Raw genomic sequence first — 144,179 nt, forward strand, 5'->3', positions numbered from 1 at the left:
AATAATTGTTATGATGCTGTTGCAATGGCCCAGGCAACACTAGGCAAAATAAGAACTTTTTGGCTACGCTATAATCTTACGGAATTACTGCCAGAGATGCAGTCCATGGTTGACTAAAATGTTGCCATGTGGCAAATGACTATATACAGTTGTATATATACACTTTTAATAACCTCATATACTTCATCCATGTCATTTGAATACTATATTATGTTTCACTATTTCCTTGTTATTAGACTTCAGTTTATTCCATTATACCACTATTATTATTTGACTTATGGTGAATTTAAATACAAAAAAGTACGTCACTAAGCAAAGAATTCCACTTTACAGACAGAGACATAGGGAGCCTTGAGTACTCTTCCTTTCTCAGCAAAACAATTCTAAATGGTGGCAATGGTTTTGACAACTTCCACTTAGAGTATGAAAATTGTACCAAAGACATGCAGAAAATGAAATATCAATTATTTGATAAAACATGCTAAATCTTGGTGAGAGTCTGTGGCACTTTAGCTGCTACTGAGCCACGACCAGCTCCCTCTTTTCTCAGGTTAGTTTGTAAGCAACTCTACTCCAGGTAGGTGTGGATTCCAATATAGCGTCACGGTGGATTACCAAGAGCACCACATTACCAGAACTTCATCTTCCCTAGCTCAGAGTTCTGGTTTGAAAGTGCTGGTCCTCTGTCAAGTCCAGACCCGTTGCCTGGAGGCTCTGCTAGAAGAGACTACATCAAAATTACTGTCTTAGCACCTTCTCCATAGGACAGAGATTAGAAGGAAAAGCCAAGGAAATTAGCATGTTGCACTTTGCACATTCCCCAGGACTCGGAGATTTTCCTACATGGACCAGATGAGTTTTTCTCATCTCCCAAACTAGAGAACTCTGAAGATGTTCACGGTCTTAGCTAGGGTTTCCAATGCTGTGAACACACACCATGACCAAGGCTACTCTTATAAGGACATTTAATTGGGGCTGGCTTAGTCAATCCATTATCATCACACCTACACACACACACATCCATACATACATACATATAAGTTGTTTTTCAAAATCTAAAAGCAAAGCCAGATGTGGTGGAATGTGCTTGTAAACACCAGAACTGTGTTGATGGAGACATTCATTTCCCCAGGGTTTTGAAGAGCTTATGGCAGTAAGAAATTCTATCTAAAAACAAACTGAAAACAAACAAGGTAGACTTTACTTAAAGAGTGACAGCCAAAGTTGTCTTGTTGTCTTCTTGTCTTACCATGTGTGCTGACTAGTTTTATGCCAATTTGACACAGGCTACAGTCATTGGGAGAGGGAACTTCCGTTGATAAATTCTCCCCATTTAAATTGGCTCGTGGACAAGCATGTGCATATTTTTGATTGATGACAGATATAGGGGAGTGCAGCTCAGTGTGGGTGGTGCTACACCTGGGCTGGTGGTCCCAGATGCTACAAGAAGGTTGAGCAAGCCAGGAAGCAACGTTCCTCCATGGTCTCTGCACCAGTTTCTGCCTCCAGGTTCTTGTCCTGAGTTCTTGCCCTGATTTTTCTGGATGAAAGACTATATGTAATACACACACACACACACACACACACACACACACACACACACACACACACAGAGAGAGAGAGAGAGAGAGAGAGAGAGAGACAGAGACAGAGACAGACAGAGACAGACAGAGAGACAGAGAGACAGAGACAGACAGACAGACAATGTGAATGACCTAAATATAATTAGATCAGCCTAAGATCTCTGTGGAGCTTTGTCAAATTAGTGAAATCTCTGTGATGTATCAGTAAAGGCAGAGCATCAGCTTAGTGGGAAGCTCAATGAAGAAGACAGAATAGATAAAACCACTGTCACCTGTGGCTAAGGATTGGCAGTAATAGTTCATACAGCAGGGAGGACAACCGAAATTGTCTAGCCAAAGCACGAAATACATAGGTGAGCAGTGACATAGGCAAGCCCCACACAGGTGGTGATGGGAAATACTATCCAAAATTGTTACAGTATGGTCAGGAAAAAATAGCAAATTGAGACAAAAGTATGGAACGTGAGAAAGAAACAAGATGTGATTCATACACTGTGCAGGGGCGCAGGAAACAAAAGTAATGTGTGAGATGACGCAGATGCTGCACGGGGTAGACAGGCCCTGGGCCCGCCCCCGGGGACGGGGTCCTTATACTGCTACATTGGCTGTGTGTCTACTGTGGGCATGGCTAAGGAAGGAGGAAATCAGGAGTTCATTTCCAAGTGAAAGCCCGTCAGATTCAGCATTGACTTGACCTTACATTCCTCAGACCTGTGGGACTCCACCATCACCCCATACAAATAAAATAGTTCAGGACAGCAACCCTTGAGGAAAGATGAGAGAAAACAGTGTGTTCTTTTTGTAGTGTGGTGAAGTAACTTAAAGTAGAGAATGAAGAAGACGATCAGATCTTTGCAGAATCAGGAGCATCTTCAAAAGCAGAAAATGTTAGAAAGCCAAGGAAGTTTGGAACACATAGACAATGACTCTGAAAAAGATAAATGGGAGAATAAAATGCATGCCAGTCTAAATCACTTGATACTGTGTCATTCAGTGCTCTCCAAAATGATTCTGTGAAGAATACTAAAGTTTAAAGGAAGCAAAAGCAAGACTGGCAAAGCAAGGTCAAGAAGACCTTCTTTGGAAGTTAAAACTGATCAAAATGGGGGCTGGAGAGATGGCTTAGTGGTTAAGAACACTGACTGTTCTTCCAGAGGTCCTGAGTTCAAAAATCCCAACAACCACGTGATGGATCTGGAATGAGATCCCATGCCTTCAGTGCACTATAATAAATAAATAAATAAACAAACAAACAAACAAATAAATAAATCTTTAAAAAAACTAGTCAAAATGTATAGCATAAAGAATACAGTTGTTAATAAGGAAATGGAGAAACTGCAGCCAGCAGCTGCTGAACCCTCAAGTCAGTTACATCTGAGAATAGCACAATGAGAAACTAAGCCTCAGTGAGCTTGACTACTATGGAATGGATAACAAATTGTTATACTATATTAGAAGTGAAGAATTTACAGCTTTCTGTTGTTTCAGTGTGTGTGTGTGTGTGTGTGTGAGATGGGATCCTACCTAGGCCCTCAAATATGCTCATTCCCAGAGTTATATAGCTGACCACTGTACAGACTACCTTGACAATGACAGTGTGTAAAGATAAATGTTTCAAAGGGAGGCCAGATACTCTGATACATAAACGAAATTATAAAATATAAAATGAAGCTTTGTATTTTGGATAAGTTTGCTGTGATAGTTTGAATATGCTTGGCCCTGGGAGTGGCACTATTGGGAGGTGTGGTCATGTTGATGTAAGTGTGTTACTGTGGGTGTTTGCTTTAATACCTTCATCCTGGCTGCCTGGAAGTCAGTCTTCCACTAGCAGCCTTCAGATGAAGATGTAGAACTCTCAGCTCCTCCTGAACCATGCCTGCTTGGATGCTGCCATGTTTCTGCCTTGATGATAATGGACTGAACCACAGAACCTATAAGCCAGCCCCAATCAAATGTTGTCCTTTATAAGACTTGCATTAGTCATGGTGTCTGTTCACAGCAGTAAAACCCTAAGATATTTGCTAAAGAAAATACTTAAGTATAAGAAATTAAAACAAGTTTAAAAGGAAGTTTGGATAATTCTAGAAAGTAGGTTTAAAACATTGATTTTGAGGCAAGAGGTCTAAATATTCTGTGTTAAAAAAGGATGCTATTCCCCCAGGGGGCCTCTGCCCATTGCCACAGAGGGACACACGTGGTGGAAAAATACTGCTCCTGAAAGTTGTCCTTGGAACTCCACATGAACTAGAGTCAATAAAAGGAGGTAAATCAACAACTAACAGATACAAGCTATATTCTTAGATGTAAGAACTAAGTATTTTGTATTTTATCTTATTATTTATTTATTTATTCTTTTTTCTTTAATGTATGAGTGCTCTGTCTGTATGCCCAGAAGAGGGTACCAGATCACTTTATAGATGGTCATGAGCCACCATGTGATTGCTGGGAATTGAACTCAGGACCTCTGGAAGGGTAGCCAGTGCTGTTAACTGCTGACCTATTCACCATCCCTATCTCTTTTCTATTTTGAGATTCTAATTATACCATTTCCCCCTTCCATTTCCTCCCACCAAACCCTCCCATACACTTTACTCCTCCTCACTCTCTTTTAAATTCATAGGCTTGTTTTTCATCAATTATTGTTCCATGCATGCCAAACTAATTATTTTACGTAACTTCTTCACAAATAAGTATAGCAATTTCAATGATCACAGCTTGCATAAAACTTTATTATTTATGATTTTAAAGTGTGTATGTACATATACATATATGCATGCAGAGGCCAGAGACCAACGTCAAGTATCTTCCTCTACCACTCTTCCCTTTCTTTTTCAGGGAGTACCTCACATTTAAAATTTTTTGACTTAAAGGATATATAGAAAAAGTCTAGTAAGACAGGGTCACTATCAGTTTTATCTAAAAATCAGAAAGTAAACTGGACAAAATAAATAATTTAAGCTCATGATATCCCACTGACACATTAACAATATAGGAATGAGTAAAATGTATTAAAATTAATAATGGTACTATGTATGTTTTATTTTTATTTTTAGAGTTATTCTTGTATTTTTAATTTTCCATAATGAGATGTATTACTTTAATAACAATAAGAAAAAGCCAAGGTTTCCTCTTAACCTTGAACAGGAAAATGAACAATAGAAACAAAAAGATAAATTAAAGGGGAAAAATAGTCAATAAAAACATGCAAATGTAAACTTGGCCTACTATCGGTAAATGGCACTTACAAATAATAAATCTTTTTTGTGTCCCAAATTGGCAAATGTATTTAAAAAGGAGTATTTTTCAAGGGAGTATACCTGCTTTTCAGGGCAACAGAAAACACCCATTTCTGATTCTTCAAAAGGATGGCCAGGGCACAGTGACACATGCCTTTAATCCCAGCACTTGAGAGGCAGAGGTTTGTGGATCTCTGTGAGTTTGGAGGCCAGCCTGTTCTGAGCAAGTCCAGGTCAGTCAGGGCCACACAAAGAAACCCTATCTCAAAAACCAAAAATAGAATAAACAAGCAAACACACACACACACACACACACACACACACACACACACAGAGGGAGAGAGAGAGAGAGAGAGAGAGAGAGAGAGAGAGAGAGAGAGAGAGAGAAACCCCAAACCGAAACAAAGGATGAAAGAAAAGGAGTTGTTTTTTGTGTTGCTTTGCCACCACCTACAGGCAATTGTATAAATTACAGCTAAGACATTACTCGTTCTGAAATTCACATTAGCAGTGTTCAACAGGCATCCCTGCCCAACACATAAGCCAAGCAGAAGAAATTTAAGGAACTTACCATTTCTTTAGAACTCTAACGGTAGCTACAGAAGTCAAATGGAAACAATGAATGTGGAAATTCTTGTACAAATGGTTACTTCTCAAATGCAGAGAATTCAGATGGGTAGAAACACATGTGTCAAAGTGCAGGAGCCTAGATTGCTTCTTGGATCATAAAAAAATTCTATCAGTTATAAAGCAACGAAAATCATATGGAATATATTATCTTACCATAATGGAGTTGATCAACAAAAAATTAGAAAAAGAGATTCCCAGTCTCATTCTCTACACCATAGTCAGTTGTGGGTCTGTGTTACTTACAAACTACTAAAAAGAGAATGGAATGATTGTAACATGAGCAACCAAAAGCAAAGTGGGCTGGGTTTAGGCCAGAGGGATGATTTTGGGCAGCTGTGGGGTGTTGGACCAGAGGTGGTAATGTAACATTTTTGATAATACAAAATTCTAGCAATGTATGGGAGACATATGTTCTTTAAGTGTTAGGGATAGGCCTGGCGTGTAAGGGGGTAGAGGTAGCATGGTAATAAAAGGGTAACATTTAAGGAATCTTTGTGGTGTTAAATACCCTGTATCCCAAATATGACAGTCATAGATTCATAAACCTACATGTGATAAAATTACATAGAATTAAACTCATACACATACATAAATGAGTGTACCTATAAGTAGGAAAGAAACATCAATCAGATTAGTAGATTATATTAATGAATGTCGATTTTCTACTTATTTTTTTTTTGTAAGATGTCATCAGGGAAAAAGTTAAAGGAAAGGATACATGTATTCACATAACTACATATAAATCCACAACTGTTTCTGTTAGCATCCTATCTAAGCTCAACCCCCACAGTTACCTGGCAACAGTCAGGTATGCTCCACCCTCACAGTTACCTGGCAACAGTCAGGTATGCTCCACCCTCACAGTTACCTGGCAACAGTCAGGTATGCTCCACCCTCACAGTTACCTGGCAACAGTCAGGTATGCTCCACCCTCACAGTTACCTGGCAACAGTCAGGTATGCTCCACCCTCACAGTTACCTGGCAACAGTCAGGTATGCTCCACCCTCACAGTTACCTGGCAACAGTCAGGTATGCTCCACCCTCACAGTTACCTGGCAACCGTCAGGTATGCTCCACCCTCACAGTTACCTGGCAACAGTCAGGTATGCTCCACCCTCACAGTTACCTGGCAACAGTCAGGTATGCTCCACCCTCACAGTTACCTGGCAACAGTCAGGTATGCTCCACCCTCACAGTTACCTGGCAACAGTCAGGTATGCTTCACCCTCACAGTTACCTGGCTGCTTGCCCCTTTCTCACTCTCTTGCTCTTCCCCTCCCCCCTTCCCTCCATGTGCTCATGGCCAGCCTCTCCTCCTCTCTTTTACTTTTCTATTTCTCTCTCTCTCTCTCTCTGCCCTACTACCCTCTTAACTCCCCTCCCCATACCCTGAATAAACTCTACTCTATGCTATATTGTTGTTGTGTGGTCGGCCCTCAGGGGGAAGGGATGTCTCAGTATGGGCCTGCTGAGGCACCCCTTTCCCCCAGACCTCCATAGAACATAATCCCCCTCTCTTATCTTTTATAAACACAACAGTTTTAAAGTTAAACTTTTTTATTAAAGCAATTTTGAAAACTACAGGAAATTATATATAACATAAAGGTTCAAGAGTCTTACATTGAGATAAAAAAATTCCTTAGGAAAAAAAATCATATTCAACTACATAAAATAATTAAAGTGGGAAAAATTATCATAAACATCTAAATGAAATGGAGGTTTCCTTTGCCATACCACTGAGTGTTTTGTGGCTATTTAAGAGTGAGCATGGACTAAGGAGACAGTGCAGTAGTAGTGTGCTGCTGGCAGCTGTGAGCTTCTGAGCTTGATCCTGAACTCTGGAAGAAAGAAAGCAGAATTGAGCACTGGGAGCAATTCCTAAGAAAGCAAATCAAACTGCAAATACAATCCAAGTTGCAGGGTCTCTTGAAATTTTCTCAAGTTAGGAACAACAGGAGCAAACCATCTGTAAAGTTATCATTTGATACACAAACCAGACGAAAGTTTCAACGGAGTTCTCTCTGGCTTCCACTGGTTTATCAGTCGCACATGCTCATAACCCCATGTTCCCAGGAAATGAACCTCCAGTAACAAGAAAACCTAAGAGCATATTCAACCAGTGCTGAATCCCTGTTAGCTCTGGCGTTTTCCTCAGCTGTAACAGTAACAAAATACCTCCGTCAACTTAAGAGGAAGGCTTTATTCTCCTTCAGTTTCATTCTATGGTTACATGGTCCCACTGCTTTGTGTTTATGGTGACATATATATCATAGCAGGAATATGTGGCAGAGGAGGATTAACTACTCCAAGCAGTTGGGAAAGTGGGGAGGGGGGGAATAGCCTGTAATCTCAATGTGCCTTCACATAGCATTCCCCTACTGCTCTAACTTCCTTCCAGTAAGTTCCATTCCTGAAAATTCTGCTGTCTTTCAACACTCCTAGAGGCTGCACACCAAGTCTTTAATATGCGGGGTCTGCATGGAGGCTTTTTGATCCAAACAGCACCTAGGGAAATCTACCAAGCAGATGTGTGACCTCTGATTCAGGATTAGATCTTCCCTTAGGTATAAGGTGGTGTAATAGCAGTACCTATTTAAAAGGAGTGTTAAGAATGAAATATATGTCATTAGAATTGTACCTGGCTCAAAGTGGTGATAGAAGGCTGGCTCCTGTTGTCACTGTTTCCACTCAGATTAGTACGTTTTGTAAGGTTTACTTTGTCTGTGTGTGCATTTGAATATGTCGTATATCATATGTGTGCATATGCCTGTGGAATCCAGAAGAGGGCACTGGGTTACCTGGTTGTTCTGAGTATCCTAACACGGGGGTTTGGGACTGAACTCAAGTCCTCTGCAGAGCAGCAGGCACTGTTAACCTTATCTCCAGCCCCCAGAAGAATTTAAAAAACATCAATATCTTAAATGAACTCACTTGTCCTTCCCCTGAAAGGGTCTCCATTTTGAGGACCAAGCCTGATTTGAAAAAAGGCCATAAGGCACCAACTTTAGGAATAGACCATAAGTCCCAGACAGTAAGCCATAAGACACCACCTCAAGAACAGATCATAAAATTCAAAACAAGATCATAAAACCCTCTCCTGAAGAACAACCTGGGGATAACCACAAAATGGGGAAATACCTTATTTCAGAATGGGCCATCTGTGCTGGGTAGCCCTATCTCACCACATGGTTGAACGTTCGTGACATAGGAATGCAGACTACTGACTACCTGTGAGCCTCCCCCAACCCCCATCAATGAAATTTTAAATTACCTATCCTTCTAGAGAGTTCCTCCAGTTCCCTATGAGAAGGCCTCCATGCCTTTGTCTGGGGTCGCCATTTCAAAGAATGGCTGACTTCCCCATGCTGGTTACTGCTACAGAATAAACACTTTGTCTTTGCATAGTATCTGAGTCTGAGTTCTTCCTTCAGCAATTTTCAAAACCTTACGTCCCTAGTCCACTGTCATGCCTGGTAGGGCCTGTACAAACAAAGAACAATGGCTATAAACTATAGATAGCCTGAATCCCTAGGCTGATGCCCTGTGTGCTTACTTTTGTTTTGGTTGCCCTTTCTTTTCAGTCTCCTACTTTGAGAATCGTTTTGTGGTGTTTATAATGAGTATGATATAATAGGAAAGAAATGTCTCCAAGGGGGTATTATTCCTAATTCAATGTGTGTGTGTGTGTGTGTGTGTGTGTGTGTGTGTGTGTGTGTGTACTGGCTGGAGAGAAAACATTAGTTCCTGGATGAACATGGTGGTGCACACCTGTGATCCTAGCACATGGGTGACAGAGGCAGGAGGATCTGCAAGTTCTACACCAGTCTTTACTACATAGTAACTTTCAGGCTAGCCTGGACTACAGAGGAAGAGCTTGTATCGAAAGAAATCAAACAAATGAAACAAATGATGTAACAAACAAACAAGTGATAAACTCCTGAAACACAATAGGAATTGGTGGTTGAGGTGAGCCCAGCATACATTAAGCCTATGACTTTAAAAAATGTCCCTCTATTCCCAATTCTTCAGCAACAATAACTGTCACCCTATGGGAGGTAGTATGAGATGAGCAATGTGCTTTCAAGGATGTCACAGGGCAAAGGTCCTGTATTGCATGTCTCACTCTCCGTCTCCCCAATTCACCTTGGCTTTACCTTTACCCAATGTCTTAAAGATGGAAGGACACACAATATTACAGACAAGGAACTACTTTCCTAGCCTTTCCAAAAGAAAAACTGAATATTGGCGCACTGTTGTAATCTCAGCACTTGGGAAGCTGAAGCAGAATGATCAGTGGGAGTTCAAGTCCAGCCTGGACTTCAAAGAAAAAACTACTTCAAATCCTCTCCCAACTCAGGATTTATTTGCTACAAATGGCTGAAGCGCTCTAAAAGAAAAGGGTCCTCTCTTCATACTGGCCACTGCTGATTGGTGTTAAAAATTTTTTACAACTTGGGCCACTGAGAAAGCCCAGTGAGTAAAGGTATGTGATGCCAAGCACGATGAGTTCAGTCCTTGAGACCCTCACGGTAGAGAAGGCGAAAACCAACTCTAGCAAGTTGTCCTCTGACATCCATATGCATGCTGTAGTGCACACACAGACACAGACACACACACACTAAATCAAAGTAAACACATTCTTAAAAACACACTTTGATATAATAAAGTACACAATCCTATTACTTTCTGGTTTTTAAAAATTCACATTTATTTGCTGTGCGTGCGTGCGTGTCAGACAGTGGATAGCTTTCAGGAGTCAGTTCTCTCCTCCCACCTGAGGTTCTGGAGACTGAGCTCAGACCATCAGATTGGCGACAGGCACCTTTACTGTGCCACCTCATTAGCCCTGTATTTGTCTTTTGAAAAAATTTTAATACAAACATTTTTCCCACTGTTTACTACTTGCCTTTTTCACAGTAATATTTGTATATGCTTTTTAACTGTGACTTTATGCTCTAAATAAGCTTATATTACCCTCTCATCATTGAACTAGTATATCAATCATTGTTAAAATTCTGAAAAATTCACAAGTATCTAAGCTAAGGAAAGGGGTAACTCAGAATTACCCATCACCATTCTGAAGGATTGATACATTTTCTCTACAGATTCTTCAGGTAACTATACATACATGAACCCATACATATAATGAAATAGAGATTATATTTTATAGATTGTTATAAAATATTTTGAGTTGTTGAGTATTATTTTCATAGAACTAAAAATTCTTCCAGAATGGTATTTTATTTAGATAGAGATACTGTATTTATATTTTAGCTTAAAGTTTAAAATCATTTGAGAATTTCCTATGTGAGTATGGCATTAGATAACTTCGATCCTTCCCTTTCTACCTGCACATCCTCCCACTGGAACATTGAGACAGTGGAGAGACAGTGTCTTCCCCGCTCCTTCTCAAATTCATGACCTCTTATTCTTTAATTAGTGTTGGTGTGTGTGTGTAAACACGACCTACTGCATCCATTTAGTATTACTGTTGATATGTATCTGTGTTTAGGGCTAAACACTAAAGCTTGGATATCTACAAAGGCTAGGTAAAGGACTAGGACGGAAAAAAAGGATCTAAGAAAGAAGAAATAGAATATAGTATGATAGAGAGATACAGGAGAAACTAGAATAAGAGGACTAAATGGGGGAAAAGAGGGAAGAAAATAAAACAAGGATTAAGGGTAGAGATAATACTAAAGCCTTCTGAAAAACCATATAGAAACCTACTATTGTAGAAGCTTCCTAAAATATACACATAAGAAAGGAATTCAGGGACAGGACCCTTCCAGTCTCCACCTGTACCAGAGCTAAGGCTGTCCCACAGCTGTCTAGACTCAAAACCTATCTGGAGAGAGCTGGTCTCCCAGGAGTGCTTTCACTCCTAAGATCACAGGCTCAAAGGCCCACAGGAAGGACAAGCTCCAGTCCGAGACAGCAAGACCAACTGGCATCAAAGATAACCAGATGGTAAGAGGCAGGCACGAGAACCTAAGCAACAGAAACTAAGGCTACTTGGCATCATCAGAACACAGTTCTCCCAAGAAAGCAAGTACTGGAAACTCAAAATGCCAGAAAAGCAAGATTCTGACTTAAAATCACATCTCATGATGGTGACAGAGGACTTTTAAAAGGACATGAGTAACTCCCTTAAAGAAATACAGGACAACGAAGGTAAACAAAGCCCTTAAAGAGGAAACACAGAAATACTTAAAGAACTATATAGGAAAACACAACCAAAGAGGTGAAGGAATTGAACAAAACCATCCAGGACCTAAAAATGGAAGTAGAAACAATAAAGAAATCAAAAAGAGAAAAAACCTTGGAGATAGAACAATGAGGAAAAAGATCAGGAGTCATAGATGCAAGCATCACCAACAGAACACGAGAGGTAGAAGAGAGAATCTCAGGGGCAGAAGATGCCATAGAAAACATCGACACAACTGTCAAAGGTAATGTAAAACACAAAAAGCTCCTAACCCAAAACATACAGGAAATGCAGGACACAATGAGAAGCTCAAACCTAAGGATAATAGGTATAGAAGAGAGTGAAGACTCCCAGCACAAAGGACCAGTAAATATATTCAACAAAATCATAGAAGAAAACTTCCCTAACATAAAGAAAGAAATGCCCATAAACATACAAGAAGCCTACAGAACTCCAAATAGATTGGACCAGAAAAAAAATTCCTCCTGTCATATAATAGTCAAAATACCAAAAGCACAAAACAAAGAAAGAATATTAAAAGCAGTAAGGGGAAAAGGTCAAGTAACATATAAAGGTAGACCTATCAGAATTACACCAGACTTCTCACCAGAGACTATGAAAGCCAGAAGATCCTGGACAGATGTCATACAGACCCTAAGAGAACACAAATGCTAGCCCAGGTTACTTGTATCCAGCAAAACTCTCAATTAACATAGATGGAGAAACCAAAATATTCCATGACAAAACCAAATTTACACAATACCTTTATACAAATCCAGCCCTACAAAGGATAATAAGTGGTAAAACCCAACATAAGGAAGCAAGCTACACCCTAGAAAAAGCAAGAAACTAATCGTCTTGGCAACAAAAAAAAGAGAAGAAAAGCACACAAACATAATTTCGCATCCAAATACAAATATAACAGGAAGCAACAATCACTATTCCTTAATATCTCTCAACATCAATCGACCCAACTCCCCAATTAAAAGACAAAGACTGACAGACTGGATATGTAAAGAGGACCCAGCGTTTTGCTACACACAGGAAACACACCTCATTGACACAGACAGACACTATCTCAGAGTGAAAGGCTGGAAAACAACTTTCCAAGCAAATGGTCAGAAGAAGCAAGCTGGAGTAGCCATTCTAATATCAAATAAAATCAATTTCCAACTAAAAGTCATCAAAAAAGATAAGGAAGGACACTTCATATTCATCAAAGGAAAAATCCACCAAGATGAACTCTCAATCCTAAATATCTATGCCCCAAATACAAGGGCACCTACATACGTAAAAGAAACCTTACTAAAGCTCAAGGCATACATTGCACCTCACACAATAATAGTGGGAGACGTCAACACCCCACTCTCATCAATGGCCAGATCATGGAAACAGAAAATAAACAGAGACATAGTGAAACTAACAGAAGTTATGAACCAAATGGGTTTAACAAATGTTTATAGAACATTCCATCCAATAACAAAAGAATATACCTTCTTCTCAGCACCTCATGGTACCTTCTCTAAAACTGACCATATAATCTGTCCCAAAACAGGCCTCAACAGATACAAGAAGACTGAATTCCTATCGGATCACCACGGACTAAGGCTGGTCTTCAAAAACAACAAAAACAACAGAAAGTCCACATACACATGGAAGCTGAACAATGCTCTACTCAATGGTAACCTGGTCAAGGAAGAAATAAAGAAGGAAATTAAAGACTTCTTAGAATTTAATGAAAATGAAGGCACAGCATACCCAAACTTATAGACACAATGAAAGCTGTGCTAAGAGGAAAACTCATAGCTCTGAGTGCCTTGAAAAAGAAACAGGAGAAAGCATACACTAGCAGCTTGACAGCACACCTAAAAGCTCTAGAACAAAAAGAAGCAAATACACCCGGGGGAGTAGAAGGCAGGAAATAATCAAACCCAGGGCTGAAATCAACCAAGTAGAAACGAAAAGGACTATACAAAGAATCAACAAAACCAGGAGCTGGTTCTTTGAGAAAATCAACAAGATAGATAAACCCTTAGCCAGACTTATCAGAGGCACAGACAAGGTATCCAAATTAACAAAATCAGAAATAAAAATGGAGAGACCTAACAACAGAATCTAAGGAAATCCAAAAAGTTATCAAATCGTAACACAAGCCTATACTGAACAAAACTGGAAAATCTAGAGGAAATGGACAATTTCCTAGACAAATACCAGGTACCAAAGTTATATCAGGAATAGATAAGCCATCTAAACAGTTCCATAACCCTTAAAGAAATAGGAGTTATTAAAAGTCTCATAAACAAAAAAGAGTCCAGGACCAGAGGAGTTTAGTGCAGAATTCTATCAGACCTGTGTAGAAGACCTAATACCAACTCTGTCCAAACCATTCCACAAAATAGAAACAGAAGGAACCCAATTCCTTCTATGAAGCTACAATTACATTTATACTTAAACCACACAAAGACTCAACTAAGAGAACTTCAGACCAATTTCCCTTATGAATATCGATGCGAAAATACGCAATAAAATTCTCAGAAACTGAATCCAGGAGAGCATCAAAACAATCATCCATCAGGATCAAATAGGTTTCATCCTAGGGATGCAGGGATTCGATATATGGAAATCCATCAACGTAATCCACTATATAAACAAACTCAAAGAAAAAAAAAACACATGATTATCTCATTAGATGCTGAGAAAGCATTTGACAAAATGCAACACTCCCTCATAAAAATCTTAAAGATCAGGAATTCAAGGCCCATACTTAAACATAGTAAAAGTAATATAATATCAAACTAAATGGAGAGAAACTTGAAGCAATGCTACTAAAATCAGGGACTAGACAAGGCTGCCCACTCTCTCCCTACTTATTCAATATAGTACTCAAAGTCCTAGCTAGGGAAATTAGACAAAAAAAGAGATCAAAGTGATACAAATTGGAAAAGAAGTCAAAATATCGCTATTTACAGATCATATTATAGTATACTTATGTGACCCCTAAAATTCCACCAGAGAACTAAGCAAAGTGGCTGGATATAAAATCAGCTCAAACAAATCAATAGCCTTCTTCTACTAAAAGGCGAAATGGGCTGAGAAAGAAATTAGAAAAAGGACACTCTTCACAACAGTGATAAATAATATAAAACACGTTAGTGTGACTCTAGCTAAGCAAGTGAAAGTTCTGTGTGACAAGAACTTTAAATCTCCGAAGAAAGAAATCAAAGATCTGAGAAGACGGAAAGATCTCTCATGCTCACGGATTGGCAGGATCAATATAGTAATAATGGCCACCTTGCCAAAAGCAATCTACAGATTCAATGAAATCCCTATCAACATTCCAACTAAATTCTTCATAGAGTTAAAAAGAGCAATTTGGAAATTCATGTGGAAAAGCAAAAATCCCAGGATATCAAAAACTATTCTCAGCAATAAAAGAACTTCTAAGGGAATCACCATCCCTGACCTTTAGCTGTATTACAGAGCAATCATGTTAAAAACGGCATGGTATTGGCACAGAAACAGTCAGATAGATCAATGGAATAGAATTGAAGACACAAAAATGAACCCATAAACCTATGGTCACTTGATCTTTGACAAAGGAGCCAAAACCATACAATGGAAAAAAGATAGCATTTTCAGCAAATGGTGCTGGTTCAACTGGAGGTCAACATGTAGAAGAATGCAGATCGATCCATGCTTATCACCCTGTACAGAGCTTACGTCCAAGTGGATCAAGGACCTCCACATCAAACCAGATCCACTCAAACTAATAGAAGAAAAAGTTGGGAAGCATCTCGAACACATGGGCACTGGAGAAAATTTCCTGAACAAAACACCAATGGCTTATGCTGTAAGAACAAGAATCGACAAATGGGATCTCATAAAACTGCAAAGCTTCTGTAGGGCAAAGGACACTGTCAATAAGACAAAATGGCAACCAAACAGACTGGGAAAAGATCTTTACCAATCCTACAACTGATACAGGGTTTATATCCAAAATATACAAAGAACTCACGAAGTTAGACTGTAGGGAGACAAATAACCCTATTAAAAAATGGGGTTCAGAGCTAAACAAAGAATTCACAGCTGAGGAATGCCAAATGGCTGAGAAACACCTAAAGAAATGTTCAACATCTTTAGTCATAAGGGAAATGCAAATCAAAACAACCCTGAGATTCCACCTCACACCATCAGAATGGCTAAGATCAAAAAGTCCCGCAACAGCAGATGCTGGTGAGGATGTAGAGAAAGAGGAACACTACACCACTCTTGGTGGGATTGCAAGCTGGTACAACCATTCTGGAAATCAGTCTGGAGGTTCCTCAGAAAATTGGACATTGCACTACCTGAGGATCCAGCTATACCACTCCTGGGCATATACCCAAAGATGCTCCAACATTCAACAAAGACACATGTTCCACCATGTTCATAGCAGCCTTATTTATAATAGTCAAAAGCAGGAAAGAACCCACATGTCCTTCAACAGAGGAATGGATACAGAAAATGTGGTACATTTGCACAGCTATTAAAAACAATGACTGCATTCTTAGGCAAATGGATGGAATTAGAAAATATCCTGAATGAAATAACCCAGTCACAAAAGAACACAGGTGGTATGTACTCAGTGATAAGTGGAAATTAGTCCAAAAGCTTGGAATACCCAAGAAACAATTCACAGACCATATGAAGCTCAAGAAGAAGGAAGACCAAAGTGTGGACATTTCAGTCCTTCTTAGATGGGGGGAACAAAATATTCACAGGAGGAAATATAGGGACAAAGAGTGCCCCACCCGAGGATCCATCCCATATGCAACCACCAGACCCAGTCACTATTGCTGATTCCAAGAAGTGCTTGCTGACAGGGGCCTGATATGGGTGTCTCCCAAGAAGCTCTACTGAAGAGCCCTATTGATACAGATGAGGATGCTTGCAGCTAACCATTGGACTGAACAAGGGGACACCAATGGAGGAGTTAGAGAAAGGACTGAAGGAGCTGAAGGGGTTTGCAACCCCGTAGGAAGAACAACAATATCACCAACCAGACACCCCAGAGCTCCCAGGGACTAAACCACCAACCAAAGAGTACAGATGGAGGGACCTGTGGCTCCAGCTGCATATGTAGCAGAGGATGGCACTGTCTGGCATCAATAGGAGGATGGTCCTGTGAAGGTTCTTTTCCCCAGTGTAGGGGAATGCCAGGATGTTGAGGCGGGAGTGGGTGGGAGTGGGACCATCTTCATAGAAGCAGGGGGTGAGATAGAAGAAAGTGGAACAGGCATAAAATTTGAAATGTAAATACATAAAATATGCAATAAAAAAAGAAAAAGAAAAAGAAAGGAATTCACACAGAGTCACTGTATAGTGGAGGAGACAATGTCTAAACTGGATACTTTATGCCACTAATTAAAAAGTTCAGTGTGGAATTCAAATGGATCACATTGTGAGTCACTGAACAAAGGAGTTCTGTGGTCCTTCCCCAAATATTATAGACTACTGCCAAAACTCTTTGTTGATCCCAATGAGCTGATGGTAGGTTTGATTGCTGAAAACAGTACTTACTTATGTCCTCAAGCATGAAGAGGTTGAGCTCTTGCCTAATTAGAAGTTCAGCATTGCTCACTGATTAGTGTTTATGGTGCTAGAAGGTACTCTGCACAGTCCTGGAGGAGAAACACAGGCATCAATCTGTTGCGTGTAATTTTAAAAAACACACTTGTTCTTTCTCAAGAGCTCCGCTGTGGTCTTGGCTGGGCTCTGTGATCTGCAGCCTTCCGTCCCACTGAGGTCTGCCAACTATTAGCTCTGACACTTTTCCCATGAATGCTGGGAGCTATGATAGCTCTCCAGTGGCCACTATCCCAAAGCTAGCTGTGCCAAATCGCCAATAACTACCCCGCTGTGCCCTTTCTCTGCTCACCTTTGTTCTGTGAATAGAAAATACCAGACAGTTCTAACATTTTAAAACCAGCCAGATAACATAATTGCTGGGCACAGAATCTATTGTCCTAAACTCATCAGCTACCTTCTACCAGGATTCAGCTGGTTCTAGTTACCCCCAGGCCTTACAGGACATCTGTGCTCCTCTCCCCAAAGCCTGCTGACCCCTCTCTATCTCGTCCTCTCCTTTTCCTCCAGGGACCCGGAAATCCCACCATTTTTCTCAGTCCAGCAATTGGCTCCCGCTGTCTTTATTGACATAATCAAGACCCAATTAGGGAAACAATACCTCCACCTACAATAATATCTAACTCAGCTACCCAACCTAAAACAACTGGCCTATAAGACAAGCTGGTCCAACAGTGGCACAAATGTTTAGAAGTAACTAACCACTTTCTGATTGGATTTAAGGCCCTCTACATGAGACAGAACCTATACCAGACACAGCTAAAGGGGCCTAGAATCTAGGACTAGATAGGTCATCAGCTTAGGGAAAAACCCAACACTATTACTCTGTTTAAGGGACAATAAAATGACTTCTAAAGACATACCACTATAGCTATAGTTCACAGCATCATTCTACCCTCATCAGGGAAGCTTCTTTTGCAATAGATGAAAATTAACAGAGACCCACAACTGGATACTATGCAAAAGTGAAGACACTTTGAAGTATTCAGTCCTATATAAGACATCTTCATCAACCTCTCCTCTGAAGGGAAACTGCTACAACATGTACAGGGCCTGTACAGGTCAAGCCAGATGGGGTACCAGTGCTAAGAAAAAGGTGGCCATGGAGTCCTACCGGTAACCAAGCAGTTATTTGCAATTGATACGTACTGGCAAAGGGAAAATCAGCTTTCTCCAATGGAATGTCACTGGATATCAACCACAGTCCAGGCCAGGCCCTATGCCTAGTAGTACCTGGCCAATACAGAACAAATTCCACAGGATATTTTTGTGTGTGTTGGCGGGTGTGTGTGTGTGGTGTTGTGTGTGTGTGTGTGTGTGTGTGTGTGTGTGTGTGTGTGTTGTTTTGGCATTTTTGTTTTACTGGTCCTTTGATTATTTCTGTTTTCATTTCATTTCTTTTATTTTGAGGGGATGGAATAAACATGAAGGTGGGTGAGTAGGGGCAGAATCTGGGAAGTTGGGAAAAGGTCAAAAAATGATCAAACTATATTGGATGAAAATTTTTAAAAGAGAAAAAAAAATCTAGGAATGTAGCTCATAGCTCAGGAACGTTCCTACCATGTGCAAGGCCTGCATTCCAGCTCTAGTACCAGAAAATGTTTTAATTAAAAACTGGGAATAAGGGATACAATGAAAAGTATTTCTTGAGACATAATCTTCTATTTCCTTTGTTCTTACTTAGCTACTTATTAAAAGTAAACAATGTCACTCATTTCTTTGGTAAATTTCAAGTACATGTGCTTGTGCTCGAGTAAAGATATAGCCCTCCCAATATGATATGCAATATTCAATACACATTTTAACAAACACTTCCTGTTCACTTAACAGTATACCTTGGTCTTTACACAGCAGTATATAAACATTTCCTCATTTATAGACTCATTGTACAGATTCACGAGGATTTATTTATTTAATGGGTGCTATTTAGACATTTGAGTTTTGTTATTATAAACAATGCTTTAGTGAGTGACTTGGTATACATGTTTTTCAAACATATAAACACTAGCATATCCATGAAATATGTTTTCAGAAGTGAAGCTGCTGGGGTTACATACAGTCTATATGTACTCATAATCTGACAGTGCTAACACTACCTTCAATAAACATACCAAATTATGCTGTTACCAACAATATCCAGAGCCCTGGTAATATATGCTGACGTATTTTGTCATTAAAATTGGGAAAACAATAATGCATTTCTTTTCAACTTTTATTTTTGGGTTTCCAGTTTATAATAATTCTCTTCCCTGCCATAGTTTCAGATCTAAATACAGTCTGAAAGAAATCCAATCTAGTCTGAAATGAAGAAAACTCCAAGATGACTCTACTTTAATGACTTTTTTTTATGCTCCTTTGGGCTTCTGTCATCTGTTAGTTTGAGAGTTGGGGAAAGCCATCCATGACTGCCAGAGTCTATGTAAAGGAAGTGAGTAAGTGGGTAAATGGTAAACCAGAAGCTGCCTTCATATAAACCTACAAAGGACAGAATCAGAGTAAGAGAACCCAGACACTAGCCCAAAGAGAGGAATCGCTTTGGAGATCCACAAAGGAAGAGGAAACCGGAGATGTGCAAAGACAGGCAACAAATTGGAAGGAACTAAGCTGAACATGGCTCACTAGTGGAAGGAGGTGAGACAAGCCACTTCCTACAGAATTTTCTTCTTTTCTCTGTAGGAGTGGGGACTGAAAAGGCTGCTCAACAAGAGTCCCAAATTTTACCAAGATTTACCAAAAAGTGTTAATCGCAACACAGAAACAAGTAACACAAAGCAAGGCCACAAGACTCCCACAGAAAGACCCTAATTCCTCAACTACAGAGCTCAAAAGATACTAACAGGTAAAATGCTGGACAAAAATCCCAAAAGTTCACTGACAAGAATGACTAATGACCTGAAAGAGGATACAAACAAGCAGATGAATTTAATGTAGGATGTGAAAAATAAAGATTCAAGGAAACACTGAGGAAAAGGTCAGCAAAATTGATGACAATATCAGCAACATGGGCAAAAGAATGGGAATATACAAGGGAGAATTAGCAGGAAAACTTGAATCTCCACGCCATATATGTGCAGGTATGTGCGTGCATGTGTACACACACACACACACACACACACACACACACACACACACACATACACACACACACACAGAGGCTGGAGAGCCTTCAGGACTATGACAAAGATGATGAGAGAACTGTGACTTATGACACACAAGGAAGAGCAGAAGAGATCAGTGATAAGCCAGAGGCTCTTCTGAAGGTCTCGGCCCTGTTCACAGGCCCTGTCTCAAGGAGTCTCACAGGAGAGGAGTGATTTCCAACCTGAATCAACAGATATCACAGAGTAGGCAGATTGATGCTGGAGGCAGATAAGTAAAATGTTTCGACAATTTTCAAAATGAAATCTGTCTTACGTAGAATAAACTGAACTATAAACCAGAGGATAAGAACTTGTACTCCAGTTGGAGAAAGCTCTGTCCAAGGGCATGGTTCTTATTCTGCGTGACCTCCAGGGGACAATACAACTGAAATTCTGGTGGGGTATGTCAGGTGACACTCACAGTGCTCCAACAGTGAGACACTCAAATGTGTATGGGAATTTCTCTGAGCACATCAATAAATACTCCTGGGACTTCAGGAGGATAAAGCCAAAAGTCCCAAGATAATGTAAAAAGGTAAATTAAGAGAGATATCTTATTTTCATAGATCCTTCCAAAATTTCAATGATAGAAAGTTCTATGGCTACTAAGTAACGTGCTCTCCAAATCACACTAAAGAGAAAATCCCAACTAACAGTGTCTCCATGATGTTCAGCATCAGAATGAAATATAATAACCCATTAGGTCACTTGTAATCCTTTAATAAAAAACGTGTCCCACGGTTGTACTTGTATATCTTAGTATAACTAGTCTTTGATTCTGTTGTCAACATGTAAAACCTATGTGTTGTCTTCCTACTTTAGTAGTAGCCTGCCAGACTGCAGAGCGGGGAGGCCCCGAGCTGTTGATTAGGCTGGACTGAGTTTTGCCCAAGGTTGCCTCAGTTTAGGAAGAGACAGGACAGAGATTTCTACAGAGAAGATCCTGAGGAATCTTTATTTGCTAGGTCCTGGGATGCAGGATGTTGAGACAGCCCTTTCCTTAAGATGGTTAACATGGGAAAAGGCAAACTTGACTGGCTGAGAAAGTGTTTGGTGTTACTTCATCTTGTAACTATTGGAACTGTGTTAGGCCACTGTGCCCAAACTTACTATGACTGAATACAGGCTTATGCTAATTTTGACTGCTATTATGAGATATTATACACTAGATGACATGTAAATAATAAAAGTACCATTTCAGTACAAAGTCAAAGTTATGAATCAAGAAACAAGCAGCTATGTCTCCCAATGACTTCATAAATGGGAGTCAGATAAGCTGTTCACTGTCTACCACTGGCTACTAATCAGGCTTAATCTCAGAGCAAAATTCACAGATACAATGCAGGAAGTAAATATCTGTCACAGTGTTGGGGGCTGGAAGTCTGAGATCACAGTGGCAGCACAGCTGGGATCTGATGAGTATTTTCTTCTAGGCTGCAAACTGCCAATATCTTGTATATACAAGGAGCTAGCTCTCTGGCCTCTTGATATAAGGGAGATAATCCAATTTTCAAGGGCGACACATTTATGACTTAATTACTTCCTTGATATCCATAAGTAACACATTCATGACTTAGTTATTTTCTCAGTTATTTTCTCACAACTAAGTGCCATCACATTACAGATTAGCTTTCAATGGAAGGATATGGATAGTTAGTCTATAAGGCCACTCTGAGATATTGTCTCTGATTAAAAACTTGTGGACAATGGGGTGCTTGTTTGGAATTCTGCACAGAGTTGTATATTAGCTCACACTTGGAGCTATGGCCTAAGAAAGATCACTCAAGTAAAAGCAGAATTTAGGATGGCTAAAAACTACAAGTTCATGAGCTGCACATTTTAGAATACAAAAAGCACTGCATAGAGACTGGGCTGCTGGATCAGTAGGTAGAGAGTTTGCTATACACATGTGAGGGCCTGAGTCCGAGTCCCTGGAGCTCACATAAAGCCTAGTGCAGTAGCACTCTCTAATCCCAGTGCTCCTAGAGCAAAATGGAAAGAAGAAAAACTAGAAACTCACAAGCCAGCTGACTTGGTGTACATAGCAGCAAAAATATAAGACTCTGTATGAAGTTGGGAAGAACTGATACCTGAGGATCTGCCCACACCACACCACACTGTCATACAAATGTGCAATACGCACACACACAAAAAAAGAAATAAATAATAAATGAGGTGGGGATAGAGGGAAATATAATTTTGACCACTGGCACATATGGGTTCATATATCTATGCAAACATGTGTACATACAGAGAAACACTGCCAAAGATGAGAGTCATCCCAACATTAAGTCAAGAGTCAAGCAGCTGCAGCTCGCTGGCCATGGTAGTGCACACCGTTAATCCCAGCACTCAGGAGGCAGAGGCAGGTGGATATCTGAGTTTGAGGCCACCCTGGTTTGATAGTGGCTTCAAAACAGTAGGCAGAACTCCATAGTGAGACCCAGTCTTAAAATAATAAAAAATACAAAAGGATCAAGCATTTATGTCTCACTTCATTAATGGTGGGGAGAGGGATTGCTTTATAAACCAGTCTTGCCCTCACAGCAAAGCTCAAGGACACAATGTAGGAAGTAAAGAGATTAGTATGCAGTGTTGTATAAAACTATCTATGCCCATGTTCTATTACAGTTCGTCAGGAACATTTCCTGGGCAGGTAGGGGAAAGCTGGAGAAGGGACAAGAAGGAATTTATAGGAAAAAAATGACTTCATTGCTCCTATTATGGTAGTTCTGGGATAGCTTCTGGAATTTTCCTGTTGCCACCTCCCAGATCACCATAGGAGCACTGGTATTAGAGACACAGACTACCATGCCAGGTTTTAGATGGGTTCTGAAGATTTGAACCCAGTTCTTCATACTTGCATGAAAAGTACTTGGCCCACTGAGCCATCTCCTGAGCCTGTATTTTCACACACACACACACACACACACACACACACACACACACACACACACACACACAGAGTAAAATGCTTTTATTAAAATAATGAATACATACATCACCAAAAATACTTATTTGATTAGTAAGAACAGAAAAATGGCTTAACAAACCTAAAATACACAATATTCATCACCCTTAAACTGCCTGTACACAGTGTACACGTATTCATGGGTGTCGATGTGTTTTAGTTATTTATTGCTTACTTTCCTACCACCTCCCCATCTCCTTCCCTTCCTTCACAGGGTCTCTAGCCCAGGCTGGACTGGAACTCCCTATTTAGACAAGCATGACTTTGAACTTCTAATCTCCCTGCCTCCGCCTCTAGAATGCTGGGAATAAAAGTATGTGCCACCCTACCGGGGTTGCGTGGGCCCAAGCCTCATGAATTCTAGTAGTCTACCAATTGAGTATTATGCATTCCAGCCCTTTTTAAAACTTTGTTTTTCTTTTTGAGACAGGATCTCTTCATGTAGCCAAGGCTGGCTTTGAACTCTGAGTGATCCTCCTGCCTCAAACTCAACCCCGAGTGCTTCAGCTATAGGGACCCACCACCATACCTAGCTTGTGTTTCTTTCTTAGGGTTATTTACTGTTTGCTTATGGTATACACTAAAAATATCATTCCTTTTTTTAAAAATTTTGTCCATGATGGTACAACTAAAAGGAAAAATTAAGAAAAAGATAACGTTATGGGGCACTTTATCTCATACTCATTGTTTACTGGATCTAAAAATAGCCATAAGAACACAATATTTATATATTTATTCATTCAATAGTCATGAATAGAGCTGTACAGCCTATTCATCCACAACGAAAAATTAGTCAGCAACCACACACAAAGATAATGACAAAAGCCAGCCTAGTACAACTGACCTTCTAGTGAGCAGAGACAAGCAAAAATCATAGTAAAGAAATAAGTATGCAAGAAGAACAAAATGCAATTTTTAAAAAGAATCCTACAAAGCAGGATAACAGGGAACTGTATGTTTGGATGTGGATTCCCATTTGAAGTAACATGCTAAGAGATAGGCCACACTGTAAAATGTCATTTAATCAAAGACTTGAGAGATCCGGAAAATAGGCATGTGATATAACACTGGAAAGAACGCCCCCAAGGGAAAAAGAGCAGAGTGCATGAAAGCTTCTACTTTAGGAGTGGTAAGATGGTCATCACAGACAGGAAGAGGAGAAGGAAAGGGAGCACTAAGAGAGAGCATCAAAGAAAAGAAACTGGTACCCAAATCACAGACAGTCTTACAGACAAGTGTAACCGGCCCTAATTACCACATTGTTTTTCAGTTGAGGCATTCGTTAGCATTGACTCTATGTTTCTTTTTCTCCAAGTTCTAGGGATTGAACCCAGACACCTATGCATGCTGGCCGCATTGTACCTGAGCTGTATCCACAGCCCCTGCCTACATGTTTAATAGAAGTACTATGTACTCCAACTTCTGAGACATCAGTGCAGACAAGAGAAGGATAGAGCAGGGAAAAGAATTAGGAAACAATTCTCATAACCCATATACCGATGGTGGCTTGGCCGTGCAGTCGCTCATTTAACACAACTACTTTGACAGAACTCACAAGATTTCTTTACAGGTGAAAAATGAGGGGTAAAGAATAAAGCCCGGTCATCCTCAGTCCGTGACATGAATGATCAGGAGAACAGTAGCTGCTATTACCTGCCATGGGGAATAGTGAATATGAAGCTTTACATGAAAGTTGTACTAGTTCAATTAGAAGCCTGGGTGGAGTCTTGTGCAATTTTATCAATGAATCAGTGAAAAGCACGGAGAGGTTCATTAGTCAGCTTTCTGGGAAAAATACCTAAGATAAACAACTGCAAAGGAGGAAGAGTTTATTCTGGGCCAGTTTCAGAGGTTTCAACAGGCACTGGCCCTGTTGTTTTGGGTTTATGGTGACATTCTACATCACAGCAGAGTCCATAGGCAGGCCTGTTTCACTCATGGTAGTCAAGAAGCAGGAGGCCACTATCACTTTCAAAGGCATGTCTAACATGGCTTAAGTTCCTTCCTCTCAGCCTAACCCTCCTAACAGTTCCACCCTTACAGCCTCCCAATAGTGCCAGAGCAGGCCACCAAGCATTCAACACATCTTCAGAAGCAACTCAAGATCCAAATTATGACCAGGATGAACGGAATGTAAGACATTTGAAGAAAGGACATAATTTGTGATGTAGTAATGTGGGTAGGAACAGAAGCATGAAAGAGAGTGCGTACCTTGAGGATATGGATGAAAACCTAGGAAGATGTTCTCAGGCAATGTTCATTCTTTGTGACTCATGGAAAGAGTGTGGTTTTGTGGTCTTTCTACCCACTGCCTACAGGTTAGATTTTGCTGAAGAAAGTGGCATGTATCAATCTGCATGAAGCAGTAAGTCACCCTTTATGCCTTCCCCTTTGGTCATGCTGAAGAGGCACAGATAGGCGCACCACGACTTGGGGCTTATAAAAGTGAGAAAACATCCGGAAATGTCACTCAGAGCAAGACAAGTGAAGCCAGTATGACTCACTACCATTTGTAACCTTCAAGTAGGGACTGGCTAACTGTCAAGATTCCAGAGTTCCATTGGCCCACTTACTCTAAACTGCCATATGGATACCTCCGGTCCTATGAAATGCTTCATTCTTCATGCTGATGCCACTATTAGGAACTGAAAGCCATGCTTCTTCTAGAAAAGGGAAGAAATCTCTATTGCCAGCTCAAGTAAACCTAGTACTTGGAGTTTACATGCTTAAAGCAAAATGTCTTCTAAAATGTATTAAGAAAGAAAGAATATCTGCAGTGCACACATCTACGTACCCATATACACATAAGTATGTATATGTACTGATTCTTCCAGATGAAGGCTCACCCTGAAATACTTTTCTTGTAAGTTTCATGACAGTAAAAAACTTCCTGTCCCCAAACTCCTTACACAGAGTATCAAACAAATGAAAACTTCAGGAGGGAGATAGGACCATGTGATTCACTGTCTATTTAAGGTTCTAGGGAATTCAAACTTGTGGCTACACAAAGACTGTAATAATGCCTCCTCCACTACCATACGCACAAGCCAGGCGGCTTGCTATATGGAAGGGTAGCTTTCTCCAGCACTATTTTGGGTCACACTGATTCTACTCTTTGCCTCTACGCTGAGCTCTAGGTATTATCTTCTTTCATTCTATCACTGGGCAGATATGCTCGACTTCTCTTTTACCAGTTCATTTGGGAGCATTCTACAACAATTCTGGGCCCTCCCTTGACAGTTCCTGACATCTGAGGGAGGACATATACATGGTTCTGTCCACACTGATGTAAACTAAAGCAGACTGCTGCCCGAGTGTTAAAGTAACTTTTATTCGCCGGATGGAATTGCTGTCTTGGAGACTTACTGCTGAATAAGCTCACTCTAGCTCTTTCTGAACTCCGGCTGGCTGGTTCAACTCAGGTATTCTGGCTGAAACTCCTTTCCAAGCTGAATGATTAAATTTGGCTTCTCACACCTTCTTCTCACTAAATTGCTCTGCTTGGCCTTATACTACCTCTGACAATTTGTTGTAATTTTCTGGCTCCTTCTTATTCTCTGGCTTGAATTGCTTCTGCACAAACTCAACTGAACTGCACTAAACTAACTGAACTGAACTCAACTGACTGCACTGTCCTCTAATTAGATGTCACTTTCAAATATTAACGCTTCCTACTATAAACTAACTTGACTTTCATTGTTTGGGACTAAAGGTATGTACTAAGGGTATGTCTGGATTCCAGCCAGATGAATTAAATGTGTATAGTCCCTTGCCAGAGCAACCATGTTGCTGGATTAAAATTCCTCTACATATGGTCCTTCTCTATTGACCTCTACTGTCCTGCTTCTTAGTGACCATTCCTATCAGTATGTCACAAAGCAAGAGATCCATGTAGTCATTAGATCTCAATAAGGACAATTATGACACCTGACAGTTGGTAGGCTATAGCATGTTGGTAGCTGCAAGAACTGTATTTTCGGACACTAGTTGTTCCTCGAGCTCTACAGAAGCCTTCAGCACCAGGATCTAAGAAGTGATTCATAGAAGCACTTTGGCCCAGAGAGCTGAGGCTTTAAGGAGCAGCTTATGCTGCTATACTGCCTAGCCCACAACAAGGATGGGTCACCTACCTCCTCCAGGTCATATGTAACTCGTCACCATCTTGATGATAGCTGGACCATCAGTGGGGGCACTGGGATGCCTGGGCATTGTTTCCACTTAATCTAGTAGTCCTCTGTGTTCCAGTCTGCCACAAATCAAGCACAATCTGTTTAGCCTCATCCTTATTTATTATATATATGAAAAATACACACCAAGTCACTTACTAGAAAACAGGGAAGTGTACCCTTTAAGGTTAGTTCTCTTTAGCAACCGAGAACAGCATTCAAACCAGAAACTACTTGGATACCACCCCTATACACACAGTGGGAGACGCATACCAGCCTTATTAATCACCAGTTTTGTAATAAGATCTTCATTCACAGCATGATAATCTCAACATTTCCAAAAACCTTATTTTATTTGTGGTGACAGCTGGCTGATAAGCACATGTCATCTCATTCAGGAGCAAACTCTCAGACTGCTCATTGCCTCTTTTTCCATCAGGGCCCAGCATTTCCTGAATGAAACTTAGCAACGATTTCTACCCAGTAGCCCAAATTAGAATCCTTCTAGTTATTCCCAGCTTCACTCATGTTTGATGGTTCCTTGTTTCCTCCTCCTGCATCCCAGATTTCTCTATATATTATGTAATTCATGTGACACACACACATACAGAGTGTGGGTAACTAAGAATCCCATAGCCTATCTGCTTTTAGAAGTCAGGACTTTAGAGGCTAATCCTTCCCATCATCAATAACCAGACTCACCTAAGAAAGCCACGGTATAATACAGCACAAGGTCTACAGTATGGACAAGCCTATGACTCAGAACTCTGAATGTGATATATAAGTGCATCAAAGCCTCTGGAAAGTTCAGATTTACTGGTTAGTGAAGACCTGGGGTACTGGTTAGTGGTTCACAAATTTAATTATATATCAGAACCACCTAGAAAGGGCATAAAACACGGTGGCTGGGCCAGAAACCCAGTTTTGGAGTAATGACTGTAGGCTTTGGATTTGTAACAAGTTCACTTGTGATTATGGTGGTGTTGGTCTGGGGAAGGCTGCTTGTGGAAACACTTGGTTAGAGATGAAGCTGGACTGAGGCCATGGCTCTATTTCTTTGTGGTTAAACTGCTGCTACCAACTCAGCATTAGTTTCTTCTATTTAAGGAGTTCAGCTATCAATCTGTCCAGGCCATTGAATGACAGAGTACGGAGGAAGCCCTTGGCATGGCTTAGTGTTTGCTAAATCACAAATGGATGGAAGCAGTCAGTAATGATTATGGTTTAAAACACACCATCGCATATCTTCCTCTAAGTGGTTTTTCCCTAACTACAAGAAATGTCTGTCCTCAAAATGTGCCTACATTATATACAAAATGTAGCCTATATCCTAAATCTTAGTATTTAGAACAAAGAAGACAAAGTACTTTATAGTCTGTATCTGGAAAGGAGAAAGGTGCTGACTGCAGAAAGAACTGTATCCTAGTCAACTACAACCAACCAATAGAATGGGACAAAAAAATTTCCATTGTCTGGGACCCAAACACTAGGTGGGGTGCCCTTAATATTCCAACTGAAGTCAAGTAGTGAGGTATCTTTATGCAGGAAATGCAGAAAATTTCCCACTCTGTCCCTTACATTTCAGCAATGTGCCCACCCATTTGCCTTTCTCAACCCTCCCCTGCAGCCCCAGCTCATACCTCCCTACCTAACTAGGCCACTTACCCTGCCTGACTCTAGTTACACTTCTTTTGCCAGGAATCGAATTTTCTCAGATCATTTGGTCAAATGTCCATAGATATTAACTTGGACTGTGAAACCTTGAAGCTTACCATAGCTTCTTTCTGGAGATGTTTATGTTTTTGTGTCTCATCATTGTGCATTCCAAACCTAGAGAGGGAAACGAGCCAAAGGTGATGCTAGCATATACCTATAATCTCAGCAAACAGGAGAAGGATGGAAAATTCAAGGTTGAAGTCAGCCTAAACTACAGGAAACACTTTAAAAGGGAAGGAGAGAGGGGGCAGAGGGAGGGGGAACTGAGACTGGGAGGAGAGAGGTAGAGAGGAGAAAAAGGAAGGGGGACACAGAACAGGAAGGAACCAAGAAGCATGAATCATACTTGGGAAGGATTCTAATTTTGCCCACCAACAATATGCCTGAGTTTATTTTACTCAATTTATCATGCTGTTTTCACAATTTCACTATGCTGAATCTTAAGATTCTTTAAAACACCTTCACAGTTACACTGCAGCAAGGCCCCATTGCAAACTCTTAACCAGAATTAAAACTCCACTAGTATTCCACTGATAGCACTGGAGGTCTGTCGGCACCACACTCTCTCCTCACATCAAAGTGAAGTCCACAGATGTCCAATCTGAAAGGACAAGATCCCAGGACCCATAGAGGACGAAGACAAGATGGGAAAGCAGAACAGGAAAAGGAAGGGAATCAGGCTCCCCCACCCTCAGGACTCTTAAAGCCCTAACACTCATGCATTGTGATCCAAGCTCTAGGGCTGGCACTTCTGCATCCCTTGAACCTCACTAGTACAACTTTCTATTCTAATGCTAGTTTTCAAAGTCTAGAAGTAACTACCAGGAATGATGCTGTAAGCATCTATACTTGAAGTCTATTCAAAGTCAGTAATGTCACATCACAACATTCCTAATGTCCTCAATCATCATTTCTAGAGGAAGTAGGATCTGACCACTTAGTTCAAATAAAGGTACTTCCACCGGATTTCTTAGGCTGTTTTATTTTCTATCACTCATGTTTATCTGAAATTAAGTCAAGCATTTATTTATAGTCTGGCTCCAGATACTAGAATGAATGGTACCTGAGAAGTTGATGTGTCTCAGGTATCCAGGATCTAGCACCTCACGGGGTCAGATGTTTTCCTGTATGAAAGGATAGACGCTCTTATTCTCTTATCCTCTTACTCTCTTGCTCTTTCTGCCTCTCTGTATTTTCTCTCTCCCTTTCCCCCTACCCCCTCTTTCTCCATATGTTCCTGGCCGGCCTCTCCCCTTCCTCTCCCCTCTCTCTACCTCTCCCCATATCCCCCCCACTCTCTCCTTTCTTCTTCTCCCCTCTCTCCCTTTCCCCCTCTCCCATTTTCGCCTCTCTCCCCTCTCCCCTCTCTCCATGTCCTTCTCTGGTCTACTTCATTTCCAACTCCCCTTTCCATTTCCCTAAATAAACTATTCTATACTATACTGGTACCTCGGTAAAGGGATCCTCAGCATGGGCTCCCGAGGCATTCTTCCCCTTCACCATACTGCTTCTATCAAGCATATTCTGGCTTCCTTTTATAAAACACAAAAGTTATGGTTTTACATTAAGTTTTCTAACTTAAAAAAAAAAAAAAGGATAGACGGATGTCTAGACAGGTGTGTGGATTTATGCCCTTAGAATCCCAGTGCTAGCTCCCCCCAAGTCCCCGCACCCCCCATGCCTAGTCAACCCCACCCCTGACTAGACAAACTTCCCGCCAAACATCTGCATGGTCCAGAATACACAGCGGACTGAGTAGTTCAGTACAGCCCAATGCATATGTGCAAAGGTCTGAAGAGTAAGGTCTCCCCCGCTCCACCCCGCCCCCGCGCCCCAAGCCGGGGCTTTCATTTCCACCAGAAAAGGCAGCCACTTCGCATCCGTGCTGGAACAAAATGCTCTGGCTTACCGAACGGTGGGTGGCGTTCCGTACAAACCGATAAACAAGCTCAAGTTTCCCATCATCCTTGGCATTTTGAACACCGGAACCGCAACTTTAAAACAGCCGGAACTTCCTGCTGCTGCCATGGTTTCCAGGCTCTGATTTGAAGGAACCACGTGTCAATCAATTGCGAATTCACTTCCGGGGCACCCTCCGGTGCTAGGCGGTGGGGCATTCTGGTCAGTTGGCTTTAGCCTTCCTTTTTCAGTCTCTCTCTCTCTCTTTGTATCTTCACTGGTCCCAGAACAAACAGCCAAAGTCGGGTATAAAGAAAACACACTCCCGGCCTTTGTTTTTTACCTTATGAAAAATAGCCTCTTGGTGGCAGTATGATTTCACAAATGCATTCGGACTCGCTCTTACCCCGCCCTTTGTGGTTAGAAAAAACACTATCTTAGGCAAAAAAAAAAAAAAAAAAAAAAAAAAAAAAAACCAAAAAACTTCCTTATAGAAACTTGGACCTTTTCTGGCATTTTTAAAGCCCCAGGCTTTCCTGATTCTAAGCCAATCTAGTGATTGGAAAAAATATTTTTAATGTGTTTCTTTGATTACTATGATTTCCTTAATTTGATACTGGCTTACTATATACTTTCCCGAATATGCATTTTTTTTTCTTTATACAGAGGCTTATAATAGTAAATAAAAGCATAGAAGTTTAGTTTGTGCTGCTTTTAAAACTATGAGACTGGGTACTTTATGACCATTAGAAATTAGCTTTTCACATTTTAGAGGTTGGGAAGAAAAAGGAACGAAATGGTTATGACCTCTCACTGCGTTTAAAATTGAGTCTTGTTGCTTGCTACCCCAGAGGAACTTTTTTTAAATCACAAGATGGAAGAGATGTCAAGGAATTCACTCCCCATGCCATGCCTTTTTATAAAAATCGCCTTATCTTTTTTTTACAAGGGTTTTCCATCAAAACTTCTAAAACCCATGCCTCCAAGCCTTACTGATTAAGTTCTGTGACCAAAATATTAATACTGTTGTACCTAACTGCTGTAAATTGAGCAGGCCTCCTATGTTAGCTGCTGCTCCACACTGCAGTGTAGAATAATTAAAAGTGTATAGTTTTGTTTTCATTTTACAAGTATGTGTATATGTATATATAGTTATATATATATATGATATATAATTGTATATGTACAAGACTGTTTTAAAATAGCATAATTAGGAATCAACTTAATTTATCACTTGTATTTGATGTTTTCTAGTTTTTCCTTCCTGAAAAGCAAACCTGTTCACTGGGTACAAAACAACAGTAGCTGGAGCTCTTGGCTGGCCTCTTGGAATTAATTTTCTTACTTTATGGTAGATTATTAAAAGGCATCTGGAGACAGAATGTGGAAAGAATGAGAGCTCTGATCTGACCTTAGGCACAACAATGTTTATTCACAGCATTTTGTCACCCACAAGAACAATGGTCAAAATGCCTACAGGGGAAAGTAGGACTATGGGCCCCTAATAGGGGCAGGAATGTCCACACAGGAAGCTCAGAAGAAACTATCACTTTCACACACTGAGAAAACTGAAGCAGCACTTGATGGCCATGAGGCAGGATGGAAGTGGGATTCTGGACTAAGACACAAAGTTTAGAGACAACACATCAAACAGCTAGTGTCTTGGTTAGTTTTATGTAAATCTGACAAATCAACAATCATCTGGGAACAAGAACTCTCAACTGAGAATTTGCCCTTATCAATTTGGCCTAGAGGCAAGTCTGTAGGGCATTTTCTTTGATTGGTTGATTGATAGCTCACCACTGAAGGTAGGACCACCCCTGGGCATGTGGTCCTGGGTGACATAAGAAAGCTGACTGAGCAAGCCTAGGGAAGCCAGCCAATGAGCAAGACTTGCTTTGACTTCAGTTCCCACCTCTAGGTTCTTGCCTTGAATTCCTGCCCTAACTTTCTTCAGTAAGGGACTGTGATGTGGAAATAAATATGAAAGGAATGAGCCCTTTCCTTTCTGAGTTGCTTTGGTCATGGAGTTTTACCATGTCAATAGAAGCCCTTAGACAGTCAATAAACAAAAGTTCAGAAAATTTGAGAATCAGAATGAACAAACTTAACTGAGTTCCTATAAACTGAACTCTGAAAGCAACAATCATAAAACTCATCATTGTCCACCATGGAACATGTTTGGTAATTACATTATAGTGCATGGTACTCATATCAAAAGGTGGGACTAGAGACATGGCTCAGTGCTTAAGAGTGACTTGGGGTTTCCAGCACCCACACCTGGCTATAACTATAGATTTTCTATGCCTACCCCAGATCTGAATAAAGACACAGGAGACTTACATTTATTATAAGCTTTGACACTATAGCTGGGCAGATTCTCAGCTATTCTACCTCAACAATACTGGCCTGGCCTACAGCTCCTTAGGTACTTCCCCTTCAGTCCCAGCCTCCTTCTTCCTGCTCCACTGGCTGGCAACTCTCCTGTATTGCTATTGGCCATTCAGCCTTTATTGACAGGCGAATGCTTTAACACAGTACACAAGAGAGTATCCCTATATCTGGCAACTGATGACTGCCTATAACTTCAGCTCCAGAGTATCTAATGTCTTCTTCTGGCTTCTGTGGACAAATACATGTACATGAAAACACATATACATACATACACATTAATAAAAATTCTTATAAGTTTTCAAAAAGTAATGGGAAATTCAGTTTATACAAAAAGGTTTGAAACCACACCCAGTATAAATTAGGAAATGAAATAAGGTCGGTGGCTCTTCAGCATGGACCAAGCGGCACACCTGCCATGTAGACTTTCTTATAGCGTTCTTGGCTATTTAACTACGGAAAAAGACTAACCTTAAAACTTGTTCCCACAACCAGGGAGAAGAAACAAACAAAGCTGTGGTTAGAAAAGGCATGATGACAGAGCATTCCACTATGGCATCAATGCCTTGAGAAAATACAATGGTGATATTTGTTTCCTATTTACCAGGCTTCAAATTTTCACATGGTGCCATGTTTTGATCTCTAGCTAAATACCTGTCACATCTCTTCCCTAGAACACTCAGGCTGTCAGAGACCTGCTTCACCAACTACTTCCTGCGTCCGTCTGTGAGAAAGACCTCACGGTATCTCCTGTAGGTGGGATGCTGAGACTCTTTCTACACTGAGTTTCCTGTTGTTTGAGGAAACACCTTAAGAGATTTCTACCCCCAGACATAAGGAATCATAGGAGGCATGATGATATACAAAAAAGCAAAGGACTTTGGGCGTCTGAAAATAATGGCAAAATATCAGAGGTCCTCTTGCAAAAACAAAGACTATTAAACATAATTTAAGTGCCAATCTCTTTGGCTTCAACCCTTATCCCACTAGGAAATAATAATGTTTCCATAGGAAAACATTTTCTTTTTCATTTTTCACTGGTTGTACAGTCAAAACACCTCTGGAATGAAGAACAGAGACAAAAAATGAAAACACCAGTAGTTAACATTAGATTTTAACAACTGTTTGCTATTATGGGGGCATCATAATGTCTTCCTTAAAGTCCACTGACTCTTGTGAACTGCCATTTACTTCTACACCTTTCTTCTCTCCAGTGTTCGAATAGCTAACCAATAGGCAGGAGTAATAATAATTATTATAATAAATCTACCTGGTCTAATTTCCAGACCTATTAGTGAGGAAAACAAAACAAAAAGAAGCAAACCCAATTCTATGTGATAGCTTTATTTCTTGCAGTTTTAGGTTAGAAGATAGGCTTATCCAACACTTAGGATCTAATTACTGGTCAACACAAATATCTATCTGTAAATAGTTAAACAGCAAACAGTTTCTTTATTTTAAAATATTAAAAATAACTATAATATGCTATTCACATTATATATTTTAATTCAAATATTTAAAGCAACATATCTTCCTAAAGCATTAAACAAAGCAAATTACCTTGGTTGCTTCCTGAAATAAAAGGCTAGATGTGTCTCTTGAGTTTACTGTTTACTTGTAATGTAGCGATTTGGTGATGAGCTTCAGTCTGCCTCTCTATGTTATTCTGTGTACTGAGCATTTGATAACATTCAACATCCACATGGACAATCCACCCTATATTCTGATCACTGGGTAGCACATAGACGGAATCATGTTCTCTTGTGTTAGCTGTTCCTTGCAAACCTTCCATCTGCTTCTTAAATTGGTTCTTTCTTTCTTGTAAATGGCTGCTCCACAGTCATAAAGCAGTTTTCTTAAGGCCAGACTTCAGTACATCTCTTTCTCTTAGCTGTCCCCTGGTATTTTGTACAAGAGGACAAGTAGCACCTGGAGGCAACACCTCAATTTCCTACTTCTGCTGCCTATTTCTGTGTAGGTTCGCCTAGTTCCCCCTCCCCACCAAAAGCCTTCTGCATAAGGCTAAGTTCTAAGAATAGAAGTCTTTCCAAACCTCAAATAATAACTTTAAAAATACAAGAGGCTCTGCAAAAAACAAAAACCTTAAAAAAAAAAGATTCATTAACTACATGATCAAAGATACTATCCAGAACTGTAAGTGAAGGCAGAATTTGAAAGTGTTATTTACATATTCACAGCGGCATTATTCACAATTTGTCAACAGTTAAAAGCAATCCAAGTGCTTCTCCCTGGACAAATAAGACATTCTATCTACATACCATAGAGTATCATTCAGCTTAAAGTAGAAAGAAATCCTATAAATCAGGAGGTCAAGCAAAAACAGCTGGTTACAAAGCAGAATAACTGCATGAGCCCACCTATATGCAGTATCTAACACAGCCAAACTCAAAAACGGAATAGTGACTTCAGCACCTTGGCAGAAAGGGAAATGGGGATTCGTTGTTTAGTAAACATGGAGTTTTTAGTTTTGCAACACAAAAAGTTGCTAGAGACCTGCCATAGAAAAGCATGAATATATGTAACACTGTTGAATTGTTTATTTATAAATGGATAAACAATACAATTTTAAGGTTTTTGTCCTTTACCACAATCCAGAGTTCCTAGACCTGATAGTTCCTCCTATATGCAACTTCTCAGAACTTCCTATAGATAGTGCCATCGCCGTCCCCTACACCCTCTTTTCCCCACACCCTCTGATTTCAATTACCTCTCAGCATTACTGCCTTTGGTATATTCAGGGCATTAGCCTTTGTTCATCACTTATTTCTAAAACTTTTCTGATCCTTTGGCTTTTGTGAGACTCTGCCTTATATTTTGTTGATGTCTCAGTGACAACTCTTTTCATATTTAGTCTTTGTTTTCCTGCCTATTCATAGTTGATTATATCCTTGCCTTGTCTCATTTTGAGCCTTTACAGTCTTAATATTTTCCTCATGAACAGCACAATTAAATAGTGCCTGCTATCAAATTTCTATCTCTGCTCAGGTCTCTGTCTGCCTTATCGATTCTATAAGTCCAGTAAGGTTTTCCAACTCAGCTTCTCAAATGACACTCATCTTTCCTCCTGTGTCTTCTAACTCGGTAACAGCACCCTCCTCCACGTTTTGTTCGAAAGCCTGTGGTTCATACTAGGATTCCAATTCTCCTTTATACTCCATATCAAATTGTTCTAGAGGGCATTATTCACTCCTCACCTGTCAGTGTTATCTTTTTTTATCATCTACCACCTTCAAGCTGGTCTGCTTCTAATTTTGACTTTAAGTTCTAACCTTCCACATCTTTTTATTGTTGGGGGGGGGGGTCTCTTGAACTCCTCTGAGCAACAACTTGAAGGGAAGTGTCCCATACCCGACACCAATGATTTTTGTTAAGTAGTCTGAATTGGAGAGAGCATTGTCACTACACATGCTGTACTTCATTACATTTTCATTTACATAGACTTAATTATATTACATATGTAGTTTAAGGAAACACAAAATAATGCTTATGTAATGGCTGTGGCTTTTCAATCCTGTTTAGTGTTCTTTATCCCGTTCCCTCCCTTTTCCTCTGGATTGCCGTGCCTCCTGCCACATAAAGCCCCCTCGGTTTTCTAAATGCCCAATTCATTCTACTCTCCTGCTTTATAGCTCATCTTACCCCTTCCCACTCTCTCCTTTAACGTTCATGGTTTCTGTGTTAATTTCAGGTTATACACTCACCTCTCAAGATTCAAATCTAGCATCCACAAATCAGAGCGAGAAAGCAGCGTTTGTCTTTATGGGTCTGGACTACCTTACTAAGTATACTATTTTCTAGTTTCATATATCTGCAACTTTCATGATTCCATTTTGTTCTCACCTGATATAGAATTCCATTGTGTGTAGGCACCACATTTTCACTATCCTTTCATCAGCTGAAGACCATTTAGGTTGTTTCCATTTTCCAGCTACTATGAACAGAGCAATGATGAACGTGGTTGAGCAAATATCTGTAAAACAGGGCATCTAGTTCTTTGAACGTATGTGAAGGAATAGTGTAGTTATATAATTTGGTAAAATTCAGCACTATAATAATAATAATAATGATAATCACCATCATCATCATCTTCTTCTTCATCATCACAGTAATGGCACAAAAACAGACTAGTAAATCAACAGAACAAAATAGAAATCCAAACATGAATGCATGTAGTTTTACAGCAGTCTGATATTTGATGAAGATGCCAAAATACACTCTGGAGAAGAGACAACATCGTCAGTAATTGGTGCTTTGAAAACTGAATGGCCACATGTAGAAGACTGAAATTAGGCCCATAGGTATTACCCTGAACTAGAATCATCCTCAAATGGATCAAATAGATCAATGCGAAACTTGTAATGCTGGAAGTGCTATAAGAATACATGGGTGATACCCTACAACATATAGGTATAGCAAGAGACTTTCTGAACAGGACCCCATTCAATTATGAATTAAGGCAAACAATTAACAAAGGAGACCTCATAAAACTAAAATACTTGTGTACAGAAAATGGAGCAATAAGCTCCTAGAGAGGAAGCCCAGAGTGGGAGGGAACATTTGGCAGCTATTCATTTGATAAACTATCCAGACTGTAGGAAGAGAAAAAAAAAATCAAGAAAGCTAAGGATCCAGTTTAAAAATGGCTGGAGGGAGGGGGTAGCTGCAGATCTGAATAGAGAATTCTCAAAAACAAACAAAAACAAAAAACTACAACAACAAAAAAAAAAACCCAAACCAAACAAACAGAGATGAAAACTTGGCTAAGGATTATCGTTAAAGCTTTAGCATCTTTAGCAATTAGAGAAATGTCAATTAAAACAACTCTGAGGTTTAGAAAGGTTAATGTTAGCATTCTGTCTAAGCTCTGCCCCACAGTTACCTGGCAACAGCCAGGTATGCCTGACTCACTATAAAAGGGCTGTTTCCCCCTCCTTTCTCCTGTTCTTGCCTTCTTGCTCCCACTCTCTCCCCATCCGCCCCCTCCACGTGCTCAAGGTCAGCCTCTATTCCTCTACCTCTCCCCTTCCCTCCGGTTCTCTCTCTCTCTCTCTCTCTCTCTCTCTCTCTCTCTGTCCCCCCCCACCCCCTTACTATCCTCTTGAGTCCTGTAGCTGTCCCTCAGGGTTAAGGGATGCCTCAGCATAGGCCGCAAAGGCACCCCCCTCACCCATCCTGACTACACCTCCATAGAACATATCCGCACTCTACCCCTCTTTATCTTTTTGCAAACACATCAGTTAAGATCAAGAAAACGATTGGTAAGAAATTCTGGTGAGGATGTGGGAATGGGAATTCTCTGACTTTTGGTGAGATTCCAAACGCAGCCACTTTGGAAATGAGAGTGGAGAAGTCTCAAATACCAATCCAAACCAAAAACAAACACAAACAAACAAAAAAAATGCCTTGACTTGCTTTTTTAAATTCTCATCTCTTTGAAATTCATCGTACAAAGCTCCTGATTGGACTATCTTCCAGCTAGACTGTTCTTTGCAAGGTATTTTAATGCTTTTTCACTAATACCTTTACCATCCATGCTCCCTCTGCCTCCAGTCTTTCTGACCTGCTAGCTTAAGCGCCCATCATGACTCAGCTCAGGTCTGCTCCCAGTGTATGATGATGCTCACCTCGTTGTTACCTCACTCAGCTAGTTCTTCCAAAAGAGGTAGCAAATCCTTCTTCATCTCTGATTTCCCCCATCCTGCTTCCAGTACCTAGCCTGGCGTGCGGGCGTGCGTGTGGATGCGCTCGCGTGAAATGGGAACACGGCACACAGGGGACTTAAAAACAGCATCATTTTTTAAAAAATGTTTAATTTTTTTCATACAACTTATTTTCCCCATTGATTTATTGAATAGTCTAACACCTTGGCTAGAGGAATAGCGTTGCTAAGTAACAACACGCCACCTTGTCTGGCGCCTGCGTGGCCCGGATAAGGCGGAGCCACAGCTTCCTCTGCAAAGGGAGGGCACACGCAGGCGCAGACGGGAAAGCTGGTCTCCGTTTCCGCCCTATTGCTTTCAATTAACTGTTGAAGCAGCGCGCGCAACAGGTCACTTCCGGGAAGGGGAAGCCGCACTTACCTAGCGGCAACATGGATGCTGCCAGCGAAAGCGAAGAGCCGGTAAGATAGTGCTCTGGGGTTAGTTAAATACCCAAGTGGAGATTGGGTGGTAAGCTACCCGAGGAGTCAGGGGATCGTTCACTCAGCGCCGCTTTTTTTTTCTTCTCAGGTTTCTGGGGAAGCGTTGTCCATCGCCCATGCTCTTTCTTACCCTCCCGAGTCATATGGCAACGACGTGAGTATGACTCACACTTCCCGCCCACCCAGCCACCCAGGATGTCAGAAAGCCCTGGCTTTAAATATAAGCTCCTTTGCTGTTTGAAATCTTCAACTTCCCCACATCAGCCAAAAATTGTACCTTCACGTCAGTGTAATCTTAGGTGACAAATGTATTACTCTAGAATCTGTGAAAGTGAGTCCCTAACTTTCTATGCTTTAGAACCACCCGGGAAGCCTCTGAACACCCCCCCCCCCCATATCCAGATTACAGCCCATATCAGATCAAATCATAATCTCTGGGGGAAGAGGAGCCAAAACACGGTAGTTTTAAAAGAGCCTTTAAAATGAATGAATATGCAGTAAAGTGGCACCGGTTTGTAGCGTGCTTCATATGGACCTTTGTACAAGCTATCTGTCGAGAGATAAAAAAAAGAGCAATCAGAGCAATTGTCAGGAGTAGCAATCAGAATGCAATGTGTACTAGATGAGTGGCTCAAGCAATAGGGTGGAAAGGGTTAGCAGGAAAGATTTTTAAGGATGGAGGTAGTAGATTTCATGTGGGAAGTGTAACTTGAACTGGGTCCTCAACGTGTGTGTAAGTGGACAGGAAATAAGGATTCAAAGGTAGGAAAATTTCTTGGTGGGAGGTGCATATGGAGATGGATTTTTCTGGCTTCATGAAGGGGACAACGGGGAGGGGGGGAGGTTGAAAAAGAGTCCTGTGAAACAGCCAGTGCGTACTTGTTCAGACATATTCAGCCCCATCGTTTGTTCTGGAGTTTTACAGAATGGAAAGTTGGTTATCTGATAAAGACAAATGATGACTATAACATGCTACACCAGTGAAAGTGAAAAATAGTTTCACATGCATTTTTGTCCTCCCAACAACTCAGAGGTGTGTGAGTGGGTATATTAATGTAGTTATGTTGTTAATTTTCTGTAATGCAATGTATTTATATATCATTATGCATATAATAAATTGTATTTTTGTCATATTTAGTGTAATAGTTTTCATTAGGTGATGGAAAAAGATGTCCAGTGGTTCATTATTTTTGTTAATCTGTATTGACAGCTTCTTTTGGTCACTGTAGGGACAAAAGGTTTATATTGCAAAATCCACTATTTCATTTTTTATCCCTGACAGCAACATTTTCTGTAGACTTCTTGAGATTTAGCAAGATGTCTTTAATTTATTATCCATTACAGTACTGAGAGATTTCTTCCTCTTTTACAGCCTGATATTGAAATGGCTTGGGCCATTCGAGCAATGCAGCATGCTGAAGTCTATTATAAAGTGAGTTGTCATCATTAAGCAGAAGTCAACATGTAATTTTGGTGTATGATGCTATGCTGATCTCGGTTCTCGGCAACTTAAATTGTTAAGTTTTACTTGTTGTTTTAACTACTGAAAAATCTTATTTCCAGGGAACAAGGGTAAAGCGAATTTGATAATGAGAAGTTCTGCTTGCCTGCCCCCCTGTTTTTGCTACCTGGAGGGAAGATGCCTGACCCAAGAGTATCAGACACTTAAAATGTCTGTTGAATGAATGAACGATCACGGAACTGGAGTCAGGCAATACTAGGACTGAAGGGTTCATTCAATTGCCAAAATAGTAAAAGGAAAAAAAGAAAGAAAGAAAAGGGAAAAACAAAAAGAGAGGGGACTGTTGTTGTGGCTCTTAAGACCATCTTAATGGTTTCATGCAAGACCTGGGCTGTTAATACTGTCTAAAGTAATCTTCCGTCCTGAGAACCATAAAGTTTTCTGATGGTGTGGCACTGGCGGGGTAGAAGTCTAAACTAGTGACAAGTATCTTTATGTCTGTTTTGTCGTCTGGCAGCTGATTTCATCAGTTGACCCACAGTTTCTGAAACTCACCAAGGTGGATGACCAAATCTACTCTGAGTTCCGGGAAAATTTTGAGACACTCAGGATAGATGTATTGGACCCAGAAGAACTCAAATCAGAATCAGCTAAAGAGGTAAGTATCCTCTTAAGCATTATCTAACATCTGGCCAATAACTTTGATTATATGTTTGTATATACGCTTCACATTTGTCCAAGGGACTTAAACAATAAGGAACCTGGATTTTGTAATAATTAAGTCAGCTATGGAATTAATTAATTTCTGTCTTCTGTGCTTTTGGTGTGATTAAAGACTTTTTTCCTCTCCTTGGGCACTTCAGCTCCCCCTTAGATACTCCTTTAAGGGGAGAGGGATGAGTTTATTTTAGCAGGAAATTTAACTGGAAGGATTGGATGGTGAAATAGTTAATAGGGTACAGGGAATATAGTGCAGCATTTTGACTCTCAGAGTTTTTGTTCCATTGATCATAGGTCCTGGATGGCATAGCAATGGTGTTTCTAACTTACATGATCATCTCATGCTGACACAGAGCACTGAGATTATAATAGGAAAAAGATTTTCCTTCAAATGGGGTCTTGGCTAACGAAGAATTTAAAGTTTGAAGTCCTAGCAGGCTGTCATTGATCTTTTGAGAATTTTCCCCTACTCGGTGGACATATATAACATTAAGGTATATCCCTGCCTTCTTTGTCTCGTCACATTGGTGAGGATGAGTACCCACTTTGACTTGAGGTGGCTGATAAATAACTCAGAGCAAAACATAGATCCATTTTACAAATTACATTTTAATTCCATAGTAAAAAGATTAAGGTGGTTGGTTTCTTTATTTTGTTTTGTTGTTGTTGTTGGGTTTTTTTGTTTTCCTGATCAAAATATTGTGTGTAGGGGGGAGCAGCAGTCTAAAATATAACATAGAGCACAGAAATAGGGTACAATTTTCACTAGAAAGCTGACAGTCACTTCATTGACTGTGTCTCTTTGACCCTGGCTTTTATCATCGCTGGGAAGCTCAAACCACTTTCCTGGCTCAAGTACATTAGACTCTTGGCTTTATCAGTTAAGATGTTGCTTTTTGCCTTTGTAGAAGTGGAGACCATTCTGTTTAAAATTCGAAGGGATCGTAGAAGATTACAACTATGGTACTTTGCTGCGACTGGATTGTTCTCAGGGCTACACTGAAGAGAACACTATCTTTGGTGAGTTTCTTGCCTTGGGCATTGTTTCTGTAAGAGGATCTAAATAAGGAGTCTGGGTTCACTAACAAGGATAGTTAGCTTGGAGGTCATCTTATTTTTTATATCTTTCAAAGTCCTGTTCCTTACTATAACATATATTTGAATGGCTTTTATGCTAGTTAGAATTTGGTTTTAGTCAGTACACATAATTATCCAAGCCAGGACAATCAATTCTATTTACCTTTCAGCACCCAGGATTCAATTTTTTGCCATTGAAATTGCTCGGAACCGGGAAGGCTATAACAAAGCAGTTTCCGTCAGTGTTCAGGACAAAGAAGGAAAGGAAGGAGCTGACAATAAAGAAGAGGAAGCTGAGAAAGGAGCTGATAGTGGAGGAGAAAAAGAGGAAGGAGTCAACAGAGAAGGAGAAAAGTAAAAAACTAAACAAGGGAGGAGAAAAAGTCAAGAAACCTGTGACTCAGCTGAACCCACACATGTCTGTGCTGCTCACACAGCCCCCATTGGTTAAATGATGCCCTTGTGCAAGTGGAGGACTCAGAGGGACATCTTTCTAGCTAGCAAGAGAAGCTACTCTGGGCATAATAGCTTAAACACGATTAGTGGAGTCTCTTCGTTCATTATTGCTTGATACCTTGTTTCTTGGCTGTAACTGTTGTTGAAATAAGACATTTTGTAAATAAATTCCTTTTGGTTTATTTTACTTATGACTGACTTTAGAAAGTATTTACATTTATTTGACACTTCAAAAAATCAGGTATATAGTCTCATCACTATCTCATATAAAACTATCTGTTTATTAATTCTTCACTGTTCTCAGTAGTAAAGTTCTCTTAACCTGTTAGCTTGTACCTGGTATTGGGATTAGAAGTTCTTATATAAGAATTGACTTGTAGCCAGACCTAGTGGCTCATACCTGTAATTCCAACACCTGGGAGGCGGAGATAAGAGAATTCTGTGACTTTGAGTCGGGTCTGAGCTACAGAGTGAGACTGTCTCAAAAAAATGAATTGTTTGGGAAAAAATGGCTTTTTCCTTTGTGGTGACTATAGCTCTCTGATTTCTTTTACTGTATTGGAAAGATATGCATACTTGAGGGAACAGCAGTCTGAACTGTCAGGTTAGAGAATATAGCCCATTTCATTAGAGAAGAGCGAGAGCCTTTATATCCTTTTGAGAATTTGTGTCATTTGCTTATTGGTTGGTCGGTTGGTTGGTTGGTAGGCTTTTGTGTGACAGTCTCACCTTATAGACCATTCTGGCCCAGTTCTCAATATGTAGGTAATACTAGCTTCATACTCAGAATCCTGCCTTGTTCATCCTCTTATAGGTAGGTTGTTAATCTGAAACTTAAGCCAGTAATAATAAACGCTAATATACCCATATATAATGTTATGGGCAAGAGCATATATTTTCGTTTGACACAAACATTTGTTGATTTGATAATGTGAGGAAGTGTTTCTCAAGTGAAGCTGTTCAGAGTGAAAACCTCAGTTATCTACTCAGGTACACAGACAAACAGAGTTTGATCATTGAAAATTAAAGGAAACTACAACACTTACAGTACATACAGACAGTACTTTTTCAAGTCAAACCATAACATTCTTGTGTAAAAAAGGATTTATTGCCAGGTGGAGACCTCAGAGGCAGAGGCAGATAAGTACCTGAGTTTGAGGCCAGCCTGGTTTACAGAGTGAGTTCCAGAACATCCAGGGCTACACAGAGAAACCCTGCCTTATAAACAAACAATTCTATTTGAGGATAAATGCCTTGAATACTAGGAAAATATCACTTTGAATGCTTTTATTACTGGGAGATTCTTAAAGAGTATTTCAAACATTTATTAAAAATTTCCTTTTATAAAAATGTATAGTTTTGAAAGAGGAGAGCTCCATATATTTCATACCAGCCAGGCTGTTAAGAAAAATCTATACTGTGTAATTTTCTCTAGTTGTATGTCCATGTACACTAAGAGGTTGAGGAAGAAAAAGTATTGACCATATATAATTACAGTTTCATCACAGAGCCTGTGGCAGCCCACACAAGTCTACACCAGGTCCTCTGTGGATATATTACGGTTTTCAGGTTAGGATTTTAAGGGATTTTTTAGTGTGAAAAGAAGTGGGTTTCTTATTTCTTTTGCTTTATCTTGAGCTCTTTTTCTTCTCCGTTTTGTCCAATCCCAATGGGTTTGTTTTTATTTTTATCTTACTTTATTTTTATTATTATTACTTAGAAGCCTGTTTTTTTTTTTTTCTACAGAGAGAAAGGGAGTGGATTCACATGAGAAGGGAGGTGGGGAGGAATAGAGAGAAGGGAAACCATAGTGAGGATATATTATGTGAAAAAAAAAATGTTTTCAATTAAAGGAAAAAGTAGCTCTTTCCAGGTTTTTCACTGACTGGACAACTAGCTTAAATGACTGTTTAGATTTACAGAGGATAAGAAACATGAAAATCAGAGTGTCTTGAGGCAAGTAATATAAAATGAAAAGGAGTGACTTCAGAGCATACAGGTAGACTCTTAAGGGTCAGGAGGCAGTTTAGAGGGGAACAGTAAGCAGAATGGTTCTGTGGTGCTTTAAATGAGTCATAAGATGGTGTCAGTGTTCTTCCCTTGCCATGCACAGCCCTGTGGAATTCCCTGCTGCTCAGTGTCGACAAAGCCTGTGAATATGAAGAAACTTTATTCCTAAGTTGGGATGATTTGGTTTTAAATTAATCAAAGGGAACATTAGCTTGGGTAGGTTCTTCCGAATAGGTTAGTCCTTAAAAGGGTCAAGCAAGAGCAGCAGGTGTCCTGTTGTAGAAACAAACAGCCATGTTTTGAGAAGACTAAATGTGAAATTTTTTTCTCTGGCTGATGGCCCTCAAGAAAATGGGGATTCCATTTAGTTCTAAGGAACTTAATTCTGCCTGCTAGTGAGGGGGAAGGTGGGATTGCTAGTATGGTGTGGGCCCTGGGAACCCCAGAGTAGACTATCTAGTTAAGCTATCCCTGTACTCCTAACTCCTAGACAATAAATGGATATTGTCTCAAGCCCCAAGACACGGTTATTGGTTACAGAGTATTTCAGAGCTGCAGGTTTGGGTAGTAGAAGGGAGGTGCTAGACTTCACCAAGACCTAAAAGATGGGACTTGGGTGTGGAATCTGACAGTGGGTAGAAGCTGGAGAAATTTGAAGACTATGATAGAAAAGAATCCTAAACTGTTTTGAAGAGACTGTCACTAGGAATACAAAGTTTTTATTGTTTAGGCTTTGCGTCTGTGTGTGCATGTGTGTGTTTCCCTTTCCTTTAAGATAGGATATCTATATATAGCCCTGGAACTTCTATATAGACCAGACTGGCCTCAAACTCACATAGATCCTCCTGCCTCTGCCTTCTGAGTACATTCACCACTAGGCCTAGGCCAGGAAAGTGGACTTTTAGGGTGCTGCTAGGAAGAGCTCAGAAAGAAATGGAGGAGCATGTTACTGGAAACAGGAGGCAAGGGGAGTCTTAAAAAGTGGTGAGCCTCCTGCCTCAGGTTTCCAAGTGCTAGGATTACAAGTATGTGTCACCATGCCTGGCTCAGAAATTGAGTCTTGAGTCAGGGTCTTTAGCGTGTTAACACATAGCTCACACTGGGGTAGAATTCACTGTGTAGCCCTTGCTGGCCTTCAATCTATGATCCTTACATCTCTCCCAAGTACTAGGATCACATCTCATATTCCCACATCTGGTTTTTCCCTTTATATTTTTGTGTTACAGAGGACTTGATTCTTCTTGCCCGTGGAAAATAAAGTTCTTTTTCAAACTATTAAGCGACTTTCTTTTCTCAGATTTTACTTAAGGAATATTTTTACCTAGGCAGCAAGAATATTATGCAAGTGCCATTGCTCTGTCTTATTTTTTTAATAATGAAAAGAAAAATATATGAGGATCAGATTATTCGGATCTTGCTGTGGCTTTTTTGAGACAGTATTTGTGTAGCCCTGGCTGTCCTGGTACTCACTCTGTAGACTAGGGTGGTATTGAACTCAGAGATCGGCCTACCTCTCCCGACTGCCAGAATTAAAAGCATCCACCACCATGCTGAGCCTGATTTTGATATTCGTATAAAATGGAAATAATTTTACTAATCTTTAGTAACTAGAAAGGCACACATTTATTGAGTCACTACTCTCCATGGAAGTATTTACCGTCTCCCTCAGAGTCAGGATAATCCTAAAAGGGATGTTTTATCTTACTTTTACTTACTCTTTGTAGTGAGAATATAAATTAGTCTAGTCAACATGGAAAGTAGTGGAGAGGACCCTCAATATGTGGAAATAGAAATAGCATGCGATCCTGCTGTCCCGCTCTCGAGTGTGTACCCAAAGGAGTCTTAGTCAGCAGCCTGTGGGCGAGATACTTGCTCGTCCGTCTTTACTGCAGCTCACTGACAATAGCCGAGGTGGGAGAGCAGACTAGGTCCCCATCGATGGGCTGAATAAATAAACTAGCATGTACACAGTGAAGTTTTACCGAGATGTAAAGAATTAAATCATGCAGAAGGACCTGGAGATCATTGTGTGAAATAAGTCAGACAAACTATTCCATGCTTTCTCTGATGTGCAGAATTGACTTTTTTTTTTTTTTTGAAAGATCATTGGGAAAAGGGATGAGGGCAAGGGAAGAAAATGAGAGGATGAATATGAACAAAGTATGATTGATAGACATGCACGGAATTGTCAGAATGAAAGTCAGCTTGTATGATATTGACATCCTTTTAATTTCTATTTTTAAACAAGGCTTTTGATTTCAGTACTTGGATTAAAACAGAATCAAAGACAATGGAGCATCATACCTAGAAATACCTTATACCTTCACAGTCAGCTAATCTTTGACAAGTGTCAAGCACATACATATAGCTATAAAAATGATTCTTCGGTGAATTATGGTATTGGGAACCTGGGTATTCACAGAGGGGGGAGGAAGGAGGGGAGAAAAGAAAAGAGGAAGGGAGGACACAGGATTTCTGACATATCACTTAGAAAAATTAAAAATAGCTCAAAGACTAAATATAAATCTTGAAATCACAAAACTCCACAAAGAAAATATAGGGGAAAAACTGGTTGTTGTGGATCTTGGTGACAGTTTGTTGAACATGACTGTAAATGCTTAAGCAACAAATACAAAAACAAACAAGTGAGACTTCAAGCCAAAACCTTCAAAACAAAGGAAACAAGAATATTGAAATGCAGCCTCCAGAATGGAAGAAAACATTTGCAAATCATGTATCTGACATACCTATTGCAAAGAAGTTTCCTTGCTGCAGGGTGAGAACTCCACTTGTATGTGGGTGTAAGGACAAATGTTTAGATTGTTGTTAGGGATTATGCTGGTTTAGTAAATTGTTAACAGCAATTGTGAAAAACAATATGGAGGTTACTCAAAATCTTATAAATAAAATCATAGGGTTCAGCGGTGCCATTTCTATATGCATATGCAAAGCTAATGAAACAAGCTCTTTCCTTTATTTCTATTTATTTATTTATTTGGGAAATTATGTCGCTAAGTGTCTTCCTTTTTTTAAATTCACATTCATTTGTTTAAGACAGGATCACACTGTGTAGACGTGGCTGGCTTAGAACTACTAGGCTGGCCTCATTGCTAAGAGATCTGGCTGCCTTTGCCTCTGCCTTCTAGATGCTGGGATTAAAGATATGCACGTGCCACCACACCTGGCCTTATTAATCTATTTTTTTAAAGTTGGATTTTATTGTTTATATATGGGGGGCACCTATGCAGTTGCTTCAGTGAGTGTGAAGGTCAGAAGAAGGTGTCAGAACTTCTGAAGTTGGAGTTAGAGGGAGTTGTGACCTGTCTGATGTTGATGCTGGGAACTGAACTTGGTTCCACTAAAAGAACTGCAAGCATTGTTACCTGCTGAGCCATCTTTCCAACTTGAAGTCACATTGTAAAGAAATCATTACATTACCCTGTTTATTTCAGAATGGCTTACAGCAGCCGTGATGGAGAACTGACCTACCTGTGTACCTATGTATAAGTGCATAAAGGAAAAGAAAAGGTGTATTTCCTACTGTATGCTACAACATAGAAAAAATGAGACTGTAACAAGCTGAGTGAAATCAGCCAGATAGAGAACAAGTTGTTATATGGAATCACTTTATATGTGTTATCTAAAAAGAATCAAACTAAGAAATCAGTTGGAACATAGTAGTTGCCAAAATTTAAGCGTAGGGGAAACGGGGAGATGCTTTTGGAAAAATCACAAATATTCAGTTATAAAATGAATTAGTTCTAAATGTTTAATGTATAGCATAGTGACTAAAATTAATAATATAATATAGTATGCTTGAAATCTGCTGAACAAAAAGATCTTAAATGTTTTTTAAAGTATTGAAAAGATATGACAAATGTGTTAATTGATTTGACTTTGGTAATCATTTCATAGAGTACAGATATAGCTAATTATCACAGTGTATATTTTTTTTACAGTTTTGTCAATCATGCCGCAGTAAGTCTAAAACACGAGTAGAAAATAAGTAATAAAATATAATAATAAGGTTGGCTGTCATGGTGCACGCCTTTAAGCCAGTACTTGAGAGACAGAAGTTGAGGCCAGTCTGGTCTCCAGAGTCAGGTTTTGGACTGCCCGGGCTACATGCACCCTGTATCAGAAACAACTAAATATGTCATGTGTGTGCATTCACATGTGTCATGTGTCTGTGGAGGCCTGAGGTTGACATTAGATATCTTCCTTGGCTGCTCTCTGTAATATTTTTAGAGACAGTCTACCATTGAACCTAAAGGTCCTTGGTTTGGTCAGCCTCAGGGATCTACTCATATCTGTATCTGTGTGCCCCACACTTCAGTGCTGCGCTTACAGATACACATTACTGTATGCTGCTCTTATGCGAGTGCTGGGGTTATAAATGCAGGTTCCCATGCTTGCACTGTAGACACTTTTCTGACTGAGCCTTCTCTGTACTACTAATCTTTTCTATAAGAGTATTTTATGTTAAAATAGCATTGATCCAGGCTTAAGGTCTGGCTGGATATGATCTCGGGTTAGGGTCTCATTCCTTTCCCAGATATTTTCTGATCAGCTTAAATGAAACTGTTAGCTTCATGTACTGTAACGATACCTTACGTTCTTGTATCCCTGTGATCTAGACTTTTACCTTAGCAACTGAGATCCTGACTGCAGGAACCACCCACTGATTTTATTTCATTTACATTCCTTAGCAACCTTTCAAGGATGATAGGTTTCAAAACCTATCAAAATGGGCGTATATGACTATTTAAAAAAAAAAAAAGTCCTGTAGCTTTTTAAAAGAGAAGCAAGTTCATAGGCATATTCTGGGGTGTGTCATGCTTTCTGAGAACTGTCCCACCCCCATACTACAACCACCATAGAGAGTCTCAGTTTGTAGCAGTAGCTTGCTTTGGAATTCACTGTATAAACCAGGCTGGTCATATAAACTCAGACCTGCCTTTCTCAGTTTCCCATGGGATTAAAGCTGCATGCCACTATTCCTGACCTCCTTTCTCCCTTAACTCTCATGATTAAACTTACATTACTAATAAAATATCTTTATTACATTCCAATTTGTTTTGTACAGACCACTTCTGAGATTCTGTTCTGCAACAAAGCCACAAACTCACTTTGGTTTGACTTAAGGTCCTTAAGGGGAACTCAGGCTGCTGCCCACACTGTAAGCAGTTAGAGCTAATGGAAATTAGATTTTGCTCAGCTTGAATAGGGTGATTTATGTGTAGCAGGACTTATTTGAAATGGCTAATTTTCTTAAAATTTGTCCTTTTTAGCTCTAGCTCCATCCACCCCTAAAGTATAACACTAGCAAGGCAGCCTATCCCTTCGAAGCCCTGGGTTCTGGCACCGGGTAGATTTCACAAGAACCTGAAAAACTAGAATCATGATCCATCACTCAGCACCACTCAAAGAGTCCCACAGCACAATCTGCCTAAACATGGTTCCTCTTATAAGTTGGATCTTTGATCTAGGGAAGGCAGAAACAAATATGGCTGTATCCTCAGAAAAGTGTAAATTTTCTTTTTCTTATTTCTTTCCTGGCCAGTGTTCAGGCATGCTTTCCTGGGTACTCTGGGAGTTTTCACTCTTTCGGAAGCTCCCATGAGGCTCTCGGATGCTTGTTCTCCATTGCTGAACTTGCTGACCTTTGGGGTCCTAACTTTAAAAACATGGCATTTCTTCTTTCTAGCCTCCCTCCTCCAGATATCTGCCTGCCCTTCTTGTTTTTCTCTTAAGGCTTAATAAAATTGTCCCTGACTGCTTGGCCTTCTGAGTCCATTTTCAAATTCCTCCCTTTATGAGACCAAGAATCTCAAAGGGGATCCTCAGTTTCTGTGATAATATACGGGAACTGTGGGACCCCCTCCTCCAGTTTTCTCCAGTAACATTAGTTTAATTTTTAAATTAAATTTTTTTATTTATTTACTATGGGGAGAAGGCATGTCAGGGAATATAGGTAGAAGTCAAAGAACAATTTGCAGGAGTCGCTTCTCTCCTTCAACCTTGTGGGTCTCAGTGATTGAACTCAGGTCCCTCAGCTTGGCAGCAAGCGCCTTTAACAACTGAGCCATCCCACCTGCTCCTTAGTGAATATTTTTAAGAAGACACAAGTATAAGTAGTGTAAAAGAAACTCACCTTACTTTCAAGGGGACACATACTGAAAGCAAAGGAATGGGAAAATATATTCCATCCAGAATAAAACAAAGGAAAAAGAGACAGCTATGTTTGTGGTGAGCAAAATAGAAGTTCCAAACCTAAAACTGGAAAAAGGGAATTATTAAAAATGGTCCACTCAGCATCAACGATTGTAAAAATTGTAGCTAAGGGGCTGGAGAGATGGCTCAGTGGTTAAGAGCACCAATTGCTCTTCCAGAGGTCCTGAGTTCAAATCCCAGCAACCACATGGTGGCTCACAACCATCTGTAATGGGATCTGATGTCCTCTTCTGGCTTGCAGGTGTACATGCAGGCAGAAAGCTGTATGATGTATACATAATAAATAAATAAATTTAAAAAAAATTGTAGCTAAACACAGTAGACCACACTTGTAAACTCAGCACTTGGGAGGCAATTACACTAGGAAATTCAAATTACACTCAGCAAATTCAAGTCTACTATGGGCTACAGAGTGACCCTGTGACAGTTAGTATTGATAACTTGAGCCAAAATAAAACTTTTCTCTCTCAGGGTTTCCATTGCTGTGATGAAATACCATGACCCAAAGCAACTTGCTGAGGACGGGGGTTATTTAGGCTTATAGTGTAGTCTATCACTGAGGGAAGTCAGTTCATGAACTCCATGCAGAAACCCAGAGGCAGAAACTGTGACAGAGGCTGTGGAGGAACACTGCTTTTTGGCTTGATCTCCTCAAGGCTTGCCCAAGCCTGCTTTCTTTCTTTCTTTTTTTTTTTATAAGTTTTTTTTTTTTCAGAGCTGAGGACCGAACCCAGGGCCTTAGCGCTTGCTAGGCAGGCCACTCTACCACTGAGCTAAATCCCCAACCCCTGCTTTCTTATACCACCCAGTACCACTAGCCCTGGGATGGCATGTACCCCAGTGAATTGGGCACTTCGACCTCACCCATTAATCAAGAAAATGCAGTACAGACTTGCCTGTCGACCATCTGACAGAAACATTTTCTCAGTTAAGATTCCTCTTTCAAGATAACTGTAGCTTATGCCAAGTTAACGAAACCCTACCAGAATACCTTAAGTTGCTTTTCTCAAGATATATTAACATAGTGTCTTAGTTAGGGTTTCACAGCTGTGAAGACCAAGGCAACTCTTATAAAGGAAAATATTTAAGTGGGGCTGCCTTACAGGTTCAAAGGATTAGACTTATCATCATTCATGAAGCATGGCAGTGTACAAGCAGTTCTACATCTTGATCCAAAGGTAACTAGGAGAGACTACCTTCTGTACTGGGTGTAGCTTGAGCCTATATATGAGACCTCAAAGCCTGCCTCCACAGTGACGCACTTCCTCTAACAAGGCCACTCCTCCTAATAGAGCCACTCAGTATGGGCCAAGCATTGAAACACATGTGGGCCATACCTATTCTAACCACCATATATAGCAACAGGGAAAACTAAATAATAAAGATTGTAGCTCAAAAAGAGCAACAAAGTATGTAACGACCATAAAAGTATATGATCTCATCATTGGAGCACTTAAATATGTATAAAGTAAATATGGGATCTGAAGAGAAAGTTAAGTCGTCAGATGATAGTATAGTGGTTATAAAAACAATCCTCAGCTCAAAGGGAATATGAGTTCATTCTGGATCAAAAGATGATTGACCATGACCCAGAAACACAGATTTATGTTACTTCAAATACTATGTTCCAATGTGGTAACAGTTTCATGAACTTTTATAGTCACAGAACTCAGATTATAAATGACACTCTTCAGTATACATAGGTGGAATTATGAGGTAGGCAAGTTACAGCAAAGTGGGGAAATCTCTTCTATAGTCCTCTGTTATGCGGTGAAATCTGATATAATTTCACTAACTGGGTCCAAGTATTCAAATATATGAGCATATGGAGCCATTCAAACCACCACAGGTATGAACTTTTGATGACAGGGCCATCTGCCCAGTCCTATTAGTTCTTAAAATAAGGAACAATATAGACTTAAGTATACACAACTAGCTTCACCTTTTGACCTTTTGCTTTTACATAAACCTCTCAGTGGCTGTTTAAATGAGAATAGGCCATATAGGCTCATGTGTTTGAATCGTTGGTCCCTAGTTGGTGGAACTGTCTGTAAAAGATCAGAAGGTTTGGCTTTGTTGGAAGAGGCTTGACATTGGGAGCAGGCTGTGAGGTAGACCAATGCCATTTCCAGTAGCTCTCACTGCCTCCTACTTGCTAATCATGATGTGAGCCCTCAGCTGTTTCTGCCACCATGCCATTCATTGCTTCATGTTCAAGGACTCTAACCCTCTGAAACTGTAAGCCCAATCACATCCTTTTTTTTTTTTTTTTTTTTTTGTAAATGGCCTCAGTCGTGGTATTTTGTCATAGCAATAGACAAATAACTAAGCCTATCAATCATATTTATAAGTTTGTCTTTGAAATGCAAATTTTTTACCTTGTTTTTAGTAACTGACATACCACTGAGAGTAAGATTTAGCATTAAAGATTGCTTAGAGGTACATAGGAAGTCATTAGTTCAATAGTCTGACCTTTAGGGGGAAAAAAGCTCTCAACTGGCAAATGATAAATTTAAAAGAAATCTATAAAATCTTTGGGGCGTTTTAGCTATTCTATGTCTACTATCTTTACAAGTGACTGTATTTCCACGGTACCAAATTGGTTTATAGTGAGTAGTCATGTAAATTAAAAAGGATAAATTAGCCCAAATATCTTTTATTTAGCATGACATGGGTTAATCTTTGATAAATAAGTGGATTTAAATTTACTGGTAAGATGAAAGTAAAGATCTTTGAGAGTGCTGACATTTTTTCCAGGTTGCTAGCCAATCAGTATTGTATTTGTCTCTGCTAGATGTTTAAGATTTGATGGTCAATCACCCGAGGCCTTTTGGCTAAGACTGAGTCAAGATAAAATGACCAAGACATGGTATTGTAGTCATGTCCTTTAAGAAACAGTATTTTCGAGGTTGGGGGCCCCTGTGGGAGAGTTAGGGGACAGATTGAAGGAATTAAAGGGGATGGCAACCCCATAGGAAGACCACCAGTATCTTCTTTTTTTTTTTTTTTTTTTTTTATTAACTTGAGTATTTCTTATATACATTTCGAGTGTTATTCCCTTTCCCAGTTTCCGGGCAAACATCCCCCTCCCCCCTCCCCTTTCTTATCAGTGTTCCCCTCCCCACCCTCCCCCCATTGTCCCCCTCCCCCCAACAGTCTAGTTCACTGGGGGTTCAGTCTTAGCAGGACCCAGGGCTTCCCCTTCCACTGGTGATCTTACTAGGCTATTCATTGCTACCTATGGGGTCAGAGTCCACGGTCAGTCCATGTATAGTCTTTAGGTAGTGGCTTAGTCCCTGGAAGCTCTGGTTGCTTGGCATTGTTGTACATATGGGGTCTCGAGCCCCTTCAAGCTCTTCCAGTTCTTTCTCTGATTCCTTCAACGGGGGTCCTATTCTCAGTTCAGTGGTTTGCTGCTAGTATTCGCCTCTGTATTTGCTGTATTCTGGCTGTGTCTCTCAGGAGCGATCTACATCCGGCTCCTGTCGGTCTGCACTTCTTTGCTTCATCCATCTTGTCTAATTGGATGGCTGTATATGCATGGGCCACATGTGGGGCAGATTCTGAATGGGTGTTCCTTCAGTCTCTGTTTTAATCTTTGCCTCTCTCTTCCCTGCCAAGGGTATTCTTGTTCCCCTTTTAAAGAAGGAGTGAACCATTCACATTTTGATCATCTGTCTTGAGTTTCATTTGTTCTAGGCATTTAGGGTAATTCAAGCATTTGGGCTAATAGCCACTTATCAGTGAGTGCATACCATGTATGTCTTTCTGTATTTGGGTTAGCTCACTCAGGATGATATTTTCCAGTTCCAGCCATTTGCCTACGAATTTCATAAAGTCGTTGTTTTTGATAGCTGAGTAATATTCCATTGTGTAGATGTACCACATTTTCTGTATCCATTCCTCTGTTGAAGGGCATCTGGGTTCTTTCCAGCTTCTGGCTATTATAAATAAGGCTGCAATGAACATAGTGGAGCATGTGTCTTTTTTATATGTTGGGGCATCTTTTGGGTATATGCCCAAGAGAGGTATAGCTGGATCCTCAGGCAGTTCAATGTCCAATTTTCTGAGGATCCTCCAGACTGATTTCCAGAATGGTTGTACCAGTTTGCAATCCCACCAACAATGGAGGAGTGTTCCTCTTTCTCCACATCCTCGCCAGCATCTGTTGTCCCCTGAGTTTATGATCTTAGCCATTCTCACAGGCGTGAGGTGAAATCTCAGGGTTGTTTTGATTTGCATTTCCCTTATGACTAAAGATGTTGAACATTTCTTTAGGTGTTTCTCAGCCATTCGGCATTCCTCAGCTGTGAATTCTTTGTTTAGCTCTGAGCCCCATTTTTTAATAGGGTTATTTGTTTCCCTGTGGTCTGACTTCTTGAGTTCTTTGTATATTTTGGATATAAGGCCTCTATCTGTTGTAGGATTGGTAAAGATCTTTTCCCAGTCTGTTGGTTGCCGTTTTGTCCTAACCACAGTGTCCTTTGCCTTACAGAAGCTTTGCAGTTTTATGAGATCCCATTTGTCAATTCTTGATCTTAGAGCGTAAGCCATTGGTGTTTTGTTCAGGAAATTTTTTCCAGTGCCCATGTGTTCCAGATGCTTCCCTAGTTTTTCTTCTATTAGTTTGAGTGTGTCTGCTTTGATGTGGAGGTCCTTGATCCACTTGGACTTAAGCTTTGTACAGGGTGATAAGCATGGATCGATCTGCATTCTTCTACATGTTGACCTCCAGTTGAACCAGCACCATTTGCTGAAAATGCTATCTTTTTTCCATTGGATGGTTTTGGCTCTTTTGTCAAAAATCAAGTGACCATATGTGTGTGGGTTCATTTCTGGGTCTTCAATTCTATTCCATTGGTCTATCTGTCTGTCTCTGTACCAATACCATGCAGTTTTTATCACTATTGCTCTGTAATACTGCTTGAGTTCAGGGATAGTGATTCCCCCTGAAGTCCTTTCATTATTGAGTATAGCTTTAGCTATCCTGGGTTTTTTTGTTATTCCAGATGAATTTGCAAATTGTTCTGTCTAACTCTTTGAAGAATTGGATTGGTATTTTGATGGGGACTGCATTGAATCTGTAGATTGCTTTTGGTAAAATGGCCATTTTTACTATATTAATCCTGCCAATCCATGAGCATGGGAGATCTTTCCATCTTCTGAGGTCTTCTTCAATTTCCTTCTTCAGTGTCTTGAAGTTCTTATTGTACAGATCTTTTACTTGCTTTGTTAAAGTCACACCGAGGTACTTTATATTATTTGGGTCTATTATGAAGGGTGTCGTTTCCCTAATTTCTTTCTCGGCTTGTTTCTCTTTTGTATAGAGGGAGGCAACTGATTTATTTGAGTTAATTTTATACCTAGCCACTTTGCTGAAGTTGTTTATCAGCTTTAGTAGTTCTCTGGTGGAACTTTTGGGATCACTTAAATATACTATCATATCATCTGCAAATAGTGATATTTTGACCTCTTCTTTTCCGATCTGTATCCCCTTGACATCCTTTTGTTGTCTGATTGCTCTGGCTAGAACTTCAAGAACTATATTGAATAAGTAGGGAGAGAGTGGGCAGCCTTGTCTAGTCCCTGATTTTAGTGGGATTGCTTCAAGTTTCTCTCCATTTAGTTTAATGTTAGCAACTGGTTTGCTGTATATGGCTTTTACCATGTTCAGGTATGGGCCTTGAATTCCTATTCTTTCCAGGACTTTTATCATGAAGGGGTGTTGAATTTTGTCAAATGCTTTCTCAGCATCTAATGAAATGATCATGTGGTTTTGTTCTTTCAGTTTGTTTATATAATGGATCACGTTGATGGTTTTCCGTATATTAAACCATCCCTGCATGCCTGGGATGAAGCCTACTTGATCATGGTGGATGATTGTTTTGATGTGCTCTTGGATTCGGTTTGCCAGAATTTTGTTGAGTATTTTTGCGTCGATATTCATAAGGGAAATTGGTCTGAAGTTCTCTTTCTTTGTTGTGTCTTTGTGTGGTTTAGGTATCAGAGTAATTGTGGCTTCATAGAAGGTATTCGGTAGTGATCCATCTGTTTCAATTTTGTGGAATAGTTTGGATAATATTGGTATGAGGTCTTCTATGAAGGTTTGATAGAATTCTGCACTAAACCCGTCTGGACCTGGGCTCTTTTTGGTTGGGAGACCTTTAATGACTGCTTCTATTTCCTTAGGAGTTATGGGGTTGTTTAACTGGTTTATCTGTTCCTGATTTAACTTCGGTACCTGGTATCTGTCTAGGAAATTGTCCATTTCCTGAAGATTTTCAAGTTTTGTTGAATATAGGTTTTTGTAGTAAGATCTGATGATTTTTTGAATTTCCTCTGAATCTGTTGTTATGTCTCCCTTTTCATTTCTGATTTTGTTAATTTGGACGCACTCTCTGTGTCCTCTCGTTAGTCTGGATAAGGGTTTATCTATCTTGTTGATTTTCTCAAAGAACCAACTTTTGGTTCTGTTGATTCTTTCTATGGTCCTTTTTGTTTCTACTTGGTTGATTTCAGCTCTGAGTTTGATTATTTCCTGCCTTCTACTCCTCCCCACCAGTATCTTCTAACCTGGACCCAGGGAGCTCCCAGAGACTGAGCCACCTACCAAAGATCATACATGAGCTGGTCCAAGACACACACTCCACACGCCCCACCCACACCCCCCTGTTGCACATGTGTAGCAGAGGCCTGCTTTGTCTAGCCTTAGTAGGAGGGACGAGCCTAATCCTGTAGAGATTTGATGCCCCAGAGAAGGTGGATGCCTGGGGGAGGGCACCCTCTCAGAGACTAAAGAGAAGAGAACTCTGGGATGGGGGACCAGGATGGAAGGCAACATTTGGGATGTAAATAAATAAAATAATAATAAAATAAACTTTTTTGAACATAATTTATCACTTTCTTCAAATACAGAAACTCATAGGAGTTTTCTTTGGCGGGGAATAATAAGACTAAGAACCATAAGTTGGACTTTCATCAAGGTAAAAGAGGCTGGGAGGGACTGTAGCAGATTCCCTGCCCCCCAGCATTCCCCTGCACTTTGCGCTACTGCCCTTATTTTGTGAGTGCAGTAAATGAAGAAGTGCCAACTCTGAGATCCCACAAACTCTGTAAAACTGTCGCTGAGTCTCGTGCCTGCCAGCTAACACTTGTTACCTCTCTGTATTTTCTGAGAATAACCGGGCCCAAGCAGATAACTTATTTAAAGATGTTTGAACCCCTCCTGGTTTCTGAGGCGGGGAAGCTTGTTTCCGAGACTCTTTGAAATTAGTTGCAGTGCCTCCCAAAGCAGTGCAAAGGCTTTTTCTGTGGTGTGGAGTTTGGGGTGTCTGTGAAGCTAGTAGGTTTCTAAGAACTGTTACTGTGAAAGGAATTTGCAGATTTAACAGTTAGATCTTTTCTCCGATAAAACTTGTTTTCAAGCTCGGAAAGAACAAACAAACCCTTGTTGGGCTCCAGTTCTACTAATACCACTAGCAAACCACTATGCTAATTCCCAACCTTCTTCTTCCTGCGAGACTGAGTCTCACTAAGTTGCCAAGGCTTGCCTTGAGCACACATATAGCCCAGGCAGCCATTGAATTTCCAAGCAGTTTGTGCTAGGAGGTTTGACTAAAGCAGATATACAACCAAGAAAATAAAAATAATAAAATAAAAATTAGATGTTAAAATGTGAATTATTGATGTAATTAGCATTAATCAGCTGTATTAAAATCCACATGTTTATCAGGTTTGGGTAGACTTATTTGCACATGGGCACATAATTTAAATGCTAGAATTCACCTTACCTTTTACTTTGGTTCAGACAGTGCCCGCTGAAGAGATTATGACTTGTCTTTATTTGCCGTACTTTTTCTTTCGTTTGTTTTTTGAGACAGGGTTTCTCTTCGTAACAGCCCTGCTGTCCTGGAACTTGCTCTGTAGACCAGGCTGGCCTCCAATCCTGCTTCTGCCTCCTGAGTGCTGGAATTAAAGGCGAGCACCACGATGCCATACTTTTACATTCAAAACCTTGTGCCATTCAATACTATAAGACGAGAACTGGGCATTACTGCTGTTTTATCGCTCTTCACTGCACCACTGTTTTGGTCAAGAAGCCATTTTTGTAGTCTTTCTGGCAGGATCTGGCTTCCCTTTGCACAAATTTTATTATAATTGGTTTTTTTGTTTACTTTCTGTGTTATTGTTTCTGTCATTATCTTCAGGTTGTCATATTTCTAGCCTGCTTTCCTTGGAGGTGCCTCTGTGTCAACATAAGTTATTGTTCACCGAGTGTTTAGATGGAGCCGGTGTCTAAACTCTGCTGTCGGCCCGCGACCTTTACTTAGGAGATCAGTGTGTGCTCATTCAGAGCCCAGCCAGTTGACAATGCCACTTTGACATTTACTTTCTACTTGGGCAAGGACTCATTTCCATCTAGGGACTTACATGGTGTTTGAAAAATGGTATTCCTCTAAATAATGTTGAGGTTTGCTTTCATATTAAGTTAACTTATTTTAAAATAGTTTGATCTCTTTGGGCTTACTTTTAAGCTTCTTCAGATGAAGGTAGAGTAACAATTATTTTGGGAAAAAAAATGTTTTCCCGCTTCTGAGAGGGAAAAAAAAAACCTCTCTAGATTTCTTAACACAGTTTCCAACAAAATTGCCTACTCTGGATGGTTGGTCATTCCTGGACCTATATTGGTTTCAGGGATTTTGTTTTTCTGTTTTCTATTTTTCCAATAGAATCAACATGGGTGTACTAATCAGTACTAAGTTGATGATTGAAACCTAGAACCCGTGTGTTGCTGTATCCTAGAATCCTAGCATTCGGGAGGTTTATGCAGTTGGATTGCCATGAATTTCAGGCCACCCTCAGCCACAGAGTAGGTCCCTGTACTTGGAGTTCTCTCTGCGTAGCCTTTCTGCTCTAGTACTCTGCCCAACTTTGCCTTGTGTTGATTTATAGCATCCTCCAATCATTCATTCTCAAATAATAAATCAGTTGTTTCTAGCCTTTAGTCTTAGGTAATTTCTCCCTTCTTTCATTGGCTGGCACATCTAATATAATGTTCAGTACAGTGTTAGAAATATTCAAAATCTCATTTTATCACATCCAAAGTAAATCCTGTTCTCATTAGGATTAGTCACTCACCATTTCTCCATTCCTTTCTGAGTCAATAATTAGTTTTTTTTTTTAATCTCAGTAGATTTCATTTTTTTCTAAACATACGCATATGTTCATATAGCTTTTCTTGTTTAACATGATTAATGTTGGTGAGAACACAAGAGAAACACTTATATACTGCTAGTGGGAACATGATCGAGCCACTTAGGAAATCACCATGAACTGTCCTCAGAAAACTGAAAGTGCAACAACTCACAGAAAGAATCAGAAGCAGCCTACTATAGACGATTCTTCAACGCCATGCTGTCTCTTCTACCTCCCTCTTCTATTTTTGACATTATCTTGGGTCCTTTGAGATATATTTTTTGTTCTATGACCAGGCGATTAGCAACCTTAACTTCATCCACTATATTAATTTACTTATAACCATCATATTATTTGTATCCACCATATTAATTTCTTTATTTTCCATGGAACATCACATGTCTGGAGGTCCTGGTAACTAGGACGTGGATATATTTGAGAGAATTGTTATTCTGCGACCCTGCATTGTGTCAACTTTTGCTTAATATAATGTACTATTATGCTGCTAATATAAACAGAATTAGAATTGCTTTCTTCATAATACAATGACAATTTTATGATAATATGTCTTTGTGTATCGCTCATGTTTATTTAAAGAAGCTCATGTTGCCTAATGTTATTGTTACCACAAAAGCTTAATTTTATTAGTGTTTGAATGATACATTTTTCTCTCCCTTTAAGATTTCTATAACCTTGTATTTAAGATAATAATTCCTGTAGGTGACATTTTTATTTTTGTAATTTCATGCTATTGCTCTGTCTTATTGTAGTCTGTAGCATAATTGCATTTAATATAATTATTAGATTTTATGTTGTAAAATTCCAATTTACTACTTGCTTCCTATTCGTCTCACTTTCTTGCATTCTCCTTTCTAAAAGATTCCTTTTAATTGAGTATTTTCCTATTAGTCCTTATATATCTTTGCACCAGCTTTTATTTCAGCTACTAGAGATGGCCTTTACCTGTTTCTTCTCCTATTTATGCACACGTGTCTCCATTCTTCAAGTTTGAGCTGGCACAGGCAGTAATTCCCGCTGCCCAGGAGACTAAGACAAGATGATCACAAAAGGCCTACCTGGGCCACAAAGTAAGTTCTAGATTGGCCTTGTTAACTTAGCAAGATTGTTTCAAAATTTAAAAATAAAAGAGGGTTCTAGCACAATGCAAAAGCCAAAACACTGACCCTTGTTATAGGTTAACCAAGTGGTCAGGATTTGTTCAGGAGAGTTCTGATCTCTCTCCACTGATCTGGACTCTTAGACAAAGGCTGTCCTCTCTGTTTATGAACAGCGCATGAATATGAAACTATGAATTGGAGTTTCGCAAGGGAGGAAATTAGTTTGGGGTCCTATTGATAGCACAAAAAGCCAGATATGCATTATCAATCTATGCCAATCTGTTGATTTCAGCATTTTTCTTGATGTTTTGTGAGGGTTTGTTTTCAATTGAATGGTCTTAGGATATGCTGTGCACATAATCATTGTTCTGAGTCAGGGATATGAATAGCTCACAAAGGAAAAATAGGGAACATGGTACACCAGGGTGTTGAAAGCATAGTAAGAGTGATTATAGTGTTGTTCTTAGAGGTCAGTTAATTCTGAACAGGTTGAATACGTAGTATATAAGCAGAATGTGTACATAGTTATAAATGATCTCAAAGTATATTATTAACTTGGCTATGAGTTGAGGGAAAGTTTGATTGTACAGGCAAATTTAAAACAACATTTCTCAGGAAAACATTCCCACAGGGCCAGGGATATGCATATGGAGATCCTAGGTTCAATATACAGTACTATAAAAGGAAGAGGAGGAGGAAGAGGGAGGAGGAGGAAGAGGAAGAAGAAGAGGGAGGAGGAAGAGGAGGAGGAAGAAGAGGAAGAGAAGGGGAAGGAGGAGGAGGCGGCCAGTCTCCTTTACATCTTTAATCTATGCTGTCTTTGTTACTTGCTTTAGGGGGAAAAAAGCATAGCAAAAAATGTGGAGACTCCAGGCTTAGTCTTTTTTTTTCTTCAATAATCTATTTTGATTCACTTTATAACCCTATTAAAACCCCCTTTCCAGTCCCACCCTTACAGACCCCTTCCTCAATTACACCCTTGAGAAGGGGAAGTCTACCCCCTTGTGGACCACCCCACCCTGGGACATTCAGCCCTAGCAGGACTGGGCACACACATCCTTTGCCACTAAGGCCCAACCAGGCAGTCCAGTCTTAAATCTAGAAGTTTCAGTTTTGTTCTAGGAGAAGTTGGTCATTATATAAGACATTGACGATCCTGAGAGAACAACCTACTGATGCCCAGAGTACCCCGTAATAAGGCTGAAGAGTCATCACTTAATGTATGAACATTGCCATACATGTGACCCTTGCTAGCTCATCCTTTGTACTCCTTTGTAGATTGAGTAATTCCCTCAGACACCACATGCTGTGGAGTAATTGCAGCCGGACCGTGTCCAAAAGAATTTGTCCCATGCCCAGTTACTCTTGCCCACTCATGCTTATATGATAGTTGTTTTAAGCGTCTAATTTTGAAAGACATTTGAATATTACTATATTATACATATAACAGAAACACAGCCTCATCTTTATACTTATTATTGTGTGTTATTGACTTCCTAATTTAAATGGCTCCTTTCACTTCTTCCCAAATAGCGTGAAGACCTTAGAACATTCTATCCCCATTTCCCCTTCCGCCTCTTAATGCTTCTCACTTTGTAACTGAATTAAAGATCTGGTTTCTGTATATTGGTTGAATGTTATTTACTTATTCAGAAGAGGTTAGAATCCATTAGGTCAAAAACGTGTTGGTTGTGGGGTAAGTTTTAAAAAGCCTGATAATTCCAAACACAGATATGTATATATCCAGTTATTACAGGTGTAGCACATAGAGACTTGTAGCTATTCAGGCACTAGGCATTGTATATCCACTGTGAAACTGTACTGAACATTTTCTAATCCTAAGTAAGAAAAGCCCTGGGCTAGAAGACCCCAGGCTACTACTGGCCTCCAGACATTCCCTCATGCTTCTCAACATCACCTACACATATAAATGTGTCTTTCATCTTACCCTGATTCTCTTCTCCCCGTGAAGATCCCGCATTCCCTTTCTTTTCGGTCGGTTCCCTTCTGTTATCTTTCATGACTCCATGTTAAGACAGCCCACACCCCCTTTAGCCCCGTAATTTCCCACTGTCAGCATGAAGACCTCTGTTGGTAACAGGAAATTTATTGTGTGCTACTGCCACCTCGTGGTTATCTTTTAGGGAAAAACACAATTACATTACCGAAACTAGCAAGTAGGAAAGATAAAAGGAGAAAATTGGGTTATGATAAGGAGTTCATCTGATCCAAAGGAAAAAGATTTAGTGGAAATGGTACATGATTGGGACTTACATTTTGGGATGTGTATGCATCAGTTAGATATGTATATTCTGTGCTGTTGTGTACTCCGGTCTCATGAAACTGGCAAGTAGTAGCACCATGTTTTGCAAACACTCACACAATTGGAATTGCTTTGAGGTGACAATCTAAAGAGGGGAGTCAGTAAGCCTGCCTACGTTTCATACTAGGTAGGCCGTGGGCCTGAATAGGGTAGAGAATGCCTGCCTCTCAATCAGGAGTGGCTTGCCTGCTGACCCCATAATGGACCATGATGAGAGGATCTCTCTGCAATTGTACTGACTCTTTGAGGCTCTCTGAGAGGAGCAGAAATCCTCATCCCTGTGGATGTAGTGCCAAATGTCACAAAATAAAGCTGAGGCCAGTTTCCTCAGTTTAACTGGAGTGGGTACCTTTGTAAAGAGCTGACTGGTTGCACTTCAGTTTGCTGCTCCAGACGGCATCGATCTCACCCTTTTTCCAGTGAATCCTTCATTGCTTCTGTCAAACCTGAAGTTGACCAAAGATAACAAATTTTATCCTGTTCCTCTGAGGACTCCACAGAGATGACCGTCTATCTGCACAGATAGTCCAAACCACTAGTTGCATGCTGGGCTTTGTTATAGACTGCTTTTCAAACCAGGACACTGTGTGGAGCTAAGGTAGGAACTTAGGCTTGGTGTGGAAAACCAGAGGGGAGGGGTTGTGTGAAGAAAACTGCTGTCCTCTGTGGGAAAACTCAGCAGGATATCATCATGATAGTGATGAAGATAATTTTTGTGCTTTCTCTCTGTGTCTGTGTCTCTTTCTCTGTCTCTGTCTCTCTGTGTGTGTGTGTGTGTGTGTGTGTGTGTGTGTGCGTGTGACCAGCTATTTTAAAACATTTTTTTAAATATCAGGCATGATTGTTAATGCCTGCAGTACTAGAACTTGCTCAGTTTTTTCATAAGTACTTAAATATGGAACCCAGCAAAAAGGAAGCATCTAGTTAGGAGCCATTTTTCATAACTGGAGCTGAAAAGGAACAATTGGTATTCACGGTGAGCTATCTTCCTCTCCATCTCCCTCTCCTAATTTTTCAAGATTGCAATATATCGTTATCAACAATGGTTATCATGTTGTATACTAGATCCCTTGAGCTAATTCCTTTTATCTAGCTGCGATCGTGAGTCACCCTTGTCCATCCTTTCTCCAGACCCCTTTACTGCCTGGCTCCTGCTAACCACTTTCTACTTCTGAGGGTTTAGCTGCTGTGATGTTAAAGTCTGGAGGCCTGCTACCTCATATAAGGCCTCATAAGAGACTGTTCAAACAGCTAATATAAATAGCTAAAGTCAGTTTCCTCAGTTGGCTAGGTTGGGTGTGTTGTGTAGCATGATCATGTGGAAAGTCTAAAGGAGGCTGAATTCAGCCCATCCCTTTTTTTTCTCATGAAGTCTGCCGAACAGAAGTCTTCTATACTAGCGTTGATGGCTAACATGAAAACAATTCAATGAGTTGTGCCTGCTCTCGATTTAATAAAAACTAACGAGAAGTGGACTCAGAGTCAAATGTTGCCTGTTAGTTCTGATAAACAATACCCTGTTTGGTTCAAATCACGGGTACTGCAAACAATGTGCTATCCCACTTTGAAGCCAAACCAACCATTCACAGGGAAGGTTCTGTTTACTTGTGAGCCTGGAGAAGAAAGGGGAGGTGACAGAAGGCTCTGAGGGACAAAGAGGAGTTCCCTTAGATGACACCTGTTAAAGCAGTAGGCAAGCTCCAATGCTTTTTTGAGTTAGAGTATGATAGCGGGTTTCTATTTCAGAAAGTCTTAACTTTGTGCCTGCCTCTAATTGACGCTAGCCGACCCTCACTTCAGTACTTAAGGAACTAGCGGTAGCAGAAGTAAGCCTTCCTAGCAGACAACCGCTCTATACCACATTTTATTAGTAGGTTGGGTTCCAAAATAGACAACACTGCCTACATCTATTGGACAGAGATATCCAATCATCCCTAATCTCAGGAAGTATTCATAATGTAAATGAATCCTTTTAGGAAGTCATGTGCTTGGGGAAAGGATAATAAAGGTGACTACTGTCTGCTTAGCTATAAAACTGGCCTAGTTTCATTTGGAGATACCTGTGTCCTGGTTGTCAATGAAGTTACTCCCTTTCTAGTTGTTTGAATGGACTGTCTCAGCTAGGGGGTGGCCTCTTTTGACAACGTATTATTACTGATAGTCACTGCCAGGTAGAAACCAGTTAACTGGAGCTGGAGAGATGGCTCAACAGTCAAGAGTGCTTACTGGCTGTTTTCTCCAGAGGAAGATCCCAAGCACCAACATGGCAGTTTTCCACTGTCCTTAATTCCAGTTACAGGATCCAGTGCCCTCTTCTGACCTCCTCAGGGACAAGGCACATAGGCAGTCCACAAACATACATTCGAGGCAAAACACTCAAGCACATAAAATAAAAATAAATGAATTTCTATATTAAAAAACAGTAAACCTTCCTGACTAGTAACAGTGCTGCATATGGCACAGCACTTGCTAAGGCTGAGAATTAAAGAATGTGGCCTTTTTAAGAACAGGCTTCCTAGGGATTATCAATCGAATATGGTATAACAAGTTACAATAAGACTGGGCACAAGCGGGGTTGGGGATTTAGCTCAGTGGTAGAGCACTTGCCTAGCAAGCACAAGGCCCTGCCTGGGTTCGGTCCCCAGCTCCAAAAAAAAAAAAAAAAAAAAGACTGGGCACAAGCCCTCATATTAAGGCTGGAGGAGGCCAAAGAGTCAGAGATAGTCCAACTTCCATAGTTAGGAATCCTACTACACAAACTATACAAGCATAGCATATATGCAGAGGGCTTAGGTTATAACCATACAGACTCCATGATCGTCGGTTCTGTCTCTGTGAGCCCCTATGAGCCCTGCTTAGTTGATTCGTGGGCCATATTGTTGTGGTGTCCTTGACCCCCTCTGACTCCTACAATCCTTCTCCCTACCCTTCTACAGGATTCCCTGGGCTATGCCTAATGCTCGGCTGTGGGTCTCTGCATCTCCTCCTATCAGTTGCTGGATGAAGCCTCTCTGATCTATGAGTATAGCACAGTATCATAAGGAATTATTTAATTGTTTTGGTTCTTTCTTGGGGGATGCAGGTGTTTAAAAAGACACGGTTTCTCTGTGTAACCTTGACTGTCCTAGAACTTGATCTATTGACTAGGCTGGCCTCAAACTCAGAGATCTGCCTGCCTCTGCCTCTCAAGTTCTGGGATTTAAGAGTGTGCAACACCATGTCCAGCTTAAGTTTTCTTTTTCCAAAATGATATTTATGATTCCAAAACAAAAGTTATGATTCTGACAAGATGCACGCACACGCGCATGCGCGCGCGCACACACACACACACACACACACACACACACACACACACACACACACACACCCCTTTTGTGTGTGTGTTTTAAGCTTATGAAGATACTGTACATTAAAAGTAATTAAATTTTTGGGCTGGAGAGGTGGCTCTTCCAGAGGTCCTGAGTTCAACTCCCAGCACCCACATGGTGGCTCACGACCATCTGTAATGGGGTCTGATGCCCTCTTCTGGTGTGTGTCTGAAGACAGCTACAGAACTCATATTCATAAAATAAATAAATTTTTTAAAAAGTAATTGAATTTTTATCATATAGAAATTTCTTAGCCAAGCGGTGGTGGTGCATGCCTTTAATCCTAGCACTTGGGAGGCAGAGGCAGGTGAATGTCTGAGTTCAAGACCAGCCTGGTCTATAGAGCAGGTTCTAGGACAGCCAGGCCTACACAGAGAAACCCTGTCTCAAAATGTTTCTTTTCTTTCAGTCATTCTGAAATTAGAATTCACTAATTATTTTTGCAATACAGAATATATGAAGCTGAAATATTGAGAATTAAGGGACTGTGTGCCAACCCTAAGTTAACCAAAAGCTAGGAAGTTATGACTACCTGGCACTGACTGGATGTGTTCAAACAATGGGAATTCCCCTGGGAATCTATGCTGGGGACACTCGTGTCTTGGAAAGATGTTTCACAGTTGCAAAAACTTGTCAGATCACCTCATAGAATGAGACAAGGATGGGTTAGAGTGGGCAGGACCACACCTTATCTTGAATTACCTTCATGTCCTTGGCTCTCAGTTTAAACATTAATCTCACTTCGGGATCTGGAAGTTAGATTGAATCACTCTGGCACTCTTGCAAATGTGGACAAACTGAAGAGAAAACAAAACGGAAAAAGGGAGATGGTACAGGGAGAAAGGGAAGAAGGGAGGGAAGGAGGGAGGGGGAAGGAAAAGTTCTTCATGAAGAATCAGCAGGCTGTGTACCTTGAATTTTCAATACTCTAAATGATTTAATCCTGAATTGACTGTCAACATAATCCTCTATTGTCACTTTTCCTCATGCCCTAGGATAGCACCTTTCTGTTCAAATTCTAATTTTCCAGTTCAAGTCACCAAATCTTGCCATAGTGATAGTTCTTTTACCAAGAAAAGAAAATCACTGTAAACATCAATGCGGATGATTGATATAATCTAGTCCGTAAGGACATTTTCATTATCTTCATAACATGTAAATATGATGTTTTACAGTAAATAATAGAGAAATGTTACTTGTTACGTACTCTTTTTGCACTATATTCTGCTTTAAAAGAACATTATTTTAAAACTAGTACAAGATATGTCCACCCATTTTTATAGATTGCTTCTAAAGGTTATTTGATTTTTTTTGCTTATGTCTCTGTATGTAAATGCATATATAGAAAAGGTAAAATAAAAAATCAGCATCTTTACATGTAATTATTATTTTTAATTGTAGTCATTGTTTTTTGTATAAGTTTTGCATATATAGCTGAGCTCTGCTCATTGACATTACGACTACTTTGATATTTTTAGAATAGGAACTGAATTTGCGATTTGTCTCTGCACACTGCGTTAATTTAACATTTTTATACATAGTTTCAGCAATGCTTCAGGCAGAATTCAATGAACTGGTATTTCCTGTCTGAAGTACATACAATATCCAAGGTTCTGCAAGCGAATGTAGTGGACCCTCAACCTGAACATGATGTTGCTTTCTGGGAGCTAGGTTGGCCAAAGTTATGTATAGCTATATTTGAAAAGCATGGCATTTTCCGACGTGTAAAGAAACAAGTGAGTACTTCAGAATAAAATTCAATTTCTTCTTAGCATAAAATCCCTTTCACGGATGAGGTTCCATCCTGCTCTCTGGCTTTGCAATACGCCACCACCATCTAGTCTTCCCTAAATATGCATGGATCGACTTACGATTTCTGAGAGTGTGCTCTTATTTTTAGATTTCTGTGTCGTTCTTGGTGTGGAATCATTTGTAAGTGCTGTGTGCTGCTTTAGAACCTTCAAAGTCATTTGATTGAGCCATGTCCTATTCTGTGCACCCTGGCCTGGCCATGCGAAGTGATGTTGCTTTCCTTGCTTTTGTCATATAGCACACAGTATTAATTTACAGTACACAGTTTTAAATGTTTTCTAGTTATTTCTCTCTCATTAAGCAATTGGCTTCTTTGAAATTAATCGTCTTATTGTTTAATACTTCATATTATATAAACAATTACACTATATAAAAATAAACCTTTCCACGTGCTTTTTTAAAAAGTTGTTTTGGGATGAATTTATGGCATCTATTTCACTTCTTCCTTTCTTGCTATCTCCTTGGACAAGATGTCATCCAAGAAACAACCAAACCCCCCCAGCACTGGCTCTCTGTGACTTCTGACTCCTACTCTGTTATTGTATCCATTCCTTGTTTCAGAAAATTGTACCATGCTCAGTGTTACCTACATATCCATTGGCAGACAGACTGCTCTGGCAGTGTACTATTGACAAGTGTCAGCAAGTGTCACGCCCACCTCGGCCAGCAAGGAAGACCCAACACTGTCGGATTCTTCTCAACAGCCTTTATTGTAGGAGCACCTCATTGTTGATACGGGGACCCCGAGCAACAAAGGCACTAGCCTTATATACAAAACAGGCTATGGCTGTATATTTGTCCTCTAGGGATTGATGGAGCATGAAATACCTCATTAGCATGAATATCACCCCGGCCTTGTAGATGCCAGAGGTATGCCAACACATGCGCTGTAAGGTTGTTTACCACAAACGACCACCGGATGTCAGCGCCATCTTTTTATCTATATGTGCCGCTCCCTACAAGCAAGCAGGGGACATACAATGGTGGAATGTATTAAGGAGAAAGAAGATCACACTGTTAGGCATTTGGGTTGGACAGTCTTAATAAAAATAACCACAGTCATCATTACTAAGGCTAGAGTTCCTTTCTTTTTTTCTTTTCTATTCATAGCATTCAGGCTAGGCTGGATTCTACGGTAACTCTTTTGTTCATAAGTACATCTAAGTTCTGTGATCTAACTTATTTCAAATTAGATTAAACTATTATTAACTACTGCCATCAAATAAATAAAGACTCAATACATTTTAAATACTATTTAAGAAATGTGCATGCAGACTATGTAACCGGCATCATAACTGAGATACTCTTGATTGGTGTAACAACTTCCATAATTTTGTGTATTCTTCTAACTTAGGTCCAAAAATAAACAGTCAAATGTACAACTTTGAGAAATCACGCAGGATGGCCCATTTCTAGTTAGCTGGCCTGCAGCTTCCCCAAGTTAAGTGCCAATCTGTACACACCAGAATGTACAGATACCAGTTTGTTCACGTCAACCTGTACATACCATACTTTCCCATTACAAAATTTTCTCACTCCTTTTTCTGCCATCGAGTCTCTGCTGAAACAAAAGTAACAGCGGTTGTCTCCTTGCCACAGACTTAAAATCTTAAAAATGTTGTAACCCAAACCAAGCATGGAGGCACATATGTGTAAGCTTAGGACTCTGGAGACTGAGGCAGAAGGATCACAAATTCCTGGTAAGTTTGGCCTATTATAGTAAAACCCTGTCTCACAGAACCATAATCCAAATCCAATACTAACAAAACCTGAAGAATTATCAAAATAAAAATATAACATTTATGAGATGATTATGATTATACACAATGTTTAAGTGGCTAGAGGCACTTAATTATGTATTTCCACCATGACTGGCAATATGAATAGGTAAGAAAATGCAGTGCATACTCAACTTAAATGTTCTTCCAAAGCCTAACTTCTCACAGTACCAACTCAATATAACACTCAATCGGAACTGACTAACAGCCATTGAAAAGCGGGCTGCCATATTAAATAATCAAAGCTCTTAAATGTTACCACCAAGATGGCTCTTACTCAGAACCATATTAGATTCCATGGAGAACTCTTAACAGCTCTCTGATGTTAGGATAGGAGATTTTCAATCCAAACGCTCAACTTATAGCTATTTGCAAGGCCTACTAAACATTATTAGCAATAAAACTTTGGCAGGTACTTGAAGGGCATTTCTAATCAATGTTGCTTTTCTGGGTGTGTTTGAGGGAGGGGGAGGATCAAACTCAGGGCTTCACTTACACTAGGCAAGTATTCTACCACTGAGCCACATCCCAGTTCCAATATAAGTGTTTTTGAGCCATCCTAAAATGAGAGATAGTGCAAGTAATAAAAGATCACACAGTGTGCAAAGAGTTTTTATTCAGGGCTTATTGTGGCAAGGAGACAACCGCTGTTACTTTTGTTTCAGCAGAGACTCAATGGCAGAAAAAGGAGTGAGAAAATGTTATAATGGGAAAGTATGGTATGTACAGGTTGACGTGAACAGACTGGGTATCTGTACATTCTGGTGTGTACAGATTGGCATTTAACTTGGGGAAGCTGCAGGCCAGCTAACTAGAAATGGGCCATCCTGCGTGATTTCTCAGAGTTGTACATTTGACTGTTTATTTTTGGACCTAAGTTAGAAGAATACACAAAATTATGGAAGTCGTTAATTATTAATCAAGTCCTGGTCCTTTGGGGCTGATTGTTACAGAAGTTTACTTTTAGCTCCCTAGATCATTGCTAATGTTAGCAAAGTGACATCATGCAAGGTCTAGTTTGCAGCAGGTGAGTGTCCAGGAAGGTTTATTGTAGATCCAAGTGTCACTTTTCTGAAAAGGTTTCTAACAGTTGTGGATTATAATTCTACTTTCATATATGGTCCAGCCCTTGCCAAGTTGTGTTTGCTGTTTCTCAATAGACACCTACCTCACGTACAACCACGAAAATAGCAGTGCTCAAGCTGACCTGGGAAGAAATGTGGTGGGGTTCCAGTGCTCCTGTGCCTCTAGGGAGGAATCCTAAAGGCTGTTAAAACTGTACAAATGAACCCTCTGGAAAAGTGTCCCTGTGAGTGGTTATGATAGAGCAGGTGGTCCTTCACTGAAATATAGCTATGTCATGATAAGAAGGAACAGAAATAGGCCAAATGTATGACAGTGTTTATTTTTCAAATAATGTGACCACCTCTGAGTGTTCCCTATATGACTATTCTATAGTACATGGTATAATTTTGTGTATGGCTATTAAATTAACAACTTTATTTAAATTGTGATCTCTAGGAATTCTAGTGCAGACCCATAGAAGAACTCCTTTTTTTTTTTTTTTTTTTTTTTTTTTTTTTTTTTTTTTTTTTGGTGTGTGCTTGACAGTCATTAGGAAACATGAGCTCTAACACACACTAATAAGGACAACAAGGAGCACTCACTCAGTTCCCCAATCGATGTGTGCCTTCAGCTGAGGCAGAACAAAACATGGCATTTTAACTGCATTCTAGGCTTGTTTCTGGCCAGCTTGATCTTAGTAGTTTGTAGCAGAATCCATCTCTCTTGGAAAACTCTCCCACAAGTCTCACTTATGAAGATGATCCTGCTCTCCTAACCATAGACATTAACCAAGATTCAGAGGTTAATCAGACACACATATTTATGTAATGGTGTGCTAGGCCCATAATCAATTTTGTGAACCCATGTGCTGAATGCAAGGTGGGTAACAAAATGTTGTTGGAATATGGCATCATATGCTGTCCAGTTGGTATTGCACAAAACTATACAAGATTAACTTCACAGTAACATACAGAATACTGGCAGCATAGGTTACCACGAGGGTCTATAAGGAAACCAAATGTTTCCCTTTATCCATTATCTGTCTTATTCTGGACAGTTTCCTGCACTTTAACTGTGGCTCATATTCCAGTAGCTCCTCGGTAACTAATAGAAACCTTCCCAAAGACTTGCTTCCGTAAACCACGCTAATTGCAGTTTACAGCGAGTTTTCCTAATAGACGCCATGGGGCTAACTGTCCTAGGATAATTAATTTTGGGTGTGGTTGGAATAGCACTATTGCAGGACCCCACAAAAGAGATTACATTTTCCTATATTGGTAAGAGTTGGGACTGTGCACAGTGAAAATGTCTAGCTAGCTACAGGTTTCTTATGTAAAGCTAAGCCCCAGCCCTTTGGTCTTTTGGAGAAGGGGCAGGCTCTTATAGCTGGCAGTAATTTGAGAGGCATTAGAGGTTTCAATAGAGAAAACGACAGGAGACAAGGGAAGGGACGAAAGCTGCACCATTCCATGCACCATGCACATTTTCCCCCATAAACAGTTTGGAGGAATATGCAAATCCTAAGGATACTAACTGCCAATTTTGAAAATCTATTAAGTACCTGACACTTGGGTAGAAACCTTTTAATAGGTACCCTGACTCTTGAGAAATAGCTAGTATTACCTCCATTTAGCCATCTTCTCCAAGCTCCTTGTCTCACCCACCCAAGCCTCCCTCCTGCCATTGCGCAGTTTTGGTGCAGAATCACCAGGTCCACTTTCGCAAACCCACGGGAGGGGCTGGGCGGGGCGGGGTCGCCTTGTCGCAGAGCCCAACTGCGCCTGCGCGGACTGCGGCAGAAGGCGGGGTGTGAGAGGCGAGTATCCTGAGACTAGTCTGCGTTCACTGCTGGCTAGAACCTTCGTTCTTTCCCACCACCTCTAATTTCTGCTCCTGTGACTTGCTCGGGGCTGGCGGCAGCATCACTCCTGCTGTAGCAGCGGTTCCGTGCAGAGGCACCTACAAACCTCGCGCCCTTGTCTGTGAGATCGCGGGCCTGTCAGTGTCAGCTTCAACACACTGGTCGACAGGACCATGTCGCTGGTAAGCCAGAATTCGCGCCGCCGCCGCGGTGGAAGGGCCAATGGGCGCAAAAACAGCGGGAAGGGTCGCCCTGCTGCCGTGCCAGGGCCAGCCGTCCCCCGGGATCGCAGCGATCCTCAGATCCTTCAGGGCCTCGGCGCCACTGAGGGCCCTGGCACCTCCGTGCTGCCCACCCCCCGGGGGGGCTCAAGCACCTCTGTGCCGCCCACCGCCTCAGAGGGCTCAAGCGCCCCTGGGCAGCTCATCACCTCCGAGGGGCGGAACACCTCCCAGCTGCCCACCTCCAGGAAGGGTCGGGGCACCCGCCGGCCTCCTGCAGTCTCCGCGGGGCTGAACGCTGCTGCGTCAATCACCGCCTCGGAGGGCGCGAGTACCCCAGTGCTGCCCACTGCTCCTAAGGGCTCAAAGGCCTCTGAGCATCTCACTATCTCAGAAGGGGCGAGCATCTCCGAGCAGCCCCAATCTCATGAGGGCCCTAACGTGCAGCCCACCCTGGGTGAGGGTTCGGGAACCTCGGTGCCGCCCACCTTCTCCGAGGAATCTGGCATTTCCGAGCCGCTGCCCTCTGGTGAGGGCTTGAGCATCTCCGTGTCGCCCACCATCTCGGAGGGAGCGGGTATCAACGAGCCCTCCCCCGCTAGTAAGGCTCCAAGCACTTCGGTGCCGCCCACTGCCTCTAATGGACTGGGCATCAACCTGCCGCCCACCTCCAGTGAGGGCCTGAGCATCTCTGTGCTGTTCTCGGCTTCGGAGGAATCCGACATCTCCGTGCCGCCCCCCTCCGCTGAGGGACTCAGCACCTCCATGCCGCCCCCCTCCGGTGAGGTCCAGAGCACCTGGGTGCCGCCCATTATCTTGGAGGGATGTAGCGTCAAGGTGCGGTCCACCTCCAGAAAAGGACGGCGCACCCCAGTGCGATCAGCTGCCTGTGAGAGCCCCAGCCCCTCAGCCGAGTGCCTGAGCACGTCCCTGTCATCCATTTCTGCTGAGGGCTTCTGCAGCTCGCTGGCGCCCTGCGCGGAGGGATCCGACACCTGTGAGCTGCTTCCCTGCGGGGAGGGCCCGAGCACCTCGGGGCTGCATGACCTGGAGGAGGAGTCGAGCATCTCGCAGATGCCCCTAGCTGCAGAGGGCCCTAGCGCTTCTGGGTCGTCCATTGAAGATGAAAACCCTGAGGAAGCATTGAGCTGTGGTGCTTCTGTGGGCATGAACTTATGCAAGTGCACATCCCTTGCTCTGCAAAAGGCTGATGATCCGTCTGTACGCCCAAAGCGTGCAGAAGGCTTCCTGGATTTCCAGGTCCTGAGAGACAGTGAGAATTCCAACTCCATTACCATTATGGGCCTGGGCACCGCCCACGTTGCTCTTACCCTGAAGCCTCAGGATCCCATGGAGCAAAATGTAGCAGAATTGTTGCAGTTTCTGCTACTGAAGGATCAGACCAAGTACCCTATCAAGGAATCTGAAATGAGAGAATTCATTGTCCAAGAATATCGCAACCAGTTCCCAGAGATCCTCAGACGAGCAGCGGCCCACCTGGAGTGCATCTTTAGGTTTGAACTGAAGGAGCTAGACCCTGAGGAGCACACCTACATCCTGCTCAACAAACTGGGACCAGTGCCCTTTGAAGGGTTAGAAGACATCCCAAATGGGCCAAAGATGGGCCTCTTGATGATGATTCTGGGACAGATTTTCCTAAATGGCAACCAAGCCAGAGAAGCCGATATTTGGGAGATGCTCTGGAGATTCGGAGTGCAGCGTGAAAGAAGGCTTTCTGTTTTTGGGAACCCGAAGAGACTTCTGTCTGTAGAGTTTGTGTGGCAGCGTTACTTGGACTACAGGCCGATAACTGACTGTGTACCAGTCGAGTATGAGTTTTACTGGGGCCCACGATCCCACGTAGAAACCACCAAGATGAAAATTCTGAAGTTCATGGCTAGGATCTATAACAAAGACCCCATGGACTGGCCAGCACAGTACAATGAAGCTCTGGAGGAAGAGGCTGAGCGAGATGTTCCTAATAACTGGCGAGCTGTTCCTCACTTTAGGAGGCCCCTTTTTCAAGAAGTTTCTCCAGAACTACTGGCTTCCGATTCAGATGCTCCTGGCTGTCCCTCAAAATATTCTCCTCATTCTTGGCCTGAGTCAAGGTTAGAGAGCAAGTCAAGGAAATTGGTTCAGTTATTTCTGCTGATGGATTCAACTAAGCTGCCTATACCAAAGAAGGGAATCCTGTATTACATTGGTCGAGAGTGTAGCAAAGTGTTCCCTGACCTCCTGAATCGGGCTGCTCGCACCCTAAACCACGTGTATGGGACAGAGCTAGTGGTCCTTGATCCCAGGAACCACTCCTACACCCTGTACAACCGAAGAGAAATGGAAGATATGGAAGAGATTATGGACAGTCCAAACAGGCCCGGCAACAATTTCTTAATGCAGGTTCTGAGTTTCATCTTCATAATGGGCAACCATGCTAGGGAGTCTGCAGTCTGGGCCTTTCTGAGGGGCTTGGGGGTTCAAAATGGGAGAAAGCATGTGATTACCTGTAGGTATTTGAGTCAGCGCTACATAGACAGTTTGCGGGTTCCTGACAGTGATCCGGTGCAGTATGATTTTGTATGGGGCCCTAGAGCCCGCCTGGAAACCTCCAAGATGAAAGCCCTGCGATATGTGGCCCGAATCCACAGAAAGGAGCCACAGGACTGGCCAGACCAGTACAGGGAGGCGTTGGAAGATGAGGCCAATAGAGCTGAAGCTGGGCGCCGACCACTGGTTGTTCGTAACTTGCGATAGATTAACGTGTCAGTGAGGCCTTGTATGTCCAGGCCTAGAGCCCTGGTTCTCGTGTATTGGGAGTGGGCGTGTTGGGGGGGGGTTGTGTATTGTATTTGATATTTGTGTTCCAGTTCCAGTTACGTATTTTTCATATTTAGTTCTTGTTTGGTACCTTGAAAAGTTTCCATTGTTTTAATAATACTGTCCAGTAACGTGAATGTGATTGACCACTTGCTGTCCCTGTTGTACTTTGTGCTGTAAGAGTTTTGATAGTGTTACAACGTGTTTTAGGACTCTCTCCATCTTGTTGCATTGTCTGAAAGAGAATATATAGCATATAGCTATAGATATAGACTTTTCCTTGAAAGCTTGAAAAAATTCATCAGTAAAGTGATCTAACTTCAGATGTTAAACAAATATGTAACAACTGACAAAGCACTAAGTTGTGGCTGGCTTCCCTCTTGTCTGCTATTGTGTAAAGAACACTAATGTTTACCTGTATTTGCTTTGCTGTGCTAAAATGTATTGAAAATAAAAGTGTAATAAATAAATCAAATAGTACTAATTCACTAATTTATTATATATATATATATATATAATTCCTCTCATATAATGGGCACAGAGGTATATTCTGGTTATAGTATGCTAGACATATACAAGACATAGCACCTTTTCTAGAACTAAAGGACCAGCAGTTTTATTATGATACACTAAGTGCTATATAGTACCCTATGTAGCAAGTTCTATGGGAGTTAAGAGGAGATACATCAATCAAATTCCTGAATCTAAATAGTCTGTGGTGACCATGATGGATGGGGGTGGGGGTGGGGGGACAAGACTGGGATCTTGATACAACATGAGGTAAATGAACTCAAATCTGGATTTTAGTCTTCAGTGAGTACTGGTATGGATTGAAGTCAAGTGATTTCAAGGTAAGAGCTATCTCCTTAAGATGGTTGGTCATCCCGTTCAAGGAATCAGAGAAAGGTCTGGAAGAGCTTGAAGGGGCTCGAGACCTCATATGAACAACAATGCCAACCAACCAGAGCTTCCAGGGACTAAGCCTCTTCCCAAAGACTATACATGGACTGACCCTGTGCTCCAACCTCATAGGTAGGAATGAATAGCCTAGTAAGAGCACCAGTGGAAGGGGAAGCCCTTGGTTCTCCCAAGACTGAACCCCCAGTGAACATGATTGTTGGGGGGAGGGTGGTAATTGGGGGAGGATGGGGAGAGGAAGCCCATATAGAAGGGGAGGGGGAGGGGTTAGGGGGACGTTGGCCCGGAAACTGGGAAGGGGAATAATAATCGAAATGTAAATAAGAAATACTCAAATTAATAAAGATTAAAAAAAAGATGGGGGTTGGGGATTTAGCTCAGTGGTAGAGCGCTTGCCTAGGAAGCGCAAGGCCCTGGGTTCGATCCCCAGCTCCGAAAAAAAAAAAAAAAGAAGCAAAAAAAAAAAAAAGATGGTTGGTCATGGGGCTGCAGTGATATTTCAGGGGTTAATTGTACTTACACCTCCCAGAGAACCCACATTTGGATCCTGACATCCATTTTGGGCACCTCACAATTGCCTGTAACTCAAGCACCAGGAGATCCAATACCTTCTGGCCCCAGGAGACACTCACACAAAGATATACACATGCACATTAATAAAAAGATATGTGAGTCAGCAGGCTGGGGATGCAGCTCAGTGTTTGCACATGGCCCCAAGTGCTGTCCCAAGCACTATATAAACCAGGTATGGTGGCTTGCCCCTGTAGTCCTGCATTTGGGAAATAGAGGGACAGGGGACCAGAAGTTCAAAGTTATGAGCTACATAGAGTTCAAGGCCACCCTGGGATGGACAGGGCCTTGTCTTAAATACTTCAGGAAGACCTTCAGGAAGTTCAGCTTTCTCTGAGTTATACTGCAGTTTTAATATGCATCCCCAAACTGAGTGCTTAATCCTAAATGGTACGTGTTTCTCACCCTTATGACCAAGGTTCAGGGAACATCAAAAGAGGAATAGAGCATGGAAAGCATTTAAAGTAGAGTGCTATGGAATGCAAAGTTCTGCACTTGGCATGGCGATTGGATTCATGAATTCAAACTAGCTGTGGTTCCCCTCACAAGACCTGCACGAGATCAGTCTAACCAAAATTCTCACATAGATGGGGGGCATGCTCGCCAGGCTCCACCTTTACTGAGGAGCTCACTATTGGCAATGTATAGCTGCTATGGGAGGGAGAATAAATCTTTTTTACATACACGGCCACTGGTAGATTTTTTCATGCTCCAGTAGATGGCCCCCTACCCACACATATAATGGCAGAACAAATTGGACTTAGTAGGTTATTTAAAAAAAAATAAAAAAAGAGGACACAAAATTGGGAAGGGACCTTGTTGGGGAGGACTCGAAGGAAGTTGGAAGGAAAACTGGGGTGTGGTGGTATGATATGATATGGTTCATTGTATATATGTATGATGTTCTCAATAATAACTAATATTTAAAAGAGGGCTAGAGAAATGGATCAGAAGTTAAGAGCACTTGCTACTCTTCTAGAGGACCTCAGTCCAGTTTCCCAGAATATACCCCAAACAACTCACAGCCGCCTGGTACTCCGGCTTCAGGGATCCTACACTCTCTTCTGGATTCCACAGGTACCTGCACTCACATGGCCTACCCACAAACACATGTGCATGCATGCACATGCACTTACACATAATTAAAAGTAAATATTTAAATAAATGAAGACATGGATAGATAAATAAAACAAATCTTCAATTCTCAGTGGTATACACCAACACACTTTTTGAACCCATTTTACATGATCTGCGTGGGTTCCCCATCGTTCTGTTTATATTGTCTTCATTCAGGTAAACAAACCAAAGGAGCAGCCTACATACAGAAAAGCTATTCTTTTAGTAAAAGGCACAATAGCCATACTAGAATAATACGGTGCTTTTTAAAATTTTCTGCTCAGGTGTACTATATTCCATTGGCAACATCCAAGTCAAATAATGAAGCTTGCTGTTAATGGAAGGAAAGTATACTTCTTCCAAGGAATGATATAGCCTGATTGAGAAGCTACACAAGCTTTGAATACAAACAAATTAGCTGACCATATAAGGATTTAGTATTTATTGTGAGATGAAAAGCTATTGAAAAATTTTGATCTGAGGGGTGGAAGGATTGGAGTAGTTTTGACAGAATTATATGGACTCTTGTAATGAAAAGCAAAGGGACCAAGGAAAACAGATTCTCTAATTTCAGGATAGCATTTCTTCCCTAATGCTTTAATTAAGCGGTATAATTTTCAAGGAAATTTTAACTAAAATAGTTAGAGCCAGGCAGCCTGTTTTTTTTTTACATAATACCTGAGAAAACAATCTTTATTGTAGAAGATATTAAAGGAATTAATACATAATTATTAAGACTGTGTGGTCTAGGGCTGGAGAGATGGCTCAGTGGTTAAGAGCACTGACTGCTCTTCCAGAGGTCCTGAGTTCAAATCCCAGCAACCACATGGTGGCTCACAACAATCTATAATGAGATCTGATGCCCTCTTCTGGTGTGTCTGAAGACAGCTACAGTGCACTCATATACATAAAATAAATAAATCTTAAAAAAAAAAGATTGTGTACCTGACACAAAAATCATGGTCTCCCTGATTATCAGCTATAGGACATTAAATAAGTTATTTTGTACTTTGTACTTTGCACTTCAGTAATCTTGTTTGCAAAATGGGCATGATGATTTTACCTGGCCTATTATTATGTAATAATTAAATGTAACATGTAAAATACAACAGGACCAGATACGGTTAGCAATATATAGATGATGTTGCAGGTTGACTTTTTCAGAAATAGAACTGAGAAGTGGATATATCCATGAAATTTTTACTAGGTAATGTGTTTGGGTTCAGTACCTATAAGAAATCAAAGGAAGTAGAAACTTGCAGACATAGAGTGATACTTAGAGCAAATAGATTAGTTGATTCCGAAAGCAAGTTTCAAGTCAGGGTTGGTTGCACAGAGTTGTCCCAAATTAGAAAAATAGGACTAAATTTTTATAATTCCATAGTGATTAGTCATTGGCTGTATCCTGTCTCTTGATAAAGCATCTTACCTCTGGATAAGCCAATTCTTCGCAGGCAAGAGTGGTCTGGCTGTGCTAAGTATAAACCCAGTGGCCATCAACACTTTCACGTGCTGGAGGAGTAAGCACTTCAATCCTGCAGAGTTGAAGCAACAGGTGGTATATAATAACATTCGCTAAAGCTGTTGCTTCATGCCCTTTAACCTCAGCTTCTGTAATTTTTCTTTCTGTTATTGTTTTACACTATGGTCATCAAAAGGGATTAAATAATTTTTCCACATTAATGAATCATTTTACTTTGGGCACGAAAGAAAGATTCTGATATATCTTTTATTAATTAAGCTCTGTATCAGTTTTTCATGTTCTTAGTACAAATTTTTTTGCAGTAACACATATTAATTGTATAAAATATTTGGTTTCATTATGACATTCTCCTGCATATATGTCATGTACGTTGATCTTTGTTACCTCATCACACTCTCTTATCCCTCCCCCACCCATCCTACTGGTCCTGCTTCTCTTCCTAAATAATTCTCCTTCTGCTTTCAAGTCTCTATTTTATTTATGCATAGATTATGTATATGGGAGAAAACATAAGAGTTTTGTTTTTCTGGGCCTAGCTTATTTTGCTTAATATGATGATCTTCATATCCACCCATTTCCTGCATAATATATGTTCTTTTATGGTTACATTGTGTATGTATGCCCATTTCATTATCTAGCCATCTATTGAAGGACCCTTAGACTAACTATATAACTTGATGATTTGTGAACAAGGCCACAATAAGCTTGGGTGAGCAGGCATTCTCAGTGCCATACTGACTTGAAATTCTGAAGATAAATACCTGGGGTAACTGTATAATACTTATTATAACTGTATAATAAGGTAATTTAAATTTTATTTTTAGGGGACTATCCATATCGATTTCTATAGTAACTACATTGATTTACACCTATAAGTAGTGTATATAGGATGCTTTCCCCTACATCCTCACCAGCATTTGTTATTTATTTTGATTATAGCCAGTCTGGATAAGATGGATCAGAGTGTAATTTTGGTACACGTTTCTCTGATAGTTAAGAATGTTGGATAGTTTTTTGTGTATATTTGTGTAACTCTAGGCTATCTAATATGTTGTCCTGGCCTCTTCCAGCTCCATGCATGTATGTGCTTGTTCATGTGCAACACACGCACGCACACACACACACACACACACACACGTACATAAATAAAATTAAATAAGTCTTATGGGATTGTTAACTGTCAATTATGTGGATTAAGCAGAAGGTAAAAGAGTAGTTCTTTTAAAGATGAATATGAATTTTGCTAAGTGAAATAATTTTGTTCTGTCTCTTTCTAGGTGAGAATATCTCAATAAACGGTGACAGAAATTTGATAACTAAATGGCAGTCATTGAAACTGGATGAAAATATGTGATGGGATGAAATACTTAGGTCTCAGATAACCACACAAAATGCAAAGACTAAAAGGTAACTCCACCAGAAATTCCAGTCATTAAATGCCAAAAGGGAGAAAAGTGGGAAATAGCAAGGAGTTTTTAGGGCAGTTGCTTAAACTGAAGATTCAATAGTGTTTGTACTTCCTCCCTTCTTGACAGTAGTATTATTGACATTCAGGATTTAACTGAAATTATCTTCTAATGAGTTCAGATTAAATGACTACTTTTTCAGGTAGAACCCATCATTCCTAGCAAAATCTAAGCTCTCTAGAAGAGTACATGGAATTGTCATTTCGTTTTTATCTCTTACAATTTATTCCTAAACTCTGTACAACCAGGGTTTTCTTCCACCACTCTACTTCGGTTGCTCACAATGTAGGTAATAACATACAAATTGATAAATCCACTGATCACTTATCAAGCACCAATCTTTTAGTGACTTTTGACATAATTATTTTTTTACCTTTCTAAACATATTACACACATTGAAATAATAGTTTCACAATCTTCCCGCTCCACTAACAACAGTTATTTTTCCTCTTTAAATTTTAGGAATACACTAGAATTAGTCCTAGAGCCTGTTTTTGTTTTTGTTTTCTTTTTTTTTTCAAGGACAAAAGCTTGTTTTATTTTAATGGCTGATCCACGAGAGGCCACAGCCAGGCCACTATGTACAGACATGAGGGAAGCTTCATTTCTTGGTCTCTTCCTCCTTGGACAGAGTCTTGATGATCTCCTCCTTCTTTGCCTGGAGGCGCTCCTCCCAGCGCTTTCATGCTTCCTTGGTTTTAGACCTACGAGTCTCAGCCTGGTCAGCCAGTAGCTTCTTGCGAGCCTTGTCTGCCTTCAGTTTGTGAATGTGCTCCATGAGAATCCACTTGTTTTTGAACACATTCCCTTTGACCTTCAGGTACAGACTGTGATACATATGGCGGTCAATCTTCTTAGATTCCTGGTATCTCCTGAGAAGCCGGTGCAGGATCCTTATCCTTCTCATCCAGGTCACCTCTTGCTCTTCCCTATGCCCATATGCCCACCCTTCCATCGGGCCAAGGTATTTTTCCAGCAGCAAGCCCGGGAATGGACAGTCACATGCTTCCGTATGATCAGCCCATCTTTGATCAGCTTCCTGATCTGCTGATCGGAGTTGGCATTGGCGATTTCGTTGGTCTCTTTGGGGTCCAACCAGACCTGCGTATTACCACAGAGAAGGACACTAGAGACAAGCCTCTTCTGTAGCCTGAGCATGCTCATGGCTGCAGACGCAGCAGCGAAAGGAGAGAGCTTGTTTTTGTTTTCTTTTACTGTGCCTAGATCCCTCTTTAGTTATTCTCACTCATCCATTATTTCCTAGATTTAAAGGTTATCTATGATGCTGGAGAGTCAAACTTTTACTTTTAATCTCAGAGTTTTGGTTCCCACCATGAAGCCCTTTCTTATCCAACTAATTTAGCAAAATTTGCTCTTGTATGCATAAAATACATTACATTCTAAAATACTCAAATTTGAGTTCTTGAAATTCACTTTCATTTTCGTTCTTTCTGTAGATTGTCTTGTCTTAAAAGATTGATTGAAAATAAAGATGGTCAGTTAATTCTTACAGATAATCAGTATAAAAGCTTGGGATCGTACCAAACTGCCTTTTGATTTCAAGGATATTAGGAAATCCAGCATGATAACAAATTCTGATAGCTCTATCATGAAAATAAATCTAAAATCTGAAAATCAACTTCAGAATCACTACTGTGTATAGCCTAGTTGGGGAAAGTGTGTCAATGTGGAGGTAAGCATTGAGACCATCTTCCTAGCTGCCTGGAAGACAATATACTGCTGGTTCCCTTCAGAACCAGGTGTAGAACTCAGCTCCTTCTCCAGCACCATTTATCTGTCTCATGACATCTTCCAGTGTGAATCTCTTCTGTGTGTCTCTTTCTATTCCCGAATATTTTCTGCCTCTCAGATGTTCCACCTTCTATTCTACACTTTTCTAAAAGCCATAGATTTTTTTTAATTGACAGGTGATACATCCATACAATATATAAATTATTCTCACTACAGTTCTTCTTTTTAGTTTAATAAAAGGCTCTTTTTCTTTCAAATATGAATTGAATACAATTATAACAATTATAAAACTATGAGGTATGATATATATTGACAATGTGTAGTCCATAGTATTTGAAAGTTAAGGAAAAAAAATCGTCTATTCTATCTTGGATTATCAACCTAAAACCATCTTTTTAGACCTAGAACACCACCTTAAATCATAAACGTTTTAAGCTTATAGGATGACTATGACGATCTAGTTTTCAACCTCATCAGAGACCTGAGAAGGGACAAATATTACCTGAGTTTTTAGGAAGTGCAGGGATGCAGCTTCCAAAAATTATAGAAATGACAGTGACAGTTGACTGCCTGGATAGTCCCCATATTCTCTAAACTATTGGAGTATCATCTTCAGCCTTATGACCCAGAATATTTGAAGGATCTTTTGTGAAGCAGAAATTATGAAGGACTTGCTTAGCCTCTCTTGCCAGAGTCCAGCAGTTGATGTCCCTGTGTCCATTTGCTCTTTCTGGATAGCATTCTGTCTGTAGATGAAGTTAGGGCATTTTCTTTGCTCAGTGGCTAGCTTGCCACAAATGAAGCCATCTCTAAATGGAGGTCTTTCAATGCTCATCTTCCAAATTGAATGGGGTGTTGCCAGGAGCTGACTTGTTTCAAAGTCAAAAATTTTTCAAATTAGTAAAAACAAATTTAAATGCCATATTCTGTGAGTCTCTTATCTGAACAAGCTAACATTGTTGTATCTAGCTATTTATCATCTGCTCAACCCAGGATGTATATTTCTGTGATAATCTAGACTAATGTCTGACAAGACCATGAGTTTGATTGGTTGACTATTAACTTGCATTAGTTAATTATCCCAAACTGTTTGTAACAGCAGCTATTAAAGGGACTGGGACTAAACTTTGTATTTTTAAATGAGTCGTTTAGGCACAACGACTATCTAAGAGTTGAAACAAAATATATAGTATATTGTTATACATATAAAACCTTAAATTTTGTATCAATATACAAAGATTTATACCAGTGAAAACCTTAAACCTGTATTAATGTACAATGATCTGTAGCCATGTAAACAAAAATAAACTTTTTTAAGAATAATAATAGCTTTAAGTTGAAGAATAGATTCAATAACCTACCTTTTACTCTATATGATAATTCTATATTTCCCCTTTTTCTTCTCAATCCCCCCATCCTCTGTCTAAAAAAGAAAAAAGGACAGAGAAAAGGAAAGGAAAGATAAAAATTCCTTAGTATAAGCTCCTTCTTTCATTTTCTCCCTGACCAAGACCATAATTATTTTTAATCATCCCCTAAAATGACAACATATCCATAACTCATAAGATGACCAAAACCATTTACTTCAACTTTAGGGACTGGGACTACTGTCTTATAATTGTTCATACTGTATGTTGTTTATTATTATAAGAGAAATAGCCTTTTTTATTTAGGAAAAAAGGAGACATTTTTGAGGTTTAGTCTGTCGTTATGTATTCTAATGCTAAATTCTGTACCTGAAGGTCAAGGCGTACAAGTGAATTCTCATGTTTCCCAGCTTTTGTCATGGAAACCTTGTTTTTTAAATTTAAAACTATTGGCTACATAAAAATGGCTATAGCCAATTACTGGAGGGACTAGAGGTAGGAAGGTTTTGAGTTACCTGGTTGGGAGTTGCAGAGGGAGAGAGAGAGGTAAAGGATGCTTGAGAGAGGAGGAAGCCGCCATGAGGGGAGATGGGCCATGAGCACATGGCCAGGAGAAACAGCAAGTATTTGGGGTACACCACTGAGGAAGTATCCAGGCAAAAAGTTAGAAAAGTAGATTAGGGGTTACCCCCCAGTAATTGTCAAAGTCAAATAAAATCACCACAGTCTGAGTCTCATTCATTTGTAAGCTAGATGGGGATAAATTTAAATCAGTTCAACTATACTCAACATGGTCTCTAGCAGCAGGAAGGACCATGGACATCAACATGGACTCAGGTACCAACACTGACCATGCATATCCACATGGCCTCTGGCAGTAACAGAGACTACAGACGCCAACATGACCTCTGGCAGCAGCACATATCATAAAGGTCTTTTGAGGAGGGCCAATTCCGAAAGTGAACCTTCCTTCAGGCTGCTACACACCACTCTGCCAGCCCTATTTAGCAACAACGTGCTCCCCTGTCCACCAGAGTCCTGCTTCTGCCTCTGTTACTGCTGCAGTTGCTACTGTGTCTCTACCTCTCTCGGCTCCATGCATGTTGTTCTGTTCTGCCATTGTTCCCAACTCTCCACCACAAATTTATTTATTTATCGCATTGCAAACTGCAGTGTGTCACACATTATATATTTTTTCCCAAATGGATTTGCATGAAAATACTTATTGTAAAAACTCATTGGTCTGGTTCAAGGTTTCAGATTTCTGAAGCACCATAAATACTGGACTATCACGGAGACTCCTCTCAGATATCCCGTTGTTTGCCCAAAGTCAGCATGATTTTGTGTCTGGGCAAGGTGTCCAGAGAAGGATCAGTGAGAACTCCAGGTCATTGATGGCTCCAGGCCATCAATGCTGGCTGCCCCACTGGGTTTGACTGTTGTACCTGGAGCCAGCATCATGGCCCCCATGCTCTCCTCCCTGCAGCAGGGTGAGCAACTCCATTCTGTGGCCCTGCTAGTTCACTCTGAGGACCTGACCTACTCAGCAACAAACTGTTCCCTTGTCCTGAGGGCCAAGCTCCCATACCACTCCCATACCACAGGCACCAAGTCTCTAGTTTGTTTGCCATTCTCTTGTGGCTCGGCTCCACTATCATTCTTTCCCAATTTCATGAGACCACTTTTTAATAGCATCTTCCCATAAAACCTACTCTTCATTCACTGTCATGTTTCCCCTGGGAGGTACCATGAGTCTCTCAGGCTCCTCTGGGCTGCTCCACTGACCCTTGAGAGCCTGTGGCCACTGCTGTTTTGTGCTCCCTCAGCCTATATATTCTCTTAATTGATATTTAGCATGATTCCAAGTTTTGCTTATTGTAACTAAAGCTATGAGAGATAGTTTGCCATCTTTTATTGTTTCTAAATAAAACTACAGAAGTAGAATTGCTGGGACACACAGTAGGTGTATATTGAATGTTCATATGAAAGTGACTGTTTTTTCCAAAATATTATGCAATTTTGACTCCCACCAGCAACGAATGACACTTCAAGGTGCTTTGCATAAATACAAATGATTGACATTATGAGTTTTTAAAATACTCACTGTAGTGTGTAGAACCTAGTATTACACTGAGATTTTAATTTGCATTTTCTAACAGTTATATTGAGGACATTTTTCTGCATTATTGGCAATTGATTTCTCCACTGCATTATCCATGAAATATAATGTGAAGTTTTTATATACATATACATTATGGAGTAAATAAAGTGAATTAATGTATCTATCATCTCATATACCACTTTTTGTGAGAATGTTTAAAATATTCTGGGAAAGATATTAGGAATGGTCAAATAGATACTGTATTATTATTACTTATACTCACCTTGCAGTAAAATCTATCTTCAGAATTTATTCTGTTTGTCTAACTCAAATTTGGTAGTCTGTCAGCATCTACCCATTATCAATTATCCTCCAGTCCCTGGTAACCACTATTATACTTTCTCCTTCTATTTTTTAATTTCTTTGGATTCAATATGGGAATGAGATCAAATAGTATTTTTCCTTTCTGTATGTGGCTTATTTCAATTACCACGATGTCCACCCAATTCATCAATATTATTACTCTCCTAAAAACATCCTATTGTGTATGTATATTACATTTAGTTTATTTATTGTTAGACACTTAAGTGGATCCCACACCTTGGATATTATGAACAATTATTTAGTCTTTTCTGGGTTCATACATATTTTAGGGTTTTTTCTATTTTTGTAAAGAATCATATTGGGATTTTTATAGAGACTGTCTTCAAATCTTTAGCTAACACTGGGTAGTGTGGATATTTAAAATAATATTTATTTACTTTTATCTTGCATGTATGAGTATTTTGCATACACACACACATACACACACACACACACATATATACATATATATGTATGTATGTGCACCCTATACATGTGCCTGGTACCCACAGAATCCAGAAGAAGGTATTAAATCCTTGGAACTGGACTTACAGATGGTTATAACAATACAGATATTGTCCTGGAAACTGCCAAGATCAGTATACAGATATAGTTCCGCATTTATCAAAATTCCAATGTCATGTTTCACCAATTTAGGAAAAACAATCCATATGGAACCACAAAGGCCATGAGTAGCCAAAGCAATTCAAGGAGTAGGAACATGGCTAGAGGTATTAAAACACCCCGCTTTAAATTATACTACACAAATGTTGGATTTTGTTAAAAGCTATTTATGCACCCATTGGTATGATCATATGAATTTATCCTTTTTGATTAATAATGTATGTTGCATTATTAATACCAGGAATGCGTTCCAGATTTAACTTAAATCTGGTGAATGGCTCTTTTAATGTTATGTTGATTGCAATTAGTTAAAGATTACACTGACTACTTTCAAAAATTTTTGTTCCTCAGCTTTAGGAACAAGGCTATTGCTAGTTTTGTAAGATGTTTTTGAAACTATTCCCAATTATCTGAGAGTGGGGAGGTTTGCAAGGGTCAGTGTTAATTCTTCTTTCCACGTTTGATGGAATACACCTGTGCTGGGCTTCTTTTTGCTAGGCTCTACCCTTTACTTGCTTCTAGTCTACTCAAATTTTATATTTTATTTTGGTTTAGTCTTGGGAGCTTGTATAAGTGTAGGAATGTATCCATCTAGGCTAAATTATCCAGTTTGTTGTGTGATTGTTCACATCCTTTATATCTGTGTTGTCAATTGAAATGTAACATTTACTTTTCTTTCCAGCTAAGCCTGCCTGCCTGCCTGCCTGCCTGCCTGCCTGCCTTCCTTCCTTCCTTCCTTCCTTCCTTCCTTCCTTCCTTCCTTCCTTCCTTTCTTTCTTTCTTTCTTTCTTTCTTTCTTTCTTTCTTTCTTTCTTTCTTTCTTTCTTTCTTTCTTTCTTTCTTTCTTTCTACACTTCAAATTTTATTCCCCTCCTGGTCCACCCTCCAACTGTTCCACATCCCATACCTCTTCCCCGCCTCCCTATCTCCACGAGGACGTCCCCACCCCACCCACCCCACCCACCCCACCAGACCTCTAAACTCCCTGGGGCCTCCAGTCTCTTGAGGGTTAGGTGTATCTTCTCTGACTGAACCCAGACCTGGGAGTCCTCTGCTGTATGTGTGTTGGAGGCCTCATCTTAGCTGGTGTATGCTGCCTGGTTGGTGATCCAGTGTCTGAGAGATTTCGGGGGTCCAGGTTAATTGAGACTGCTGGTCTTCCTACAGGGTCGTCCTCAGCTTCTTCCAGCTTTTCTCTAATTCAACCACAGGGGTCAGCAGCTTCTGTCCATTGGTTGGGTGCAAATATCTGCATCTGACTCTTTCAGCTGCTTGTTGGGTCTTTTGGAGGGCAGTCATGATAGGTCCTTTTTTGTGAGCATCCTTTGCACTGGATCCCACTTTGGGCCTGTCGCTGTACCCACGTTTCCTCAGGCACTTCTCCATTTCCATCCCTGCAGTTCTTTCAGAAAGGAACAGTTATGGGTCAGAGTTTTGACTGTGGGATAGCAATCCAACCCCTCACTTGATGCCATCTTTCTGCTGGATGTGAGTTCTACAAGTTCCCTCTCTCCATTGTAGGGAATTTCATCTAGAGCCCCCACCCCCCGACTTTGAGTCCTGAAGGTCTCCCACCTCACAGGTCTCTGGTACATTCTGGAGGGTCCTCTCAACCTTCTTCATCCCGAGGTTGCCTGTTTCCATTCTTTCTGCTGGCTCTCAGGGCTTCAGTCCTCCCCACCCCACCTCTGCCTAATCATGTTCCTCTCTCCCCACTCCTGTCCTTTTACCTCTCCCAGGTCCCTCCCTCCACCTTGCAGTTGCTTTCTTCTCCCTCCCAAGAGGGACTGAGGCTCCTCACTTGGGCCCTTTAAATTGTTAATCTTTTTGAGTTTTGTGACTTGTATTTTGGGTATTCTGTACTTTATTTTTTGGCTAATATCCACATATTAGTGAGTACATACCGTGCATGTCCTTTTGGGTCTGAGTTACCTCACTCAGGATGATATTTTCTAGTTCCATCCGTTTGCCTGCAAAGCTCAGGATGTCCTCGTTTTTAATAGCTGAGTAATATTCCATTGTGTAGATGTATCAGCTTCTGGCTATCACAAATAATGCCGCTATGAACAGAGTGGAACACGTGCCCCTGTGGCATGGTGGTTTTTAATTATTTGAATATTTTTTTCCCTTTTTCTTAGTCTACATAAACATTTGTCAGTTATCTTTATCTTTTTTAACTGTTTTTTTAAAGATTTATTCATTTATTATATATAAGTACACTGTAGCTGTCTTCAGATACACCAGAAGAGGACATCAGATCCCATTACAGATGGTTGTGAGCCACCATGTGGTTGCTGGGAATTGAACTCAGGACCTCTGGAAGAGCAGTCAGGTGCTCTTAACCACTGAGCCATCTCTCCAGCCCCCTATCTTTATCTTTTTAAAAGTCAAGTTTATTTTGTTTTATACTGCTTTTCCAGTCTCTAGTTTATTAACTTTGGTCTGATCCTATTTTATTCCTTAAAATAACTTAGTGCTTATTTTACCCAGTTAGAGCTTTAGCCATAAGGTTGGTTGACAGCTTGCCTTTTTGATGGATGCTGTAAATATTCTTCTTAGAACTACTATGAGTTGTAAATCCCATTAGATTTCAAATGTTGTGTTTCCACTTATTTTTCTCAATATACCTTTTTATTTTCTTAAAAAAATTCTTTGTTGGCTCATTGATCATTTCATACCATATATTCAAATTTCTCTAAATTCTCATTGTTGCCAGTTTTTGTACCCATGTTCAGAAAAGTTATTTGATATGTGTTCTATCTTTTGAAATTTATTAGAAATTGTATGTCCTTCCTGTAGAATATTCCACATATGCTTGAAAATAATATGTATTCTGCTGCTATTGGACTGAATGATTACATATTTGTGTTAAGTAAATTTTACTTACATTGTACTGAAAGTCCTATGTTTCTTTATAATTACTCTGGATAATATATCCATTGTTGAAAGTGGAGTAGTCCCTTACTTTTATTTCTGCTTCTCCTTTTATATTTATTAATATCTACTTTATACATTTAAGTGCACACAATTGGGTGTATACATTTGTAATTTATGCATCCTTCTTCTTTAAGGAATTGAGTGGAATTTGTTACAGGGCAATACTAACAGTCTCAAAGGCTGAGTGCGGGCTTCTTTTTTTTTTTTTTTTTGTAAATACAATATTTTCCCTTCTCCAACTACTCCTAGATCCTCCCTACCTCCTCACCCACCCAATTCCATGTCCTTTCTTTCTCTCTGTTTTTAGGGAAAAAAAAGGAACAAATAAGCACCACAACAGCAAAAAACCAAGCAGGCAAGCAAGCAAGAAACAAACAAACAAAAAACCCCACACAACACAAAAACACTAAATCAGAGATCATAATATACAAGCAAAAGACCAATAATACAAAACAGGGAGAGAGAGAGAGAGAGAACAGAGAGAGAACGGGTGGGGGGAGGAAGGGAGAGAGAGGAGAGGAGAGGAGAGGAGAGGAGAGGAGAGGAGAGGAGAGGAGAGGAGAGGAGAGGAGAGGAGAGGAGAGGAGAGGAGAGGAGAGAAAAACATCCTTGGGGTGTTGGACAGTTCATTTTGTGAATTCAACTTAGCTGGAGAAGAGGCGAGGAATTCCAATAATGGATTGGGACTTTCCTGGAAAATTAAGTTGCTCTCTTTTTTGTCCTTTTATGGGATTTTCAGATATGGGATACAAATCAGATGTATGACAGGGAGGACAATTTTGCACAGCTAATGATAAAGGGCTCCCAATACAACGAAGCAACGGGTAATTAGCAATCTTCACAGTTGGCCACTTTGGTATTATCTTGCTTGGTGTGGTTTTGTCTTTACTGTTTGCTTAATCTCATTATGTCCTATTGTAGTACAAGTCTGCAGCTGTATCAGCCTTTAGCCATTAGCCATCTGCCTCTTTACCCTTTCTGCCCCTCTAGCTTATTTCTCCCCTTGGAGACTTCCATTCCTTAATCTTGGGTGAACGGCTACTAGTTGACATTGTGCTGTTGACTCTACCTATTGAGGGAAAGGAAATGTCTCTGATCTGTGGCAGTCAGAGGAACTGCAGGTGCCTTTGAAATCTCGCAGGACAATATTTTTAGCACCAAATTGTTGAAATCTGGAAGTTTGCATTTTATAGTAAAAAAAAGTGTAGGGACCAAATATGAGGAGCAGAATAACAGTTACCAGGGGCTTAAGAAGGGTAGGATCTAGTTTAGACCCTGGAAGCAAGACAATTTTTATGGCTATCCAAATGATTGTTTATGTCTAGGCAATATTACATTAAAATAATGTAGACATTTTGTCCTAGACTAAGAATTATAGTAAACCATAATGCACAGAAAGAAATGTAGCCTGTGATGAAGCCAAATGAATATATTTATCTTCTTATTTGACTATTGGGCCTTTAAATAGTACAGACACCTTGCAGGAACCTCTATTATAGGACTTCCATCTCAGGATCTGATCTCCACTTTGTAACACTAAAGATAAGCCTTTGTGATTATTGGATTCAGATAACACAAACATATATCTCAAGTCTGAGGTAGACAACAGAAAATTTGTTTACATAATTAAAAGTACACTGGCTATATATTAAAATAACTTAATCACAGTATGTTAAGAAGGGTTGAATTATACATTATGGTGAGAGCTAGCTGGACTGGGAATCTAAACGATTTATGGCTCTTGGTTAAGACATAAGAAGTGTGTCCAGAGTCTGTAAGAAACTGTTGGCCTTCTTCCCAAACACTATATCCACTGGTGTCCTTTTCTTTTCTTTTTTCTTTTTTCTTTTTTTTTAGAAGATCCTGTAACAACTGTTGTAGTAAGTACTAAGAATTATGTTTTAATTACTTTTATTTTTTTACAGTCTAGCCTTACCTTTCTCCTAGTCCACCCTCCCACAGTTCCTCATCCCACTCCTGCCCTTGTCTCCAAGAGAATATCCCCACCCTCCACCCTCTCCAGGTCTCCCCATTCCCTGAGGCCTCCAGTCTCTTGAGGGTTAGGTGCATCTTACTGAGTCCAGACCTAGCAGTCCTCTGCTGTATATGTGTCAGGGACCTTGAACCAGTTCCTGTATGCTGCCTGGTTGGTGATCCAGTGTCTGAGAGATCTCAGGGGTCCAGGTTAATTGAGACTGCTGGTCCTCCTACAGGGTTGCCCTACTCTTCAGCTTCTTCCAGATTTTCCCTTTTTCCTGTTTCTGTCCACTGCTTGGGTGTAAATATTTGCATGTGTCTCTTTTATCCAAGAGAAGTAGATGGCAGGAAATAATCAAACTCAGGGCTGAAATCAACCAGGTAGAAACAAAAAGAACTATACAAAACCAGGAGCTGGTTCTTTGAGAAAATCAACAAGGTAGATAAACCCTTAACCAGACTAACCAGGGGGCACAGAAAGAGTATCCAAGTTAACAAAATCAAAAATTAAACAGGAGACATAACAAAAGAATCTGAGTAAATTCAAGAAAATCTGGATGAAATGGACAATTTTGTAGACAGATACCAGTTATCAAAGTTAAATCAGGATCAGACAAACCATCTAAACAGTCCCATGACACCTAAAGAAATAGAAGGAGCTATTAAAAGTCTCCCAACCAAAAAAAGCCCAAGACTAGATAGGTTTAGTGGAGAATTCTATCAGACCATCATAGAAGAACTCATATCAATACTGTCCAAACTATTCCACAAAATAGAAACAGAAGGAAGACTACCCAATTCCTTCTATGAAGCCATAATTACGCTTATATCTAAACCACCCAAAGACCCAACAGAGAAAAACAACTTCAGACCAATTTTCCTTATGAATATCAATGCAAAAAAGCGAATAAATCTTGCAAACTGAATCCAAGAACACATAAAAATGATTATCCATCATGATCAAGAAGGCTTCATCCCAGGGATAAAGGGATGGCTCAATATACGGAAATCAAGCAATGAAATCTACTATGTAAACAAACTCAAAGGAAAAAAACCACATGATCCTCTCATTAGATGCTGAAAAAGCATTTGACAAAATTCAACACCCCTTTATGATAAAAGTCCTGGAAAGATCAGGAATTCAAGGCCCATACCTAAACATAGTAAAAGAAATATACAGCAAACCAGTAGCCAAAATTAAACTAAATGGAGAGAAACGTGAAGAAATCCCACTAAAATCAGGGACTAGACAAGGCTGCCCACTCTCTCCCTACTTATTCAATACAGTACTCAAAGTCCTAGCCACAGCAATCAGATAATGAAAAGAGGTCAAAGGAAAACAAATTGGAAAGGAAAAAAGTTAAAATATCACTATTTGCAGATGAGATGATAGCATTCTTAAGTGACCCCAAAAGTTCCACTAGAGGACTATTAAGCCTGATAAACAGCTTCAGCAAAGTAGCTGGGTATAAAATTAACTCAAATAATCAGTAGCCTTCCTCTACACAAAAGAGAAACAGACTGAGAAAGAAATTAGGGGAATGACACCCTTCATAATAGTCACAAGTAACATAAAATACCTTGGTGTGACTCTAACCAAGCAAGGGATAGATTTGTATGACAAGAACTTCAAGTCTCTGAATAAAGAAATTGAAGAAGATCTCAGAAGATGGAAAGATCCCCCATGCTCATGGATTAGCAGGATCAATATAGTAAAAATGGCCATTTTGCCAAAAGCAATCTACAGATTCAATGCAATCCCCATCAAAATTCCAACTCAATTCTTCATAGAGTAAGAAATAGCAATTTGTAAATTCATTTGGAATAACAAAAAACCCAGGCTAGCGAAACCTATACTCAACAGTAAAAGAACTTTTGGGGGAATCACCATCCCTGACCCCAAGCAGTATTACAGAGCAATGGTGATAAAAAGTGTATGGTATTGGTACAGAGACAGGCAGGTAGATCAGTGAAATAAAATTGAAGACCCAGAAATGAATCCACACACGTTTGATCTTTGACAAAAGAGCTAAAACCATCCAGTGGAAAAAAGATAGCATTTTCAACAAATGGTGGTGGTTCAACTGGAGGTCAGCATGTAGAAGAATGCAAATTGACCCATTCTTATTGCCTGGTACAAAGCTCAAGTCCAAGTGGATCAAGGACCTCCACATTAAACCAGATACACTCAAACTAAAAAAAATCTCCTGAACAGAAGATCTTATACTCTAAGATCAAGAATTGACAAACGGGACCTCATTAAATTGCAAAGCTTCTGTAAGGCAAAGGACACTGTCATTAGGAGAAAATGGTAACCAACAGAATGGGAAAAGATCTTTACCAATCCTACATCTGAAAGAGGGCTAATAGCCAACATATACAAAGAACTCAAGAAGTTAGATTCCAGAGAGTCAAATAGCCCTATTAAAAAATGGGGTATTCTCAGCTGAGGAATATCGAATGGCTGAGAAGTACCTAAAGAAATTTTCAACATCCTTAGTCATCAGAAAAATACAAATCAAAACAACCCTGAGATTCCACCTCACACCCGTCAGAATGACTAAGATCAAAAACTCAGGTGAAAGCAGATGCTGGCGAGGATGTGGAGAAAGAGGAACACTCCTCCATTGTTGGTGGGATTGCAAGCTAGTACAACCACTCTGGAAAGCAATCCAGCTGTTCCTCACAAAATTGGACATAGTACAACCTGAGGATCCAGCTATATCTCTCCTGTGTATATACCCAAAAGATGCTACAACATATAACAAGGACACATGTTCCACTATGTTTATAGCAGTCTTATTTAGAATAGCCAGAAGCTGGAAAGAAGCTAGATGTCCCTCAACAGAGGAATGGATCCAGAAAATGTGGTACATTTACACAATGGAGTACTACTCAGCTCTTAAAAACAATGACTTCATGAAATTCATGAAATGGATGTAACTAGAAAATATCATCCTGAGCGAGGTAACCCAATCACAAAAAAACACACATGGTATGCACTTACTGATAACTTGATATTAGCCCAATAGCTCTGATTACCCAAGAGTATAGGCCAAAGACCACATGAAGCTCAAGAAGAAGGATGACTAAAGTGCATAGTCTTCAGTCCTTCTTAGAAGGGGTAACAACAATATTCATAGGAGGAAATATGGAGGCAAAGTTTGGAGCAGAGACTGAAGGAATGGCCATTCAGAGCCTGCCTCACCTGGGAATCCAGCCCATATACATACAGTCACCAAACCCAGACAATATTACTGATGCCAAGAAGTGCATGCTGACAGGAGCCTGATATAGCTGTCTCCTGAGAGTCTTTGCCAGAGCATGACAAATACAGAGGTGAATGCTTCCAGCCAACCATTGAACTGAGAATGGGGTCCCTATAGGAGGAGTTAGAGGAAGGATTGAAGGAGTTTTAGGGATTTGCAACCCCATAACAACAATAATACCAACCAATCAGAGCTCCCAGGGAATAAACCACCAACCAAAGAGTACACATGGATAGACCCATGGCTCCAGCTGCATATGTAGCAGAGGATGGCCTTGTTGGGAGCCAAAGGGAGGAGAAGCCCCTGGTCAGCCAAGGCTGGACCCTCTCCCCAGTGTAGGGGAATGTCAGTGCAGGGAGGCTGGCAGGGTTGTTTGGGTCTGGGAAAGGGAATAACATAACCGCATAGGTAGCAATGAATAGCCTAGTAAGAGCACCAGTTGAAGGGGAAGCCCTTGGTCCTGCCAAGACTGAACCCCAAGTGAACGTGATTGTTGGGGGGAGGGCGGTAATGGGGGGAGGATGGGGAGGGGAACACCCAGATATAAGGGGGGAGGGGTTAGGGGCATGTTGGCCCTGAAACCGGGAAAGGGAATAACAATTGAAATGTAAATAAGAAATACCCAAGTTAATAAAGATGGTGGAAAAAATGTAAATAAAAAATCAAATAAAAATGAAAAGAAATAGTTTTTAAAATTATCTTTTTTATTGGATATTTCATTTATTTGCATTTCTAATGTTATCCCCTTTCCCAGTCTCCCCTCCACAAACCTATCACATCCTCCTCCCCTGGCTTCTATGAGGGTTCTCCCCCACCCACCAACCCACTCCTACCTCACCTCCCAAGCATTCCCCTTCACTGGGGCATCGAGCCTTCACAGGACCAAGGGCCTCTCCTCCCATTGGTGCCAAACAAGGCCATCCTCTGCTGCATATGCAGCTGGAACCATGTGTCTGTCCATGTGTACTCTTTGGTTGGTGGTTTAGTCCCTGGGAGCTCTGGGAGGTCTGGTTGGTTGATATTGTTGTTCTTCCTATGGGGTTGCAAACCCCTTCAGCTCCTTCAGTCCTTTCCTGAAGAGAGGATGGGTAGGGGAAAAGGGGGGCAGGATCAGGTATAGGAGGAAACAGGAGTGATATCCAGAGTTCAGGAAATTGAACAGAGGTGTGTAGCAATGGGGGAACTTGGGGTAGCCACTAGGAAGTCCCGGATGCCAGGAAAGGAAGAAGCTCCCAGAACCCAATGGGTGATGACACTAGGTGAAATACCCAACAAAGAGGAGGGAAAACCTGTAGAGACCGTATCCAGAAGTTAGGCAAGGCCCCTGGTTGGGGGATGGAGCCACCCACTCATCTCCAAAATTTTAACCAAGAATGGCTCCTGTCTAAAGGAAATACTGGGACAAAGTGTGGAACAGAGACTGTCCCACCTGGGGATCCATCCCATATATAGACACCAAATTCAGACAGTATTGGGAATGCCAAGAAGTGCTTGCTGACAGGAACCTGATACAGCTGTCTCCTGAGAGGTTCTGCCAGAGCCTGACAAATACAGAGGCGGATGCTCATAGCCAGCCATTTGACTGTAAACGGGGTCCCCAATGGAGGAGTTAGAGAAAGGACTGAAGGAGCTGAAGGGGTTTGCAACCCCATAGGAAGAACAACAATAGCAACCAACCAGACCCCCCAGAGCTCCCAGGGATGAAACCACCAACCAAAGAGTACACGTGGAGGGACCCATGGCTCCAGCCGTATATGTAGCAGAGGATGCCATTGTCTGGCATCAATAGGAGGAGGGAATGGCATAACAAGTTACTACAAGATGAGGTATATTCACTCATATTAAGGCTGGGTGAGACAATCCAGTAGGAGAAAGGGGGCCTCAATAGTGGGCAAAAGAATCAGAAACAGCCCGACTTCCACTGTTAGGAGAACCACAAGCATACCATGGCCGTAAGATAGATAGATGCAGAGGACCTGGGTCAGACAGATACATGCAGGCTTCTTGGTTGTCAGTTCAGTCTCTGTAAGTACTTATGAGCCCAGGTGAGTTGATTTTGTGGGTTTTCTTGTGGTGTCCTTGACCCCTCTGGCTGCAATAGTCTTTCCTCCCCATCTTCTCTGGGATTCCCCAAGTTCATTCCAATATTTATCTGTGGGTCTCTGCATCTGTTTCCATCAGTTACTGGATGGAGTCTCTCTGATGATGATTGTGCTGGACTCCTGTCTCTGTGGTCTCTGAACATAGCAGAGTAGAAGAAAATATTTCATTGACTTTTTTGCCAGTCATGTTTGCTTATATGTGAGATCTCTGGACTATCCAGCCTTTGGTTCCTGGCTCTGCAGGTACTGTCAAGCAGAGGATCCTTCTCTTTGCATGGGTCTCCACTTGGACCAGTCATTGGCTGGCCATTCCTAGAAGTTCTGTGCCACCTTTTCCTCAGCATATCTTGTAGGCACAACAACTTATATGTTGAAGCTTTTGTGGCTGAGTTGGTTTCTCAGTCTCTCCACTGGAACTCTTGTCTGGTTATGGAAGGTTGTCAGTTCAGGCTCCATAGCCTTCATTACTAGGAGTCATTGCTAGGCTTATCCTCATAGATTCCAGAGAGTTTCCATAGCACTAAGATTTTACCTTGTTATTGAAATGGTCCCCAATTCTACCTGTTTCTCTCAGTACTCTCTCCATCCATTCCCCCCACTTTATCCCTACTGTTTCCATCCACACCTACCTCCAGTGCACCTGAGAAATCTATTCTATTTCCCCTGACCAAGAAGATCTTTGCACCACCACAATCTTGAGCCCTCCTTGTTACTTAGCCTCTCTGGGTCTGTGGATGTAGCATGATTATCCTTTACAGCTAATATCTACTTATAAAGTGAGTACATACCATGTTTGTCTTTCTGGGACTGGGTTACCTCACTCAGGATGATCTTTTCTAGTTCTATCCATTTGGCTGCAAATTTCATGATGTCATTGTTATTAACAGCTGAATAATACTCCACTGTGGAAATGGATGTACCACATTTTCTTTTATCCTTTGGTTGAGGGACATTTAGGGTGAATTCAGTTTCTTACTATTACCAATAAACCTGCTATGAATATAGTTGAGCAATTGTTCTTCTGGTAGGATGGGGTGTTCACTGGGTCTATGCCAGAAGTGGTATAACTGGGTCTTGAGGTAGACAGATTTCCAATATTCTGTGGAACTGCCATATTGATTTCTGTAGTGGCTTTACAAGCTTGCACTCCCACCAGCAGTAGAGGGGTGTTCCCCTTGCTCCACACCCTCCCCAGCATAAGCTGTCACTTGTGGTTATTGATCTTCGCCATTCTGACAGGTGTAAGGTAGAATCTCAAAGTAGTGTTGATTTGCATTTCCGTGGTGGCTAAGGATGTTGAACATTTCTTTAAGTGTTTTCAGTCATTTGAGATTCCTCAATCAAGAATTCTGTTCAGATTTGTTCCCCATTTTGAAATTGGTTCATTTTTTAGTTATCTAGTTTCTTGAGTTCTTTATCTATTTCGAATATTAGTCCTTTATTGGATGTAAAGTTGGTGAAGATCTTTTCCCAACCTCTGGGTTGCTGTTTTGTCCTGTTGATTAGTGTCCTTTGCCTTACAGAAGTTTTTCAGTTTCATGAGGTTGCATTTATCAATTGTTGATCTTAGAGCCTGAGGCATTGGAGTTCCCTTTAGGAAGTTGTCTCCAGTGCAAATGTTTTCAAGCCTATTTCCCACTCTCCTTCTATTAGATTCAGCGTGTCTGGTTTTATGTTGAGGTCTTTGATCCATGTGGACTTGTTTTGTGCAGGGTAATAGATATGGATCTATTTGCATTCTTTTACATGCTGGCATCCAGATAGACAAGCACCGTTTGATGAAAATGTTTTCGTTTCTTCTGTGTGTAGTTCTGGCTTCTTTGTCAAAAGTCAAGTGTCCCTAGGTATGTGGATTTATGTCTGGATCTTCAAGTTGATTTTATTGATCAACTTCACTGTTTTTATGCCAGTACCATGATCTTTTTACACTAAAGCTCGGTGGTACAATTTCACATCATGGATGGTGCTGTCCACAGCAGTTCTTTTATCGCTAACCTCTGGTGTTTTGTATTTTCCATATGAAGTTGAGAATTGTCATTTCAAAAATTATGATGAATTTGGGTGGGATTACATGGAATCTGTAAATTCCTTTTGGTAGGATGTTCATTTTTACTATGTTAATCCTGCCAATCTATGAGCATGGGGCACCTTTCTGTCTTCTGAGATCTTTTTCTGTTTCTTTCTTCTAAGGCTTGACATTCTTGTCATGCATGTCTTTTACTTGCTTGGTTAGAGTTACCCTAAGATCTTTTCAATTATTTGTGTTTATTGTAAAGGGTGTTGTTTTCCTTATTTCTTCAGTTTGTTGCTTGTATATAGAAGGCCTACTGATTTTTAAAAAATTAATCTTGTATCCAGCCACTTCAGCTGTAGGAGTTCTCTGGTAGAATTTTTGGGGTTGCTTATGTATATTATCCTGTTACCTTTGAATAGCAATACTTTGACTTCTTCCTTTCCAATTTGTATTGCCTTGATCTCCTTTTATTTTATTTTTATTATTTTATTGCCGTAGCAAGAATCGATTCCTTACTTTTTAAAGAATTTCATACATGACCTCTGTATTTACATAATTTCCTCCTCAGTAGTATATATATATACTACTGAGTTCATTTAGCATTGTTTGTTGTGTGCATACCTGTCTGCAGCTGACCACTTTAACCTGTGAAGTACCTCTTCCATAGAGAATACTGACTCTTCCTTTTCAGCAGCTATTGATTTCTTTTAACTCTTCATCTGGAGGAGGGGCTTTGTAAAATTTTTCCTACCCTTTTATTTTGGCACATCAGCGATGCCATTCATTATACAGGTCTTACTTTTGGTTATTACATTGATGAGATTTCATGCATATACTGTTCCCATCCTGTCTGGAAGACACTATAAAGCATCAGGTGTCCTGGTCCTATGGCTTTAAAAGTCCTCTGCCTCCCTCTTTTGTAATGTTTCCTGGGTCTTAAATGTAGAGGTTGCTGTGTAGATGTATCAATTGCAGTTACGCGTCCTACAGTTATTCTCTGTACTGACCACTTGTTGATCTCTGTAATAGGCCCTGTTTTCTCCAAAAGGAAGCTTCTCTCATAAGCTTCTTTTTATCCAAAAAGAAGCTTCTCCTGTTTTTATTACAGACATGGATTAATCAAAAGCTACAGAAAAGAAAAAAAAAACCCACATTCACTTGTCATTTTTTCCTATTCTTGCTGAAAAATCAATAGTTTTTTGGGGAAAAATCTCTCCAAAAGAAGTACATTGATTTAATGACAATTTATAGTCATTAGTGGCATATAAAGGTCCAGTCTTCTCCTATGAAGATGGCATATTCTGTGGGGACCAATCAAGATACTTCACCAGCAATTCTTCCTGTTTCCCAAATGTGCTAGCAACAACAGAGCCATGATATGAGGAATAGATGTTGTTGTACTTAAGTTCTCTTTGATGGGCTGAAATAAATTTTCCAGAACTTCACTTTTTTCTTTTTCCTCTTTTATGGTTTCAGATTTGGGATTCCCCTTAGATTTTGGAAGGTAGGAGGAAGGTAGCATCAATTTTGTAACATAAAATCATTGGTTATATGCTGGCTCATTTCAAGGTGAAACAGTAGCCAAGCAAAATGTGCCTCTGTAGCTCTAGGAAAGAGTCCTGTCTGAATTAGGGATACAATCATCGTCAGTCTCAGAGTCATTTACAACAGACACTGTAAACCAACGCAATAGGTTCACATCTTGGTCAGTGCAGTGCCAAAATCAAGCATAGTCAGAAAATAAAAGAGTAGATTAAAAAGAATCTATGTCTTGGCATAGGTAAGGACAGCACAGGAGTTTTATGCAAGATAATGATATTCTTGAATGATGATAACATGGCAATCTTATTTAGTGATTATACAAATATATAGGGACATACTTTAAATATACATTACTGAACTTGTTCAAATTAAGGTCACAGTTCAAAAAAGAAAGATGTCAGACACATTTTACTGTACATTTGAAAGGTTAAAAAAATGACAGTAAAGAACATGATGTGTCATGCTCAGCTTTGCCTCAAAATGCCTGCCCCATTTTCAGTCAGTAATGTGAGATTTGGTCCATCCCCTGCATGCCCAGATTTTCTCTTGAGATTATAATCTGTTTATCATCTTCTTTTCCCAATTCCTACCCTTGTGGAATTCAAGCAATTGTACCAATCACAAACAGCACTGTTTAAATAGTCTCTACCACTGTGTGAATCAAATTATTGTAGTAAGTATCTGTCTATAATCTCGCCTCCTGCTCTCCTTCTCAGATTTAGCTGGCTATGGGAAGGGAAGTCCATAAATCCACAGCCACCAGCTCCTATAGGAGTATACCTGTTATGAACTATCCAGTCAACCCAGAGCTCACACTGGTCAACCATCTCCTTTATGTTTTACCACTATAACCTTTCCTAATAGCATGCCAAGAGCAGATACTAGACAACTATGACAGGTCCTAAAAATCTGAGTCTTGTGACAGTATACATAGTAATCAATTTTAGGTCACTTACTCTGCTCTGCTTAGCCTTTCTCATGGAAAATCTAATGAAGACTTATGCCACGTTCCTCCTTTCTTACTAGATCAATACTGATATTTATGTGGCTCTTCGTGCTATATTTCTCTGAGAATTGAAAGTAACCAAGTTTTATTCCCAAGGTATTTGTCTCTCTCGCCTTTCTGAAATATCTAGTTAAAAATATTGTATACATTTTAATAGGGCAAAATTGTAGTCAAATATAGAGGAACCTACACAGACAGGGATTTCTTTCTGCTACTCAAGGTGATATTGTCTATTAAGCATGATTGCTTTCATCCATTTTCAAGACATGTTAAGATACTGAATTTCTTGCTAATTTCTGTATCTAGCTCATGAGAAGGAGCTCTGTACCACAAATGTAAATGTTTGAAGGGAAGGCTGACATCACTTTAAATCCTCATAGCGGCATTGCCAAGAAAGGGAAAATTACAGTCATATGAGGATATCCAGTGATGGCAAGTCATAATAAAATAATACTGAAAAGAACTCAGCCTTTACATATTTCAGTTTCCATAGCTATAGTGGTAGAACACTGTACTAGTGATGTCATTCATGACAAAAGAATGGACTCTGAGAGAGCCATTTCTTGAGTTCAATGTCTATTCAACTCATTGAGCAGAGATGTTTTTAAGGAAACTGTGTGTATTTTCTCCTTCCCAACCACTGGATGTCAAAACCAAGTTTCACAACTCAGACAAGGATGACTTATTTCTTGAAGTTCAGATTCAAAACATTTCATCTGCAACTGTGTTTATACAAAATGTTTCTTTGGAGCTACCTGAAAAGTACACCCACAAACCATTAAACACTGTCAACCTGGATGGGAGAGATGAATGTACGTTTGGAACCAGGACATTTTTACAGGCAACAGAAGGACGCTGCTACTTATACCACCTGCAGGTCAAGGAAGAAGATTCGAACAGAGCAAGACCCCTTAGTGGCCTAACAAAAATGGGAAGCGTAAAGATCATGTGGAAAAGGGAACTTGGCGAGATGGCAATGCTATACACAGTCCCCCTTGAAAGAGAAGCTCAAAGTTGTGGAGACCTAAAGCTATCTTTGGAAAAAATTCCAGATACTGTAGTCATAGAAGAACCATTTCAAATGACCTTCAAGATAACAAATTGCTCTGATAGGATAATGAGCCTGATTGTAAGAATGCACAATACACCTCCTGTTCGCTGGTTTGGACGTTCAGGAAGCTACCTTGGCAAGCTGATTCCAGGTTCATCTATTTCATTTACCCTGACACTAATGTGCGTTCAGCTAGGAGTGATACAGATTGCTGGCTTACGGATAATAGACACAACAGTAAAGACCAAATATTGCTATGATGGTGCTGCAAGTGTCTGCGTAGTGCCTTCCATGGTCAAAATGAAAAACTAAAGAAACTTCCAATGTAATAGTTCTCAAGAAACTTCCCAGAAAAAAGAACTTTAAAAAGTTTTATCAGCCAAAATCAGATCAACTAACAAGTATAAAGGAAGATAATTTCTCTTGAGACTTTGGTTGCCTTTCAGAATTAAACAATTGCTGATTTAAAAAAAAACTAACCTGTCTGTGTTCATCTTATGTGAGGGACTATGTTGATTTTTATTTGGAGGGTGAGTTTGGAGTGTCCCATGCTCACTTTCTTCTCTCTCTCCTACTTAGAAGATATTGTTTTAGGATGTGACATCTGATATTGAGTAGAAATTGTCCTTCCTTCCTTCCTTCCTTCCTTCCTTCCTTCCTTCCTTCCTTCCTTCCTCCCTCCCTCCCTCCCTTCCTTCCTTCATTTCTGATTTCAATGCTGTACTCATTCACTTGATGTCCTTATGTCTTGTGAAAGCATTTTCCTGTGTGAACTGATATTTGAATTGATGTTCCTATGGGAGGAAAGTCAAAAGAAGGTCATATTCCATGTCTTGGTGATGTGACCTGATGTAAATTAACTAATACAGTTCTTGTCATACAGATCTATCACTTGCTTGGTTAGAGTCACACTGAGGTATTTTATGTTATTTGTGATTATTATGAAGGGTGTCATTTGCCTAATTTCTTTCTCAGCCTGTTTATCCTTTGAGTAGAGGAAGGCTACCAGTATGACTGTCGTCTGAGAGGATCCACCCAGCAGCTGACGCAGACAGATGCAGACACCCACAGCCAAACAGTGGATAGAGCTTGGGTAGTCTTATGGGAAAATAGAAGGAAGGATTGTGGCACTTAAGGGGATAGGAACTCCATAGAAAGACCAGCAGAGTCAACTAACCTGGACACTTGGGGGCTCTGAGTCTGAACCAGAAATACATACACAGAACATATACAGAAGAACATACACAGGCCTCCTTGCACATATGTGGCAGATGTCTTGGTCTTCATGTGGGTCCCGAACAACTGGAGCCGGGGCTATCCCAAAACTGTTGCTTGTGTGTAGGATATGTTCTTCTAGCTGGGATTCTTTGTCTGGTCTCAGTGGGAGAGGATGCAACTAGCCCTGCAGAGACTTGAAGTGCTAGGGTGGGGGATACCCAGGGGTCCTCACCCTCTCAGAGGGGAAGGATTGTTGAAAAGGGGTGACTGGGAGGGATCAGTGATCGGGATGTAAAGTAAGTAATACTAAATAAATGAATTATCATTCTCAAGAGCTTAAATAAAAAATGGCAATAGTAATGGGTAAAAAAAAGGAAAGAGTCAGAGACCCAATTGTTTTCATAGTCAGGAGTCCCATAAAAACACTAAGCTGATAACTGTAATATATAAGCAGAGGACCTTGTGTAGACTTTTGTAGGTTCTGTGCTTGCTTCTCCAGTCTCCGTGAACTCATATGTGCTTTGCTTAGTTGATTCAGAGGGCCATTTTTTTTAGTGTCCCCTATCCCCTCTGGTTCTTACATTCTTTCCACCTCCTCTTCCACAGGATTCCCTGAGCACTGAGGGGAAGGATTTGATGGAGACCTCAGATTCAGACTCACTCTCTGCACATTGTGTGGCTGTGGGTCTCTGCATCTGCTCCCATCTGCTGCCAGAGAAAGCCTCTCTGATGATGACTGGATATATACTCATATAAAGTAGGATATTGTTAGGAGTTAGTTTCTGAGCTATCTATCTCTAGTTCATGGTTACCTAAGCCATGTCAGGTATGGGTTCCTTCTCATGGAGTGTGCCTTAAGTCAAATCAGATTTTGGTTGGCTACTCCCAGAAGTTCTGAGCCACCATTGTCCTAGCATATTTTAAAGGTAGGACAGATTGTAGGCTAAAAGTTTTGTGGCTGTGTTGGTGTGCATGTTTCAGTACCTTCCTGCACCAGAGACTAGAGCATAGGGCTGAGGTCTCCCTGCTCAAGTTCTCCATGTTCAATAAGCTGGCTCAGTGTTGTCTTTGGCAATGGAACCATGATGTAAATTTTTGGTGAGCAAACTTTTGTCTGAGCAACAGGCTGGGTTGTTTGGGGGGGAATTTCATGGAAATCTCTTGGCCAGCAGCTCAGCTAAATGCAACCTAGTCCCACCACTCGAAGCTTCACCTGACTAAAAGAGATGGTCAGTTGAGATTCTGTGTCTCCCATTACTAGAAGTCATTTTTTTTAAAAATGTAATTATTTTGATTTTTTTTTCTTTTTTTTTTAACTTTTTTTTTTTTTTTATTAACTTGAGTATTTCTTATATACATTTCGAGTGTTATTCCCTTTCCCGGTTTCCGGGCAAACATCCCCCTCCCCCCTCCCCTTCCTTATGGGTGTTCCCCTCCCAACCCTCCCCCCATTGCCGCCCTCCCCCCATAGACTAGTTCACTGTGGGTTCAGTCTTAGCAGGACCCAGGGCTTCCCCTTCCACTGGTGCTCTTACTAGGATATTCATTGCTACCTATGGGGTCAGAGTCCAGGGTCAGTCCATGTATAGTCTTTAGGTAGTGGCTTAGTCCCTGGAAGCTCTGGTTGCTTGGCATTGTTGTACTTTTGGGGTCTCGAGCATTCACATTTTGATCATCCGTCTTGAGTTTCGTTTGTTCTAGGGATCTAGGGTAATTCAAGCATTTGGGCTAATAGCCACTTATCAATGAGTGCATACCATGTATGTCTTTCTGTGATTGGGTTAGCTCACTCAGGATGATATTTTCCAGTTCCAACCATTTGCCTACGAATTTCATAAACTCGTTGTTTTTGATAGCTGAGTAATATTCCATTGTGTAGATGTACCACATTTTCTGTATCCATTCCTCTGTTGAAGGGCATCTGGGTTCTTTCCAGCTTCTGGCTATTATAAATAAGGCTGCGATGAACATAGTGGAGCACGTGTCTCTTTTATATGTTGAGGCATCTTTTGGGTATATGCCCAAGAGAGGTATAGCTGGATCATCAGGCAGTTCAATGTCCAATTTTCTGAGGAACCTCCAGACTGATTTCCAGAATGGTTGTACCAGTCTGCAATCCCACCAACAATGGAGGAGTGTTCCTCTTTCTCCACATCCTCGCCAGCATCTGCTGTCACCTGAGTTTTTGATCTTAGCCAATCGCACTGGTGTGAGGTGAAATCTCAGGGTTGTTTTGATTTGCATTTCCCTTATGACTAAAGATGTTGAACATTTCTTTAGGTGTTTCTCAGCCATTCGGCATTCCTCAGCTGTGAATTCTTTGTTTAGCTCTGAACCCCATTTTTTAATAGGGTTATTTGTTTCCCTGCGGTCTAACTTCTTGAGTTCTTTGTATATTTTGGAAATAAGGCCTCTATCTGTTGTAGGATTGGTAAAGATCTTTTCCCAATCTGTTGGTTGCCGTTTTGTCCTAACCACAGTGTCCTTTGCCTTACAGAAGCTTTGCAGTTTTATGAGATCCCATTTGTCGATTCTTGATCTTAGAGCATAAGCCATTGGTGTTTTGTTCAGGAAATTTTTTCCAGTGCCCATGTGTTCCAGATGCTTCCCTAGTTTTTCTTCTATTAGTTTGAGTGTGTCTGGTTTGATGTGGAGGTCCTTGATCCACTTGGACTTAAGCTTTGTACAGGGTGATAAGGATGGATCGATCTGCATTCTTCTACATGTTGCCCTCCAGTTGAACCAGCACCATTTGCTGAAAATACTATCTTTTTTCCATTGGATGGTTTTGGCTCCTTTGTCAAAAATCAAGTGACCATAGGTGTGTGGGTTCATTTCTGGGTCTTCAATTCTATTCCATTGGTCTATCTGTCTGTCTCTGTACCAATACCATGCAGTTTTTATCACTATTGCTCTGTAATACTGCTTGAGTTCAGGGATAGTGATTCCCCCTGAAGTCCTTTTATTGTTGAGGATAGCTTTAGCTATCCTGGGTTTTTTGTTATTCCAGATGAATTTGCAAATTGTTCTGTCTAACTCTTTGAAGAATTGGATTGGTATTTTGATGGGGATTGCATTGAATCTGTAGATTGCTTTTGGTAAAATGGCCATTTTTACCATATTAATCCTGCCAATCCATGAGCATGGGAGATCTTTCCATCTTCTGAGGTCTTCTTCAATTTCTTTCCTCAGTGTCTTGAAGTTCTTATTGTACAGATCTTTTACTTGCTTGGTTAAAGTCACACCGAGGTACTTTATATTATTTGGGTCTATTATGAAGGGTGTCGTTTCCCTAATTTCTTTCTCGGCTTGTTTCTCTTTTGTATAGAGGAAGGCAACTGATTTATTTGAGTTAATTTTATACCCAGCCACTTTGCTGAAGTTGTTTATCAGCTTTAGTAGTTCTCTGGTGGAACTTTTGGGATCACTTAAATATACTATCATATCATCTGCAAATAGTGATATTTTGACCTCTTCTTTTCCGATCTGTATCCCCTTGACATCCTTTTGTTGTCTGATTGCTCTGGCTAGAACTTCAAGAACTATATTGAATAAGTAGGGAGAGAGTGGGCAGCCTTGTCTAGTCCCTGATTTTAGTGGGATTGCTTCAAGTTTCTCTCCATTTAGTTTAATGTTAGCAACTGGTTTGCTGTATATGGCTTTTACCATGTTCAGGTATGGGCCTTGAATTCCTATTCTTTCCAGGACTTTTATCATGAAGGGGTGTTGAATTTTGTCAAATGCTTTCTCAGCATCTAATGAAATGATCATGTGGTTTTGTTCTTTCAGTTTGTTTATATAATGGATCACGTTGATGGTTTTCCGTATATTAAACCATCCCTGCATGCCTGGGATGAAGCTTACTTGATCATGGTGGATGATTGTTTTGATGTGCTCTTGGATTTGGTTTGCCAGAATTTTGTTGAGTATTTTTGCGTCGATATTCATAAGGGAAATTGGTCTGAAGTTCTCTTTCTTTGTTGTGTCTTTGTGTGGTTTAGGTATAAGAGTAATTGTGGCTTCGTAGAAGGAATTCGGTAGGGCTCCATCTGTTTCAATTTTGTGGAATAGTTTGGATAATATTGGTATGAGGTCTTCTATGAAGGTTTGATAGAATTCTGCACTAAACCCGTCTGGACCTGGGCTCTTTTTGGTTGGGAGACCTTTAATGACTGCTTCTATTTCCTTAGGAGTTATGGGGTTGTTTAACTGGTTTATCTGTTCCTGATTTAACTTCGATACCTGGTATCTGTCCAGGAAATTGTCCATTTCCTGAAGATTTTCAAATTTTGTTGAATATAGGTTTTTATAGTAAGATCTGATGATTTTTTGAATTTCCTCCGAATCTGTAGTTATGTCTCCCTTTTCATTTCTGATTTTGTTAATTTGGACACACTCTCTGTGTCCTCTCGTTAGTCTGGCTAAGGGTTTATCTATCTTGTTGATTTTCTCAAAGAACCAACTTTTGGTTCTGTTGATTCTTTCTATGGTCCTTTTTGTTTCTACTTGGTTGATTTCAGCTCTGAGTTTGATTATTTCCTGCCTTCTACTCCTCCTGGGTGTATTTGCTTCTTTTTGTTCTAGAGCTTTTAGGTGTGCTGTCAAGCTGCTGACATATGCTCTTTCCTGTTTCTTTCTGCAGGCACTCAGCGCTATGAGTTTTCCTCTTAGCACAGCTTTCATTGTGTCCCATAAGTTTGAGTATGTTGTATCTTCATTTTCATTAAATTCTAAAAAGTTTTTAATTTCTTTCTTTATTTCTTCCTTGACCAGGTTATCATTGAGTAGCGAATTGTTCAATTTCCACGTATATGTGGGCATTCTTCCCTTATTGTTATTGAAGACCAGTTTTAGGCCGTGGTGGTCCGATAGCACGCATGGGATTATTTCTATCTTTCTGTACCTGTTGAGGCCCGTTTTTTGACCAATTATATGATCAATTTTGGAGAAAGTACCATGAGGAGCTGAGAAGAAGGTATATCCTTTTGCTTTAGGATAGAATGTTCTATAAATATCCGTTAAGTCCATTTGGCTCATGACTTCTCTTAGTCTGTCTACATCACTGTTTAATTTCTGTTTCCATGATCTGTCCATTGATGAGAGTGGGGTGTTGAAATCTCCCACTATTATTGTGTGAGGTGCAATGTGTGTTTTGAGCTTTAGTAAGGTTTCTTTTACATATGTAGGTGCCCTTGTATTTGGGGCATAGATATTTAGGATTGAGAGTTCATCTTGGTTGATTTTTCCTTTGATGAATATGAAGTGTCCTTCCTTATCTTTTTTGATGACTTTTAGTTGGAAATTGATTTTATTTGATATTAGAATGGCTACTCCAGCTTGCTTCTTCTGACCATTTGCTTGGAAAGTTGTTTTCCAGCCTTTCACTCTGAGGTAGTGTCTGTCTTTGTCTCTGAGGTGTGTTTCCTGTAGGCAGCAGAATGCAGGGTCCTCGTTGCGTATCCAGTTTGTTAATCTATGTCTTTTTATTGGGGAGTTGAGGCCATTGATATTGAGAGATATTAAGGAATAGTGATTATTGCTTCCCGTTATATTCATATTTGATGTGAGGTTATGTTTGTGTGCTTTCATTCTCTTTGTTTTGTTGCCAAGACGATTAGTTTCTTGCTTCTTCTAGGGTATAGCTTGCCTCCTTATGTTGGGCTTTACCATTTATTATCCTTTGTAGTGCTGGATTTGTAGAAAGATATTGTGTAAATTTGGTTTTGTCATGGAATATCTTGGTTTCTCCATCAATGTTAATTGAGAGTTTTGCTGGATACAGTAACCTGGGCTGGCATTTGTGTTCTCTTAGGGTCTGTATAACATCAGTCCAGGATCTTCTGGCCTTCATAGTTTCTGGCGAGAAGTCTGGTGTGATTCTGATAGGTCTCCCTTTATATGTTACTTGACCTTTTTCCCTTACTGCTTTTAATATTCTTTCTTTATTTTGTGCGTTTGGTGTTTTGACAATTATGTGACGGGAGGTGTTTCTTTTCTGGTCCAATCTATTTGGAGTTCTGTAGGCTTCCTGTATGTCTATGGGTATCTCTTTTTTTAGGTTAGGGAAGTTTTCTTCTATGATTTTGTTGAAGATATTTACTGGTCCTTTGAGCTGGGAGTCTTCACTCTCTTCTATACCTACTATCCTTAGGTTTGATCTTCTCATTGAGTCCTGGATTTCCTGTATGTTTTGGACCAGTAGCTTTTTCCGCTTTACATTATCTTTGACAGTTGAGTCAATGATTTCTATGGAATCTTCTGCTCCTGAGATTCTCTCTTCCATCTCTTGTATTCTGTTGGTGAAGCTTGTATCTACAGCTCCTTGTCTCTTCTTTTGGTTTTCTATATCCAGGGTTGTTTCCATGTGTTCTTTCTTGATTGCTTCTATTTCCATTTTTAATTCCTTCAACTGTTTGATTGTGTTTTCCTGGAATTCTTTCAGGGATTTTTGCGATTCCTCTCTGTAGGCTTTTACTTGTTTATTAATGTTTTCCTGTGCTTCCCTAAGTGTGTTCAGGTCTTTCCTGAAGTCCTCCAGCATCATGATCAAATATGATTTTGAAACTAGATCTTGCTTTTCTGGTGTGTTTGGATATTCCATGTTTGTTTTGGTGGGAGAATTGGGCTCCGATGATGGCATGTAGTCTTGGTTTCTGTTGCTTGGGTTCCTGCGCTTGCCTCTCGCCATCAGATTATCTCTAGTGTTACTTTGTTCTGCTATTTCTGATAGTGGCTAGACTGTCCTATAAGCCTGTGTGTCAGGAGTGCTGTAGACCTGTTTTCCTCTCTTTCAGTCAGTTATGGGGACAGAGTGTTCTGCTTTCGGGCGTGTAGTTTTTCCTCTCTACAGGTCTTCAGCTGTTCCTTTGGGCCTGTGTCTTGAGTTCACCAGGCAGCTTTCTTGCAGCAGAAAATTTGGTCTTACCTGTGGTCCCGAGGCTCAGGTTTGCTCGTGGGGTGCTGTCCAGGGGCTCTCTGCAGCGGCAGCAACCAGGAAGACCTGTGCCGCCCCTTCCGGGAGCTTCAGTGCACCAGGGTTCCAGATGGTCTTTGGCTTTTTCCTCTGGCGTCCGAGATGTGTGTGCAGGGAGCAGTCTCTTCTGGTTTCCCAGGCCTGTCTGCCTCTCTGAAGGTTTAGCTCTCCCTCCCACGGGATTTGGGTGCAGAGAACTGTTTATCCGGTCTGTTTCCTTCAGGGTCCGGCGGTGTCTCTGGCAGGGTCCTGCCGCTCCTGGGCCCTCCCCCACGGGAGCCCAGAGGCCTTATACAGTTTCCTCTTGGGCCAGGGATGTGGGCAGGGGTGAGCAGTGTTGGTGGTCTCTTCCGCTCTGCAGCCTCAGGAGTGCCCACCTGACCAGGCGGTTGGGTCTCTCTCTCACCGGGTCTGGGAGCAGAGAGCTGCTGCGGGCCGGGATCCGCGGGTGTGGGACTTCCGGTAAACACAGAACGTGCCCGGTTCTAGAGAAATTCTGCTTTCCTGTGTCCCAAGCTCACCAGGCAGCTTTCTTGCAGCAGAAAATTTGGTCTTACCTGTGGTCCCGAGGCTCAGGTTCGCTCGTGGGGTGCTGCCCAGGGGCTCTCTGCAGCGGCAGCAACCAGGAAGACCTGTGCCGCCCCTTCCGGGAGCTTCAGTGCACCAGGGTTCCAGATGGTCTTTGGCTTTTTCCTCTGGCGTCCGAGATGTGTGTGCAGGGAGCAGTCTCTTCTGGTTTCCCAGGCCTGTCTGCCTCTCTGAAGGTTTAGCTCTCCCTCCCACGGGATTTGGGTGCAGAGAACTGTTTATCCGGTCTGTTTCCTTCAGGGTCCGGCGGTGTCTGTGGCAGGGGTCCTGCCGCTCCTGGGCCCTCCCCCACGGGAGCCCAGAGGCCTTATACAGTTTCCTCTTGGGCCAGGGATGTGGGCAGGGGTGAGCAGTGTTGGTGGTCTCTTCCGCTCTGCAGCCTCAGGAGTGCCCACCTGACCAGGCGGTTGGGTCTCTCTCTCACCGGGTCTGGGAGCAGAGAGCTGCTGCGGGCCGGGATCCGCGGGTGTGGGACTTCCGGTAAACACAGAACGTGCCCGGTCCTAGAGAAATTCTGCTTCCGTGTGTCCCAAGCTCACCAGGCAGCTTTCTTGCAGCAGAAAATTTGGTCTTACCTGTGGTCCCGAGGCTCAAGTTCGCTCGTGGGGTGCTGCCCAGGGGCTCTCTGCAGCCTATTTTGATTTTTTTAGTTTTGTATTTATATCATTTTCTACCCTCATCTTTCCCTTCTTCCTTCTGTGCCACTCAGTACCTTTCATATTCATAACCCCTTCTTTAACTATTGTTTCACACACATGCATAGATATGTACATACACAACTTACTGATTCCATTTAGAGTTGACCATATGTGTATGTTTTTAGGGCTGACCACTTGGAATTGGATAACCATTTAGCAGGGTCCTCATCCTTGAAATTTAATTTTCCTTTGACCAAACTTTGACTGGATGTAGTTCTTCATTATAGGCTGGCCCTTGTGAAATTTCCCCTATTTGTGTTGACCTCATCTTTTACCTCTGAGAGCATAATTTTACTATGTTGTGGGGTACAGTCAGGTTGAATTTCACTGGTAATCTTTGCACCTGGATATTTTTATCCTTCTCTAGGCCTAGGGATATATTATTATTATTATTATTATTATTATTATTATTATTATTATATCTCTTTAAATAACCTTTTGGCCTTTTTGACATTCGCAAGTCCCTCTTGAACTGCAATAAACTGGTACACTAGATAGAATTCTCTAGAATGGAACAGATAGAGTTTGTGTGTGTGTGTGTGTGTGTATGTGTGTGTGCGTGTGTGTGTATTTGTGTGTGTGTCTGTGTGTGTGTATCTGTGTGTGTGTCTGTGTGTGTGTATCTGTGTGTGTGTGTGTGTGTGTGTGTGTGTACTGGAGTAGCTTTCATATCAGGAGTTGGGTAGTTCAACAATAGCCGTCTGCATGTTAAAGAAACTGAGAACTCAACAGTAGCTTAGTCCAAGAAGTTGGATGTCACAGCAATTTCAATCTGCTGCTGAAGGCCTTGAAGATTCTCTGGGAGCTGCTGGTCTGTAGTCTACAGTGTTAGGTCAAAGAAGCTGCTGTCAGGGCAGGGTGGCAGCAGCAGCATTGGCTGTGGAAGAGGGAAGGAGAGAGAGAAGAAGAGGGAGGAGGGGGAGGGGAGGAGGGAGGGGGAGGAGGGAGGAGGGAGGAGGGAGGGAGGGAAGATGCAGACCAGGGATAGATACACTGATCAGCAACCAAAACTACTTGCTTCTTTAGTCTTCTTTATAGCCTGGCCCTCTGTGGGAAGGGTCTGTCCACTTTGAGGGTGAGTTTTCTTTCAGTTCTATCTGGAAATGCTCTCACATACGCACCCAGAAACATGTCTTCTAATTCAGTCTTCATTCCATTCGGCTGGCATTCAAAACTATCTATTACACCTGGGTATCTGTCATTCTAAATACAGTCTTAAAGTTTTCACGAGCTTGTAAAAGTTCATCTCTATTCCTGTTGTGTATTTCCACATAGCTTGTCTTCAAATTCACTAGCTCTACATTCTGTTTTTAATCTATCTGGCTACTGAGTCCTCCTATAGCATCCTAAATTTCACTAGGCTAATTTTTCAGATCAAGGAATTCTTTGTCTTAATTTTTTTTCTGGGAAAGTACTGAATCATTTCCATGTTTTCTTGACGCTCATTGAGTTTCTTTTAAATTCCCAGAAGTCAATGTTCCTGCTTCCTGCCTTGCCAGTTTCTCAGTACCTTATTTTGATCAGTTAAAAACTTACTTCTTGTAAGTTTTCTGCTTCCTCTTCCTCCTCCTTTTCTTCTGACTCAGAGTCACTGCTACATTTTGTAGTCCAAGCTGGCCTAGAACTTACGATCTTCCCGCCTCAGCTTCCTGAGTATGGGGAATACAAATGTATGCTATTATAGCTGACTCCCTGCAAATTTTTTGATACTTGTTGGTATCCAGTGTTATCTGCACAGTGAAGGGTTAAGTATTATCATCTGGCTTTGTGTATGTGCCTGTCTTCTCTTAAATTCTAATGGTTTGCTTAGTTTCTTACTTATTTCTGCAATCTCAGCATTTCATTGTGCTGCAAGTCCAGATCTCCTGTCTGTCTGTTGTGGTGTGTTCTTACTGTTTTGGCACTAGAGGGCAACCCACGCTCAGGTTTTCTCTAAATCTGCCACTGATAGGCTATTCAGCATAAATTCCAGGAGCACTTTAGAGATAATAATTCCTAATAACCAATTTCCTGTGATCTACGTAAGCCAAACCGTGTCATTCACCACCACAGAGTGTCTCAGGCGTTGGGATTATGCTAACGTCTCACAGCTGATCTTGGAAGGATCAGCTCCAGTCTCCTATATAATGCCTATGATCATAGACTCTGCAATCACACCCTGAGCCCAGAACCTGCTGAGACCAGCACGGCACTAGGTAGTACCAAGAACCATGTTGATTTGCACTGTCTATTGCTGCAGTAGGTTTGTGGTCTAAGACTGCTACAACCTGACACAAGTGAAGTGATCTGGAATAGAAAAGCACAACTCACTGGGGCTATTGTCTTACCTGATAGGGCTCATCCAGACTCTCTGTCTGTGGGCATGGGCCTGATGGTGGGGGACCATGAAGACCTTACTGGGGAGTTTACACCAATAAACAGAATTTTATTATATGCTGTGTTGTTCATGGTGGGAGATGGCTGGGGATTATAGCCCTTTGTCTATCATATATTGATTATTACACAAAATGTTTGTTATTTTTCCCCACGGGTCCCCCTACCTAGAATAGGTTTATACTCCTATCCCATAGACATCAGGGTTGGCTTGTAATTACAGTGCCTAATAAGAAGTAGGTGCAACAGCCAGAATACAGCAAATACAGAGGCGAATGCCAGCAGCAAACCACTGAACTGAGAACAGGACCACCGTTGAAGGAATCAGAGAAAGAACTGGAAGAGCTTGAAGGGGCTCGAGACCCCATATGTACAACAATGCCAACCAACAAGAGCTTCCAGGGACTAAGCCACTACCTAAAGACTATACATGGACTGACCCTGGACTCTGACCTCATAGGTAGCAATGAATATCCTAGTAAGAGCACCAGTGGAAGGGGAAGCCCTGGGTCCTGCCAAGACTGAACCCCCAGTGAACTAGATTGTTGGGGGGAGGGTGGCAATGGGGGGAGGATGGGGAGGGGAACACCAATATAGAAGGGGAGGGGGAGGGATTAGGGGGATGTTTGCCTGGAATCCGGGAAAGGGAATAACACTCGAAATGTATATAAGACATACTCAAGTTAATAAAAAAAAAAAAGAAGTAGGTGCAAGCTACTTAGGAGAAATGCTTGATGTTTGTGTTATTCAACTTTCCTTTGCCATGACACCACAAATGTCTTACCTATCAGATGCTTTTTCAGCTTGGATTGTGGAGTTGAGGAGACCACAAAGCCACAGCTCACCTGACAAGAATGTGTGTTAGAGGTAAACTATTGAAATATTTTTATGTCATAGTACAGCTTCCTGACTAACACAACTGCTTTCACCGAGTTTTGAAAAATTTGCAAGAGTTATCTACCATGTTGTCGTGACAGTTATAGTCTCTAGTATTAAAAATATCTTAATTTTGTTTATTCTATCTTATATTATCATTATACTTTATGCTGTTTTATGATTTTATGTAGTCAAGTATCAGTCATTGCTATTTTATTTTTGACTTCATGTCATGTAAAAGAATAAACCTTCCCACAAACCTTAACTATAAAAATCCATATTAATTTTTGTTATCTAGTTCATATTAATTATGCATAATAATGGGTTCCAATATGATATTGGTATATATGTATAAATATATGTATAAATATATCTTATCATGGTCACCACCCGCATTACATTCTGTCTCCTTTTCACTTGCACCAATCCTCTTCTTTCCAACTAGCTCCCTTTTAACCTTTCTTTGTATAATCCCATCAGTTTCATTAGGCTTGTTTACATGTGCATAGGTGCCAAGCATTAGAGAGGGATGGGGTCTCATCTCCTCCCTTCATGGTGGACTATATTGATGGACCAGACTGATCAGGTGCAAGTCTTAGCCCCACAATCACAGATGCTATGATTTCGAGAGTGCAATGGCTGTGTTGAGCCCAGAAGACAGTGTTCCAAAACACTCCATTCATTCCTCCAGCTCTTTTATTTCTACCACCCTCTCTTCTCTAAAAATATTTTCTCTACTGTTTAGCATGGACTTCTTTTATGCCCGCAATTTATAGATTGTATCTTTTTATGGTGTCCCAAAAGATCTTACATGTTCCATTAATGTTTTTCTTAATCTATGTTTGTTCATGGATGAATGTTCCAATTCATTTACGTTGTCTTCTAGCCCTGGTATTCTGTTCCCCCCATGATCCATTCTGAGGCTGTTTCTATACCTTTATTGAATTCCATTTTTATATATTGTATTAAATTCTTTTTTCATTCGTATGTTTGTATTCTTTTGAAATTTCTTCCAGAAGCTTATGTACTCTTTTATTTTTTAAACATATCTACTCTTATTCTTATAAATTCTTTGTAATTTTGCTTAATTCACTATCATCTGGGCCATTACTGTGGAATAGCACATTGAGGGGGGGATATATTTTATCGTGATTTTTAGCTGTACTTGTGGACATTTTCTCCACTGAGATGCATACATCTGGAGTTAGAGCACTGGTGGAATTTTATTTAAGTCAAATTTATTCTTTCAGCAGATTTGTTTACAGTGTTTGGGATGGACCTAGTTGTGGTAGGATTGAGGTACAGTTTTTCTCTGTTAGATTGCTGCTCACAGCACCAGACTCCATCCTCAATCTTGCTTTCAACATCACCATGATATTTTTGCAAAAGTACAAAAATCGACCTATAAGTTCTATATCTTCTGCCTAAATCCACTCTAATTTACCTCACTCTTCTTCCAATGATGCCCCAACTGCTCTTATTTTTTGTTTCAGTACTATCTTACTGGAATTTTATTTTAATTTAAATTAAATTTCATTTTCTTTCTTTTTATTGGCTATTTTTTATTGACACTTCAAATGTTATTCACTTTCCTGGTTTCCCGTCCATAAGCCCCCTATCCCATCCCCCTCCCCCTTTTTCTATAAGGGTATTCCCCCTCCCCAACCACCCTCCTTCCCGCCTCCACACCCTGACATTCTCCTACACTGGGGGTCCAGCCTTGGCAGGACCAAGGGCCTCTCCTCCCACTTGTGCCCAACAAGGCCATCCTCTGCTATGTATGCAGCTGCAACCATGAGTCTGTTAAGGTGTAGTTTAGGGTAGTGATTTACTCCCTAGGAGCTCTGGATGGTTGGTATAGTTGTTCTTATGGGGTTGCAAGCCCTTCAGCTCCTTCAGTCCTTTCTCTAATTCCTCCAATGGGGACCCCGTTCTCAGTTCAATAGTTTGTTGCTAGCATTCACCTCTGCATTTGTCATGCTCTGGCTAAGCCTCTCAAGAGACAGGTTCATCAGGCTCCTGTCAATATGCACTTCTTGACTTCATCAATATTGTCTAGGTTTGGTGGCTGTATATAATTGGGCTGGATCCCTAGGTGGGGCAAGCTCTGAATGGCCATTTCTTCAGTCTCTGCTCCAACTTTGCCTCCATATCCCCTTCTATGGATATTTTTGTTTCCGCTTTAAAGAAGGAGTTTGGAAGCATCCACATTTTGGTCATCCTTCTTCTTGAGCTTCATGTGGTCTGTGGATTGTATCTTGGGTAATTCAAGCTTTTGGGCTAATATGCACTTATCAGTGAGTGCATACCATGTGTCTTTTTTGTGATTGGGTTACCTCACTAGGATGATATTTTCTGGTTCCATCCGTTTCGCTATGAATTTCATTATGACGTTGTTTTTGATAGCTGAGTAGTATTCCATTGTGTAGATGTACCACATTTTCTATATCCATTCCTCTGTTGAAGGGCATCTGGGTTCTTTCCAGCTTCTGGTTATTATAAATAAGGCTGCTATGAACATAGCCGGGCATCATTTGTATGTTGGGGCATCTTTTGGGTATATGCCCAGGAATGGTATAACTGGATCCTCAGGTAGTGCAATGTATAATTTTCTGAGCAACCTCCAGACTGATTTCCAGAGTGGTTGTACCAGCTTGCAATCCCACCAACAATGGAGGAGTGTTCCTCTTTCTCCACATCCTCGCCAGCATCTGTTGTCACCTGAGTTTCTGATCTTAGCCATTCTGACTGGTACAAGGTGGAATCTCAGGGTTGTTTTGATTTGCATTTCCTTGATGACTAAGGATGTTGAACATTTCTTTAAGTACTTCTCAGCCATTTGATATTCCTCAGCTGAGAATATTTTGTTTTGCTCTATAAACCATTTTTTTTTTTTGGTTCTTTTTTTCGGAGCTGGGGACCGAACCCAGGGCCTTGCGCTTCCTAGGTAAGCGCTCTACCACTGAGCTAAATCCCCAGCCCCTCTATAAACCATTTTTAATAGGAATATTGGCTCTTTGGAGTCTAACTTCTTGAGTTCTTTGTATATATTGGGTATTAGCCCTCTTTCAGATGTAGGATTGGTAAAGATCTTTTCCAAATCTGGTGGTTGCCATTTTGTCCTAATGACAGTGTCCTCTGCCTTACAGAAGCTTTGCAGTTTTATGAGGTCCCATTTGTCGATTCTTGATCTTAGAGCATAAGCCATTGGTGTTTTGTTCAGGAAATTTTCCCCAGTGCCCATGTGTAGGATGTTTTTCCCCAGTTTTTCTTCTATTAGTTTGAGTGTATCTGGTTTTATGTGGGGGGGGTCCTTGATCCACTTGGACTTGAGCTTTGTATAGGGCAAAGAGAATGGATCGATTTGCATTTTTGACATTCTGACCTCCAGTTGAACCAGCACCGATTTTTTGAAAATGCTTTTTTTCCACTGGATGGTTTTAGCTCCTTTTTCAAAGATCAAGTGACTATATGTGTGTGGGTTCATTCCTGGGTCTTCAATTCTGTTCCACTGATCTACCTGCCTGTCTCTGTACAAATACCATAGGGTTTCTATCACTATTGCTCTGTAATACTGCTTGAGGTCAGGGATAGTGATTCCCTCAGAAGTTCTTTTATTGTTGAGGATAGTTTTTCGATACCCTGGGATTTTTGTTATTCCAAATGAATTTGCAAATTGCTCTTTCTAACTCTATGAAGATTTGAGTAGGAATTTTGATAGGGGTTGCATTGAATCTGCAGATAACTTTTGGCAAAATGGCCATTTTTACTATATTAATCTTGCCAATCCATGAGCATGGGAGGTTTTTCCATCTTCTGAGATCTTATTCAATTTCTTTTTTCAGAGTCTTGAAGTTCTTGTCATATAGATCTTTCACTTCCTTGGTTAGAGCCACACTTAGTTATTTTATGTTATTTGTGACTACTGTGAATGTTGTCACTTCCCTAATTTCTTTCTCAGCTTGTTTGTCCTTTGAGTAGAGGAAGGCTACTGATTTGTTTGAGTTAATTTTATACCCAGTCACTTTGCTGAAGTTGTTTATCAGGTCTAGTAGTTCTCTGTTAGAACTTTTGGGGTCATTTAAGTATACTATCATATCATCTGCAAGTAGTGATAATCTGACTTCTTCCATTCCAATTTGTATCCGTTTGATCTCCTTTTGTAGTCTGATTGCTCTGGTTAGGACTTTGAATACTGTGTTGAATAGGTAAAAAGAGAGTAGCTAGTCCCTGATTTTAGTGGGATTGCTTCAAGTTTCTCTCCATTTAGTTTGATGTTGCCTACTGGTTCGCTGTATATTGCTTTTACTTTGTTTAGCTATGGGCCTTGATTTCCTGATCTTTCCAAGACTTTTACCATGAAGGGGTGTTGAGTTTTGTCAAATGCTTTCTTAGCATCTACTGAGATGATCATGTGTGGGTTTTTTTTTTTTTTTTTTTTGGTTTGAGTTTGTTTACGTAGTGGATTACATTGATGGATTTCCATATATAAAACTATCCCTGCATCACTGGTATGAAGCATACTTGATCATGATGGATGATGGTTTTGATGTGTTCTTGGATTTGGTTTGTGAGAATTTTATTGAGTATTTTTGAGTTGATATTCATAAGGGAAATTGGTCTGAAGTTTTCTTTCTTTGTTGGGTCTTTGTGTGGTTAGGTATAAGCAAAATTGTGGCTTCATAGAAGGAATAATTTGGATAGTATTGGTATTAGGTCTTCTATGAAGTTCTGATAGAAATCTCCACTAAACCCATCTGGTCCTGGGCTTTTTTTGTGATTGGGAGACTTTTATTAACTGTTTCTATTTCTTTAGGAATTATGGGACTGTTTAGATGGTTTATCTGATCCTGATTTAACTTTGGTAACTGGTATCTGTCTAGAAAATTGTTCATTTCATCCAGATTTTCCAGTTTTGTTGAATATAGTCTTTTGTAGTAGGATCTGAGTTTTTAAATTTCTTCAGATTCTATTGTTATGTCTCCCTTTTCATTTTCTGATTTTGTAAATTTGGATACTCTCTCTGTGCCCTCAGGTTAGTCTGGCTAAGGATTTATCTATCCTGTTGATTTTCTCAAAGAACGAGCTCCTGGTTTTGTTGATTCTTTGTGTAGTTCTTTTTGTTTCTATTTGGTTGCTTTTAGCCCTGAGTTTTATTTCCTGCCTTCTATTCCTCTTGGGTGTATTTGCTTATCTTTTTTTCTAGAGCTTTTAGGTGTGCTGTCAAGCTGCTAATGAATGCTCTCTCTTGTTTCTTTTCGGAGGCACTCAGAACTATGAGTTTTCCTCTTAGCACTTATTTCATTGTGTACCATAAGTTTGAGCATGTTCTGTCTTTATTTTCATTAAACTCGAAAAAGTCTTACTTTCTTTGTTTCTTCATTGACCAAGTTATCATTGAATAGAGTGTTGTTTAACTTCCACGTATTTGTGGGCTTTTTGTAGTTATTGTTGTTATTGAAGACCAGTCTTAGTCCATGGAGATCTGATAGGATGCATGGGGTTATTTCTATTTTCTTGCATCTGTTGAGGCCTGTTTGTGACTGACTATATGTTCAATTTTGAAGAAGGTACTATGAGATGCTGAGAAGAAGGTATATTCTTTTGTTTTAGGATGAAGTGTTCTATAGATATCTGTTAAATCCATTTCATTCATAACTTCTGTAAGTTTCACTGTTTAGTTTCTGTTTCCATGATCTGTCCATTGATGAGAGTGGGGCCTTGAAATCTCCCACTGTTATTGTGTGAGGTGCAATGTGGGCTTCGAGCTTTTCGTAAGGTTTCTTTTTTTTTAAATTTATTTAATACTTAATAATAATTCTTTGGTTTCCGGGCAAACATCCCCCTCCCCCCTCCCATTCCTTATGGGTGTTCCCCTCCCAACCCTCCCCCCATTGCTGTCCTCCCCCCAACAGTCTAGTTCACTGGGGGTTCAGTCTTAGCAGGACCCAGGGCTTCCCCTTCTACTGGTGCTCTTACTAGGATATTCATTGCTACCTATGAGGTCAGAGTCCAGGGTCAGTCCATGTTTGGTCTTTAGGTAGTGGCTTAGTCCCTGGAAGCTCTGGTTGGTTGGCATTGTTGTACATATGGGGTCTCGAGCCCCTTCAAGCTCTTCCAGTTCTTTCTCTGATTCCTTCAACGGGGGTCCTATTCTCAGTTGAGTGGTTTGCTGCTGGCATTCGCCTCTGTATTTGCTGTATTCTGGCTCTGTCTCTCAGGAGCGATCTACATCCGGGCTCCTGTCAGTCTGCACTTCTTTGCTTCATCCATCTTGTCTAATTGGGTGGCTGTATATGTATGGGCCACATGTGGGGCAAGCTCTGAATGGGTGTTCCTTCAGTCTCTGTTTTAATCTTTGCCTCTCTCTTCCCTTCCAAGGGTATTCGTGTTCCCCTTTTAGAGAAGGAGTGAAGCATTCACATTTTGATCATCCGTCTTGAGTTTCCTTTGCTCTAGGCATCTAGGGTAATTCAAGCATTTGGGCTAATAGCCACTTATCAGTGAGTGCATACCACGTATGTCTTTCTGTGATTGGGTTAACTCACTCAGGATGATATTTTCCAGTTCCAACCATTTGCCTACGAATTTCATAAAGCCGTTGTTTTTGATAGCTGAGTAATATTCCATTGTGTAGATGTACCACATTTTCTGTATCCATTCCTCTGTTGAAGGGCATCTGGGTTCTTTCAAGCTTCTGGCTATTATAAATAAGGCTGCTATGAACATAGTGGAGCACGTGTCTTTTTTATATGTTGGGGCATCTTTTGGGTATATGCCCAAGAGAGGTATAGCTGGATCCTCAGGCAGTTCAATGTCCAATTTTCTGAGGAACCTCCAGACTGATTTCCAGAATGGTTGTACCAGTCTGCAATCCCACCAACAATGGAGGACTGTTCCTCTTTCTCCGCATCCTCGCCAGCATCTGCTGTCACCTGAGTTTTTGATCTTAGCCATTCTCACTGGTGTGAGGTGAAATCTCAGGGTTGTTTTGATTTGCATTTCCCTTATGACTAAAGATGTTGAACATTTCTTTAGGTGTTTCTCAGCCATTCGGCATTCCTCAGCTGTGAATTCTTTGTTAAGCTCTGGACCCCATTTTTTAATAGGGTTATTTGTCTCCCTGCGGTCTAACTTCTTGAGTTCTTTGTACATTTTGGATATAAGGCCTCTATCTGTTGTAGGATTGGTAAAGATCTTTTCCCAATCTGTTGGTTGCCGATTTGTCCTAACCACAGTGTCCTTTGCCTTACAGAAGCTTTGCAGTTTTATGAGATCCCATTTGTCGATTCTTGATCTTAGAGCATAAGCCATTGGTGTTTTGTTCAGGAAATTTTTTCCAGTGCCCATGTGTTCCAGATGCTTCCCTAGTTTTTCTTCTATTAGTTTGAGTGTATCAGATTTGATGTGGAGGTCCTTGATCCACTTGGACTTAAGCTTTGTACAGGGTGATAAGCATGGATCAATCTGCATTCTTATACATGTTGACCTCCAGTTGAACCAGCACCATTTGCTGAAAAATGCTATCTTTTTTCCATTGGATGGTTTTGGCTCCTTTGTCAAAAATCAAGTGACCATAGGTGTGTGGGTTCATATCTGGGTCTTCAATTCTATTCCATTGGTCTATCTGTCTGTCTCTGTACCAATACCATGCAGTTTTTATCACTATTGCTCTGTAATACTGCTTGAGTTCAGGGATAGTGATTCCCCCTGAAGTCCTCTTATTGTTGAGGATAGCTTTAGCTATCCTGGGTTTCTTGTTATTCCAGATGAATTTGCACATTGTTCTGTCTAACTCTTTGAAGAATTGGATTGGTATTTTGATGGGGATTGCATTGAATCTGTAGATCGCTTTTGGCAAAATGGCCATTTTTACTATATTAATCCTGCCAATCCATGAGCATGGGAGATCTTTCCATCTTCTGAGGTCTTCTTCAATTTCTTTCTTCAGTGTCTTGAAGTTCTTATTGTACAGATCTTTTACTTGCTTGGTTAAAGTCACACCGAGGTACTTTATATTATTTGGGTCTATTATGAAGGGTGTCGTTTCCCTAATTCCTTTCTCGGTTTGTTTTTCTTTTGTGCAGAGGAAGGCTACTGATTTATTTGAGTTAATTTTATACCCAGCCAGTTTGCTGAAGTTGTTTATCAGCTTTAGTAGTTCTCTGGTGGAACTTTTGGGATCACTTAAAAAAACTATCATATCATCTGCAAATAGTGATATTTTGACTTCTTCTTTTCCCGATCTGTATCCCCTTGACCTCCTTTTGTTGTCTGATTGCTCTGGCTAGAACTTCAAGAACTATATTGAATAAGTAGGGAGAGAGTGGGCAGCCTTGTCTAGTCCGTGATTTTAGTGGGATTGCTTCAAGTTTCTCTCCATTTAGTTTAATGTTAGCAACTGGTTTGCTGTATATGGCTTTTACTATGTTTAGGTATGGGCCTTGAATTCCTATTCTTTCCAGGACTTTTATCATGAAGGGGTGTTGAATTTTGTCAAATGCTTTCTCAGCATCTAATGAAATGATCATGTGGTTTTGTTCTTTCAGATGGTTTATATAATGGATCACGTTGACGGTTTTCCATATATTAAACCATCCCTGCATGCCTGGGATGAAGCCTACTTGATCATGGTGGATGATTGTTTTGATGTGCTCTTGGATTCGGTTTGCCAGAATTTTATTGAGTATTTTTGCGTCGATATTCATAAGGGAAATTGGTCTGAAGTTCTCTTTCTTTGTTGGGTCTTTGTGTGGTTTAGGTATAAGAGTAATTGTGGCTTCATAGAAGGAATTCGGGAGTGATCCATCTGTTTCAATTTTGTGGAATAGTTTGGATAATATTGGTATGAGGTCTTCTATGAAGGTTTGATAGAATTCTGCACTAAACCCGTCTGGACCTGGGCTCTTTTTGGTTGGGAGACCTTTAATGACTGCTTCTATTTCCTTAGGAGTTATGGGGTTGTTTAACTGGTTTATCTCTTCCTGATTTAACTTCGGTACCTGGTATTTGTCTAGGAAATTGTCCATTTCCTGTAGAATTTCAAGTTTTGTTGAATATAGGCTTTTATAGTAAGATCTGATGATTTTTTGAATTTCCTCTGAATCTGTAGTTATGTCTCCCTTTTCATTTCTGATTTTGTTAATTTGGACACACTCTCTGGGTCCTCTCGTTAGTCTGGCTAAGGGTTTATCTATCTTGCTGATTTTCTCAAAGAACCAACTTTTGGTTCTGTTGATTCTTTCTATGGTCCTTTTTGTTTCCACTTAGTTGATTTCAGCTCTGAGTTTGATTATTTCCTGCCTTCTACTCCTCCTGGGTGTATTTGCTTCTTTTTCCTCTAGAGCTTTTAGGTGTGCTGTCAAGCTGCTGACATATGCTCTTTCCTGTTTCTTTCTGCAGGCACACAGCGCTATGAGTTTTCCTCTTAGCACAGCTTTCATTGTGTCCCATAAGTTTGGGTATGTTGTATCTTCATTTTCATTAAATTCTAAAAAGTCTTTAATTTCTTTCTTTATTTCTTCCTTGACCAGGTTATCATTGAGTAGAGCATTGTTCAATTTCCACATATATGTGGGCATTCTTCCCTTATTGTTATTGAAGACCAGTTTTAGGCATTGGTGGTCTGATAGCACGCATGGGATTATTTCTATCTTTCTGTACCTGTTGAGGCCCGTTTTTTGACCAACTATATGGTCAGTTTTGGAGAAAGTACCATGAGGAGCTGAGAAGAAGGTATATCCTTTTGCTTTAGGATAGAGTGTTCTATAAATATCCGTTAAGTCCATTTGGCTCATGACTTCTCTTAGTCTGTCGACATCACTGTTTAATTTCTGTTTCCATGATCTGTCCATTGATGAGAGTGGGGTGTTGAAATCTCCCACTATTATTGTGTGAGGTGCAATGTGTGTTTTGAGCTTTAGTAAGGTTTCTTTTACGTATGTAGGTGCCCTTGTATTTGGGGCATAGATATTTAGGATTGAGAGTTCATCTTGGTGTATTTTTCCTTTGATGAATATGAAGTGTCCTTCCTTATCTTTTTTGATGACTTTTAGTTGGAAATTGATTTTATTTGATATTAGAATGGCTACTCCAGCTTGCTTCTTCTGACCATTTGCTTGGAAAGTTGTTTTCCAGCCTTTCTCTCTGAGGTAGTGTCTGTCTTTGTCTCTGAGGTGTGTTTCCTGTAGGCAGCAGAATGCAGGGTCCTCGTTGCGTATCCAGTTTGTTAATCTATGTCTTTTTATTGGGGAGTTGAGGCCATTGATGTTGAGAGATATTAAGGAATAGTGATTATTGCTTCCTGTTATATTCATACTTGGATGTGAGATTATGTTTGTGTGCTTTTCTTCTCTTTGTTTTGTTGCCAAGATGATTAGTTTATTGCTTCTTCTAGGGTATAGCTTGCCTCCTTATGTTGGGCTTTACCCTTTATTATCCTTTGTAGTGCTGGATTTGTAGAAAGATATTGTGTAAATTTGGTTTTGTCATGGAATATCTTGGTTTCTCCATCTATGTTAATTGAGAGTTTTGCAGGATGCAGTAACCTGGGCTGGCATTTGTGTTCTCTTAGGGTCTGTATGACATCAGTCCAGGATCTTCTGGCCTTCATAGTTTCTGGCGAAAAGTCTGGTGTGATTCTGATAGGTCTGCCTTTATATGTTACTTGACCTTTTTCCCTTACTGCTTTTAATATTCTTTCTTTATTTTGTGCATTTGGTGTTTTGACTATTATGTGGCGGGAGGTGTTTCTTTTCTGGTCCAATCCATTTGGAGTTCTGTAGGCTTCTTGTATGCCCATGGGTATCTCTTTTTCTAGGTTAGGGAAGTTTTCTTCTATGATTTTGTTGAAGATATTTACTGGTCCTTTGAGCTGGGAGTCTTCACTCTCTTCTATACCTATTATCCTTAGGTTTGATCTTCTCATTGAGTCCTGGATTTCCTGTATGTTTTGGACCAGTAGCTATTTCTGCTTTACATTATCTTTGACAGTTGAGTCAATGATTTCTATGGAATCTTCTGCTCCTGAGATTCTCTCTTCCATCTCTTGTATTCTGTTGGTGAAGCTTGTATCTACAGCTCCTTGTCTCTTCTTTTGGTTTTCTATATCCAGGGTTGTTTCCATGTGTTCTTTCTTGATTGCTTCTATTTCCATTTTTAATTCCTTCAACTGTTTGATTGTGTTTTCCTGGAATTCTTTCAGGGATTTTTGTGTCTCCTCTCTATGGGTTTCTACTTGTTTATTTATGTTTTCCTGGAATACTTTCAGGCATTTTTGCGATTCCTCTCTGTAGGCTTCTACTTGTTCTCTAAGGGATTTCTTCACGTCTTTCTTGAAGTCCTCCAGCATCATGATCAAATATGATTTTGAAACTAGATCTTGCTTCTCTGGTGTGTTTGGATATTCCATGTTTGTTTTGGTGGGAGAATTGGGCTCCGATGATGCCATGTAGTCTTGGTTTCTGTTGCTTGGGTTCCTGCGCTTGCCTCTCACCATCAGATTATCTCTAGTGTTACTTTGTTCCGCTATTTCTGACAGTGGCTAGACTGTCCTATAAGCCTGTGTGTCAGGAGTGCTGTAGACCTGCCCTCCCGTTTTCTTTCAGCCAGTTATGGGGACAGAGTGTTCAGCTTTCGGGCGTGTAGTTTCTCCTCTCTACAGGTCTTCAGCTGTTCCTATGGGCCTGTGTCCTGAGATCACCAGGCAGGTCACTTGCAGCAGAAAAGTTGGTCCTACCTGTGGTCCCGAAGCTCAAGTTTGCTCTCGGGGTGCTGCCCACGAGCTCTCCGCGGTGGCAGCAACCAGGAAGATCTGCGCCGCCCTTTCCGGGAGCTTCAGTGCACCAGGTTTCCAGATGGCGTTTGGTGTTTTCCTCTGGCATCCGAGATGTGTGTGCAGAGTGTAGTCTCTTCTGGTTTCCCAGGCGTGTCTGCTTCTCTGAAAGTTTAGCTCTTTCTCCCACGGGATTTGGGTGCAGAGAACTGTTTATCCGGTCTGTTTCCTTCAGGTTCCGGCGGTGTCTCAGGCGCAGGGGTCCTGCCGCTCCTGGGACCTCCCCCACGGGAACCCAGAGGCCTTATACAGTTTCCTCTTGGGCCAGGGATGTGGGCAGGGGTGAGCAGTGTTGGTGGTCTCCTCCGCTCTGCAGCCTCGGGAGTGCCCACCTGACCAGGCGGTGAGGTCTCTCTCCCACGGGGTTTGGGAGCAGAGAGCTGCTGCGGGCCGGGATTCGCGGGTGTAGTAAGGTTTCTTTTATGAATGTAAGCACCCTTTCATTTTTAGCATAGATATTCCGGATTGAGTGTTCCTTTTGGTGGATTTTTTTCTTTGATGAATATGAAGTGTCCTTCATTATCTTTGTTGATTACTTTTGGTTGAGTATAGATTTTATTCGATATTAGAATGGCTACTCCAGCTAGTTTCTTTAGAACATTTGCTGGAAAATTGTTTTCCAGCCTTTTACTCTGAGGAAGTGTCTGTCTTTATCACTGAGGTATGTTTCCTGTATGCAACAAAATGCTGGGTCCTATTTCCATATCCTGTCTGTTAGTCTATGTCTTTTTATTGGGGAATTGAGTCCATTGATGTTGAGAGATATTAAAGAATAGTGATTGTTGTTTCCCTAATTTGTTGTTAGAGGTGGAATTATGTTTATGTGTCTCTCTTCTTTTGGGTTCCTTGCAAAGAAATGACTTTCTTGCTTTTTGTATGGGGTAGTTTCCCTCCTTGTGTTGGAGTTTTCCATCTATTATACTTGTAGGGCTAGATTCGTGGAAAGATATTGTCTAAATTTGGTTTTGTAATGAAATATATTGATTTCTCCATCTATGTTGAGAGTTTTTGTATACAGTAACCTGGGCTGGCATTTTTGTTCTTTTAGGGTCTGTATGACATCTGTCCAGGATCTTCTGGCTTTCATAGTCTCTGGTGAGAAGTCTGGTGTAATTCTGATAGGTCTGCCTTCATATGTTACTTGACCTTTTTCCCTCACTGTTTTTAATATTCTTTCTTTGTTTTGTGCATTTAGTGTTTTGACTATTATGTGACGGGAGGAATTTTTTTCTGGTCCAATCTATTTAGAGTTCTGTTGGCTTCTTGTATGTTTATGGGCATCTCTTTCTTTAGGTTAGGAAAGTTTTCTTCCTTAATTTTGTTGAAGATATTTACTGGCCCTTTAAATTGGGAGTCTTCACTTTCTTCAATACCTTTTATCCTTAGGTTTGATCTTCTCATTGTGTCCTGGATTTCCTGTATGTTTTGGTTTAGGTGCTCTTTGCCTTTACATTATCTTTGATGGTTTTGTTGATTTTTCTATTGTATCTTCTGCCCCTGAGATTCTCTCTTCTATCTCTTGTATTCTGTTGGTGATGCTCGTGTCTATGACTCCTGATCTCTTTCCTGGGCTTTCTATCTCCAGGGTTTTCTACCTTTGTGCTTTCTTTATTGTTTCTATTTCCATTTTTAAATCCTGGATTGTTTTGTTCAATTCCTTCACCTGTTTTGTTGTATTTTCCTATAATTCTTTAAGGGATTTTTGTGTTTCCTCCTTAAGGGCTTCTACTTGTTTACCTATGTTCTCCTGTATTTTTTTTTTTTTTATTAACTTGAGTATTTCTTATATACATTTCGAGTGTTATTCCCTTTCCCGGTTTCCGGGCAAACATCCCCCTCCCCCCTCCCCTTCCTTATGGGTGTTCCCCTCCCAACCCTCCCACCATTGCCACCCTCCCCCCATAGACTAGTTCACTGGGGGTTCAGTCTTAGCAGGACCCAGGGCTTCCCCTTCCACTGGTGCTCTTACTAGGATATTCATTGCTACCTATGGGGTCAGAGTCCAGGGTCAGTCCATGTATAGTCTTTAGGTAGTGGCTTAGTCCCTGGAAGCTCTGGTTGCTTGGCATTGTTGTACTTTTGGGGTCTCGAGCCCCTTCAAGCTCTTCCAGTTCTTTCTCTGATTCCTTCAATAGGGGACCTATTCTCAGTTCAGTGGTTTGCTGCTGGCATTCGCCTCTGTATTTGCTGTATTCTGGCTGTGTCTCTCAGGAGCGATCTACATCCGGCTCCTGTCGGTCTGCACTTCTTTGCTTCATCCATCTAGTCCAATTGGGTGGCTGTATATGTATGGGCCAAATGTGGGACAGGCTCTGAATGGGTGTTCCTTCAGTCTCTGTTTTAATCTTTGCCTCTCCCTTCCCTGCCAAGGGTATTCTTTTTCCTCATTTAAAGAAGGAGTGAAGCATTCACATTTTGATCATCCGTCTTGAGTTTCGTTTGTTCTAGGGATCTAGGGTAATTCAAGCATTTGGGCTAATAGCCACTTATCAATGAGTGCATACCATGTATGTCTTTCTGTGATTGGGTTAGTTCACTCAGGATGATATTTTCCAGTTCCAACCATTTGCCTACGAATTTCATAAACTCGTTGTTTTTGATAGCTGAGTAGTATTCCATTGTGTAGATGTACCACATTTTCTGTATCCATTCCTCTGTTGAAGGGCATCTGGGTTCTTTCCATTTTCTGGCTATTATAAATAAGGCTGCGATGAACATAGTGGAGCACGTGTCTCTTTTATATGTTGAGGCATCTTTTGGGTATATGCCCAAGAGAGGTATAGCTGGATCCTCAGGCAGTTCAATGTCCAATTTTCTGAGGAACCTCCAGACTGATTTCCAGAATGGTTTTACCAGTCTGCAATCCCACCAACAATGGAGGAGTGTTCCTCTTTCTCCACATCCTCGCCAGCATCTGCTGTCACCTGAGTTTTTGATCTTAGCCATTCTCACTGGTGTGAGGTGAAATCTCAGGGTTGTTTTGATTTGCATTTCCCTTATGACTAAAGATGTTGAACATTTCTTTAGGTGTTTCTCAGCCATTTGGCATTCCTCAGCTGTGAATTCTTTGTTTAGCTCTGAACCCCATTTTTTAATAGGGTTATTTGTTTCCCTGCGGTCTAACTTCTTGAGTTCTTTGTATATTTTGGATATAAGGCCTCTATCTGTTGTAGGGTTGGTAAAGATCTTTTCCCAATCTGTTGGTTGCCGTTTTGTCCTAACCACAGTGTCCTTTGCCTTACAGAAGCTTTGCAGTTTTATGAGATCCCATTTGTCAATTCTTGATCTTAGAGCATAAGCCATTGGTGTTTTGTTCAGGAAATTTTTTCCAGTGCCCATGTGTTCCAGATGCTTCCCTAGTTTTTCTTCTATTAGTTTGAGTGTGTCTGGTTTGATGTGGAGGTCCTTGATCCACTTCGACTTAAGCTTTGTACAGGGTGATAAGCATGGATCGATCTGCATTCTTCTACATGTTGCCCTCCAGTTGAACCAGCACCATTTGCTGAAAATGCTATCTTTTTTCCATTGGATGGTTTTGGCTCCTTTGTCAAAAATCAAGTGACCATAGGTGTGTGGGTTCATTTCTGGGTCTTCAATTCTATTCCATTGGTCTATCTGTCTGTCTCTGTACCAATACCATGCAGTTTTTATCACTATTGCTCTGTAATACTGCTTGAGTTCAGGGATAGTGATTCCCCCTGAAGTCCTTTTATTGTTGAGGATAGCTTTAGCTATCCTGGGTTTTTTGTTATTCCAGATGAATTTGCAAATTGTTCTGTCTAACTCTTTGAAGAATTGGATTGGTATTTTGATGGGGATTGCATTGAATCTGTAGATTGCTTTTGGTAAAATGGCCATTTTTACTATATTAATCCTGCCAATCCATGAGCATGGGAGATCTTTCCATCTTCTGAGGTCTTCTTCAATTTCTTTCTTCAGTGTCTTGAAGTTCTTATTGTACAGATCTTTTACTTGCTTGGTTAAAGTCACACCGAGGTACTTTATATTATTTGGGTCTATTATGAAGGGTGTCGTTTCCCTAATTTCTTTCTCGGCTTGTTTCTCTTTTGTATAGAGGAAGGCAACTGATTTATTTGAGTTAATTTTATACCCAGCCACTTTGCTGAAGTTGTTTATCAGCTTTAGTAGTTCTCTGGTGGAACTTTTGGGATCACTTAAATATACTATCATATCATCTGCAAATAGTGATATTTTGACCTCTTCTTTTCCGATCTGTATCCCTTTGATCTCCTTTTGTTGTCTGATTGCTCTGGCTAGAACTTCAAGAACTATATTGAATAAGTAGGGAGAGAGTGGGCAGCCTTGTCTAGTCCGTGATTTTAGTGGGATTGCTTCAAGTTTCTCTCCATTTAGTTTAATGTTAGCAACTGGTTTGCTGTATATGGCTTTTACTATGTTTAGGTATGGGCCTTGAATTCCTATTCTTTCCAGGACTTTTATCATGAAGGGGTGTTGAATTTTGTCAAATGCTTTCTCAGCATCTAATGAAATGATCATGTGGTTCTGTTCTTTCAGTTTGTTTATATAATGGATCACGTTGATGGTTTTCCGTATATTAAACCATCCCTGCATGCCTGGGATGAAGCCTACTTGATCATGGTGGATGATTGTTTTGATGTGCTCTTGAATTCGGTTTGCCAGAATTTTATTGAGTATTTTTGCGTCGATATTCATAAGGGAAATTGGTCTGAAGTTCTCTTTCTTTGTTGTGTCTTTGTGTGGTTTAGGTATAAGAGTAATTGTAGATTCGTAGAAGGAATTCGGTAGGGCTCCATCTGTTTCAATTTTGTGGAATAGTTTGGATAATATTGGTATGAGGTCTTCTATGAAGGTTTGATAGAATTCTGCACTAAACCCATCTGGACGTGGGCTCTTTTTGGTTGGGAGACCTTTAATGACTGCTTCTATTTCCTTAGGAGTTATGGGGTTGTTTAACTGGTTTATCTGTTCCTGATTTAACTTTGATACCTGGTATCTGTCTAGGAAATTGTCCATTTCCTGAAGATTTTCAAATTTTGTTGAATATAGGTTTTTATAGTAAGATCTGATGATTTTTTGAATTTCCTCTGAATCTGTAGTTATGTCTCCCTTTTCATTTCTGATTTTGTTAATTTGGACGCACTCTCTGTGTCCTCTCGTTAGTCTGGCTAAGGGTTTATCTATCTTGTTGATTTTCTCAAAGAACCAACTTTTGGTCCTGTTGATTCTTTCTATGGTCCTTTTTGTTTCTACTTGGTTGATTTCAGCTCTGAGTTTGATTATTTCCTGCCTTCTACTCCTCCTGGGTGTATTTGCTTCTTTTTGTTCTAGAGCTTTTAGGTGTGCTGTCAAGCTGCTGACATATGCTCTTTCCTGTTTCTTTCTGCAGGCACTCAGCGCTATGAGTTTTCCTCTTAGCACAGCTTTCATTGTGTCCCATAAGTTTGAGTATGTTGTATCTTCATTTTCATTAAATTCTAAAAAGTTTTTAATTTCTTTCTTTATTTCTTCCTTGACCAGGTTATCATTGAGTAGAGCATTGTTCAATTTCCACGTATATGTGGGCATTCTTCCCTTATTGTTATTGAAGACCAGTTTTAGGCCGTGGTGGTCCGATAGCACGCATGGGATTATTTCTATCTTTCTGTACCTGTTGAGGCCCGTTTTTTGACCAATTATATGGTCAATTTTGGAGAAAGTACCATGAGGAGCTGAGAAGAAGGTATGTCCTTTTGCTTTAGGATAGAATGTTCTATAAATATCCGTTAAGTCCATTTGGCTCATGACTTCTCTTAGTCTGTCGACATCTCTGTTTAATTTCTGTTTCCATGATCTGTCCATTGATGAGAGTGGGGTGTTGAAATCTCCCACTATTATTGTGTGAGGTGCAATGTGTGTTTTGAGCTTTAGTAAGGTTTCTTTTACGTATGTAGGTGCCCTTGTATTTGGGGCATAGATATTTAGGATTGAGAGTTCATCTTGGTGGATTTTTCCTTTGATGAATATGAAGTGTCCTTCCTTATCTTTTTTGATGACTTTTAGTTGGAAATTGATTTTATTTGATATTAGAATGGCTACTCCAGCTTGCTTCTTCTGACCATTTGCTTGGAAAGTTGTTTTCCAGCCTTTCACTCTGAGGTAGTGTCTGTCTTTGTCTCTGAGGTGTGTTTCCTGTAGGCAGCAGAATGCAGGGTCCTCGTTGCGTATCCAGTTTGTTAATCTATGTCTTTTTATTGGGGAGTTGAGGCCATTGATATTGAGAGATATTAAGGAATAGTGATTATTGTTTCCCTTTATATTCATATTTGGATGTGAGGTTATGTTTGTGTGCTTTCATTCTCTTTGTTTTGTTGCCAAGACGATTAGTTTCTTGCTTCTTCTAGGGTATAGCTTGCCTCCTTATGTTGGGCTTTACCATTTATTATCCTTTGTAGTGCTGGATTTGTAGAAAGATATTGTGTAAATTTGGTTTTGTCATGGAATATCTTGGTTTCTCCATCAATGTTAATTGAGAGTTTTGCTGGATACAGTAACCTGGGCTGGCATTTGTGTTCTCTTAGGGTCTGTATGACATCAGTCCAGGATCTTCCGGCCTTCATAGTTTCTGGCGAGAAGTCTGGTGTGATTCTGATAGGTCTCCCTTTATATGTTACTTGACCTTTTTCCCTTACTGCTTTTAATATTCTTTCTTTATTTTGTGCGTTTGGTGTTTTGACAATTATGTGACGGGAGGTGTTTCTTTTCTGGTCCAATCTATTTGGAGTTCTGTAGGCTTCCTGTATGTCTATGGGTATCTCTTTTTTTAGGTTAGGGAAGTTTTCTTCTATGATTTTGTTGAAGATATTTACTGGTCCTTTGAGCTGGGAGTCTTCACTCTCTTCTATACCTATTATCCTTAGGTTTGATCTTCTCATTGAGTCCTGGATTTCCTGTATGTTTTGGACCAGTAGCTTTTTCCGCTTTACATTATCTTTGACAGTTGAGTCAATGATTTCTATGGAATCTTCTGCTCCTGAGATTCTCTCTTCCATCTCTTGTATTCTGTTGGTGAAGCTTGTATCTACAGCTCCTTGTCTCTTCTTTTGGTTTTCTATATCCAGGGTTGTTTCCATGTGTTCTTTCTTGATTGCTTCTATTTCCGTTTTTAATTCCTTCATCTGTTTGATTGTGTTTTCCTGGAATTCTTTCAGGGATTTTTGCCATTCCTCTCTGTAGGCCTCTACTTGTTTATTAATGATTTCCTGTGTTTCCCTAAGTGTGTTCATGTCTTTCTTGAAGTCCTCCAGCATCATGATCAAATATGATTTTGAAACTAGATCTTGCTTTTCTGGTGTGTTTGGATATTCCATGTTTGTTTTGGCGGGAGAATTGGGCTCCGATGATGGCATGCAGTCTTGGTTTCTGTTGCTTGGGTTCCTGCGCTTGCCTCTCGCCATCAGATTATCTCTAGTGTTACTTTGTTCTGCTATTTCTGACAGTGGCTAGACTGACCTATAAGCCTGTGTGTCAGGAGTGCTGTAGACCTGTTTTCCTCTCTTTCAGTCAGTTATGGGGACAGTGTGTTCTGCTTTCCGGCGTGTAGTTTTTCCTCTCTACAGGTCTTCAGCTGTTCCTGTGGGCCTGTGTCTTGAGTTCACCAGGCAGCTTTCTTGCAGCAGAAAAGTTGGTCTTACCTGTGGTCCCGAAGCTCAGGTTCGCTCGTGGGGTGCTGCCCAGGGGCTCTCTGCAGCGGCAGCAACCAGGAAGACCTGTGCCGCCCCTTCCGGGAGCTTCAGTGCACCAGGGTTCCAGATGGTCTTTGGCTTTTTCCTCTGGCGTCCGAGATGTGTGTGCAGGGAGCAGTCTCTTCTGGTTTCCCAGGCTTGTCTGCCTCTCTGAAGGTTTAGCTCTCCCTCCCACGGGATTTGGGTGCAGAGAACTGTTTATCCGGTCTGTTTCTTTCAGGTTCCGGCGGTGTCTCAGGCGCAGAAGTCCTGCCGCTCCTGGGCCCTCCCCCACGGGAGCCCAGAGGCCTTATACAGTTTCCTCTTGGGCCAGGGATGTGGGCAGGGGTGAGCAGTGTTGGTGGTCTCTTCCGCTCTGCAGCCTCAGGAGTGCCCACCTGACCAGGCGGTTGGGTCTCTCTCTCACCGGGTCTGGGAGCAGAGAGCTGCTGCGGGCCGGGATCCGCGGGTGTGGGACTTCCGGTAAACACAGATCGTGCCTCCTAGAGAAATTCTGCTTCCGTGTCCCAAGCTCACCAGGCAGCTTTCTTGCAGCAGAAAATTTGGTCTTACCTGTGGTCCCGAGGCTCAGGTTCGCTCGTGGGGTGCTGCCCAGGGGCTCTCTGCAGCGGCAGCAACCAGGAAGACCTGTGCCGCCCCTTCCGGGAGCTTCAGTGCACCAGGGTTCCAGATGGTCTTTGGCTTTTTCCTCTGGCGTCCGAGATGTGTGTGCAGGGAGCAGTCTCTTCTGGTTTCCCAGGCTTGTCTGCCTCTCTGAAGGTTTAGCTCTCCCTCCCACGGGATTTGGGTGCAGAGAACTCCTCCTGTATTTTTTTAAGGGAGTTATTTATGTCCTTCTTAAATTCCTCTATCATCATCATGAGATGTGATTTTAAATCCAAATCTTGCCTTTCTGGTATGTTGGGATATCCAATATTTGCTTTGGTGGCAAAACTGGGCTCTGGTGATGCCAAGTAGTCTTGGTTTCTGTTGCTTAGGTTGCCTTTCTGTCACCATCAAGTTGTCTCTGGTGTTTGCTTGTCTTGCTGTCTCTGACAATGCCTTGACCTTCCTGTAAGCCTGGGTGTCAGCACTTCCAAAGACCCGTTTTCTTTCAGCTGGATCTGGGAACAGATCCTTGGTTTGTGTGTTTTGAAGCCTCCAGGTGGGTCGCTTGGAGCAGGAGATTTGGTCTTATCTCTGCTCTCAGGTGTGTCAGTGCTTCAGGCGATGGCTTTCAGCTCTCTGCGTGCTAGCAGAAACAGGAAGGGTCCTGTCCCTGACTGCTCTAGGGTTCAGGTATGTGGGGGGCACTAGTCATGTTTTTCTTGGGCCTGGTATGTGAGCAGAAGTGGAGGTCTCCCCTGGGCTCTCAGGATTGTCAGTACTTCTGAGAGTCCAGCTCTCTCCCCCATGGGATTTGGATACAGCTGTGGGAGTGGTTCAGCTCTGGGCCAGGTAGAAACCCGGAGTGTCCTGTTCCAGATGACTTCTGCTTTTGTGTGTCCTCAGGCCACCAGGTGGGTCACTTGGAGCAGAAGAGTTGGTCTTACCTCTGCTCTCGGGAAAGCCTACAGGTATTCCTATGAATTTCATTTTCAATAAACTTTGCTGTTAGCATTGATAAAAAAAAGAAGGAAAACCTGTGTTGTATGAGAGAAGAAAAAGAAAGGGAAAGTGCAAGAAAGGAGAAGAATGAGGCAGAACTGAGCTAGAAAAAGATTATTCTTTTCATTTTATGTGTCTGTTTATGTGAATGTCCATGTGCATGCCAGTGCCTTCAAAGACCAGAGGGCATCATATCTCCTGGAGCTGGAGATACTGGCCACTGTGAGATACATAGGGTGGATGCTGGGAACCAAACTCTGCTCCTCTGCAAGTAGAGCAAGTGCTCCTGATTGGTGAACTCTCTCTTTATCCCTGGCCTGCTAAGTTGACATTCATTGTTAAATAAGTAAGGAATGAGTGTAGAGGAAAGACATAGATCTGTGTGGAGATACAGGATATGACCTACCTGATTACTGGATTCTAAGCAGTCTTGACTTTGCCACTGGGATCTCCTCCATGATGGGCTCTCTCTCTCTCTCTCTCTCTCTCTCTCTCTCTCTCTCTCTCTCTCTCTCGTCTCCTTTTTTTTTAAAAAAGTATTTAATTTTTTTTTTACGCTCCAGATTTTAACCCCCTCCTGGTCCACCCTCTGACTGTTCCACATCCCATACCTCCCTCATCCCTGTCTCCACAAGGATGTCCCCAGCCCCTAACCCCCACCACCCACACCTCCCTACTCCCTGGAGCATCCAGTCTCTTGAGGGTTAGGTGCATCTTCTCTGACTGAACCCAGACCCACCAGTCCTCTGCTGTATATGTGTTGGAGGCCTCATATCAGCTGGTGTATGCTGCCTGGTTGGTGATCCAGTGTCTGAGAGATCTCAGATGTACAGGATAGTTGAAACTGCTGGTCCTCCTACAGGGTGGCCCTCCCCAATTCAGCTTCTTCCAGCTTTCCCCTAATTCAACCACAGGGATCAGCAGTTTCTGTCCATTGGTTGGGTATAAATAGCTGCATTTGACTCTTTTTTCAGCTGCTTGTTGGGTCTTTTGGAGGGCAGTCATGATAGGCCCCTTTTGTGAGCATACCATAGCCTCAGTAATTGTGTCAGGTCTTGGGGCCTCCCCTTGAGCTGGATCCCACTTTGGGCGTTTCGCTGGACTTCTGTTTCCTCAGGCTCTTCTCCATCTCTGTCCCGCAGTTCTTTTTGACAGGAACAATTACGGGTCAGAGTTTTGACTGTCCCATAATTGGCCCATCCCTCACTTGATGCCCTGTCTTTCTACTGAAGGTGGTTTCCCCACTGTAGGGCATTTCATCTAAGGTCCCCCACTTTGAGTCCTAAGAGCGTCTCATCTCCCAGGTCTCTGGTACATTCTAGAGGGTCCCCTACCTCCTACCTCCCAAGGTGGCCTGTTTCCATTCTCTTTGCTTGCCTTCAGTGCTTCAGTCCTTTCCTCCAACCCAATACTTGATCATGTTTCCTTCTTCCCCTACCTGTCTCCTTTCCCACCCAGGACTTTCCCTCTCTCCCCTCTCCTTTTGAATGGCCAAATTATCAATGCCTTTCCAGACTGTGGATGCTGCTTCCTAGGCAGATGCTTGTTATGCTTCTGTGAACTGTTTGATTTCTGGCTGTGAATGCTGGCCCTAGTGCTATGCAGTTCTTCTAAATTTTCAGCATTGCCGATTGGAGTCTGTGAAAATTCCCATGTAGAGTTTGGTTCCCAGTAGGTTTTCAGTTTGCTGAATGTTGTGCACACCTGATATAAAGAGCCCTTTCCACAATTATGCAGTGTTTTGCTGGTCAGTTTTTAGCACATGGTCTGGCAACACTGGTCTGAATTTCTCTGAGAATTTGATTCCTAGGTTTTGAGTTACAGAGTGACTGATTCCCTGTCTTTACAAAATGACCATTAGTTGCCTAATTCTGAGCACCAAGGGGAAAGGGTTTTTTCTCAACCTTCTGCCTGCTGATTCTGCGCCTGCCTTTTGCTTGGCCCCTCTTCAGTTGTTCAAAGTCCGTTAGTGTTCTGATAGTTGTTCTGCAGGGTTTCTCAGGATTATTCCCTAGGAATTTTGGCAGACTATACCAGAGTGTCATCTGCCATCTTGAAAAGACAGCTCTTGTGGCCTACATTTACTTTGTAACACTTGCTTAAAATAGTTTAATATGTGGGTTTATTTATGTATAATAAAAAAAGGTAAATGAATTTATTTCAAATGATGCAATGATCTGTTAGTCCAAACTTTAATTCTTAATTTGAAATATTTATTTAAATTATGTAAAATAAATTATAAATGTACATACATTTTATATCTCTGTTTCCATATTCTGTCAGACCAGCTCTGTATTTATACCAAAGTTTTCATTAACACTTTCATATTTAGTAGGTTTGTCACTCATAATTCCTGTTTATGTTTCAGAACTGAACCATTATTTTTAAATGTGTCTTGTTGCAATTGAGATTTGGACATCATTATATAAAAATAGAATCCATATCATGTCACGCTACTTCTCAAAAGCAGTCAAGACTTTCGGTGATGTCTCCTGTGCCTACTAATAAGGAAAAACCTTTCTGTCCACATGGCTCCACCTAACTTCACTTCTAAAAAAGAACAATTGGTGTGAGTAATGGAATCTTTTCATGCTGTATTGGACCTCGTTGATGCTTTTCTTAGGCCACCTAATAGCTTATTCTGAAACAAACTGGCAACAGTGTCTTACAGACTTAAGAGTACATCTATTTAGTTGTTGCTGTTTCTGAGATATGCCCTCTCTATGTAGCTCTGGCTGTCATGAAACTCTCTTTGTAGACCAGACTGGCCTTGAAACCAGAGAGCTCCTCTTGTCTCTGTCTCCTGAGGACTGGGATGAAAGGTATATACTACCATGCTTGACCTTCTAAAATTTTTAAAATTAATTAATTTATTCACTTTATAACCCAATGTCAGCCCTTCCTCTCCTCCCATTCCGAGGGAATGCCCCCCATGTCATCTTCCTATACTAACACTACCCCCTTACCCACCCCTCAACTCCACCATTCCCCTAACCCCCCACCCCACCCCCACACATATCAAGTTGCTGCAGGACTAGGCACATTCTCTCTCACTGATGCCAACAAAGTCTGGCCTCATTTAGGGTCACAGGATCCACAGACAGGCAGGCAGGCAGGCAGCAGGCTCAGGGACAGCCCTTGCTCCAGTTATTGGGAGACCTGCATGGTGATCAAGCTGCTTATCTGCTACATAGGTGCAGGGGGCCTAGGTCCAGCCTGTGTATATTCATTTGTTGGTGATTCTTCTCTGGGAGCCCCCAAGGGTACAAATTAGTTGACTCTGTCGGTCTTCCTGTGGTATCCCTGACCTCTTAAGATCCCTCAACCCTTCTCTCAGCTCTTCCATAAGACTCCCTGAGCCCCATCTAATGTTTGGGTATGAGTCTCTGCATCTCTTTCCATTGGCTGCTGAGTAGAGCCTCTCAGAGAACAGTTATGCTAGGTTCCTGTCTGCAAACATAACAATGTATAATTAATACTGTCAGGGATTGGTCCTTGCCCATGGGGTGGGCCTTAAGTTGGGGCAGTCATTGGTTGGCCATTCCCTCAGTCTCCACTCCATCTTTCTCCCGGTTCATCTTTTAGGCAGGACACATTTTGGGTTGAAAGTTTTGTGTGTGAGTTACTACCCTTATTCCTCCACTGGAGCTGTCCCTGAGCCTGTTCCAGTCTGCCTGCCTGTCTGCCTGCCTGTCTGCCTGCCTGCCTGTCTGCCTGCCTGCCTGCCTATGGATCTTGAGGCCCTAAATGGACTGTCTTGTCTGGCCTCAGAAGGAAAGAATCCTCCAGGGAATCCTGCCTGGCTACAGAGACTGACTACTTCAGTATCCACATGTCCCACTGCTAGGAGTTTCAGCTAGAGTCATCACCATAGATTCTTTGTCCCACCCCCTGTCCAGAGTCTCTGGCACATCCTAGAGATCACCTCTCCCAATGCATCCACTGCCTATCTCCCTTAGCTCTCCCCACATATGATCCCCTCTACCCCACTCCTTTCCTTATCCCTTTTTCTACCCAGTTCCCTCCTTCCATCGACTTCTGATGTCTACTTTGTTTCTCCTTCTGAGAAAATTCAAGCATCCTTCCTTGGGACTTCCTTGTTATTTGGCTTCTTTGGGTCTGTAGATTATAGCACGATTATCCTGCACTTTATGGCTAATAACCATTTATGAGTGAGTACATACCATGCATGTTCTTTTGGTTTACCTCACTTGGGATGATATTTTCTAGTTCCATCCATTTGCCTGTGAAATTCATGATGTCCTTGTTATATATGGGTGAGTACTATTCCACTGTGTAAATGAATCACATTTTCTTTATCCATTCTTCAGTTGAGGGACATCTGGGTTGTTTTCAGTTTCTGGCTATTATGAATAAGGCTGCTATGAACATTGAGCAACTGTCCTTACAGGATGGTGGAGCACCATTTGGGTATGTGCCCAGGAGAGATATAGCTGGGTCTTGAGGTAGAACTATCCCTAGTCTTCTGAGAAACCACCAAATTGATTTCCAGAGTGGTACAAGTTTACACTCCCACCAGCAATGAAGGAGTGTTCCTCTTGCTCTACAACCTCACCAGCATATGGTGTTCTTTGAGTTTTTGATCTTAGCCATTCTGATGGGTGTTAGGTGGAATCACAGAGTCATTTTGATTTGCATTTCCTTGATAACTAAGGACAGAGAATATTTCTCTTGGCGCTTCTTGGCCATTAGAGTTTCTTCTGTTGAGAATTCTCTGTTTAGCTCTGTACCCCATTTTTATTTTTTTCTCCATCTTTATTAGCTTGGGTATTTCTTATTTACATTTTGATTGTTATTCTCTTTCCTGGTTTCCAGGCCAACATCCCCCTAACTCCTCCCCCTCCCCTTCTATATGTGTGTTCCCCTCCCCATCCTCCCCCCATTACTGCCCTCCCCCCAACAATCGCCTTCACTGGGGGTTCAGTCTTGGCAGGACCAAGGGCTTCCCCTTCCACTGGTGCTCTTACTAGGCTATTCATTGCCACCTATGCAGTTGGAGCCCAGGCTCAGTCCATGTATAGTCTTTATGTACCCTATTTTTAAATTGGGTTGTTTGGATTATTGATGTCTAACTCCTCGAGTTTCTTATATAGTTTTGATATTAACCTTCTTTCAGATGTAGGGAGAGTGAAGACATTTTCTCAATCTCTAGGCTGCCATTTTGTCCTACTGACAGTGTCCTTTGACTTACAGAAGCTTCTTAGTTTTATGAGGTTTCATTTATTAATTCTTGACCTTAGTACCTGAGCCACTGGTGTTCATGATGTTGTCTCCTGTACTGATGAATTCAAGGCTATTCCCCATTTTCTGTTTTATTAGATTAAGTGTATCTGTTTTTACTTTGAGGTATTTCACCCATTTGGATTGGATATTTGTGCAGGGTG

The 144,179-nt window shown here is 40.8% G+C and overlaps 3 protein-coding genes, 1 long non-coding RNA gene and 2 pseudogenes across 11 annotated transcripts; 4 read left to right on the forward strand and 2 right to left on the reverse strand.

Moving 5' to 3' along the window:
- Window positions 1-2,207: 2,207 nt before the first annotated feature.
- On the forward strand, window positions 2,208-4,436 carry Sfr1-ps2 (SWI5-dependent homologous recombination repair protein 1, pseudogene 2; annotated as a pseudogene).
- A 2,553-nt stretch (window positions 4,437-6,989) lies between these two features.
- On the reverse strand, window positions 6,990-39,349 carry LOC100912991 (uncharacterized). Of its 6 annotated transcripts, XR_010061268.1 has the most exons (10): window positions 39,212-39,349; window positions 37,662-37,803; window positions 37,428-37,557; window positions 31,186-31,316; window positions 30,726-30,808; window positions 30,340-30,400; window positions 29,333-29,390; window positions 27,525-27,640; window positions 17,218-17,318; window positions 6,990-7,288 (listed from the first exon to the last, which is right to left on the reverse strand). It is a non-coding gene; the product is annotated as an uncharacterized LOC100912991 (long non-coding RNA). The 6 variants fall into 6 exon arrangements; XR_010061265.1 differs by lacking the exons at window positions 37,662-37,803; window positions 39,212-39,349 and adding an exon at window positions 8,089-8,217 and having other exon boundaries at window positions 37,428-37,558; XR_005498455.2 differs by lacking the exons at window positions 37,662-37,803; window positions 39,212-39,349 and having other exon boundaries at window positions 29,226-29,390; window positions 37,428-37,558.
- On the forward strand, window positions 39,023-95,264 carry Pbdc1 (polysaccharide biosynthesis domain containing 1). Of its 3 annotated transcripts, none has more exons than NM_001108818.1 (6): window positions 39,023-39,708; window positions 39,818-39,883; window positions 41,102-41,161; window positions 41,709-41,849; window positions 42,820-42,931; window positions 43,159-43,722. In NM_001108818.1, the coding sequence occupies exons 1-6, from the start codon at window positions 39,679-39,681 to the stop codon at window positions 43,344-43,346; spliced, it is 597 nt and encodes a 198-aa protein (NP_001102288.1). In that variant the 5' UTR covers window positions 39,023-39,678; the 3' UTR covers window positions 43,347-43,722. The 3 variants fall into 3 exon arrangements, with proteins under 3 accessions (NP_001102288.1, XP_008771571.1, XP_063136220.1); XM_008773349.4 differs by lacking the exon at window positions 43,159-43,722 and adding an exon at window positions 82,611-95,264 and having other exon boundaries at window positions 39,640-39,708; XM_063280150.1 differs by lacking the exon at window positions 43,159-43,722 and adding an exon at window positions 69,234-69,908 and having other exon boundaries at window positions 39,640-39,708.
- On the forward strand, window positions 74,158-77,705 carry Magee1 (MAGE family member E1). Its single transcript, NM_001079891.1, has one exon. It carries the CDS (start codon window positions 74,382-74,384, stop codon window positions 77,181-77,183), a length of 2,802 nt encoding a protein of 933 aa, NP_001073360.1. The 5' UTR covers window positions 74,158-74,381; the 3' UTR covers window positions 77,184-77,705.
- On the reverse strand, window positions 83,401-83,963 carry Rpl19-ps22 (ribosomal protein L19, pseudogene 22; annotated as a pseudogene).
- A 9,187-nt stretch (window positions 95,265-104,451) lies between the features above and the next one.
- Window positions 104,452-105,216, forward strand: LOC103690877 (trafficking protein particle complex subunit 13-like). The gene has a single exon (XM_008773364.1). It carries the CDS (start codon window positions 104,452-104,454, stop codon window positions 105,214-105,216), a length of 765 nt encoding a protein of 254 aa, XP_008771586.1.
- The last annotated feature ends 38,963 nt before the right edge of the window (window positions 105,217-144,179 follow it).

Source organism: Rattus norvegicus, chromosome X, assembly GCF_036323735.1.
Source record: "Rattus norvegicus strain BN/NHsdMcwi chromosome X, GRCr8, whole genome shotgun sequence".
Taxonomy (NCBI): domain Eukaryota; kingdom Metazoa; phylum Chordata; class Mammalia; order Rodentia; family Muridae; genus Rattus; species Rattus norvegicus.

Excerpts from the sequence above, each read along its gene's own strand:
- Pbdc1 (NM_001108818.1), top strand. The coding sequence starts at position 39,679 with ATGGATGCTGCCAGCGAAAGCGAAGAGCCG. Across the intron at positions 39,709-39,817 it reads CCAGCGAAAGCGAAGAGCCG|GTTTCTGGGGAAGCGTTGTC; the intron begins GTAAGATAGTGC and ends TTTTCTTCTCAG. Across the intron at positions 41,850-42,819 it reads AATCAGAATCAGCTAAAGAG|AAGTGGAGACCATTCTGTTT; the intron begins GTAAGTATCCTC and ends TTGCCTTTGTAG.
- Magee1 (NM_001079891.1), top strand. The coding sequence starts at position 74,382 with ATGTCGCTGGTAAGCCAGAATTCGCGCCGCCGCCGCGGTGGAAGGGCC.
- LOC103690877 (XM_008773364.1), top strand. The coding sequence starts at position 104,452 with ATGTTTTTAAGGAAACTGTGTGTATTTTCTCCTTCCCAACCACTGGAT.